At 39.3% G+C, this 134,560-nt stretch overlaps 4 protein-coding genes, 1 long non-coding RNA gene and 3 other non-coding genes across 10 annotated transcripts; 6 read left to right on the plus strand and 2 right to left on the minus strand.

Moving 5' to 3' along the window:
• Positions 1-23,693: 23,693 nt before the first annotated feature.
• Positions 23,694-29,323, minus strand: llphp3.S (LLPH pseudogene 3 S homeolog). The gene is given in 3 exon segments (NM_001086052.1): positions 23,694-24,422; positions 26,724-26,974; positions 29,255-29,323. Coding segments are annotated over 2 exon segments (372 nt in total). The 5' UTR covers positions 26,929-26,974; positions 29,255-29,323; the 3' UTR covers positions 23,694-24,255.
• A 4,161-nt stretch (positions 29,324-33,484) lies between these two features.
• LOC108713161 lies at positions 33,485-40,358 on the minus strand. The gene is made up of 4 exons (XR_001935121.2): positions 38,965-40,358; positions 37,961-38,078; positions 37,569-37,628; positions 33,485-33,974 (listed from the first exon to the last, which is right to left on the minus strand). It is a non-coding gene; the product is annotated as an uncharacterized LOC108713161 (long non-coding RNA).
• A 1,217-nt stretch (positions 40,359-41,575) lies between these two features.
• On the plus strand, positions 41,576-81,150 carry xpot.S (exportin, tRNA S homeolog). Of its 3 annotated transcripts, none has more exons than XM_018255991.2 (25): positions 41,576-41,780; positions 46,218-46,354; positions 47,496-47,578; positions 50,887-50,943; positions 53,142-53,211; positions 54,931-55,149; positions 55,643-55,848; positions 57,973-58,141; positions 58,593-58,829; positions 59,517-59,555; positions 60,425-60,487; positions 62,611-62,735; positions 63,054-63,198; positions 63,383-63,502; positions 63,755-63,849; positions 65,695-65,764; positions 68,851-69,089; positions 69,407-69,692; positions 70,127-70,316; positions 70,403-70,519; positions 71,083-71,198; positions 74,903-74,950; positions 75,720-75,791; positions 78,656-78,712; positions 78,837-81,150. In XM_018255991.2, exons 2-25 carry the CDS (start codon positions 46,295-46,297, stop codon positions 78,861-78,863), a joined length of 2,910 nt encoding a protein of 969 aa, XP_018111480.1. In that variant the 5' UTR covers positions 41,576-41,780; positions 46,218-46,294; the 3' UTR covers positions 78,864-81,150. The 3 variants fall into 3 exon arrangements, with proteins under 3 accessions (XP_018111480.1, XP_018111483.1, XP_018111482.1); XM_018255994.2 differs by having other exon boundaries at positions 41,577-41,780; positions 55,664-55,848; XM_018255993.2 differs by lacking the exon at positions 41,576-41,780 and adding an exon at positions 41,795-41,950.
• An 8,177-nt stretch (positions 81,151-89,327) lies between these two features.
• On the plus strand, positions 89,328-98,235 carry rpl18a.S (ribosomal protein L18a S homeolog). The gene is made up of 5 exons (NM_001096737.1): positions 89,328-89,355; positions 91,626-91,805; positions 94,663-94,792; positions 97,677-97,786; positions 98,090-98,235. The coding sequence occupies exons 1-5, from the start codon at positions 89,338-89,340 to the stop codon at positions 98,180-98,182; spliced, it is 531 nt and encodes a 176-aa protein (NP_001090206.1). The 5' UTR covers positions 89,328-89,337; the 3' UTR covers positions 98,183-98,235.
• LOC121402320 lies at positions 91,388-91,518 on the plus strand. Its single transcript, XR_005966752.1, has one exon. It is a non-coding gene; the product is annotated as a small nucleolar RNA SNORA68 (small nucleolar RNA).
• On the plus strand, positions 92,832-92,963 carry LOC121402321. Its single transcript, XR_005966753.1, has one exon. It is a non-coding gene; the product is annotated as a small nucleolar RNA SNORA68 (small nucleolar RNA).
• Positions 95,953-96,084, plus strand: LOC121402322. Its single transcript, XR_005966754.1, has one exon. It is a non-coding gene; the product is annotated as a small nucleolar RNA SNORA68 (small nucleolar RNA).
• A 2,915-nt stretch (positions 98,236-101,150) lies between the features above and the next one.
• On the plus strand, positions 101,151-109,917 carry kics2.S (KICSTOR subunit 2 S homeolog). The gene is made up of 3 exons (XM_018255995.2): positions 101,151-101,848; positions 105,657-105,945; positions 108,166-109,917. The coding sequence occupies exons 1-3, from the start codon at positions 101,512-101,514 to the stop codon at positions 108,974-108,976; spliced, it is 1,437 nt and encodes a 478-aa protein (XP_018111484.1). The 5' UTR covers positions 101,151-101,511; the 3' UTR covers positions 108,977-109,917.
• Positions 109,918-134,560: the final 24,643 nt, after the last annotated feature.

A 134,560-nucleotide genomic window follows, 5' to 3' on the forward strand; every position in this document is an offset into this window, starting at 1 on the left:
ACTAATACGAGAGTCACTTGACCTTGGCAGCACCGCTGTGTTAACACTGAGCATTCCATTGACTGTTCCAAAACACTCTACCAAATGATCTCCTTCTTATTTTTTTCCATCTCCCAAAGCCAGGTACTCCCACATTACTAACCAAATGTAATAGTGCAAAGTGAGATCAGACAAATCTACAGTGGAAATAGGAACATTAACTTTCTGTTTCATTAAGTAAAAATTCATGCACTACTATGTCTCATCAACAAACATAGAATATCCTCCTTTCCTGTTTTCTCCGTCTTTCCTGCCCATAAGGACACAATTTATATGTCAGTGTTAAAAAAACATTTTCATATTAATATTTATACAGGTATGGGACCTATTATCCAGAATCCTATTATCCAGATCCTATTATTCAGGGCCTGGGGGTTTTCCTGTTAAAAGATCTTTCCATAATTTGGCTCTTACAGTACAAGGTACTGTTTAATTATTACAGAGAAAAAAGGAAACCATTTTAAAGATTTGGATTATTTGGATAAAATGGCCATTCCGTAATTCATAAGTCTCAGGAAAAAGGGTTTCCGGATAATGGATCCCATACCTGTAATCAGGACCGCCATCAGAAATCGCAGGGCCCCATACAACAACATTTCCTGGGCCCCCTGGGCTGTGCCCACTGCAAGCCCCACCTACAGGTCCACCCTCCCACCACACAGTAAAAACCCAAAAAAAATATTGGTGGCTAGGGTTCCTACATGTTAATAAAAAATAAAAAGATATTGGTGGTCAGGGCCCCCCATAAAAAAACATTTGTGACCAGGCCCCCCCCCCATAAAAAAATATTGGTGACTAGGACCCCACATGAGAAAAAAAATTGGTGGCCAAAATTGGTGGCCAGGGCCGCCCCCCCCACATTATAAGAAAATTGGTGGCCAGGGCCCCTTAAACGTCCATGCCTTATCAAAGTCAGCAGCTCTCAGAAAGATGGGGGGCCTGGCTAATCAAGTGAGTGTGGCGTGGCCGGGGCCCCCCTTACCCTTGGGGCCCCCTACAACTCTCCCCCCTGTCCCCCCCTGATGGCTGCCCTGCCTGTAATAATTTATGGCTCAGGCAATGTTCCTTCTAATTCCTTCTCGGCTGTGTGTGCAAAAAAATCTTTTGTGCTCAGATTTTAACTTTGTGTGCGCATTTTTGAAAAATGTGTGCGCAGGTCAAAATAAATGCAAAATATAGGGGCACATTTACTTAGTTTGAGTGAAGGATTAGAATGAAAAATACTTTGAATTTCGAAGTATTTTTTTGGCTACTTCGACCATCGAATTGGCTGCTTCGACCTTCGACTTTGAATCGAACTATTCGAACTAAAAATCGTTCGACCATTCGATAGTCGAAGTACTGTCTCTTTAAAAAAAACTTCGACCACCTACTTCGCCACCTAAAACCTACCGAGCACCAATGTTATCCTATGGGGAAGGTCCCCATAGTCTTTCCTAGCAATTTGTGATCGAAGGAATCGATGGATTAAAATCCTTCGAATCGTTCGAAGGATTTATTCGATTTTGCGGTAAATCCTTCGACTTCGATATTCAAAGTCGAAGGATTTAACTTCGATGGTAGAATATCGAGGGTTAATTAACCCTCGATATTCGACCCATAGTAAATGTGCCCCATAGTGTTTTCACGTCATTTTTTTTTGTGCACTCCACAATTTGTTGTGTGTGCTGGCCTCAATTTGTGTGTGCATGCTTGTGGGCACATCTTAGAGGGAACATTGGACTCAGGTAACAATAGTTTTAAGAAAGGTGAAAAAAAGTCTAATTCTTTTGCTACACATAGTTCATTAAAACATATTGCCCAAAATCCTCCTGTAAGTAATACTGTACTTCTAGGTTTCACCATGGGGAACTACAGCAATGCAATTACTGCTAATTCCTTCTGAACAAATAAGCATTCATTCACAAAATCAGTAGTCTGTTTCCAATATCATTTAGCACTTTGAGCACTATGCAAAATACTTGTATGGATATGGTTAACTCTTCTCTTTTAGTGGAAATCTGGACATTCTGATATTCAAGTATACTCATTTGTTCCCCTACACAGTGACTTGCAAAACTATTGTACTCATTTTCTCATTTTAGAAATAATAAATCCTACACTGAAATGGCCTTTTCCATTACGTATTTGATTTTGAAACTCAAAGCTAAAGAAAATAATTAGGTTTTGATGTTTCCATAGATATTCAACCACCATACTTCAATATCTTGTAGAGCTATTTTCTTATATATATATTTAATATACTGAACTTACTCAGCCAGTCTAAAGGTTCAGCATCTGTATAGTAGTAATGATCCAGGCCCTACAGTTTGTCACAGGAGTTTCCCATCTTGTTTTTTTTCAAGAGTGTCTGTGACACTCACATTCTCAGTGGGCCCTGAGCAGCTGTTGAGAAGCTAAGCTTAGGGGTCGTGGCAAATTATCAAGCAGAAAATTAGGTTTGCCTGTGATATAAGCTGATGCTACCGGGCTGATTATTAAATTCTGCTAAATTGTGCTATTTTCTGTGCTGCCATGTATCAATCTGAATTATTTATATTCTATGTACTCTGTATATTTTGAGTAGGCCACTAAGTTCAGTAAGTGACAGCAGCACTGATTATGTGAAGTGAATCATCGCAAAGCAGATGGGGAGCTACTGGGGCATCTTTGGAGACATAGGAGCAAATTTACTAACCTCTGAAAATTCACCAGCGACGGCTTTGCTCACAGCGCAACATTTTGCCAGGTGTAGAGTCACCAGGACAACTCTAATTCACTAAAATCCGAAGTTGCGTCCAGGGCACCAAATGCCGGCGAAGTTGTGCTAGCATTACTGCACCAAGTGAAGCGAAGTTGTGCTAGCGTTGCCTAATTTGCATTCGATGGGAAGTTAAAGTTGAATGGACGTATATGTTGCAGCAAATACTAAACACTACACAAGCCCAGGAATTTTTCAACTAAATTTTTAGGAACTCCTAGCTACTCTATTGCACTTCGCCTGGTCTGAGCTGGCGAAGGCAAGTCTGGCGCAAGAGGTAACGTTCAGTAAAATCCGCATCTTAGTGAATTTGCGTAGTTACGTCCCTTTAGGGAGCGAAGTACCGCTAGAGCCTATCTCCTTCGCTAGCGAATTTTCGCCAGCGTTAGTCACTTCACCCTCTAGTAAATTTGCCCCATAGATCTTTACTGTTAAAGGGCTGAGGTTCCCTTGGGCTGGTATAGATACCAAATCATCATGTGCAACATTTCTGCCCTACTTGTATTGTTAAGCTTTAGTTCTCCTTTAAAGGGGTGGTTCACCTTAAAGTAAACTTTTAGTAGGTTATAGAATGACTTATTCTAAGAATCCTTTCAATTTGTTTTTATTTTTTATTTTTTATAGGGAATTATTTGTCTTCTTCTTCTGACCCTTTCCAGCTTTAAATGGGGGTCACTGACCCCATCTAAAAAACAAATTCTCTGTAAGTCTACAAATGTATTTTTATTGCTACTTTTTATTACTCATCTTTTTATTCAGGTCCTCTCATCGGCTGGCTGGGGCTGCAAAGCCCCCTCTGTGCATCCCCCCCCAGCCACAACCCCTCTCAAACCACCCCCACCCCGCCCCGCACATACCTTTTCCTTCACGTTGGCAGTGACCAGGGAGGGAGGTCGAGAGAGTGGTAAGTTGGAGGAGCAAACTGAGCATGCTCAAGCCCAAGCCTTGGAGGTTTAAGATGAAAACAAGAAGGCTGATACAGAAGGAAAGAAATGTGGTGTGTCTTTAGACAGAGGACTCAGAGCAGCATTTTTGAGGGTTTACCAATGTAATTACATAGACCTTTCTGATAAAGCTTACTTAGTGTTAACCTTTCCTTCTCCTTTAACATAAAATAACATTGCTGGATCCATACACAGTCCCATAGCAGGTTAAGATATACAGTATTTATGTGCTGCAGTACATAAAGCTATGATTGCTCAAATGCACTAAGCAAGTGTGGGGTGTAAATAATTTGTCCTAGTAAAAATACAAGGTAGGGTTTCAACAGCCTGTCAAGAATACTTTAATTATGGCTTCCATCCTCTTAGAATGTTGGTTTGCATACTTTAGGTTTTTATTGTGTATTAATTTTTTTTCTGGTTTACCTTTACTTCCCTTGAACTCAGATATGCCATTGTTAGAATGCCTTGCAGTGGAAAGAACCTAATGAACTTCTATGTATAACTTTTACAAAAATAATTATTGCTTCCCAAAATCCCAATAGCTGGGATTTATGGTGAAGCCATTTCAGCAGCATGCCTACACGTTAGCGGAAAGTGACTTACAGTCACTCAATTCGCTACCCACCAGTTGTTTCATATTGTCAAGCAGGAATTTACATGAAAATGGCACAGGGGCTGAATGGAACAGAAAGAGCTTGGAGTCTCTTCTCCGTCTGTAAAGTAACACCGCAGATGTCTATGATCTGTTCTGCAGAACACACAGAAATTGGATTTACTGTTCAGATTATACCAACCAGATTAGAAAAACTTGTTAAAGCTTTTTATGTGATTGATTAGTAGAAAGTGTATACATAAAAGTGTCACCGTTTGACATTTACCATGCATCATCCCATCTGGTGCTTCAATAACAAATGGGTAAGGAAAACTGTATTTATTAGTGGACCACAAACAAAGCGAGAATGTTTTTATATGTGTTTCAGCCTTAAATGGTAACCACTGATTGTTCGGCTGAAAGGCAGAACAGTTAACAGCCTCCTTTTGTGGAGCAAAATAATGAGCTAAAAAAGGTGTGTTTCTGGTCAAATATTTTCAGGTGGTCCTGAAACCATTGTTACACAACTAAATGGACTTTTTTCATGTCCCTGAATCTACTTGGCACTAATACTGTGAAATAACAAAACGACATAGTATTACTGTTACTATCAACACCAGTGAGAGTTTATACTGTTCCATAAATGCAAGAAAAAAAATAGCTACCTAGTGGGCTTTATTTACTTCAGTTCCCCTATTGCACTTTGCTTTGAGCATTTCCTATGCTGCAGAATATTCGAATCTGCCTGCAGCAGCATTTAAGAGTGGAAAAACTGAATAAATTTTTCCTTAATTAAAGTTAAATTAATCTGCCATAAAAAGAGTACTAATTTATTATTTGAGATACCTTATGAATACCTTCTCATATGGCCATCTAAACAAAGCCAGGTATTATTCATTTACAAACCAAAATCTTAGGCAATATCATCCCCAGAAATCAGGATCGGACTGGGCCGGCGGTACACCAGGAAAAAACCCGGTGGACCCCTGGCTCTGTGCCCAGATCCACACACAGACCCTCGATTTGGAGGCTTCTACCTGCCGCGACTGCCCAACAAAGCGGCGCAAGTGGGGCCAGAGGGGGGCCCTGGGACAGTGGGAATTCATAATTCCTGCTGGGAATTCATTATTATAGCAAGCAGGCCCTTTAACAAACCCTTGTCTCAAACCTGTGAGCAGTTCATGTCTATATAGGTTGGCTCTTGGACCCCTCCCAGTTACGAAAGGTATTTGAAGTCAGTTTTCACCTCTGACCCTTGCCCTAAGCAATGGGTGCAGGTAGCCTAGGCAGGGCCGGATTTACATAGTGGGCGCCCCTAGGCCCACTACCGTTCATCGCCCCTGTCCCCTCCTGGAGGACAGGAGCAATTGGAATTGGCGCACGGAAAATTTAAAATATTATTGTATCTCCAGCGCATCCCCAGTGTTTTTGAACCAATGTGGGAGTGATTGGGCAGCATGCTGCCCCCCTAGAATCCTGCCACCCTAGGCCCGGGTCTAGGTGGCCTTTCCACAAATCCGGGCCTGAGCCTAGGTTGTCTGAAAGTGTTAAACAATGCTTTTAAAAATTCTTTATGAATTTATAGGCACAGGTCATTGTTGTCCATTCTACAGTGAGGCATATACAAACACACTATTTTAGGTTCAGATAATCTTAATGGTATTTTCTTTCAACTATTAAGCGTATTTTATCCCAGTCATAAATCATGTTTGGGTTGATTTTTGTAAGCAAGGATTTAAATCGTTACGTAAATACTTGAAATGTCCATCCCTGTGCATGCAAAACTATCACTAAATTACTCTTTTTTTCCACAATACCTGCATGCTAAAACTTATTATGGAAGGTACAACTAGTTGCTAGACTGAGCATTGAAATATCACCCTTTCTTGTGCGCTCTTTACAAATCAACAAAATATAAACTTTCCCAATCTTGGGGTACGTTTCAGGTTTGGAGCGGCATTAATACATATGGGTTAAAATGAAAACCTTCCCTCTGCATTGGGGCACATCTGTTCATGTTTACTGAGGTCTCAGGGCACCTGGAGGCAATAAACCTGTGATCTAAGCAATATAGTGATACCCGACTTCAAAGTGTACTGTCAGATACTGTATTGTTCAAATCTATGAAGCCACTAACAAGGTATTATTTTTTTTTGTTAATGCAGACTGCTACTGTTAGAGCAGCCTTAAATAAACCAACACTTCCTCTCTGCAGGGGAGCATCTTACCAAGTCTCTTAAAGGGATACTGTCATGGGAAAAAAATTTTTTTTCAAAATGAATCAGTTAATAGTGCTGCTCCAGCAGAATTCTGCACTGAAATCCATTTCTCAAAAGAGCAAACAGATTTTTTTATATTCAATTTTGAAATCTGACATGGGGCTAGACATTTTGTCAATTTCCCAGCTGCCCCATGTCATGTGACTTGTGCCTGCACTTCAGGAGAGTAATGCTTTTTGGCAGGCTGCTGTTTCTCCTTCTCAATGTAACTGAAGGAGTCTCAGTGGGACATGGGTTTTTACGATTGAGTGTTGTTCTTAGTTCTACCAGGCAGCTGTTATCTTGTGTTAGGGAGCTGTTATCTGGTTACCTTCCCATTGTTCTTTTGTTTGGCTGCTGGGGGGAAAAGGGAGGGGGTGATATCACTCCAACTTGCAGTACAGCAGTAAAGAATGATTGAAGTTTATCAGAGCACAAGTCACATGACATGGGGCAGCTGGGAAATTGACAAAATGTCTAGCCCCATGTCAGATTTCAAAATTGAATATAAAAAAATCTGTTTGCTCTTTTGAGAAATGGATTTCAGTGCAGAATTCTGCTGGAGCAGCACTATTAACTGATTCATTTTGAAAAATTTTTTTTTTCCCATGACAGTATCCCTTTAACATTATAAACGGTGTGACACAATAAAAAGTAATGATTGCTACAGGTAATCATAGCAACCTCTAAGATGATATTATTTACTGGTCAAACATTTGAAAAAAACATATCTATTGGTTGTAAGACCTTGGCAAAGTGTATTGGAATTCCAATAGCAGTTTAATTTAGTTTGAATCTCCTTTCTTCTCTCAAGCAAATCAAATGGGCAGTGTCCAATGTTTTTTTTTAAAGGGCATTGTATACATGAGTGGAGTATAGTATGTGGAGTATCTACATGAATACCAAAGTCAGCAGATACAAACACACCACAAGTGAAGGTGCTCTACAATGGATCTAATGGGAATGCATATTGATGTAATTCATTAAAGGGATTCTATCATAATTTTTATGATGTAGTTTTTATTTCTAAATTACACTGTTTATACTGCAAATAATTCACTCCACCATGTAAAATTTCATTCCTAACCCAACAAGTGTATTCTCTTTATTATTATTCTCTCTGTAATATCTTTAGTTGTAATATTGGCAAATGGCGTGTAAGCAGCCACCTTAAGTCATTTTGGCTGGTCGTGTGCTTTCAGAAAGAGCCAGTGCTGCACTATGGAACTGCTTACTCACAGGCTATTGTTTCTCCTACTTTATGTAACTGAAGGAGTCGCAGTGGGACATGGATTTTTACTATTTTACTGTTCTTAGTGTAGAACTCGAAGGTGCTGCTCGAGCCAACATGTCGCCATGCGATGAAACGCATGTGACGTGTCGGATGTTCTAAAGATACAGAAAGTGAAGGAGAAATCGCAGGTAAGAACTACATGCAGCATGCAGGGATTTCATCTGACAGTCAGATAAATGTAGTTCTTACCTGCGATTTCTCCTTCACTTCCTGTATCTTCAGAACATCCGACACACGCATGCATTTCGACGCATGGCGACGTGTTGACTCGAGCCGCACAGCGGAGTTCTACCCTTATATCTACCAAGGAGCTGTTATCTGGTTACCTTCCCATTGTTCTGCTGATCGGCTGCTGGGGGGGAGGGAGTGATATCACTCCAACTTGCAATGCAGCAGTAAAGATTGAGGGCACCTGGGAAACTGATAGTATGTCTAGCGACATGTCAGATTTCAAAATTAAATACAAAAAAATCTGGTTGCTCTTTTGAAAAATGTATTTCAGTGCAGAAGTCTGTTGGAGCAGCACTGTTAACCCATGCATTTTAAAAAAAACATGTTTTCCTATGATAGTATCTGTTTAAAGTACTTGAGTTGATATGTGCTATTACCTCCTGTCTCTTCTACTAAAGCTTGCCCAACTACCTATTGATGCTGGGGATCCCTGAAGCTACTGCCACCCTGAGCCTGACAGTAGCTCCATGGTTTAAACAGCTGGTGGGTCAATAGACGCATCCTGGGCCTAACAATAGCTCTAGGGTTCCCCATAAATATCTCATTCCTAAAGGTGGCCATACACAGGCCGATAAAAGCTGCCGACAGACCGTGTCGGCAGCTTATTGGCCCGTGTATGAGGCCCCCCGACGGGCTTCACCGATCGAGATCTGGCCGAAAGTCGGCCAGATCTCGATCGGATGGGACAAAAAATCCCGTCGGATCGCGGCCACATCTATTCGTTGATGCGGTCCCGCGATCCGACCGCCCGTTAGGCATCGTTAGGATCCGATCGTTGGGCCCTAGGGCCCACGATCGGATCAGCCCAATATTGCCCACCTCAAGGTGGGCATATCGGAGGGAGATCTCTCAATGTATGGACACCTTAACACTGTCACACCACTGACAATATTTTCCCAACATTTACTTCCCCAACAGACACTTAGGGGCAAATTCACTAAGATGCGAAGTTGCGCCAGGCGCAACTTCGCCGCACTTCGCCAGGCGTAGTTTCGCCAGGGCTCCGCAAATTCACTAAAATCCGAAGTTGCGCACAGGGGTAGCGTAAGGTTGCGGAGTTGCGCTAGCGTTGATTCGCTATATAAAGCGAAGTTACGCTAACGAAGGCTAATTTGCATACGGCGCGAAATTCACATTTCAATGGAGGAACACGTATCTGCACTACAAATGCCTAGAAAACCTTCAAACCAGCAAATAAAAATTTTATTTTGGCCTACACATGTGCCCACTGTCTAGGAAGTTGCCATGAGTCAGGAAATGTAGGGGGGAGGAAGGGGAGCCCCAAAAAAATTTCAATCTTTTTCAGCCTATCAGCCATCATGTAGAAAACACGCCAGCGTTTTTTGGGACTTAGAAAAAAAATTGACTTTTTTTTAAACAATCCCTGAGGTGGCGAAGGAAGTCTAGCGTAAAAGGTAGCGTTCAGTACACTGCGCAAGTTAGTGAATTTGCGTAGTTTCATCGCTAGCGAAAATTCGCCTGGCGTAAGGTTGCGAAGTAACACTAGCTAAACTACGCCAGCGTTCGTTAGTGAATTTGCGCAGTAGCGAAAATGCCAAACGCTATAGAATTAACGCTAGCGTTCGGCGCTTCGCGGCTTAGTGAATTTGCCCCATAATTTTACATCTTGTGTATCAACCATCTCCGCCATATAGATTGTAAGCCTGTGGGCAGGGCCCTCTCTACCTAATATATCAATTTGTTTGTATAATATGTACCCTTATGTACAGCACAACAGAAAATGGAGCTTTAGAAATATATTGAATTAGCCTAACACCTACCCATTGGGTCCCTAAGAGGAACAACCCTAAATTTTACATACGCTCTAAAACTAAGGCTTCAAGCAATAGCACACACAGTTAATCTCATAAAAAGTCAAAGTAAACCTTATTGTCATCTCAACAGCAAGACGAGACGACGTGGCTCCAGCTAGTACATATCACAAAAAGGCACTTTGAATACACAATAAATATGTAAATATTTGAAATGTGCAATATATTGGCAGAAATTGGATATATACATGTGTAAACCTTTAGAATTGTGCAAGTAAATTAACAGTTCAGAAAGTTAAGTTAAATACTAACTTGCACCAGTGTGCAGGAAATGTGAATTAAGGGAAACAACTGGCTATGGCTGAGTAAAGCCTAGTGAGTAACAGAACCCCTCTCAAGAGGAAGAGCCTAGTTATACCACTGGGCATTTTGAGGGCACCACTGTTGGTTTATATTTATTTCATGCTTGCAGGATTTGTGGCAAATATAATGATTATACCCGCTTAATTTTGGAGACCTTATTTCCGTGCTACATTGAAGGCAGATGTCTGATATTCATACACTTTCATATTTCTGGAATCTTTTTAACATCTGCACTTTCATTAGTTGTAATATTTCCATTCTCATGGAAACAATGTTCTCGGTAACGTGGGTTAACAATCAAAACCATTTTTTCCATTTAAAGGGAAATGTCTATTTAAGTCTAAGCTCTTACTAGACATATTTATAGCGAATTCCCACAGTTCCTATATAAATAGCTCCCAATAACTAAAAATTTGTAGCATTTTATTGCTAGCCTTAAAGCTCAAAAAAGCCATTATCAGCATGCAAACGAATAGCTTGACCAGCTACACTCTATTCAATGCAAATTTAATAATGCTTTAATCCTCATGCCATTAAACCAATCTGGCTCTTAAGTTCCACCTGTTTTGTTAGAATTACCTCAATTTCTGTCCATCTGCAGCTATATATATGAATAAATAACTTATATATCAAAATAGGAGCTGCTTTAGGATTTTATATTTCTCATGTATACAGAAATGAGGAAAGCTGAGCTTTTATTCAAAGAATTTGCTCAGTTTAATTGCTTTAGTGACATTTTTGCCATGAGGCAAGATGAAAATCTTGCCTCAGACGGCAGCAGTCCCAGAGGCAATTGACATGTAAAATAAATTACCCTGGGTCTAAAACTGAAGACCACGTTAGCGCCTTTTCATTTTATTAGGCTATATAGTAATATTGGCCAAACTTTCCATAGTCTAGTATAAAGTTGCAAATAATTCTAGCTTTCATCATTCTGACTGCCTTAGATTTCTGCAACCGTTGCTTTGGGCGACTGGACCAAGGAACCATAACTCCCAGTAATGTGCAGTAATGTGCTTTGAATAAACTGAGTGCAAAGCTATACGAATCATTTATTATTGATTATGAAAATATTTTACTAATGTCTGCTCTGCATTGCGTACTCAAAAGCAGTTATCAGCAGTGGCTATATTGGGGCACATGTTTTGCAGACTTTAGAAAATTATCCAGCGTGCAAAATCATTATTATAAAATATTTGATAAAACGGTGTCTGCACATGTTTTGTAAAAAAAATTTTTTAAAGAAACTGCTGTCTGCTTTTCCATATTTAATGTTGCAGATGTTCACTCAATGCATTATTACTTTTCAATCACTGCAAAATCAGGAAATGCATGAATAGGAACATAAGCAGCAATAAAGTCAGTGTTGACAGATAAATAAATATAGCACTTTTGCCTGGGTTAAATGTCAGATGTAAGGAAGTGCAGAGCATCCTTACTTCCCATAGAATCACTCATCCTTCCTCGACAAAAGCTGCTTTCAAAACACTTTTTTTATGAAGTCTGGGAAAGGATGTGGCAGAAGCTGATAATAACCACATTGCTGCTGGATGGGACTTTGCCAAAAACCAGATGTCAAGAGCAGAAGATAGCAACAAATAATGGGTTAATCAGTGTAGCGTGGCATTTCTGTTCTCAATGGGCATAGTTGTCCCTGCCAGAATAGGTAAAGAAGCCCATAAGATATAGTTAAAGTATAGATGTGCAGTGGATATTGTTATGCTGGGTGATTTGATAGAAAATTTGGCAAGCAATTTTGTCCCAACAAAGCTTTTCTGCAGCCCCTGCAATCATATTCACAGTATTGTTGTTTTGATTACACTCAAGTGTCCACTAAATTTCATATCTCTGTCTGCACTGGGCCCAATGATAACAGGACAAACAGAAAGAACCAATTTCGAATTGCACTCAGAACATAAAAGAATGAATTTACTGATCCCTTGGGTGGTAGAGCGATAAGGGTTGCAAGTGCTCACCAGGGAATGCTGCACTCTGCACCGGCGGATTTAAACCGGCATTGGGGGTGCAGCCAGCCCTGTCCTGCCATAGGTCAGGCGGTAAGGACAGGGCCCCATTGTAGTTCCTTAACTTGTGTGTCTGAATAACACACAACATAAGGGGAGGTGTAGGAGCAGGTGGGGATATGTTTATGTGCACTACACAAACAGATGCATCACTTGGTAGGCTCCAGAACTGGGTTTTAGGCTGGGGTTGGCCAATGCACCAGTAGGACTGGTTATAGTGTATGAAGGGGGTTATAGTGTAAAATGCTACTAACCAGAGCAAACCAGAGAGCACCTTGTAGGACAACTTATTCAGCTGCATTACCTAGGTGTAAGTAAAAACACAAAACTGTTTGCCAGGAACTGAAAATTGTCGCAATGTGGCTTCTGCAATGAATCTGATTTCCACTTCAAATTTCTGCTGCTTAAAGAGATACTGACACCAGAAATTAAACTCTTTTTGTACATCTATCATAATATTGCCTTTGAAAGCAACTTTGCCATAAAGTATGTGTGCAAGTACATTACCTGTCTGATGCCCCATGTTCCTGTATGACAAGGCGGCCATATTTGTGCAGCAGGAGTCCATTAGCATTAGAAACTGTAACGGACAGGCTGAGATAGGACAGTCAGGTTGGCAAAACAGTCAGGTTTAGGAACTTCAACTAACAATTACTTACAAAAACAAACCTCTCGGCAAAAAACGATCAACATGACCTATAGGTAACTTTTAATGTACATTCATATTTTAAACAGTCGTTTTTTAGTGTCATTATCACTTTAAGGCTAGTGTCACATGTAGCGTATTGTCTGCCTGTGAATCTTCCCATAAACTCCTAAAAGCTAATTAATGTGCCTGCACTGTGAGCCATTGCATCGGCCTGGGTGCAAGCACACAGAGCGGAATTTGATGTAATGTCTTCAGGTGCAGGCACATTAAGAAGCATTTAGGTTAGGGACAGATTCCCGGCCTGTGTTTATCCACAAGCCAAGAACCCACTACATGTGGCACTAGCCTTCTACTGCTATACTATTCTGCTACATATTAACACTCAAACACTCATAAACAATCATTTACAAATAAAAGTCATGCCTTTATCCAATCTATACAGTCTTAAACGCTCTCTGTAGTTTCTTCTGGTAGGTTATAAATGTATTTATTCTTACTTAGTAACATGCAGTGTCACTTACAAAGTTTATATTTCAATGTTGTGTCCAGAGCAGTTTACAGCAACTTCAAAATACAATCACAAACCATATCAGAGCTCATTTACTAAAACAAGATGTGCAGTAGTGCAAAGTGTAAAATGTATCTTCAATTCAAATGCCGTTCAGAAAGGTACTTGTGTTAACACATTTTAAATTACTGACCATGTCCACTTGGCTGAATACAAGGGAATACTGGCTTGAGAATTATTACTTCCAGGGCTCCAGTACTTACAGACATAATTGACTTTAAATACATAGTGTGCTAACAAATATGACAAGCACAATTTAGCAATTCGGATGCAAATTAGAGTCCACATTTTAAAACCAAGCATGCTTTGTTGTAAGTCACCTGCAATTATGCTAGAATTCTGGGAAATAATGATGCATTGAGGGCAGAAGACATGACTGATTGCGTGCAAATTTTACACTTTACACATTGTCAAATATACATACCATTACTGATATATTGCAAACAGACTATACGCAGATATGAGGCATAATTAGCTGCAGTAATGGAAATAGGGTACTGTATAGTGAGATTTGTCATCAGCGGGAAGAAATAGTCATGTGAAATATCATGAAGTGAGAAATGGGTTATACAGTACATACAGGCTTAAAGTACTATGGTGAGGCTGCAAAGAAAAAAAAGACAGACATTATAGGAAGTAAAAGTGCACAGTGATCAGACAGGGAGGTGAGAAGGAGAAAAAGTTGAGACAGTGGTAAGGGAACAGAGAAAGGAAAATCCATTGTGACTAATGATACATGATGTTTCCTGCATCTAACAGTCTAGTGACATACTAAGGGTAAAGTATAATAGTCTTTTTGAAGTCAGGATACACATTCTTTATTTTTTTTATAGCTAAACTCCTTTATACTAATATACATCCATTAAATCATCTGTCAACACATTACTTTCTTTCTTTTAATGATTTTATGTATTTTTCAAATATAGTTTTCAATTGTGTTCACTTTCCTGTCTTGTAATTATACTAGTCTGCACGTTTGCTTTGTTTTGTTTATGGTTTGGTGCGTTTGCTCAAATTTTGCTTCACCCTGAAACAAATTTAATTCTGTTGTGGATTTACAATTCATTTCATTAAAGTGGTCTCAGTTTATAATAACATAAATTAATATTATATTCTTTTTTATTTTCTTGTTGCTAAATCATTTGCCTCCTGCAAGTTTTCCACAAGATTCAGTTAAAGCATTACAAACTTTAGTTGCAGTCGCAGCTTTGCATTAAAAGAGCTAGAGAGTCTGGAGCTCTGAGATTTACCGGGGACCCTAGTGGGGTGCAAAGTTAGTGGTGTCATTATGTGCATGGTTTTGTTAAAAAAAAGGCAGTTTTGAAAACATCCAGGCACAGCAACAGAAACATCACCTGAAGATTTCTAATTCGTTTTTACAGTGCTTAACTATAAAAAAGGTATTCCTTTGGGAAAAAGCTTATTTTTGTAAAAAAAAAAAAGGTCATAGTTTCCTTAATACAAATATAAGAAGAATCACATTAGCCCATAACAGTATTAATAAATATTACTTATTATATTATAGGGGTCATTTACAGATCCTTACAGAGATTTGCAACAATATATGAAGAGCAGAACAGTGGTACACAAACTTTAGGCTTAGTCTCAGTAGGGGGACCCAAAGCAATGGCTAGGGGAGTCCAAATTAAAGACCAGTTAGGTTGAGATTTGGGGAGATTTCCTTGTTTGCTCTCCAAGCCCAGACATGGTATTTGCCACTGTAGATATCTGCAGGCATTTTTATTTGCCACTGTAGATATTCTTCAGCTAAATTGCTGATGCAAAATGTAGCAAAAAGTGCGGGACCTCAAAGAAGAGCTTTAACCAAAAATGTCCTCTGCTATAGAGTCAGTATTAGAAAGAATAAAGAAAGCTGATGGGATAAAGAGGTACATTGCTTGCATCCAAACACACTCCTTGAACTTGTATAGATTTATGCTAAATACACAGAAGTTGTTCAAGGGATATTGACATATTTTGAAAAATTATTGGGATGTCACTCCAGGACCCAGTTACCTGGGGATAACATTTTATTTTACAAAAAAAACCTATTTTAGCTGCAATATTTTTGTAATTGGTTTATCTGTATAACTAATATGTACAATGATATTCAGAAGGCATCCTCAGTTGAACTATAACTTGAATGGGATGTCCTGTACTAATGTAGAACAGTGATGCTAATGTAACATGCATATATGCACAAGCTGCAGCCAAGGACTTAATAGCACAGAATGGCATGGGTCTTGCCTTAACTCCTCATCTGTAGACATTGCCTCTCTCTGTCTCTTTGTTCCACATTTCCTGATGAGAACATCAGTGTCTGTTTTTAAGTAGTGTCTGAACATTGTGAATAGCTGCTGTCCTCAGAATGAACTCTATCAAAGCAGCCTCCTTTCTTCAACCTAATGATCACCTTTTGTTTCAGCTCCCTAAAACTATTTTTCACTGCCTTTTAATTGGGCCATATGTACTGCTTTTTGCATATGTACTGTTTCACCGATGGAGACATATGTTCCAGTTCAGCTTTGATCACAAGTGAGCTAAGAACTATAATTAAACATGTGAATGGATTTGGGTGGTCTGCTCTGCCTTCTTTCCCATGGGCTTTTCCCACATTTCTCAGATACATTAATGTATAATTGTCTTTATGTTATGGCTGCTTTTGACAATTTCAAATGTTTATCTACGTTTTATTCCATCTCTATAAAAAGCACCAGGAGACAAGAGTTTTTGTTTTAACATTATTTCCTTCTTTTTATGTCCCATCTAGGCATTAACATTTTGTCACTCTATGTTAGTGCTGGAAAAGCACCCAGTGTGTACGAATAATGGCTCACAGAGTGTTTTCTAAACTCATTTCTAAGCAATAAGTGTACAGATTTTTTTCTGGAAGGCGCACACTGCTTTTACTCATTATATATATTCTTACAAAATGTATACATAATTCTTCTACAGAAACATATTCAGGCACATGGAGCAAATTGGCCATTAAATTAAATTTTATGACATTTTAATAGGAATGCATACTATTTTTACTTATTAGTGTACTATGTATATATACATGCATATATATATATATATATATATATATACAGTGTGTGTGTGTGTGTGTGTGTGTGTGTGTGTGTGTGTGTGTGTGTGTGTGTGTGTGTGTGTGTGTGTGTGTGTGTGTGTGTGTGTGTGTGTGTGTGTGTGTGTGTGTGTGTGTGTGTGTGTGTGTGTGTGTGTGTGTGTGATGTCCCACAGTACCAGCACTCAAATCTTTATGTTGCCCGTGGTGCACGATCAAGGTTGCATAGACAGAGTACGAAGGATCAGCACTCACTGTATTAAGGTGAAGAAAATTTGCTTTTTATTTTCAATTGATTTACATCTTAATCCGACGTTTCTGTCCCACATGTGGAACTTTTTCAAGGATATTGTGTAACTATGATGTGATCATTAAATACCCACCCCCATCAGTGAAGTATGGCGCCAAAAATGACGTCATCGGTCCAAATTGAAGCGTCAGAACAACGTTTTTTTATTTTCTTTCTCTTTTAGTGGTAATATGCAATATTGTTATTCACCAGCAGGTGTCAGTGTCAACATTCTGTGTTGCATGATGTCCATAAAAAAATAAACATTGTATATACAAAAGAACTTTGTGTAGGATACTTCTTATTACACATAGACAAGAAAGTAAACAAATTGATGGTTACTTACAGAGGTGAAAAGGGTAAGTGTTTCAATATGATTCTGTAAGACGAAAAGGACATGTATTAACATGACTGGACTGAGCTCACGATTGTATCAACACACATCAAATTATTATGTCAAGAAACAACTTAATTGCAACTGCCCATTTAATCCCTTCGGGGCGACACAGTCAAGTTCGTAAACCCAGAAGGCTTCACTTTGCAATAGTAATTTCTCAATATCTCCACCCCTAGGTGGTGTAGGTATATGGTCTATAGGCATACATTTAAATTGGGAGGCCTTACGCCAGTGCTTAGCAACAGGTTGTTGGGCAATATCCTGTTTGTCAGGGTCCACCCTCCTATCTGGGTCTAATGCCGTCTGATAAGGCATAGTTAAGTATATATTGATAAGAAAAAGTACATCCTACACATAAATATATTCAATCATTAATTTCAATCTTTTAACTCTCACATATTTCAAACTCTAATCAGTAACTGCAATAACTAGTGGTTACATTTTGTGGAAAAACATTATTTCATGTCTGAAAAGCACACTGTATTGTAGACAGTGGGGTAAACTGAAGAAGTGAGAAAGCATTATGTTTAATCATTGGATACCAAAGCATCTTGCTAACACCAGGATGGACATGATGGTTTTTCTGTACAATAATGCTGAGTCACAAAAAGCATTGTTACTGATTTGCTAAGGAATAATTGTTCTAAAATAATTTCACTTGGCAATGGCAACTTGTGTCCACAATATGCACTCAGCATTTGTAATTGTTTATATTTTAAAGCTTTAAATCTGACATGGGCTTCCCTATTATTGTAGATTAAGCAAAGCCTGCCACCTACTGGATATCTTTAAAAAAAATTTTGCTGAGGGTAACAAGTAAAACAAATCAAGGTTAAAAAATAACAATCAAACTGAATAAATAAAAAAAGTTGACATTGGTTAGACATGGTAGAAAGTGCAAATTCGGGTGTATAACACCAACACCCAAGGTAGATGGCACACAAGGCATATTCACTTCTATTACTTTTGTCGCTTCACCGGTACCAGCACTGGCATGCATTTCCCATTCAAGTCAATTGAAACTGACAGTTGTAGTTTCAGGTGCGCTGAATTAAACCCAATGTGCCATGGCACTTTATATAATAGCCTTCAGAAAACTGTAACTTTAAGCACATTGGTGATGGGCCTCTACTGCCATAAATTACCTGCACGTCAGTCTTGATGCAAATATCAGTAACATGGATTTTTCATGTTTCATGTGGAGGTTGAGAGAACAATTTGAAAGCATTTCTCATGAGAATTAAAAACCACAGACCATCACATAATGGCGTTTCAATTAAAGTATATAGTAACAGGATAAGCAATATACAGTAGTTCAAATTTCTCCTAGTAAAGAAAAGAGTTCACATTTGAGTTAAAGTGGACCTGTCACCCAGACACAAAAATCTGTATGATAAAAGTCAATTTTTTTTAAAGCATTCGTAGCTGTTATAAGCTCATTATAAAAATATCAGCTGTCAATCAAATATTGTCTTTCTCTCCTAGACTGAAGGAAACAAGATTCAAATAATTTATATTGTGTAATTAAAGTTAATTTTGCTTGACTATTATAAAAAAAAAATTGGGTGATGGGTCCCCTTTAACTTTTAGTATGATGCAGTGAGTGATATTCTGAGACAATTTGCAATTAGTTTTAATTTTTTATTATTAGTGATTTTTGAGTTATTTAGCTTTTTATTCAGCAGCTCTCCAGTTTGCAGTTTCAGCAATCTGGTTGCTAGGGTCCAAACTACCCTAGCAACCATTCATTGATTTGAAGAAGAGACTGGCATATGAATAGGAGAGGGCCTTAATAGAAAGATCAGTAATTAAAAGTAGCACTAACAGTAAATTTGTAGCCTAACGTAGCATTTGTTTTTTAGATGGGGTCAGTGTCCTCCATTTGAAGGATGGAAAGAGTCAGAAGAAGAAAAAGACAAATAAGAAAACTATAAAAAAATAAATAACAAGGAGCAATTGTAAAGATGCTTAGAACTGGATATTCTATTACATAATAAAAGTTAAAGGTGAACCACCCATTTAATTGCGTGTTCAAATGATAAATGATGGCAGTTCAGCCAAGATAGTGAACTGTCTATTCTATACAGGATCACTAAGATAGGGTGTAGAAAGTAGGGTTACCAGATCACTTGAAAATTCAAGGACACGCTTATTGCATTTAAATTAAATTGCAATCAATGCCGCCCTTGTAGCTGGATTTTCTAGATGTCCTTGGAGTTTCAAGTGATCTAGTAAATCAAGCTTAAAGGCCAATAACCTATATTATATATCTCTATGGACAGTGGTTCACCGAAAACATAATTTACACTTTAAGCCAAAAACAGTGTCATGCCAGAAGGAGCATGTCTTATGAGAAAGATGGCAGCATTAACTATCCTTACCTGAGATGTTGGTAATTACTTAATTGCACAGAGGTGGAAGGGATTTTGCTAAGGCGAGAGTGATCTTGTTTTGTGCAAAATGTCAAATGTAAACATTGAATTTTTTAAAAAAAATATTGTAATACCTTAATGTTAATAGGTATGTAACAAAACAGAAGCAAATGTGCAATCAGAATTTATGACTGTTCATGTTTTGAGGGGTTTTACATAGGGGACTGAATCTATATTGCTGGAACTAATTAGTGTTGATTGTGCATGCACACTATTGATTGTGTTTGTTCTGTTGCATGTAGTGGGCCATGTATTCCCTTACTTTTGATAAGGACAATCCCAGTGCCTCTCTGTTGCCATCTACTGATGTGTATGTAACAGGGCTTGAGGCTGCATTTGGTGTTTTCACGCTGTATCCATATGTAAATTCATGGAAAGTGCTATTGCTTTGTTAAGATGCTATGGAAGCCCACCTGTTCCACTGAACTGGTAAAACGTTATTTGTGGTGACACCTACTCATTGTTATGGATGGATTATAGCACTTTATGGTAGTGAATGTATATTCCCTTATTTTTAAATTTGTTGTTTCTGCAGTCATCAGTGTTTATAGCACTTGTTTTATTCTCGTTGGATCTGGTTTTTAATTATCCTCTTTATGGAATTACTGCAGGAGCTCACTGCTCTATATGCTGCTTTACTGAAGAAATGAAACTTTCAAGAGAAGGCTATCTGGTAACAGAACATCAAGGAGCCAACAGAAACAGCCAGAAATAAAAAAAGTAATATCTGGACCAAGAGCAATTCTGCATGAATAGAACTCAAAAGAAAAAGCATCTGGAACCAAAACATAGAGCACATTATAACATGCCCAGTCTTTATAGAAAATAGCAATAAAAATTTCACAACCATGCTGAGAGAAATAATGAGAATTCAAGTCAGAAACTAAAACATATGAACAGCATTACCAGCTCATTTGTTCCTCGCCACAAGACACTAGACCACATACAAAAGTATAGACTACAGTTCTGAGGAGGGGTCCTGTTTAGCCTCTGTGAGGATGTTTATATTAGTTATTGCTTACCTGAAGGCCTCCAAAGATGAACTAAGTTTGGAAATGTAGCTGTGTGCCATACATGAGAATGGGGAATTAGCTGCCAGTGGCTCAAAGCATTTTGATCACCATAGTTTTACCATGAGAAATAACTGTGCTCTTATCACTATTACATGTGTTCAAGTTTAGGCATTCCATATAGGCCTCATCATTGTTACAGTTAAATCGGGTTGAAAAAAAGACAGTCTATCAAGTTCAACCCCTCCAAACGAAAACCCAGCATCCATACACACACCCCTCCATACTTTCACATCAATTCTATATACCCATATCTATACTAACTATAGAGTTTAGTATCACAATAGCCTTTGATATTATGTCTGCCCAAGAAATCATCCAAGCCATTCTTAAAGGCATTAACTGAATCAGCCACAACATCACCTGGCAGTGCATTCCACAACCTCACTGTCCTCACTGTGAAGAACCACCTACGTTGCTTCAAATGAAAGTTATTTTCTTCTAGTCTAAAGGGGTGGCCTCTGGTACGGTGATCCACTTTATGGGTAAAAAGGTCCCCTGCTATTTGTCTATAATGTCCTCTAATGTGCTTGTAAAGTGTCATCATGTCCCCTCGCAAGCGCCTTTTTTCCAGAGAAAACAACCCTAACCATGACAGTCTACCCTCATAATTTGTCTTCCATCCCTCTAACCAGTTTAGTTGCACATTTCTGCACTCCCTCCAGCTCATTTATAACCCTTTTAAGGACTGGAGTCCAAAACTGCACTGCATTCTCCAGCTGAGGCCTCACCAGGGACCTATAAAGAGGCATAAGAAGTTTTCTAAATGTAATCAAATAAAAATTCTGTACAATTCTGTCTTTTTAAAAATAATTGTTACGCTTCCCTTTTCAAGCAGGAGTGGGGATTCTGATTTTGATTGACAATTAGTTCTAATACAGCCTTTGGGGTGCTCCTTTTTTCTAGATGTATTAGAGTTGTCTTTTAAAATCCTGTCTGCTTAGAAAGGGAGCCCCAACCCCAAAAGATATATTAGATGTAACTATCAATCAGAATCTTAATGAAGTAAGACAGATAAGAGGGAGATAGTGAAGAGTAGAGTAACTGGTAGGGACATTTGAATTAATTATATTAGTAATGTTTCTATTTCAGTATGATCTCACTTATATTAGATTATCATTTTCACGATAGTTCTTTATTTCCCACTCTTCCAGTTTAGATTGTTTTACAAGAACCAAAGTATTTTCAGTTCTGTTCAAATGTGGGCTCTATACAGACAATTGCGAAAGCTTAATCTTTTGTTTTTTAAGTAGTTCTTTCTTGAATTGGATGATTTTCTTGTTGTAACAGCCAACTTCTTTTTAGCTTGTTTCTTCGTTGACCATGGAATAGTACCACACAGGAAGCCAAATTGTGATATTGGGCTGCTGTGACTGTTCCCAGTTGAGATCCATGACAAAAATGAAAGTCAAATAACCAAATATGTTGACTCTAAAGTTCTGGATGTGCTATCAGCCACAGTTGAGTTGTGACAACTGATCTTGTTGGGGAAGGGAGGTTGAGGCTCTGTGAACTGGTATCAAAAATAATTTCCCCTTTAACAGGAGATACTATCTATTAGATATAACTCATGTGGTAGGGCATTCATCAATTTTGAGATGATAAATTAACTAAAGTAACTAATTCATTCTCCCAAAGTGGCAGGGAATGTCTTCTCTGAAACACAATTCTAATTACAAGGCAGCTGCACAGCTGAGAATCACTGACTGACAGGATTAGGAACAGCTAAAGACAAAGTCAGAAAAAATATCTATTTAAGGGTTCTTACACACAGGCATTTTTGCATTAGAGCACAGGACTGAATGCAACCGATTCTTCCTTATGGGCACATAATCATGACGCCACATGTAAGCGCCATTTATTTCCTGCAAAACATGCAATGTTTGGCCTATGGTGTAACCAGGTGATCGACTAAGGGAGCACCGATGAGAAAATAATTTTAATAAAAACATTTCCATCTTACCACACACACAGCCTATCAACAGGACAATGGGTAGCTAAACAGAGTAATAGCTCTCTGACACCTTTGCTGAAGGATTCATTTGTATTGCTAAAAATGCCCCCCCCCCCTTTTTTTTCCTGCTTGGGTGTTATTCTCATATCTATGTCTATGTGGGGCTATGTAGCACTGCTTGGGTCGTATTGAAGTACAGTGAGAATGAGAGAAACAATAGCCGCCTTAAAGCAGTTCCAACCTGAAGCTCTTTCTCAAAGCTCAGAATCCGTCACGATGCATTGAGATGGCTGCCTTCACACCAATATTATAGTTGGAAAAAACACACATTTGTCGGTAGAGTGAATTATTTGCAACGTAAACAGTGTCAGAAATAAAAAGTAAACCATAAAAATTATGACAGAACCCCTTTAAAGAAGAACTAAACCTCCATTAAGAAAAAAAACTCCATCCCCTTCTCTCCCCTCCCTGCTTTCTCCCTCCATAGTACTTTTCTAGAAAAAAAGTTGCCCTGGCATGATCGTTGACATTTTCATGCAGAGTAGCATCTTAGGTATCTTCGGATTTCTCACATAAGTGAGCGCTGGCACTGAGCTTTTTCACACATGCACCAGCAGGTCAGGACTAAGAGTAAAAATAGGCCCTGGCATAGAGTACATAGAGGCCCAAATGGTCCTCCACCAGCCCATTAAATAGTGACTGTCTATGGGACCTTACAGCAGCCCCTCTGGCATTTGCTAGAACCTACAGTCTGGACATGTGCACCGGAAATCTCTGAAGATTGACAAAGAAAACAAGATGATCTGAAGATCCTGTTTAAATACAGGATTTCTCTGTATAGTACCATTTACGGGTTCGGTTTATCTAGGCCCAATAAAATAACTCTACCACGGCAGTTTTATATATTTTACCAGGTAAACTATCATTTATGGAAATGGTTATTTCTTCTGCTTCGAATCCAACTTTGGTGTATTCAGAATCCACAAAAAATAAATTCACTCGTGATCTTGAGCAACCTTCCTGTATTATCATCAATATAATAGCATCGATTATTATTTTCAGTACATAAGTGGAATATCTAGCAAGAATTAACTAGTCTCACAGAGGGTTAATTGTACAGTGTATTTTATAGTTCTGTTCTTTAAAAAACTATAGGTGATTTATTAATCAACATGGGCACATGTTCTCTGTCACTCATGCATCCAGAGAAGACAATAAACCTGTTGAGAATGCATATTCAGAACTATAACAAATGCGATTGTGTTTTCAACTCAAAAAGTAAGAGGATGTCACACAGAGCTGCAGCAGTACATAGTTAACATGCAGCTCAGTTCAACTCAGAAGAAACAAAAAAAGCCTTTTTAAACTATCAAAAATGCAGACTTTAAAATACAAGACGCCATTATTCATTATCCACAGTACAGTCTGCTTCTATAAGCCAGGTATAATTTTATTTTCATCTGTTCTGCTGTAGATGATTCTTGCTCTTTATGACAAACAGCAAGTACATTGAATCAGCTGGAACTCACTCCTGTCAAATTTGCTTTGTACAGGTTGGGAATGAAATATCTACCAAGCCAATTTCTTTGCCTGCTTGGATTTGCCTTTTTTCTTTCCACATTGTGATTTCAGCTTTTTTTGCTGTCTTTGATTGAACCATACAGGATACTGGCCGTGCTGGTCACGCAGGTTCTTCTTATTGCGTTTTAATTCCGTATCCATCTTACTTGACTCACCTAGAGTTGGAAAATAAAGCAGTAAGTTTTCGCACATATTTTGAGAAATATTACCGTTGTTAAAAGGTATCCTTAAAACTAGTGCGCAGAACCACACAACCAATGAAAATACCTCTTATGAAAAAGTGAGCGGGGTACAGTTAAAGATGGGGGTAGCATTCCAACCTCCATATGTTTAAGCTACCAATATATTCAACACAAAGGCTAACCACAAGGCTCAAGATAAACTGTACAATAATAGCCGTCTAGGACCATTATGATAAGTAGTACAGTAAATATGTTAAATTTTACTGCATGTGCGCATGTTCATGGAATTTAAGGTCAGTGATTGTAATCACTGGAGGGGGGGGGGTCCCTGGCCATTAGGCATTCCCCAGTGATTTCTGCTTTCCTTCTTTAAAGCTCTAACCAAGGACTATGCCAAGACTCCCATTAAAGAGGGAGAAAAAAAAAAATTCATGTTAGCTTCACCACACTGAAATATGAAACTTTCTGAATACAATCAATTAAACATTCTGTACCGTTTCTGAAATAATCAAGTTTATCTTCACTATTTCTCTCTTAGCATCTGTTTCTCCTCATTCTGTCTTCATTCAGGAGCTGGGTGTCAGATCAATGATACAATATATCTTATAGGGGGCTCCTTTTGCCTAGATGTATTAGAGCTCACTATTAAAATCACCAGAAATCCTGTCTCTCTACATGCAGAATTTGTGCAAAATGCAGTTATTTTGTTGGTTTTGTTTGTACTGGAATAAGTTATTTAAGTGAACTCTAATACATATGCTAGGAAAGGAAGCCCCAAGATATATTGGATCATTCATCTGACACCCAACTGCTGCATGAAGACAGAATGAAGAGAAACAGATGCCGAGAGGAATAGTGAATATAAACTTGATTATTTCAGAAACGATGCAGAATATTTAAGTGATTGTATTTAGAAAGTTTCTTATTTCATTATGCTGAAATTTACATTACATTTTCACAACAGTTCCCCTTTAAGGATTTATGAAGGACACAGGAGTTTTTTTTTAATATTTCACTACAGAATAACCGCTGGATACCACTTGGTTTCCCTTGGCATGGGTCGTTGAATTAGTTACTTACACTACAGTCTATCAAGCAAATCACAAACAACAAATATTATGCTTTTGGTAAATGGTGTAAAATAAACAAGTATCCAATGGAACTATGTATATGTTTTTATACATGATAGATTGTTTTACCCTGTGTAGACCAAACAAAATGTGTGATTTAACTATAAAAATACGACCAAAGTTCAACAAATTCATCAGATCTACCAAACTACCATTCCTATGCCAGCTAGATAAACAAACAGGATACATGTATGGAATACACCATACGAAAAAGTCCTGAATACAGGCTAGGTAAATATGTGTAGGCACCTTGGAATCAAGGTATCAATTGTACCTCTACAGTCTGAGTGCAATACACAGTTGGCTTCTGTAAAAAATAAAAGCTTTTGTTTAGAATGTACATTGCCTATTTACTTAATTCAAAAATAGTTTTTTTTAATTATTATTATAAAACACAAACAGATAACTGGTTTGCCCGTCCCTCAACCTGTAACCTGGAGAGCCTGTTTAAATAGGCATAATGAACTTTTATGCCCTAGCACTTTCTAAAGGAAGCACCCCAGACTTAAAGGAACAATAACACCAAATAATAAAAGGGTATGAAGTAATTATAATATTATGTATTGTTGTCCTACACTGGTAAAGTTTCTGCGTTTGCTTCAGAAAGACTACTATAGTTTATATAAACAAGATACTGTGCAGCCATGGGGGCAGCCATTCAAGCTGGATACAAGGAGAAGACACAGTTTACATAAAAGATAAGCCTGGTAAAACACCATTCTATTCTACAGGGCTTAGATTTTAAATTTTGCACCACACTGTCTGCCTGCACCTGAGCAGAGGTAATGTTTCCTGGTGCAGGCATATAGGACAGAAGGGCAGCAGCAGAGGAGCGGAATCTTGATCTGTTTTTCTCTGCAGGCCAAAATCCGACTCATATGGCCTAAGCATAGGGGCTAGCAACCAAGAAACTTAGAAGACAGGAGTACTTTGCTTCATCATTCTGTAATATCACACTCCACTAGGTCCATTATCAAAAATACTGGATTGATCGAAAAATCTAGCAATGTGTAATGCTGTCATATAGAAGACATAAGGTTACAACTAAAACTGTAACCTAAAATAATTTTCCGTTGTATGATATTTACACTGAGCTACTCTAAACATCTGATTAGGAAATCAATTCTCCCATGTATACCCTCACCTTCAGGCGCATCAACGTCCAAGTCCATTTTCTCATTTATTTTCTTTGCAGGCACAATGGTTGCAATTTCTTTCACGTCATCCATAAGTACATTGCTTCCCTTGGCCAATACAGTTTTCAATCTGGCAAGTTCCTTAGGTGCATTCTTTTTTCTCTTTTCTGCCCGCATTTTCCTTTTCCACTTGCTTCTTAAGCTTTTAGCCATTTTGCTTTTGATGTATTTAAAAAAAAAAAAAAAAATACTAGAGACCCTAGGAAAAAATAAAAAGCAGTCAGTATTCCTAGGGAGATTATATTAGTGCTAAAGGAAAAAAAACTCACTCAATTATATTAATGGCCTAAACTTTTTCTAGCAATACATGTTCTTTGTCAACATCTTTAAAGAGAGTCTCCCCCATATAATTAACTTATAGTAGTTATAAGTAGTAACCTATAGTATCTTATAGCATGGCCTATTCCTAGCAACATTCCAATAGGTTTTTGTTTTTGTTATTTTTTTAGTTATGTTTTAAATAGCATTTGCATTATTTGCCTACCTCTTATCTCATCCCAGCTTAAATATTGAAATTGAAAATATTGAAATATGAAGCTACAATATTAGTTATGTTATTACTGTTACTTGGGTAAACTAAAAAGCAGATAAAATGACAACCTGCAGAACAATGCCAAATCATGCTCAATGTTAAAGATTCACTACCGTTAAAAGTGAATTACCAAGTGCCCATTGTCACAATATAAGGTAACTCATTTATCCTGCACAGCATTTGGTTTGTGCCCACTGATTTACTGGAAATGTACACAGCACAACAGTTGGGGTAAACATACTTAACTTAAAGGTGAATCACTACATTAAGTTTTAGTATACGGTATAGGATCCGTTATCCAGAAAACTCTGAATTACGGAATGGCGGTCTCCAATAGACTCATCAGTTTTATAAAAATAAGCCAAATTTTAAAAAATGATTTCCTTTTTCTCTGTAATAAAACAGTACCTTGTACTTGATCCCAACTAAGATACACTTAATCCGTATTGGAAGCAAAACCAGCCTATTGATTTAATGTTTACATGATTTTCTAGCAGACTTAAGGTATGAAGATCCAAATTACGGAAAGATCCGTTATCTGGAAAACTCCAAGTCCCGAGCATTCTGGATAACAGGTCTAATACCTGTACTATAGAATAGCTATTTTTTAGCATCTTTTCAACTGGCCTTTCATTTTTTATAATTGTGTTTTTAATTATTTGCCTTCTTCTTCTGTCTCTTTCCAGCATTCAAACATGGCTCACCAACCCCATCTATAAAACAAATGTTTTGTGAGGCTATAAATTTATTATAACTTTGTATTACTCGTCTTTCAATTTAGGCGCTCTCTCCTATTCCATTTTCTTACTAAATACAATGCTTGGTTGCTGGGGAACATGAATCCTAGCAACCAGATTGAAATGACAAACTGAAGAGCTACTGAAATAAAAACTAAACGCAAAAAAAAAAAACACAAATGAAAAAAAATGAAAGCCAAATTCAAATGGTCTCAGAAGACCCCTCTCTACACGACCATGCTAAACGATAACTCAATAGTGAACAAGCCCTCTAAACGCATAAGGTTAAGTCCACACAACCCATTTTGGGGAGATTTGTTCGCCTGTCGACTAATCGCCTCGTTTTTGCAGAGACCAATCTCCCCAAACGCCTTCCCTGAATATGCGCCGGCTTACAATGAAAAAACGCCGGCGCTAATCACACACGGCGGTTTGTTTTCCGAAGTTGCCTCGCGAGGAAACTTTGGGCGACTTCAGAAAACGAATCGCCGCGTGTGATTAGCGCCAGCGTTTTTTTCATTTTTAGCCGGCGCATATTCAGGGAAGGCGTTTGGGGAGATTGGCTCCAAAAACGAGGCGATTAGTCGCCCAAATCTCCCAAAACTCTGTGCGGCCCGACCTATTTCAACTATTGAAAACGCATCGCCATGTGTGCATTAGCGCAGGCAACTTTTCATTGTAGCCTATGGGGAAAAACGCTGAGGCAGTTCAGGGAGATAGTTGCTCAAAAGATGAGGCGATTAGTAGCCAGGCAACAAAATCTCCCTGAATCTCCTCGTGAGGCCTATTACCCTAATGATTCAGAAACGCCTGATGTTCATTCTATCCTAATAAGGGTCAGGCCATAGTGGGCATTTGGGGAGATTGGTCGCCGCAAAAACGAGGCGATTTGTAGCCAGGCGACCAATCTCCCCAAAACGCCCAGTGTGGCCTGACCCAAACTAATAAAACCAAGGCGGGTTGTATACCACTCGTCTAAAACACCCAGCCTGTCTTATCTGCTGCCTCCGCCGAGTGAGTGGGGATGTGAGACTGTTCAGGGATCAGGGGCCATTGGCTGACGCACAATTTCAGCGCCACGTGCAGCCGGATAAAGCATGGCCTGAACCCACTTATAGAGCCCGCGCTCTTCTTTCTCCTCCTTCCCTGTTGGTCAGTGAGTCTCTCAGTCCCACCCCCCACACTTTCCTACACCGGGCCCGTGACCTACCGACAGATCCCCAACACGTGTCACACGATTAGGACAACGCAGAGCTCCGACCACTTCTGAAAGCGCTTCCGCAGCACGTCAAGAACTCGCCTAGAGGCGGGGAGAACGTGCGCGCTCCTTACGCTTTAGTAACCCTTTCGTTGTCAGTCGTGATGCTTCCTCTTATAAGTAGCAAGTAGATAAAAAAAAGCACGATTGTTTTATTTCTGTATTAAGGTAATTCTGCGGCCCCTTACGTATGATATAGTCTGTATATACACAGGAAGAGGTAACCGTATATGGTTTCAATATGTACAGTGGGAGCTCGTTTACAACTATGGAAGGCAGGGTGCAAAGTCAAGGGCAACAAAGAAAAAGCAATCTGCCTTTTTTAACTTAGTACACTTGCCCTCACCCTCCTTGAAGTGCCTAGCTGGCAATAGCAATCAGGTCATGTATATAATTCACAATACACTGCAGACAGGACATGTGGCCTAAAACCAGTCCCACTGGGCCTCCAACCTTATACTCCTTATACTCCAATTAGGGTTGCCACCTTTTCTGGACAAAAATACCGGCCTTCCTATATATTTATCTTTTTTCCTTATTAATAACATTGGGATCTACCATCATTTTTACAGGCCAGTAAAATATCAGCTAAGTGGCAGCCGTAACTCCAATAGATGCTAGGGAACATGTTGCCATTTTATAAGCTTTCCTCCACAGGAGATTAATATCCAGCCGTACTTAGGGTTGCCACCTTTTCCAGAAAAAAAAAAGACTGGCCTCCCTGTATATTTATCTTTTTTCCCTATTAATAGCATTGGGATCAACCATCATTTTTACTGGCCAGGTGACAACCCTAGCCCTAATCCTAGAAGATCCAGTCCCAAATGATAACATTTACCAAGTAGATTGGACAGGATGACTAGACATCAAGCCGACTCCATGTACCTAGTGGCTAAAGGTGGCCATTCTCTCCCTAACGACAAATTATCGTGAGGATAGTGGGCACAGAATGATCGTCTAAAATCTAATGATTTTCACATGACATTGGTCAGAAAATCGATTGGTTAGGTTAGAAAATTATCATAATTCACAGTGAAATGTAAACATTGTCCAATTGTTTGCAGGGCCAAGCTGGCAGCTAGCCACAGTTTTCACAGCTTCAACTAGACAATGTCAATTGAAATGATCTTTTCAGCTGATGGGCAAATCATACATTAAAGAGGTTGTTTACCTTCCAAACACGTTTTTTCAGTTCAATTGTTTTCAGATTGTTCCCCAAAATTAAGACTTTTTAATTGCTTTCCAACTTTTATCTTTTAAAGTTTTTCCAAAATCTAACTTTAAAGTTTAATGCCCTTGTCTCTGGTGTTTCAGTCTGACAGCTGTGATCAGGCACATTTAATTGATACATTTTCAGCACCTTTTATTAGCAACTATGTATTAATTTTAGCAGCTGCCTTTAAAGGGGTGGTTCATCTTTGAGGTAGTTTATGTTATAGAATGTCCATTTCCAAGCAACTTTGCAGTTGGTCTTTATTATCTATATTTTATCATTTTTGAGTTATTTGTCTTGCTCTTTTGTCTCTTTCCAGCTTTGAAATGGGGGGTCACTGATCCCATCTAAAAAACAAATGGTCTGTTAGGCTGTCAACCTGGGCGATAAGTCGCCCGCGATTTCTAAAAGAAAGTCGCGGCAACAATGCGATCGCCCCTTGTTAAGAAGGAAAGTTTTGAGCGACTTTTACCAGGAATCGATTATCATGCCATAGTGCTGTGCGCTGCGTCTTGCCTTGCTTGTTTTGTTTGACTGTACTGGTGCGGCCTCTCGTAGCATTGTTACGTAGTGTTTTGACGTTTGTGGGAGATTTCTGTGCTTCTCTATGTACATGCTATTTCTCACCTATCGCTCCAAAAAGGGTCTTTGCGCGTTTTAAAGCTACAGGTGATCTCAAATCGTGCTGTGTACATATTAGCTCGTGATTTGCATGCACCTTCATGTGTCGACAAAACAAACGACTTGTCGCCAGAACTCGCTTTTAAAAATCGCGGGAGACTTATCGCCCAGTGTGACCTCAGCCTTAGGCTACAAATTTATTGTTATTGCTACTTTTGATTATTCTTCTTTCTATATAGGCTTTCACCTATTCATATTCCAGTCTCTTATTTAAATAAGTGCATTGTTACTAGGGTAATTTGGGCCCTAGCAATCAGATTGCTGAAGTGGCAAACCGGAAAGCTGCTGAATAAAAAGCTAAATAACTCAAAAACCAGAAATAAAAAAAGATGAAAACCAACTGCAAATTGTTTCAGAATATCACTTTCTACATCATACTAAAAGTTGAACAACCCCTTTAATGAATCTCAGGGATTCTGCTCAGCAGCGACAAAGATAAGAAATGTATCAACTAAATGTATCAATATAGAACAGTTTAGAGAGTCGGCGATCCCCCTCCCAGAGCTGCTTTAGAGGGTGAAAATTTTGACTTTACACTTCAATACTCAAAAAATGGTCACACACAGAAAATAGAAAGGAATTGGAAAAAGTCTTTATTTCTGAAATCAACTGAACTGAAAAAAAGTGTTGAAAGGTGAACAACCCCTTTGAAACAATTGTTTCAGGATAAGCTTGGTTGTCTTATTGGCTGCAGTAACCTCAATCTCTAGTGTGGGAGAACTCCAGGCACTTGCATCAGAAGAAATGTAAACATAATATTTGAGTTTTATCTAACCTGGCGGGAACATTTACAGGCCAGTTTTGAGCATATAACTATTATATTGTTTTATAAAGCTTGAACCTGATCATTTAGGGATTATGGTTTATTCTAGCAGAAGCTATAGCTTAACCATCATTGTTTTGCTATAACTGAGCTTTATTTACTCTGTTCATAATTATAAGTTTTGCATTTCAATTTTGGTGCAACAGTTTGTATACCTTTTTACAAACCTCTGACAACAAAAAGATTTAGGGGCCAATTCACTAAGCTCGAGTGAAGGATTCGAATGAAAAATACTTCGAATTTCGAAGTATTTTTTGGGTACTTCGACCATCGAATGGGCTACTTCGACCTTCGATTCGAACGATTCGAAGTAAAAATCGTTCGACCATTCGATAGTCGAAGTACTTTCCCTTTAAAAAAAACTTTGACCCCCTACTTCGGCAGATAAAACCTACCGAAGTCAATGTTAGCCTATGGGGAAGGTCCCCATAGGCTTGCTAAACTTTTTTTGATCGAAGGATTTTCCTTCGATCGTTGGATTAAAATCCTTCGAATCGTTCGATTCAAAGGATTTAATCGTTCGATCGATCGAACGTTTAGCGCTAAATCCTTCGACTTCGATATTCGAAGTCGAAGGATTTCAATTCGAGGGTCGAATTTCGAAGTATTTTTTACTTCGAAATTCGACCCTTAGTGAATCTGCCCCTTAAAGTTTATTTCCAACAAGAAATACAAAATGTTTATCAAAATATAATTTTTAATATATTTTCATATGATGTGCAGATACGATATTCATAAATGACATTGCTTTGCACACTAATTAAAAATATTTCCGTTGGCACAGAACCTTATTCAAAGTTGAAATGAAAAAAGAAAATGGTGATTCATACACTTATACAAATGGTAATGATTTGGTAATTTAGCAAAGGGTCTTTCCCAGAAAGCAGTGGCTAAGAAAAAGCATACAATATATTTATTTCAGGCTTATCCTTCTATTCGATTGCTTTAGCACTGGAAGGACTAGTTACCAGATCAAATGAAAAATGATGTACACTTCAAATTCAGCTGCAGCAACTGTGTCTAATTTAACTACAATCACTCAGCAACCAGCAACATACATTTATCAGTGTTACCAGTTCATTTAACTGATAAGATTGAGGTAAGATTAATCTAGAGTGACCAGAGCATTGCAAGATGTTGCTCATGTAGGATGTGTCTGTTGATGTACTAAATAAAGCAACTTTAAGGGCTCTTACAGATGAGCGTTTTTACCTGCGCTCCCCAGCGTTCCGTTTTTCTGCGTTCAGCCGCAGGGGAGCGCAGGGATAGACGCATTACATTTTTTCCAATGGGGCTCTACTCACACAGGCGCGTGTAGGCGCCGAACGCAGGTTGAGACGCAACATGCTGCATTTTTCCTGCGTTCGGCGCCTACACGCGCCTGTGTGAGTACAGCCCCATTGGAAAAAATGTAATGCGTCTATCCCTGCGCTCCCTTGCAGCTGAACGCAGAAAAACGGAACGCAGGGGAGCGCAGGTAAAAATGCTTGTCTGTAAGAGCCCTAAAAGCAACTCTATTCATGACCCTCCCCTAGATTACTCTCTCTTCTGCATTTAGGCTTTGACAGGCCCTAGTCGGTGACTACAGCAATACTGCATCTGATGAAGCTTAACAGAAAACTATTTTTTATAGAGTGTAATTGACTAAAACATATGCATCATATCACATTATATTTAAATATGTTTAGAGAAAAAAAATAAAACAATAGGAATTTATGAGCCCAAATTATGGCATACACTAATCATAGTTATTTGCACATAACAGCTTGTAATATTCTAAGCAGATGGAGAAAAAAGTTAATGATGTCCAGATAAAGGTTGACAGACGCCAGGATTTACTCCACTGGGGACAGTTTGTGCATCAATAAATGTGTGTCATAGATGATAAATCCACAGAAGAGCAGGGCTCCTGCTGCAGCCATTACTAGTTCTACTGTCTCATTATAAAAGAACAGCTGTCCAAAGGAAAACAAAGAAAGAGATTTGGTTAAAAGTTGAATTATTTTTATATACTCATGATGGATGTGGATCATTTTATTATCCACATGGTGCTCTACTACTTTATGAAGGAAAATACTGAAACATGAATTTTATACTCTTCAACGCAATGTATAAATTCTCCTAGCTCCTAAAGGGTGCTGTAATTCCAATTTAATTTCACCTTATTTTGTGTAATTAAAATATAAACATATAAACAATCATAATTGTCCTCCTCCCCTTTGGTGAAATACTGGCACAGAGCTCCAGTCTATAGTGATGTTACTATGCCAACCCCACCTATTTGTGGCATAATCAGAGTGAACTGGGTCGGGGGTTAGAAAATAGAAGAAGATTTCAGTAACAGGTTGGCAATTAGGCCCTGATGCAGGTTGAAAATTTTCCAACTCACCCATTACATCAGTCTAATTTCCTAACTAAAAATATCAGCAGGTATCTGTATTGAAGACTCTTTTCTCAATTCAACTGTGTGGTGAACAAAATGCTGCAACTCGCAGCAGTGACCTTGGGTCATTCAGCATCCACTATTTTTTTTTTTAAAGGTTATGTTTTATTTGCTTTAATAAACATTACAAAAAAGAAAAAAATATAGTAATATATCAATAAACATGTGTACAGTTGAAACATGTGACACTGGTCCTGAATTATTTGCTTTCAAATGTCAGCATCCACTATTAATATTAAAACACAAGTGGTTATTAGCAGTGGCCCACCGGGATACCAGGAAAACTCCCGGTGGGCCCAGGTGTCAGTGGGCCCTCCTGCTTCCAAACATTTGGCTTATTTCATGGCCATTCCCAATTTCTATGAGACTAAAGAGGCTAAATAGATGGAATTATAGGTTATAGTATGTAAAGAAAAGAAAACAGGAGAATAGAGGTTGAGTGAGTCGAGGAAGAAAATAATACTTAGAGTGGGCCCCTGGTCTAAAGGTTTTTGGGTGGGCCCCTGGTGTCCCAGTCCGACACTGGTTATTTGAATCTTATGATTCGAATTTGGCCAAATACGGACCTATTTGATCAAAAACTGACCTATTCGACCAAAAAAAAACTTCAACTTAATTTCAGTTCGTCTTTTTGAATTAGAATTTTGAAGTTTTTTCAATTTGGAATTCGACCCTTGATAAATATGCCCCATAATGTGGTATTATAGTGGCTAGATGTTAAGTCAGTTTACCCTCAAGACGCTTGTAAAAATCAGGATCCATAGGCTGGTAAAAAGCCTGTAAATATATTATACAACAAAGTCACAAACTCTTCAAGGAGGAAAAAAATATCAACATATAAAAATGCATATACATGTATGTAATGCCATCCACATAACCCAGTATCATAGGGATGGTATATTTTGGTTAAAAATCAATAAATTGTAGGTTCAACTATGGCTCAGATTCAGACCAGACTCCCAAAGGAACACTTTAGGGTGTTGGGCTGCCACACACTTTCATATTAAAAAAAGCAGGCAGCAAATCAGCTTCTGGTGTTCAAAAGCAAGTGAGGCCTAAAACTCTGCAAAAAACATTCTTAGTATCCCTTAATCTGTTTACAATGATCTTCTTGCAGTCTTTAACCAAAAGTCAGGCTAATGGTCTTGAATAAGGTTGCAGTTATGCAAGTCTGTTTAATCACAAGAATGCGGGTATAAAAGTATGTGGGACAAAAAATAAGCATGAGTGGGATAGAATGCATAGAAAAAACACAATATAGAAAGAAAACAGCAAGAACAATAAGACAGGAGTGTAAGGGCAAACTATAAAGGTAAACGAGTGCAGGACAATAGATAAGAAGCAAGATAGAACTGTAAGAATGAGTGGAGCAGAATACCAAGAATAAACTGTACAGAAAAATTCAGAATAGAAAGCCACGACTATGGCAATTGTACGAAAGTTTATGTCCAACAAAAGCTTGTGACAGTCTCCCACTGAAAATCGTCAGATCAACAAAAATTTTCTAACCTGTTCGATCGACTGAACGACCGATCTCCATGGGATGAAAAATGTCGGGACACTCCACACACAGTCCGAAATTCGTACAAATCGAGGATTTGTATGATTATATCTGTGTGTCTATGCCCAGTTTAAGTCTTCTTGCTTTCTGACCAGATGATATCGTACATTAAACAATTTTTCCATTATTACAGGGTTTTCACTACAATCCTTTTTAGTTCAAAAATGGTTAAAAGCTGCATGGAATGCTGGGAAACATTGGCTTACTCATAAAAAACCGCACCAGATGCCATTTGTCTTTCAAAACTTTGCAAAAAAAAAATGCAGCAGCCATTTTTGAGGCCCAAGAGCAGGCTGAGGAGCAGGAACACCTTGTCCCTGCTAGAATCAGGCAGCCTCGTCACTTCAGGAGACCTGTACTTTCTTTTGACGAGCTGCCTGATGATGAGGTTGTGAGGATGTACCGCCTGAGTCGTGCCGCCATTGTGCAGGTTTATGGCCTCATCAGTGAGGCCATTGAACCTGTGACGGCACGGTCTCAGGCAGTGCCTGGGATGTGCAAGCTGCTTGCAGTTTTGCATTTCTTGGGCACTGGTAGTTTCCAGCAGGTCTCATTGGCATGAGCCAGCCCACCTTTAGCAGGATACTAGCGCAAGTTCTGCAGGCACTGCTGCTGCACTAGCAAAGGCTCATTTCCATCCCCTCAACTCAGGCAGAGTGGATAAGATTGAGACAGGATTTTTTCCTAATTGGCCAATTTCCAAATTGCCTAGGAGTCATTGATTGCACTCATACCACCTCGCCATCAACATCAGCGCTACCGAAATCGTAAGCGCTCCCATTCCATTAATGTGCAGGTGGTGTGTGATTCCCATATGCATCATGAGTGTGAGATCTGGCTTTCCTGGAAGTGTCTATGATGCCACTATCCTGCGTCAGTCAGCTCTCCATTACCTCTTCAGCCGAGGAGAAACGACGGCTGGCTTGTGGGTATGTTCTATTTTCAATTTGATACAAAGACACTTCAAATATTCCTTTAAAGGGGGTATGTATGGATTTTGGAGACATTTTTCCCTATTTGCAGTCTGGCTACAATAGCTACACTATGCATCTTGGGACCTGTAGTTTACTTCAATCACCTAACTTTGTCAGGGATTGTAATTTATGGCACCTGATTCAGTTTACAGGTGTGATGTGTTAAGGGGAGGATTTAGTGATGATCTGCACACACACAATTCTTTGCAGTTGGGGGGGGGCTTACCTCTTATTGTGCCACCAATGTTGGTTGCCTAACAAAAGGGGTAAGGTAAGCACCCCAACAGCAAAGAATTATGTGTGTGCGGATCTGTTTGTAAAGATTTTACTACTACACAGTGGACATAACTCCATTATTGGAATAGTCAACACAACAGACAGACAACTGGAATCAGCCCTTAAAGAGAAAATAAAAGAGTACTACTTCCCAGAAGTCCTAGCAAGCCAGATTGATGAATGTCCTCAAGTACTTTTTAGCATACACACAATCTTTACATCTTTACATTGCATGTTTGCTAACACACACAGACAAATAAAGGAAGGGCTTATTAGTTATAAACATTGCTCTTACGTCTGGGGGGCACCACAGGAATCATGGCTGGTGATTGGGCACGGCGGGGAGCTCGGTGTTCTGTAATGTGAAATAGGACATTAGTATTGTTCCAAACAATTTGAGGAAGCAACTACATTGGCCACAACATTGAACATGTCTGTACCTTGAGCTTTCGGGGACTTGCCCCTTCGTCCGGTGACGAAGGGGCAAGCCCCCGAAGCGTTGTGTTTTTGTATGACTTAATAAACACGTAGGGGATTACCCCTTTGCATTTGCTATTGAGTGCCAGTTACTTTGATCTTCAAGCATTGCTGCATTGTGGGGATTGCCGTATCCCCCAAGGACTGGGCACCTAGCAGAATCCTTACAGGAGGGCCAGGGAGTGCAAGCGGATTCGTGTTCTACTGTACCTTGAGCTTCCAGGGCTCTAGGGCTATCTGCGGCCTCACCCTCTTCCTGGGGTTGCTGAGCATCTGCGTCCTGGTCCTGGTCTCTGTCCAAGGCACGGCGCGATGTACGCGGTTGGTGCTGCAATTGTGAAGAAAGAAAAAAGGTATTTAAAAACACAATCATAAGCTAGTGCAATTGTACTTGTTTATTAGCCTGATCGCCAGACCTACAACATGCTTCAGAAATATTTAATTTGTCCTTTGAAATATTAACTCAAATGTAATGGCCCAGGAACGGAGATGGTAAGGTACAAGTGGAGTCTATCATGGCACTGCAAGGCAGATGCTAAGGTACAAGTGGAGTCTATCATGGCACTGCAAGGCAGATGCTAAGGTATAAGTGGAGTCTATCATGGCACTGCAAGGGAGATGCTAAGGTTGAAAAATTAAATTCATGACACTGTTTGCAATGATGTGAGCAGCAGAGAATGTAATAGAAGACAATACAGGTGCTATAGGCTCTACAGCTTCACACTTCACTTTTACACACTGAAATTAAAGCGGTTGTTCACCTTTAAGTAATGGTTTAAATGGTGCACAGTATTATGTTTTGACTTTGATAGTTTTTTTTCCATCAGCTCTACAGTTGACAATGTCAACAATATGGTTGCTAGGATGAAAATTACCATAGCAACAATGCATTCATAGAAATAAGAGACTGGAATATCATGATGTGAGTCTGAATGATAACATTAACCACTTTAATACACTTTTTAAACATTTGTGCTCTAGTGGGGAAATGGTTAATAAATAAATGTTTGGCATTTTGTCAATGTTACAGCTGCACGTAACTAACTACTACAGAAACAAACAACAATACTGGAAACATAAAATCCTCTAATGGCAAACAGGAGCAATATTTAAGCAAAGAAGTGAAATGCTACAGGGGAAATTAGCTATTTAGCCAAATGAGAATAATATGGCTAAAAGGAGTGAGATAATGTTTTGTATTAAAGTGTACTTACTTCTCCAATCTGTTTCCAGGTATGGGCTTTCCAAACCTTCACAGACCTCTCTGCCCATACTGTCCAGAAGCCGGCATTCGTAAGGCTTGAGCCTCAAAGGTGGAACTGGGCCTCCGCTGGTCTTCTGGGCCTTCGCTCTCCTGGCAGCAAACTTCGCCTGTATCCAAAGCTTCAGGTCACTGAAGCGCTTGTACACAGTGTTGCGATCCCTGTGTACAGTGTCTACAGAGTTGACTCTGTGTTACCCGCTGCCAGATTTTTTGTCGTCTGGCAGCATTGATATGCTGGGACTGAATTCCAAACAACACATCCCATTGCGCGATGACTTCATCGACCAGTGTTGCATTCTCGTCACTGGTAAAGATTCGCCCACTGGGGCCCTCATCGTCGTCCTTCTCCTCCTCCTGTCTCCTCTGTGAGGCAGGTGCTGTTTCCACCTCCTCCTCTGTGCTGGCATGCCTCCTCCTGGGGGCGCTAGTCCCAGTCCTGGTTGAGGTGTCAGACCTGCCACGTGTCCCCAATGTTGCAGGGGACACGTGGCGTGCCCTGGGATAGGCCCTACTTCCCCTGGCTGGGGTGTCAGACCTGCCACGTGTCCCAGATGTTGCGGAGGACATTTGGCGTGCCTTGGAGGACCCTCTATGTGGGCTGGGGGACACCCTCCCTAACCTACTCCTGCCACTCCCTGACCTCTCCTCCTCTACGGGACCCTCCAGCTGACCCGCTCTCCTCTCCTTCCCCCCAGGAACCCCTCCCTCTGACACTCCAGCCCCTGTCCCCCTCTCTTCCCCTTCTGTGGTGACTTGCATCCCACATAGTGTGGGATGTAGCCACCCTGGGCACCTCATCAGGGCTGGAACAACATTCTCCTTCCTCCTCCTCACTTCTTCTTTACATTTTTAATGCAGCAGTTTGGGAGCCTCCTCCACCTGGCTCATGCAAATAGCAAGTGAGCATTAAGGCCGAAAATTCACCTAAAATGGCCTCCAGAGGACTTCCTGTTTGAAAAAAATGGCATAAAGGAAGTGGGGCATAAAAACTTTGAATCGATTTGAATACAAGTGGGGCAAGGTTCACTTCGATCCTCTTCAACTTTACGATACGATCAAAACCTTCGAATCGAAGGCACTATTTCTAGCAGTTCGTTAACCAAGGGGAGGCATGGTGAAAACAAAAAAATATAGTTTTCCACAAAAAAGTCTTTTTTTATTGCAAAGGTTTTTGGATAGATGGAGTTTAAACCCCATTTGTAGTGCACTCCAGAAGCTGCTCAGGCACCTTTTGTCAAATATATTCAAATTAGGGATGCACCGAATCCACTATTTTGGATTCGGCCGAACCCCCGAATCCTTTGTGAAAGATTCGGCCGAATACCGAACCAAATCCTAATTTGCATATGCAAATTAGCGGTGGGAAGGGAAAAACATCCTAAACGTCCTTGTTTTGTGACAAAAAGTCAAGTGATTTCCCTCCCCGCCCCTAATTTGCATATGCAAATCAGGATTCGGTTCGGCCAGGAAGAAGGATTTGGCTGAATCTGAATCCTGCTGAAAAAGGCTGAATCCTGGCCGAATCCCAAACCGAATCCTGGATTCGGTGCATCCCTAATTCAAATTATAACGCATTTCCCTGATTTTACATAAATCTTTTTCTGGTCCCCCAAAAAATTTTATTTTTCATGGACATACATTATCACTGATCCTAGCTAGCCCCTCAGACCAAGTGACGATACGGCGCTAAAGCTGGTCATAGATGCAAAGATCAGATCGCACGAATCCTCGATTTGTATGATTTTCAGATCGTGTGTGTAGAGTCCCGACATCTGTCGTGCCATGCCGAACGGTCATTCAGTCGATTGGACAGGTTAGAACATTTCTTTCGGATGCTGATAATATCTCTGTGTGTATTGCCGATCGTACGATTTTCAGAGGGAGACTGTCACTAGCTTTTGTCGGACATAACTTTCGTACGATTGCTGTCAGGGCAGAACATCGTCTTGATTTATTCTTTTTCTACTTTATTTGATCTGAAGGTTAGTGGCAGGTCGGGAGATGGGGAAGTCTGATCGTTTGAGGATTTGAGCGATCGGATCTTTGCATCTATGGCCAGCTGTCAGACACACTTTCGTACGATTGGTGTCAGGGGCAGAACATCGGCTGATCTGTTCTTTTTCTACTTTATTTGATCTGAATGGTTAGTGGCAGGTTGGGAGATGGGGAAGTCCGATAGAACAATCCAGTGTCGGACTGGCCCACCGTGATACCAGGAAAACTCCCGATGGGCCAAGGTGTCAGTGGGCCCTCCTGCTTCTAAATATTTGGCTAATTTCATGGCCATTCCATTTTTCTATGAGAATAAAGAGGCTAAATAGATGGAATAATATGTTATAGTATGGAAAGAAAAGACAATAGGAGAATAGAGGTTGACTAAGGAAAGGAAGAAAATAATACTTAGAGTGGGCCCCTGGTGTCCCAGTCCGACACCGGAACAATCGGATCTTTGCATCTATGACTAGCTTAAACCTGTTGCTTCTTAACAGCTTCCCACCAACCAGGCGTTTACAACACGACCGCCAGGAATGGGTTAACAATAACAACAAGGTGCGCGCACGCCGCCCCGCCTCTCTACGTTCTGACGACGCTTTGCGGGACGCGCTTACAGTTCTCGAGATCTCAGCTACTCCCTCTCAAGTTGCTGACAAACCGACGCTGTGACGTCATCCACGGTGCGGCGGAAGATCACGTGGCACGTGCCGGTATGGCGGAGTAGCGGCTGGGAGGAGTAGCAGCCATATGGAGCAGTGACTTGTAGGGAAGGTGAGAAAGGGTGGGGCTGGTTACAAGGGATTAAGCATCTCCCGGGCCATGTGGTCCCAGTCTGTAGGAAGGCTTCCCATGCAACGTGGGAGTGAATATAGTGCAACGGGGAGATCGTACACGAACCTGGCTGTCCTGACACACCGATGGGGCGCTTGTCAGCGTTTCACGTACGTGTCACTTTTATTGGGAAGCTACGTGTGCGATTGCTTGGTCATTCTTTTCAGGGCCACGGGTTGTTTCTGGTAGGGATATTCAGAATGCGAATTTTGCGGCCGTGGTCATGCTATAGCTCACAGTATGTAGCAGTAACAGCTGTACAGCCTTGATTTACGGCACGGAGACCCTTATATGTCCCAGGCATGGCCTCACACGTGTGCTCTATACATGCCAGTGCATTCAGGGACTGTATCTGTCACTCTCTAGCTCACTTTCATAGTAGCAGAACTCTTTAAAGCCTATCTACAAACACACGTTTTTGACTAATGAAAGAAACTGGATTTCTAAGCAAATTTTGCAATATGCATTCATTTAACATTCCAGTGGTGGTTTAAAAATGATCTGTAAATGTAATCTTTATTCCAAACAAAATCTGGTTGTTTATACTCTGTGCTACTTGTTCTGACTCCTTGAACCAATCTAGCAGAAGTGACTTCATGCTTTATGACTTCTGCTACATTGTTTCAAGAGTCGCAACCTGAGATCAGAAAGGGATATACAGACATTAAAAATGCACTGAAAGTTCAGTTTTGTTGGAAAGTTGCTTCTAATTAGATTTCAATATGGATTGTGGGGCAGATTTACCCAAAAACTCACCCACGTTCTATTCAATCTCATTGGATTTTTAGCAGCATATTTATCAATGGGTGATAGATTTGATAAATATGCTTTCAGATATCCCATAGGAATGAATAGAACGTGAGTGAGTTTTTAATTATTAAAATCTGAACTCACATTTTGATAAATCTGCCCCTGTATGTTGATTATATGGATATGTTGTTACCAACATTGCTTACGTTTCTAATATCGCTAATAGATTTGCTAATTACACATTTGGCACCTGTAAGTGACCAAATACCTTCTTTACTATGGTTTCTAAGTTTGAATCAATACACAAAATAATGTGCCGTGTACAAGTAATTATGTGCAAATTCTTTTGTGTCTAATTATGCACAATTAACTATAGGTATCTAGGAGAACTTTGATTACTGTATGGGCTTATTCTGTACAGTATGTGGTAAATATTCATAAATGACTAGCAAATGTAATCCTATGTTGTACTTTGGCTTTATGATGACTTTCACCTCCACATGAAAGTAAATTGTATCGCTTTTCCTGGCAATTGAATAAAAATTGTGTAATGATGTCTTAACGTGATGTGTTTCTGCCATGATTATTAACCTAAGGGCCCATATGAAAAACATACATATTGCTTGTTAAGGACTACTGTTTTAATCCCTAAACAATATTAATAAAGCTATAAAGTAATGTTGTGGGAATGCAGGGGTGAGAAAACAATTTACTTAGGTATATTACAGTGAATATCTGCATTGCAAGCTATGGGATATGATGAAATAGGCTGTAAGATAAGCAGGGATATTGTCTTTGTGTTATTTCTTTTAAAGCAGTAGACCACATAGACTGACTTAAAACCCATTAAAGCGGCTGTAAACTTAAATATGAAGTTTTGCCTAATGAGACATTGTAGTTCTAAGCAACTTTACCAATAAACATGTAACAAATTCTTTAGTGGTTCTAAAGTTATTTGTACACATCGCTGCTATTGAAAACAGTATCTGTCTGTCCCTTTCTAGTCTATTAGAAAGTTGCTTACAACTAACTGTTAGGATAGGCAACATTTATTTTTGGGTTAAGATCCTGTTTAACACTTTCCTTTATACGGCAACACATTTAATTGCTCTGCACAATCTCCCATGTAAAATACAGCATTACCATGCAACTTAACCTACTTTGTAGGTTCTTCTGTAAGTTCTGCACTTATAGATACTGGTGCTCATGAGCATCAAGTACTCTGCACCCTATGGTAGCTCATTGCACTTTCTGTCACTCCTGGACTTTGCTACTTTGGCAGGTAAAAGAGAAACCCAGTTAAGTCAGTTATGGCAGCATACAACTACAAGAGATGCAGGCTAATAGGACTAGCACTCTGTTTTGGGGAAAATTATATTTATTGAGAGAAAAAAACAAAGCAATGCTGGTAGTGGGCACTATACCGCCTGCACTGGTGTAGAACTGGTTTAGTGCTTTTGTTACTAGCATTTTATTCACCATATAACAAGCATTTTCTCCTCCAGCTAAACACCAATCCACCCCTACCTGCCCTGTGTCAGTGAACACCAACAGAAAAGGCATAAAAGGAAAGGCATTGTGCACATAAGATTGATTTCGGTCATAAAAACACTCATGTTTGGACTGAAAACAACACCATGTATTGTATGTGTGATGCCTTGTATGACATTGACTTTAGTAGTATGTTCCAAATGTATATTTAAGTTAGTCACATGGCAACTTTTTAAAATTTGATACATTCGTTACTGACTCTTTAGAAAGTCAGTGACCTATTTTACACATGAGAGAGGAAAATATAACATTAATCTTTAAACATGCATTTTAGAAAAAGAGAAAGATACAAAATTTGTGAAGGTGGACTTCTCTGTTTAATAACTCTTATGGCTTATTTGCTGTCAGATATGGCCACTCATATCCTGGGCAAGTGGCCAACTATCTGACTTAATACAGGCCTATGCAGTCCTGTCACAGAGGATCATATTCACACGCAGATGGGATTTCCCTGTCAGACAAGCTGCTGGAAGCCCCAGAATTTGCAATTGTTTTTTATTATTTGTGATTTTTGTGTTAGCTTTTTATTCACCAGCTCTCCAGTTAATAATATTAGCAATTTAGTTTCTAGGGTACAAATGACCCTAGCAACCATGTGTTCATTTGAATAACACTTGAATATGAATAAGAGAGGGCTTGAAAACATTCATAATAAAAAGTAGCAATAACAAGACATTTGTAGCTTTATATAGCATTCATTATTTTAGATGGGGTCAGTGACCCTTTTGAAAGCTGGCAAGAGTCAGAGGAAGAATGCTAATAGTTAAAAAAACTATATATAATAAATAATGAAGACCAACTGAAAAGTTGCTTAAAATTGACCATTCTATATCATACAGAAAGTTAACTTAAAGGTGAACCACCATTTAAAGCTTATCCTCCGTTTATAATGAACTTGTTGTAATGTCTGCAAGTCTGTGGAGAATTGCTTTTCGTACAAAATCATTATGAGAACCCTCACCTATATGTATCAATTGCCTTATTGTCCCTTTACAGGGTAACTAAATTCCCTCAGAGTTTTGTGAGAATATTTCAGTGTACAGGCTGAAGGATGATTTCCCAAATAAAGAACTGCATTGAAACTGAAGTTCTAGATGCTTGGGGTTTTTTTTGTGTTCCTCCTACAGGTGACATGTTACCCACTTTAGAATGCACCTTTTATAACTTTGTAGGCAAAAGGGGATTCTGTGCCTTAATATTCCAAAGGGCACTCCGAAGGTAACTTGAGGTGATTGCAGGGCCAAATGTTAAGTTGAATAGGTATGCTGAATATTATATTTAGGGATGCATCGAATCCACTATTTTCGAATTTGGCCAAATCCTTTGTGAAAGATTTGGCTGAATACTGAACTGCGTTCAAACCCTGATTTGCATATGCAATTAGGGGATACGAGGAAGAAAGAGAACCGTATGAGCAGCTAAAAATGTTTTTGACTTCTTTGTTTGTATGACAAAAAGCCACATGTTTTTGATTCGGAATCCAGAATGCGATTCGGGATTCGGCTTTTTTCAGCAGGATTCAGCCGAATCTAAGTGCCTGGCCGAATCTGAATCCTGCTGAAAAAGGCCAAATCTTGGCTTAATCCCAAATAGGTTCTAGGAGGCCCCTTAAAGGCTAAAACAGCAGTTCGGCAGGTTTTAGATGGTGAACGGTCAAATTTTTAAGGAGACAGTAAATGATAAATGTAATTAATTTTCTTAATTCTTTCAAATTCGAATTAAATTTGGACTATTCCCTGATTGAAGTCCGCAAAAATTAGCTCGAAATTTGAATTTTTTGAATTGGAATTTTCACTTCCACCTTTGATAGATCTGCCCCTTAGGGTATCCATCCAACCATTTCTCTTTTTATAGCAAAATGTTTTTATAAATGTATATATTTTGTTTACACAAATTAGTTCATATATTGAAGCTTTGGTGTTCATTTAGAAAACATTTGATTGTTATAGTATGTTCAATGCATGTTGCAGAACACCATATCCAGGCTTTTATTCTGACTTTCTGCTGAAACAAGCATCACCATTGTTTTTATAATACCATGTTTCTCCTAACTATGCTTTTTCTATTCTGTGGCAGATGTTGGTTGATTCTGCTGTGCCAGAAAGGGGCAAACCTATTGGGAAAAAAATAAAACTTGAATTATAGCAGCAGACATGGATGAACAAGCTCTGCTTGGGCTAAATCCAAATGCCAGTGCCGACTACAGAGAGAGAGTATGTTTTGTGTTCTTATATGTATTATTTGTTATTTGTAAATATTGTTTATACTTTAAACAGATTAACTAATTGAATGTGTTATTTAAATTTACTGAAAAATAGCAGTATAAAATATAATAGATTTATGCTTTTCTCACTGTGTTTTCTGTATATAAATTGAGATGACAAAATGTAAAAATGTTTTCCTATGAATTGTCTTATTTTGAGCTTGGCTTTATTTGTAGATCTGTGACTGGCCTTTCTCTTTTTAAAGGAGACCTATAGCATTATAAAAAAAACATAAAAATCATATAATAATAATAATAATAATAATATATTGTACTGGTTTTACTTTGGGCTAAAATATTATCTTTAAAAATGGCCCCTTTATTGGCGCTTCCTATAGATCTGCTACGGTCCCGTCTGTGTTTCAAACGAGGGCTGGTAGTGTCCTAACTGTCACTTCCAGAAGCAAAGTAGTAGGGATGCACCGAATCCACTATTTTGGATTCGGTCGAATCCTTCATGAAGGATTCGGCCGAATACCGAACTGAATCCTAATTTGCATATGCAAATTAGAGGCGGGAAGGGGAAAACATTTTTCACTTCCTTGTTTTGTGACAAAAAATCACCCGATTTCCCTCTCCACCCCTAATTTGCATATGCAAATTAGGATTTGGATTTGGTTCGGCCAGACAGAAGGATTCGGCCGAATCCTGCTGAAAAAGGCCGAATCCCGAACCAAATCCTGGATTCGGTGCATCCCTACAAAGTAAGCATGCGATAGCCAATCACAACCTTGCAGTCACACAAGCAATGGCAGACTTCAGTTAACAATCAGGTCAGCCTAGCTGCTGATTGTTGCCTATTCTACAGTGCAGTGTGCTGAGTGCCCCTCCTGAACAGTAGTAAGGAGAACAGATTGGTGGGACTAGTAGGGTTTTTTGCTGAAATTTTCAATAAATCAACCCTAAACATTTTTTTTTTTTTTTTAGCTCATTCCATCAATATTTTAAGAGTATAATGCACTGCCACATTCTTGTTCTTTACACAATATGTCTCCTTTAAACATGTTGTCCTTGCCATGTTTTTCTAACAAACACAGAATCTGTCATTTACAGTGTTAACATGGGTGTTTTTTGTTGACCTAATTTTTCAGGCGTCTGCATATTTCGAACAGTTAAAAGTGTCACATGATGCATGGCAGGTCTGTGCTGAAGCTTTAGTACAACGTATATATAGGTGAGTATTGTGTGAATGTTTCTAGGTTTATACTTAAAGAAAAAAGTTGTAATATTAAAGGTCTCATAAACTCTGTTTTTTGTAGTTGTTTCACAACCTTTGTATCTAACTTTTTATAACCTTGAGTCCTGTCATCAGAATTGCATGTTTACATTTGGTAATATTGACTTGTTTTGACAAATTACATGTGGCATTGTTCAATAAATGCATTACCATTATCCATAAGTATTTAAAGATTCTGCAAGTTGGGACACTTTGTGAAATATAAATAAAATGAGAATGGAATGATTTGCAAATAATTTAAACCCTATATTTAATTGCAAGTGGTACAAAGACATGTCAGATGTTCGAGACATTTTTTTTCTGAAAAATAACTGCTCATTTTAATTATGATGCAGGAAACATTTTTTAAAAAAAGTTGTTACAGGGCACGTTTCCCTCTGTGTGGCATCACCTCTTCTTTTAACAACATTTTGTAAACGTTTGGGAACTAAGGAGACCAAATTCAGGTTCTCCTTTGTTGTAATTTTCATTTCATAATACGCCTGATGTTTTAATGGGTGACATCTTGAATGCAGGCAGGACAGTTTAGCACTCAGTCTACCTGAGAAATACCTGCAAAGGTCAGAGTAACCTTAATATAATAAACAGCTGGCAGTTTGTGGCCTTTTTTAGCTGCAGTTGGGTAGTTGTAGACAGCTCTTGGGGGGGGGGGGAATGTACTTTATTTGGCAAAAACATTCCACTGTGTGACACCACTTCCTGTTTAGGTGATGTCAATTCCTCTTTGCATGATGTCACTTCCTGATTATAAGATATTACTTCTGCTTTACGTGGCATTACTTATGATTTACATGATGGTTATGCAGGGGGTCGGTTGGGTGTAAGCAGGTGCAAGTCGGGATGGGGGTAAGAAATGCGAAATGCAGTTTGGCATTACCTTGTTGAAATAAGCAAGGCTTTCCCTGAAAAATAAGTTGTCTGGATGGCAGCTTTTCTTCAAAACCGATATATAATTCAGCAGTAAAATTACCTTCCAAGATATGCAAGCTACCCATGTCATGTGCTTCAATGCAACCCCCATACCATTACGGATGCTGGCTTTCGTGCCAGAAAACAATACAGTTTTGCAGTTTCAACATTTGATATGCTGTCTTTGCACATTGTGTTTGTTTGTTATGTTTACAGTTAAATATAAAAGCTTCAGTTATTTGCAAATCATCTTTTTTTTTTTTAATTTTTTTTATTTTACATAGTGTTGCAACTATTTTGGAAACAGAGTTGTAGTTTGGGAGTGATATAACTCACTGTGAGATCATTTCTGCTTCTTTGTAAGGCTAACTTTTTCATAGTTCATTGGAAAGACCAATGTTTTTTCAGTTGGGGATCCACAAACCAGATGTGGCACCCAAATTATTTTTGATTGTTCTCTATCAGCGAATAGATAGATTAATATGGATGGTAGATCAACTTTATATAATCTGTCCTATGAACATGTAGTATGTCTGATAACTGTCACGCCACATGGAAAGAGTTAGAGCTAACAACTTTTCCATACAGTGGGGTTGTTTACCATATCACACAGTATAATGCCAGTTTAAAATAAAATGTCTATGTGATCTAAAGAGTCCTTATACAGTTGGAGAGCTGCAGGCCTCCAATTGGACAGCTCTGCAACAGAGAAACTGCTTGGATATTTTTTTTATTTAGAGATAGATCTTAAAAGGTTTGTTCACCTTTGAATAAACTTTAGTGATTGATATTCTGAGACAATTTGCATTTGGTTTTCTTTTTTTATTATTTGTGGGTTTTTTTTTTTTAGTTATTAAGCTTGTATTCTTTTGAATTTTCAACAGTCTGGTTGCTAGGGTCCAAATTACCCTAGCAACCGTGTATTGATTTGAAGGAGAGACAGGGATATCAGTAATAGAGGTCCTTAATAGAAAGAGGAGTAGTAAATTGTAGCCTTATAGAGCATGTGATTTTTTGATGGGTTCAGTGACCTATATTTGACAGCTGAAAAGACTCAAAGGAAGGCAAATAATTTTAAAACTAAGAAAAATAAATAATGAATACCAATTGCAAAGTTGCTTAGAACTGGCCATTCCATAGCATACTAAAAGTTAACCACACACCGAAATCCTAGACAGCGCACTCTTCGGATCACTCAAGGAATCACTTGGTCGTCAGATAATTGGTAAAAAGCTTGATTTTATTGAAAATTTAACATTTTTAACAAACTGTATAGCCCTGCGCCATGAGGTCTGACGCGTTTCGTGTCACTGCACTTCATCAGAGACCTGAATACCAATGAATACCAATTGCAAAGTTGCTTAGAACTGGCCATTCCATAGCATACTAAAAGTTAACCATACTAAAGGTGAACCACCTCTTTAAATTAAAATGTCATAAAAATGCAGCTTGAAAGGCTGTAAGGCTTTGATGATTTGATAATGTTTATTACTAATTTACTATTCAACCCTTGATAAATCTGCCCCTTAGTGTAAGTAAAGTTTATTTTGCTTGACAAAAACAATAGAAACGTTTTTGGAATTATTCTTAGGATAAAGGTACTATTTGAAGCTGTCCCGAGTTTGTGTCATTAAAATACTTCTTAAATTGGAATTATAGTCCTTGAACCAGCCTTATCCTAGAGTAGTAAAACCAATAGATTCATGTCTTTAAAGATTTTCAATTATCTTTGTAAATTCTAGTAGTGGTAAGTCTAAGTCAAATGGACTTTGGGAGTCATTTTGAAAATTGCAGTTTACCAAAGCAGTTTGGGTGAGCAGTGAAATATTTTCAAGTTTTTTCCAGATGACTTAAGTAGAAGTCCAAAACCCTCTGAAACACATTAATGGAAATCCCCTATCTCAGTATCACCAGGCAGAGTATTCCACAGCTTCAGCTCGTTCATATAGTGAAGAAGATATATGCAAATTTAGAATTTTTTTTAGGGTAATCTTTTTGTACTTAGTTGTAGTATTTAACTAGTATATGTTAACATTGCACAGTCTAACATAGTGGATCAGGATGCATTTCACTGCACGTTGTACTTGTATAACTATACATGGGACAAATAAAGAATCTTATCTTTATGCGTTGCTTCAGGTGAAATGCCTATTTTTGTACTTTGCAGTATATGGTTATAAAAGTGATAAAGCGATGGGGGAACTGGTGTATGATAACTATGCATACGTTATGACTGTTCCATAGAATGTCTTATGCTTTCTTATTTATGTATTTGAAAACGATCATTCTAGTGTTGTTTTTACAAGTTCTTAATATTTTTTTCTCTTTTGTTTCAGTGATGATCATGTCAAGTTCTTCTGTTTTCAGGTCTTGGAACACCAAATTAAATTTAAGTAAGCTATATTTTCTAATGTCAGTTATGTTTTTTTTTTTTGTTTTTTTTTGGTATTTTTTAAATTTGTAAAATTTACAAGCTCTGGTATTCTCCCCAGATTTTTTTTCCAGTCAGCTACAGGATTAAACCACTGTCATGTATGTGTATAAACGAGAAATGAGAAAAGTATCAAGGGGTTGCTGGGAACCCCTGCAGTAACTTGTATGGGTGAGGGACATGATAGAGATGTGGGAGCAGAGGCAAGAGGCTTACCAAAAATCGTTCAGGTTGCCTGGCTAAAAAACATTTGTGTAGAACTCTGAGTAGCCATTTCATATATAAAAGCAAACGTGTAGAGACAAAAAAAACTTGGCAGTGACTAACACGCATACCAAATTTATAAAAATTTAGCAAGCATGGCTGGACTACAGATGACATGATCCCATAACCAGGTGGCTGTTATCTATTTGACCCACTGTGGGGTCCCCTTCCCTCTCCTCCTTAGAGAGATTCCACATTGTCAGATATATTGCTTTGTTTCCCTGGAATCTGTTTAAGCTATGTTTTAAACTTTGTGTGATAAATGGTGTATCTGAGTTGAATTTAACTAGATTCTATCACACTTAATCAGATTACGAAAGTTCGTAGCAAAGGTGCTTCGTTTATTATGATGACTCTACATGACTGGTTAAGGCATCAAGTAGGCCAGAAATACACGTTGTACTATAATATACAAAAGTCAATAAAAATATTGTTACAAATAAAAAAGCAAACATGGAGCGAAGAAATAGTTTACACATCTCTTCTTTTTCATGCACACAAATGTATACAAAAGTTCATTGAGTTATTTAGAATTTAAAAAAAAAGATAATATACTGGAAAGTGTATGCCAAGCAGCCACACACCCATATGAAAGTCAGAATCACGATTAAGCTTTTTGAAATCTATACAAAAGTCCTCTCTGTTTTTGAGTCTCATCAGTCTACCCCTTCCAAATGTGTTGGGACACTTGGAAAATGTGTCTTTGACTGAATGGACTCCAAACAAAAATCAGCTCACAGTGGAATTGAGGGTCAACTCAGAAATTAAGAAGGATGTAGGGAGAAATTACATTGTGTTTTTATAGAGAAGGTGTTAGAGATTATCTGGAGAATTAATCTATAAAAACTATGGGTTGAAATGCTGTACTTTATATACTGAACTTACTGCTCTAGCCTAAAGTTTCAGAATCTCTATGATAGTAATGATGCAGACCTTCAGGGTTGGGGGGGGGGGTAGCTCAGCTTAGGGGTCAGCACAAATTATCAAGCAAAGATGAGTTTCATCTGTCATAGAAGCTGATGCTACAGGGTTGATTATTAAATTCTGAGAACAATTGCACTGCTTTCTGAGCTATTCTGTAATGAGAATCTGAATTCATTACTAATCTGCCTTTTATTGTGACATCTATGTTCTATATATACTATATATTATGAGTCAGACCCTAATTTTGACAGCAGCACAGTGCATGTGAATTGAATCAGCAGAAAAGAATATGGAGGGCTACTGGGGAGTTTTTGAATTCACAGATCTTCATTGCTAAAGGGCTGTGATTCCCCTAGTCTGGTAACAAAATCTTAAAATGTAAGGAGTAGCATTTGTAGCCTACTTCTGCCGCCAGGTGCTTTAGGCTCTGAGCAGTGTGGGAGTAGCTGCAGGTCCTACAGTGACAGCATGCGCAGGCTAGGCAAGCTGACTAGGGCAGCACCACATCCAAATACAGCCCTGGATAAAGGTAAAATACAGAGGCAGGCAGTTTTAAGACAGAAATAAAAGGAATGATGCAAGATAGCACTCTGTTAAAGGCTCAAGCTGAAAGTTAAATGTCCTACAATGGCCCAACCAAAGTTCAACTTTTTGCCAATAATTATCATATGAAATTACATGAAAAGTTTAAATACCTGATTAAACTTCACTGTGCCCCCTAGTGTGCCATTAGCTGAGGTCCTTCTTTATGAATCAAGAGTTACTATAGGAAATGCAGTTGCACTGGACAAAGGTCATTGTGTGTGGGAACCCTTTTAAAATGTGATAGGTTTTTATCATGTTTTATCCTGTATAAGCCACACTAATTGATTTAGTATTCTCATACAGCTAAATGTCATAAGTAGGAATTAACTTTGCTGTTCCTGCTACCGTCTTTATCATTTGAGCAATAATTAATATCTTTTTGTACAGACATTCTGAATTAACTGCTTTGCAGCAGCAGCTCATTCGGGAAACTCTCATGTCATGGCTTCAGTCTCAGGTAAGTACTGGAACCAATGTAAAAATGTTTATATGATCTTAATGGCATTTTATTGCCAATAGATTAGCTGCAATAGTGCAAGCTAGAATGCTATATTTATTCTGTAGAATGTTTTACCATACCTGAGTAAAAAGCTCTAGAAACTCTGTTTGTTTAGGATAGGAGCTGTAGTATTAACGTGGTGTGACATCACTTCCTGCCTGAGTCTCTCCCTGCTCTGGGCTCAGATTACAGTAGAGGAGTAAACTGAGCATACTCTTGCCCAGGGCAATGAGGTTTAAGCTGAAGGCAGGAAGTCTGATACAGAAGCCCATGTGTACACAATAGAAGGAAAGAAATGCAGTGTTTCTTTTGACTCAGAGCAGCATTACTTTGGGGATTTACTGGTATATTTAGATGGACCTTTCTGATAAGGCTTACTTAGTTTTTTTTTTTTTCAACAATATTTTTATTGTTTCACAAACAAATGCCAAATGTACATCACAAAAGTGTGGCAGGTCATCAAAAATAATGTAAACAGTCATGGGCGGGCACAAGTAAAATATCAGTGCACATTGACATCAACTTTGGTTACACAATAATAAAACAGTAAAATCAAAGAGCCACCTAGTCAGGAAATTACATGGAAAAGACTGGGAAATAGCAAAATAAGTCATCGGAACATTAATACAAAAATAAAATCGAGTGATAGCAAGAGAGTCAAATGGAAAGAAGCTGATAAACATTGGGATCACTGTGTCTGTACTCCAACCAGGGCTGCCAAATCCTTAGGAATTTATCATGGGTGTTAGGCTTACTTAGTTTTAACCTTTCCTTCTCCTTTAAGGACAAGAAAGGCTAATTCACTGAGGATGCCACTATGTTAGATCGCTTCTCCAGTGAATGAAATGACTGACTTTGTTTCCCCTTTCCTATTGGGTTCTCACTTTCTTTCATTCTGCCATAGTAATATTCAGTACAAAGATAATTACTACTCTCACCTCTTGAAATTATATTACTTACATTATTACAAAGCCTGACATCTCATTATATGAAAATGAATATACAAATAAGTATTTTACATATCTTTAAGCGTAATGTGGTTTGGCCTGAACTGCTGTTTGTGCTGCCTAGTGACACTTCTGTGCCTATTATTCCATCTGTCTGTTTAGACAGAGTATGTGATGTTGGGTCCTAAAGGTCTGAGGGCAGTTATCTAAATTGTTTTGTGTTTACAGACAGTTTCCAAAGTTGGTTTTGTTTTCTGTGTGTAATTGAAGTTGATGACAGAGCAAACTATACAAATGTAGTGAACATTTATAGAAAGTTTAGAAACCTTTTGTATGAGCTTAGCAACCACAGAGTGGTTTTGTATTAGAAGAGGAATTGTAGAGGAGAGGGCCTGAATAAAAAGGAGGCCATGCAGTAAGTTATTCTGTAGTTCTATACCTAGCAGTCCTCATTTAAAATGCAGTAGGCAGAATAGAAGCAGATCAGAAAATACTGCCCCACAAAAAATATATATTAGAAATGCAAGGATTCCATTGACCTTACACTTACTAACTAATGGAACCAAAATATAACCAAATGAACAGATATCTGCTTTTTTCAGAAACTGTACAGAATCTTTAGTTGAACGTTTATTTCAGTGAGATGAAGCTTATATTACATTTTCACTAAAGTTTTTTTAAGCCAGGCAGAGACCTACAAAATGGACTTAGTCCTGTTATTTCTATACAGATGCTTAATGCACAGCCAGAGAAAACGTTTATCCGGAACAAAGCAGCCCAAGTGTTCGCCTTGGTGTTTGTGATAGAGTATCACACAAAGTGGCCCAAGTTCTTCTTTGATATCTTATCAGTGGTAGGCCTTAATCCTCGAGGTGTGGATCTCTACCTTCGAATCCTAATGGCAATTGATGCTGAAGTAGTAGATCGGGATGTTATTCATACAGCAGAGGTAAGCAACATTTTCCTTTACAGTATATTATTTTTAAAAGATAATTTAGGTTTAAAATGTGTTTATATTGCTTAAATACAATGTAATTTTTTTGCCGCACACCTGTAATTCACCAATACTGTAATGGTGGTGCTGGTCCTCCGTTGGCCCGGCCTGGTCCCTTAGCAACAACAAACATTTGGAAATGTATCCACACACACTTGAGATTATGCAGTCGGGGAGTAGACCCCACAAAAATTCAATTCAACTCCCCGACTGCATAATCTCGGGTGTGTGCGGATCTGTTTCCAAATGTTTGTATATTGCTTAAATAAACACATTCGAAGCCTAATCAATATCCAGGTACTCTGAATATGTGTCGTTTCTGATTATGCTTTGCAGGGATTGTCATACAGAATCTCTTAACATTTTACTATTGAAGGTTCAGAATTAAAATATGATAAAACTGCAAACACAAGTTGAACTGAATGTATTTTTATGATATGTTTTTAAGAATTTCAGCATTTGTTTTAAGGAAGCCCGACGAAATACACTACTGAAAGATACAATGAGAGAACGGTGTATCCCAAATCTAGTTGAATCTTGGTATCAAATCCTGCAAACTTATCAACACAGTAATTCTGAATTGACATGCCAGTGCCTTGAAGTAATTGGAGCTTATGTGTCTTGGATAGATTTAACCTTGATTGCTAATGACAGGTAAGAGAGATTCACACTTTTATTGTTAGACAACCTATTCCACTTGCAGCTGCATTTCTAATACAGGTATGGGGTCCGTTATCCAGAAAACTCCGTATTATAGAAAGGCTGTCTCCCATATATTCCGTTATAATCAAATAATCCAGGTTTTTAAAATTGATTTCCCTTTTCTCTGTAATAATATAACTGTACCTTGTACTTGATCTAAGCTACAATATTATTAATCCTTATTGGAAGCAGAACCAACCTATTGGGTTTATTTAATGTTTACATGATTATCTATCCGGTAATGGTATAACGATCCAAATTACATAAATATCCGCTATCCGGCCAAACCCAGGTTCTGAGTATTCTAGATAACAGGTCCCATACCTGTATGATAATAAATACACCAGCTTTCTTTTTCTTTTTTTTGGCAATTTTTAATGACCTATTTATAGTGAGGTAAGCAAAGAATGCAAGAAACATTAATCTGTTTATGAAATCATTCATGTGATAGCCCTCCAAATGTTGGGGAATTTGAACATAAACGGGGGAGAATGAAAAGTATTTTCTGTCTTTGCAGTGAAGGTTACTAGTCGTATTGCTTTATTATCTAATTGTTCCCAAGAGGAGACAGTGAGAGAGGATACCCACCATCCAATGCATAACATTTTTCTTGCCATAACATAATTGATTCTATTTGTGGGAATTATTTTATCTGGACTAATATGCAAGATTACCATTATATTACTCGTGGAAATTCATAATGTTGTACCAATATCTGTTATAGAGATTTAGGAGTCCCTAGCCTCTTCTTTCATATGATGCCATTTGTTTTACCTAAGTCATTCTGGGCTTAGTTATTCCATATGCATGACAAAAGGATTGTTTTTTGGGGCATTAAGGGGATATTAGGGGGCAAATTTAAATTATATGCAAGAAGTCTGTAGCTGGGGAGTTACATCAGGGGAATATGTTGTCTGTTTTTTAATCCCATAGCATGGAGCCGTGCAGGGGTTACATGTAACTGATGTATTCATTTGAATTGGATGAGTCTGTTCCTAGAGAAGATTAATGTATTATAATTTTTTGTAGCTACCACCCAGTCCTCTTCGGATAATTACGTGATTTTGGGAAGCCATTGGCCCTGTGCTATAATTAATATCCTTGCAATGGCATTGCCTTATTTGGAAGTATTTATATATTTATCCAATTCAAAACCCTTATTTGTAAAGAGGCTGGCGGTTCTGCCGATCTCCCAGCCAAACTTGGAATGCAGAGCATCCCTAGTTAATATATAGAGGGGTTTGATTGAATATACATATTTGGGAGAGCTCTAGTTAGGAATGTTTCAAAAGATCTCCAATATATTAAATACTTTTCTGAAGCATAATATAAAATCCTGATGATGTTGGAAATGGGACAGGAGTTGTCCTAGATAGTTTACCATGGAGAGCATACAGGGATTCAATTCATGCAATTTAAGCATGGCTAGCCAAGCCCTGCATGAAGTGAACAATGTGGAAGATTGTGTTTATAATTTTTTTAAGTTATGGTTTGGCAAGTTACCTATGTCATCTGTTGATGCCAAGGTTAGTTCCTGAAGATGCATATTGGAATTGCAGGATCTGGGAGGAAGTACCAATTTAAATAGGGCAACTGTGATGCCAAATAATAGTAGCTGAGTTTGGGTTATGTTATTTGTAATTCAAATTTTGAACCCAATTTTACAGTTAAAAAATGTTTATTGGATGTGAACCAGTGGAGAATAAAATAGAAGCCACCACAAACAAATGTCAAGAGGGGGAAAATGTTAAAGCAGATTTCTAATAGTCCATTTTCTAAGTGCCAGACCGTGTATGGGGTGGGGTTCAACACACATCTTTTGCAGTTCCTATTGCATTGTGTTCAATGTAATCCACAACATATCTGGTTTATGATGACAGATGCTGATGCAATGTGTTTTATTTTTATGTGTGTAGCTGGCTAATTTATGTCACAATGTAAGGCTTTTTGCCATGCCTTGAAAACCATACAAACAAACTGAAGTTCTGTCAGAACCTCTTTGGCTGTTTTTTTCATGATTATTATAACTGGAGGAAATGAAGCGGGTAATAGCACCCTTCCATTTTGTTCTTTCAGATTCATAAATATGCTGCTAGGTCACTTGTCAGTGGAAGTTCTCCGGGAGGAAGCATGTGACTGCTTATATGAAATTGTAAATAAAGGAATGGATCCGATAGATAAAACAAAACTAGTGGAATCTTTATGTCAAGTATTACAGTCAGCTGGCTTCTTCAGCATTAATCAGGTAAGGGAGTGCATTACTGCCCATGTTGTAGCAGATTGCATCGACTTCATCCTTTGGATTATGAAAATGTAATTAATTGTGCTGGTCAAGTGGAGTGAGTCCAATGTGCTTTACCGTTAGTAAAGAATTGCCTCTAACCCCTTATCACTTTACTTACACTTAACTGCAGAATTATGCTTAACACACAGGGCATTTCTGTACCCAGGCTACAAGCAAAATGTGCTCTTTGTTCTCGCTGCAGTTATGCATCTCAGTACTGCTAGGACAAAAGCCTGAATTTAGCAGCATAAAGTCACATTTTAGAATCCAGACATTTCAGTGCAACATTTCTTTTACATAGGTTTTAAATAGGTTACATATTATTATTATTATTATTATTATTAAATAGTATGAAATGATGTTGACCATTTTGCCTGCTGTTAATAACCTACTTGTGTGTATTAACTTTTAGGAAGAAGATGTGGATTTCCTGGCCAGGTTTTCAAAACTTGTCAATGGCATGGGCCAGTCACTCATTATTAGCTGGAGTAAACTGGTTAAAGCTGGGGACATGAAGAGTGCCCAAGATACTCTGCAGTCCATTGAAATGAAAGTGCCTCTAATGCTGCAGCTGCTTGTTCATGAAGATGATGATATTTCATCTAATATAATTGGGTTTTGCTATGAGTATTTACATATCTTAAAACAGGTAAAAGAACATAGGCAAGTCCTCGTGCTTTTTTTTGCTATTTATGGGTAATGATATTAATGTGTCTGTCTATATATGCAGGCTTCTGAGATATGTATATATTGTACTTTCCTGACTGCTGTAAAGCTGAATAAACATAGGAAAATTGGCTAATGATACCTATTGTTCAGTTATTGAAGTTGTGGCCAGTTAAGCAATATGTAGGTTTTTGTTTTGGAATTCCAACATTTGTTTCACTTAAACAACACAAATGTAAAAAATGAAAGGCACACACCTCATACCAATGCATTTATTTCACTAAAAGTCTTTTTTTTTTTTTCTGTCAAAAAGGCAAATAGTTGTTAAAAATTTTAATTATTTGATTAAAATGGAATCTATGGGAGATGATCATCCTGTTAAAAGCCAGACATTGGCATATAGATAACATATATATTCTATATATATTTTTTTATTTATTTTAGTGGCGGCCCATGACACCTCAGTATGGATTTCAGAAACAAAAATTCATATTCCAAACATGATACCTGTACTTAGTACAGATAGTAGATTAATACAGATATTAATTAGATATTGGATTGATATAATTTACCATTTTCCTATACAGATATCTACTATATAATAATATTTTATTGCTTTATTGTGTTCAGTTTCTCTTTTTCCATTGGCTGAAAACTGTTTTTATTACAGCTTGCCATGCTTTCAAATCAACAGAAGGCTAATGTAGAGGTAAGGAGTTTATGTTTTTTTACAGTGTATTTTATTTCAGCATGTCTTCAACAGTGAGGCAAACATCACAATCACAGCTTTTTGAGTTTAGGGCAAAGCAATGTCAAAGCCACCTCACAGATTGCCAGTCTGAGCCTGCTGCCAAGTACAATAGATTCACTACTATATTAACTCATAACTAATGCTGGACCGTGTCCATAAAACCACAATTAATAAAAACAAATGGTGTAGTTTGTTAATTGTAACCATATTTAATTATCGTTATTAATTCATAGCACTACCATTATAAGTTACGTTTTAACAAAATAAGTGTGCCTAGCACCTGAACTGGTTAACTGGAAGTGCAGACGGGGGGGATGCAAATGCAACATTGTATCTGACTCTGTAGCAATTCATTTGCAACTATTTGATAAACTTTTAAAGCTGGTGATAACTGACTAGGCTTTTTTCCTCCCATTGTCTTAGTTGCTGCCAGTTCTGAGTGGCAAATCGAATTACCAAAGAAGTGTAATTGTAGAGTTTGTATTTTAAAATTGTAATGGCTAGACCTAGTTTGAGAACCACTGTTCTAAATTTCTCTGAACAGTCCAAAATATTTACAGAAAAGCCTTAGTCAATCCCACTGTATTGCACTTTTACCCCTGGCAAAATGCCTGCTAGTTAAGGAAACGGAATCTTTCATACAAAAGGCTTATCATTTCGATGATATTTAAAGGGATACTGAACTGTTAAAATTAGTTATTTCATATGTTTCTTTACCAATAATAAATCAATCCATAATTTGTGGTATGGATAATTAACATATACAAATTTATTGAAAGAATGGATTGTTCAACATTCCACATTTAGTAATGCATTATTTACTTTAGGCAGTTATGCTGGCAGTTATAAGGAAGCTAACCTATGATGATGAATACAACTTTGAAAATGAGGTAAGTCTGTTTTTGTGTGTAGGTACTGGACATTTAAACTGGGTAACTAGCCATGTTAAAATTACTTTACTAGAAAACATGGGCGATAAGGAGATTTTTTTTATAATCTACCATAAAATCTCTCTATCTCTAGTCCATTGTAGGACATAGGAACCACTGGGTTAAGCGAGGCGAGGCACTGACAATCAAAAAGAAGCTCCTCTAGATGAGATAGGCGTCCTAGCCCTAATCATGGTCTCCACAACCTTATCTGAGAACCCTTTGCACTTTAGGATGGTTGTTTTGCCAAGCCATCAAAAACAGCAGGGCTGGACTGTGGTGCAAAATGGGTCCCTGGCAAAGAAGGTCCAGGCATACCTGGAGACGGAACCAATTTCCATCTGCCAGAGATATCCGGTCTGAAAGCTGTGGCCTTCTTGGCCAAAAGGTGTAGCAATCAGGGTCCATCTCTTCTGTCGAAATCTCTTGAGAATTTGCGGTATAATGGGAATTGGAGGGAATGCATATGCATTGTGTCCACTCTTTCTGCTCTTGGGTCTGGAGAGAAACCGTGGAACTTTTGCATTGTGGCGTGATGCCATGAGGTCGCTGACTGTCCCCACTTGTTTACCAGTAATGCAAACACCTCCGGTAGAAGTTCCCATTCTCCCAGATCCAAGCAATTTCAACTTATATAATCGGCCCTCCCAGTTTAGTGTCCAGGGAATGTTATCTCTGCGTTCTAGTTCTCTGTCTAGTCCATGATCTTTTGTGTCTCTATCCAAGCGGATGTACTCTTCATGCCTCTGATGGTTTATGTAAGCATTGTCAGACTGCACCTTTATGCTTTTGTGTTTCAACCGAAGCTCTTATTATATGTTTATGGGTAGTCTGGACTCCGCAGGAGACCAAATGCTCTGTGCCGATCTTTGATCGAACCTTGCTCCCCATCCTGTCAGACTTGCGTTGGTGGTGATCAACATCCATCGTTGTTCTTCCCAGGATCATCCCTGAGCCAGTCTAGATGGATCTATCCACCAACCTAAAGACTGTTCTGGACTGTTGAAGTCCCAGGAAATGCATGACTTGACTGGGTAAAATGACTGTTTCTGACTGTTGAAAATAATCCAGAAGCACACCAGTATATTGCTCAATAAAGTAGGTGATTTATTTAGCCCAGAGGGGCTGAAATGTTGCCCCTTTTTTTGCAGATATACATGGGTGAAATAAGGCACCTACTTCATTGAGCAATATACTGGTGTGCTTCTGCATTATTTTCTACATGTACCTTTGACCCCGTGCAAGGGAAGGGTCTTCCGGTTCAGCACCCAGCACTTTCAACAAGTGGGTTTTGAACTGGTAGAGCACTCCACGATTGTGCAGTATTTCCATCCATATGATCCCTGGCTGTTGTAAGGGAGTCCGCCTTCACCTGAATGTCGTCTAAATACGGGATAATAGCTATCCCTTGAAGCTGCAGCATCACTGTCATCGAGGCCATCACCCTGTGATTAGATGTGCAGGTTGACAAAAATTCAACCTGCTCTGATACTAACCCAGGTGGCAGCCAAAAGCCAGCAGAGTGGTCGTGGTTGGAGAGAGCAGAAGAAAAGCTAAATGCGTGATGAGTAAGTTGGCCCAAACCCACCTGACCCACAGCTCCCATGGGTTTCATGCTGGTCCACAAATCACTGCTTGTGATATGTTTAATGCTAATATTGGTTTTAGTGTTTTTCAAGAATTAGAGTGCACACTTTTAAAAACTACATGTACTTTATAAGTAAGTAGGTGAGTCAGAATAAGAACAAAATGATGTGCTTTCACACAAAATCTTTGTATACACCATATTTGTTACATTAGCTATAAAAACACTTAATGCCTCAAAGTATTTTTTTTTTTTTTTACTTCACATTTTGGTTATAGGGTCAACTGTCATATTTAAGTGCTGTGTCTCATAGAGTATACAGAGATTAGAAATGCTTTATGTACAGTCTGTTTGAATTATGAACATTAACCAAAAAGTCACATCAATCTTTCCCCAATAGGTCAAAATTTACTGGCTAAGAAGGTAAATGGAAACATGATTTTGTAATAAAAAGCAAAAAATAAATTGACTTTTTTTTTTTTTTTTTCTTTTTTGACAGGGTGAAGATGAGGCAATGTTTGTAGAATATAGAAAACAACTTAAGTTATTACTGGACCGTTTGGCTCAAGTCTCACCTGAGTTACTGTTGTCCTCTGTTCGCAGAGTTTTCAATAATACACTACAGTAAGTAAATGTACATATTTATTTCCTGGTATTTATATAGTGCAAACACATTTCTGCAGAACTTTAGAGATTATACCTCATTCACAGCAGTTCATGCTCCAGTGGAGCTTACACTCTAAGGTCCCTATCACATTCATACACAAGGTCCCCACAATGTCTGCTGTTGGGAAGGATGGACTGTTTATTTTTTAATATACTCAGTATCCTTTTAATGAATATTGTGAGGTTAAACCATTTAACAGTTGGTTTTGCTAGATCTTTTAAAATTTGTTCAAATTTACTTTTGTTTTAGGCCATTTATTTTTGCTTTTTTCTTAGGAACTGGCAAACTGCTCCCTTTATGGAAGTCGAAGTTGCCATCAGATTGCTGTATATGTTGGGTGAGGCAATCCCAGCATCCCATGGGGCTCATTTCTGTGGTGATGCTGCTAAAGCCAGTGTCTTACAGGACATGATGAGGACAGTGAGTATTTTATTTATAACATTAAAAGTTTTTTATATAAGGAAACTTTTTTTAAAAAAAATAGAGTGAACATAGCTTTGTTCTGTGTAATAAGCTTTATTCTGGGTCTGTGTGCATGCAGCCTTGTTACATGAATGCAAAGATTATTTTAGGTATTAACAATACATCTTTTTTTCTTTTGTAGCTGGTGACTTCTGGTGTGAGCGCATACAATCATACCTCAGTAGCATTAGAATTTTTTGAAACTGTTGTTCGCTATGAAAAATTCTTTGCTGTAGAACCCATTCACATTCCCAATGTTTTGGTAAGTCATTTGCTTTGTTACCATGAAAACTATTTAAAAGGAAAAAAGCTACAATGTGATAATCAAATTTGACTAAGACATAATCTTTTGTCCAGTAACCAAAACACTTCTAGCCACAACTCAAAAGTTCCCTTTTTTAAAATTTGCCATCTTGTTGATTTATACTGGTTCAGTTGGTTCTTATGAAACCCCTTTAATTACAAAGTAGTTGTATAATTGTGTTTAGTTGAAAGTGCTCCTTGTGTCTTTCAGATGGCCTTTTTGGACCACAGAGGTCTGCGTCATGCTAGTCCCAAAGTCCGCAGCAGAACTGCTTACCTTTTTTCAAGATTTGTTAAAACTCTTCAGTAAGTGCCTTTTGATTACTAGTATGCTTGTGTTCCAAAGATGATTCCTACTATAATAGTAGTGTTGTAATGTTACGCTTCTTATGCAACATTTGCTGCAAACTAGAGGAAAACTACTTATCTGCTATAGTACAGTAGTATGTACAGTACTGGCTGTCAAAGACTTGACTGCCTCGTATTGATAACTAAATTGGTAGGCTATTGGTGATTGTCTGGAGCCCCTGAAATAAGTGTTTTGAATAATTATATGTAGTCACACCAAAATCAAAAAACTAATTGTCCTCAGAGACATATGTGACCTTGTGTATGATCAGTGGTGATGTTCACTTAGCTTGCTAATATAGTGGTGATTGTGTGGAGCCCCTGAAATAGGTGTTTTGAATAATTATATATAGTCACACCAAAATCAAAAACTAATTGTCCACTGAGACATTGTATATGATCAGTGGTGATGTTCACTTAGCTTGCTAATATAGTGGTCTCTCTTGACCAATTGGATTCAGCTTCCAGACGCAAATAGATAAACACCAAACTGCTTTATAAGTCTGTGAATTGGTGCCTTTGTGCCAGCTCAAGTTGTCAGTGACTGTTCGGTAATGCTTAGGGAATTATATTTCAGCAACAGTTGAAAAGACCATGGCTAAGGGGCCTATTTATGATTCTGTGTGAAGCATTTTTGTTAAAAAATCACTGGGGATGTTGCCCATAGCAACCAATCCGTTCTTTGATTTTGTTTTTTTAACTTTTAGGTGACTGTTTAAATTAAATTGGTGATTGGTTGCTATGGGCAACATTGCTAGTAATTTTTTTTTTTTTTTTTCACACAGTGTTTTACACAGCATCATAAAGTGTCAGTTCTGCATATATCCATTGGTGTTTCCATTTGCAGGCTGAGAATCTAAGGGTTCATTTATTGAATTTGGGACAGTGCAAAAAACAAAAAAAACAAAAGGTGCATACTCGCAATTGTTTTGCACTTTAAAGGAATAGTTCAGTGTGAAAATAAAAACTGTGTAAATAGATAAGCTGTGCAAAATAAAAAATGTTTCTAATATAGTTAGTTAGCCAAAAATGTAACATATAAAGGCTGGAGTGAACAGATGTCAAATAAAACAGCCAGAATCCAACTTCCTGCTTTTCAGCTCTATAACTCTGAGCTAGTCAGCGACTTGAAGGGGGGCCACATGGGACATTTCTGTTCAGTTAGTTTGTAATTGACCCTCAGCATTCAGCTCAGATTCAAAAGCAACAGTTATGACCCATGTGGCCCCCCCTCAAGTCTCTGATTGGTTACTGCCTGGTAGCCACGGTAACCAGTCAGTGTAAACCAAGAGAGCTGAAAAGCAGGAAGTAGTTTCTGACTGACTTGTTATACATCAAATCACTCCAGCCTTTATACATTGCATTTTTGGCTAACTAACTATATTAGAAACATGTTTTATTTTGCACAGCCTATCTATTTAACCAGTTTTTATTTTTACACTGAACAATTCCTTTAAACCCTACCCCCTTGGCAACTGGTCTGGAGAGCAAGTACCTGCATCTTCCCCCCATGAATACAATGCTGCCTGCATTTGGCAGAGCTGTATTCATAAAGGCATCTCCCCTCCCACCCCCTTCCTGCTTTCTAACTTTGCAGCAGACTTTGGACGTACAGTATGCTCTTCTCAACTGAGCGCTAAGGGATGTGCTTTTGGTTTGTAAATGACCCCTCCAGTATTTTAATCTTGGTGTTCCTTCTAGTTGTTGCCTAAATATAGGTTACATCACATTGCTCATTGCTTGTTATATGCTTATTTTTACATTAATGTTTAGTGAAGTTTCACACTTTCTTACCCAACATAGCAAACAGATGAATGCATTTGTTGAAGATATTTTGAGAAGGATACAAGATCTACTGGAGCTGTCACCACATGTAAGTAAAGATAAAGTTCTTTGAATAGTGATGTCTTTTTTTTAGATTTGTTTTTGCCAGAACAAATTAACACATTGAATAAACCTCAGCTATTACTCTTGAACTACTACTTTATCTGCTGTATATTGCTGGTTTATATCTTCTTACACTGGTTGTATGCGGAGTATTGAATCTCTAAACATAAACATTCCAGAGTCTTGGTGTATAGCAGGGGTGTCCAAATTTTTTACAACGAGGGCCAGATTTGGTGAGGTGAAAATGTGTGGGGGCCGACCATTCTAATTGTTCCATTATCTGGGGGCACAACAGAATGGGAGGCCCCAAAATGGACAGGGCAACTCTAACGTACAATAGTTTGTTTCAGCTTATACTTGAGGGGATAATATATAATTATTTACCACACTAATCAGCCCTGACAAGCTTCCTGCATCTCTTTCTCTCTAAGAGTCAACCCCTTAACAATAAAAGTCTGCAACGTGCTTATGTCTCACAGTGTTCTCTAACCAGAACAATTACATAACACTGCCCTAACCATAATGCTCCATGGTGTCTGTGTGTGTCTGCCTCTCTCCTCCACCCCTCTGTAGCTCACTCTGACAGCCAGAGACAGTTGTGGAGGAGTGTGCTGTGTGAGCACAGAAGAAGAGAAGATTCCTGCACAGACTGACTCTGACTGAGGTTTACCTCGTAGCCGTGATTGGTGGCAGCACGCAGTCTCTCTCAGACTGTCTTCCCAGTCCCCACCCAGTCTCCACAGAGGGAAGGCACACAGTCCGACTCCGGCCAACCAGAGTGAAGCCGTGGAGAGGGGGCGTGTCGGGACAGCACAGCTCTCTGTGACGTCCACACGCTGTCTCCACACAGCCCAGCCAGCGAAGCGGGGTGGGCGTGCCGGCACAGCAGCAGCAGTCTCTCTCCTCTCTAGGGAGCTGCACTGCAATCAGATGGAATAAGGTGCCTGCAGCAGTTGGCTGGGGGAAATTGATGCGGGCCAAATTAAAATGGATCGCGGGCCGCAGTTGGCCCGCGGGCCGTAGTTTGGACACCCCTGGTGTATAGCCTCAACCCAAATGTTCAGCTATGGTTTCTGTTATGATAATGCCTGGGGCTTTCAGGATATTGGATCTTTCTGTAATTTGAATCTTCATGTCTTAAGTCTACAAACATGCAAACATTAAATAAACCCAATAGGCTGGTTTTGCTTCCAATAAGGATTAATTATATCTTAGTTTGGATCATGTACAAGATACTGTTTTATTATTGCACAGAAAAAGGAAATACGGTAATGTAAAAAAAATTGGATAAAATAGAGTCTATGGGAGACTGCCTTTATGTAATTCATAACTTTCCAGATAACGGATTCCATACCTGTGTGTGCGTTGTTAGGGAACTTCTGCAAAAAAAGTAATGTATCCAGAAATCTATATCAATAAATAATCACTTTTTTGCACGAGTTCCTGATTGAGTATGGTACCTTATTTTACTACTTTTCCACTTTTTTGCCCATTTGGTAGAATCCCAAATCTTTTAGTTGAATAAGAAACCTTATTTGCATATGCAAACCCTAAGGTTTGGGGGTCACTTGATTTTAAGGGTTCAGACTTTTTTGGCCAGGCACAAGTTAAATCGGGTTGAAAAAAGACCAAGTTCAACCCCTCCAAAGAAAACCCAGCATCCATACACACACCCCTCCATACTTTCACATTAATTCTATATACCCATACCTATACTAACTGTAGCGTTTAGTATCACAATAGCCTTGGTATTATGTCTGTCCAAGAAATCATCCAAGCCATTCTTAAAGGCATTAACTGAATCAGCCATCACAACATTACCCGGCAGTGCATTCCACAACCTCACTGTCCTGACTGTGAAGAACCACCTACGTTGCTTCAAATGAAAGTTCTTTTCTTCTAGTCTAAAGGGGTGGCCTCTGGTACAGTGATCCTCTTTATGGGTAAAAAGGTCCCCTGCTATTTGTCTATAATGTCATCTAATGTACCTGTAAAGTGTAATCATGTCCCTTTACAAGCGCCTTTTTTCCAGAGAAAACCCCAACTTTGACAGTCTGCCCTCATAATTTAAGTCTTCCATCCTTCTAACCAATTTAGTTGCATGTCTCTGCACTCTCTCCAGCTCATTTACATCCCTCTTAAGGACTGGAGTCCAAAACTGCACTGCATACTCCAGATGAGGCCTCACCAGGGACCTATAAAAAGGCATAATTATGTTTTCATCCCTTGAGTTAATGTCCTTTTTTATGCAAGACAGAACTTTATTTGCTTTAGTAGCCACGGAATGACACTGCCCGGAATTAAACAAGGTGTTACCTACAAAAACCATTTAGTGTATAACTTGCATTTATATTATTTCTGCCAAAGTGCATAACCTTGCATTTATCAACATTGAACCTCATTTTCCAGTTTGCTGCCCAGTTTTCCAATTTAGACAAATCATTCTGCAAAGTGGCAGCATCCTGCATGGAACCTATAGTTCTGCACGATTTAGTATAATCTGCAAAAATAGAAACAGTACTTTCATTTCCCACCTCCAGGTCATTAGTAAACAAGTTTAAAAGTAAAAGACCTAGTACAGAGCCCTGCGGTACAATTAGAAAATGTTCCATTTACCACCACTCTGAAGTCTTTTAGCCAGTTCTCAATACAGGTACAAATACTATGTTCCAGGCCTACATTCCTTAATTTCACCAGTAAGCGTCTGTGTGGCATTGTATCAAATGCTTTAGCAAAAGTCTATGTAAATCACATCCACTGCCATCCCAGAATCGAGGTCCCGGCTCACCTCTTACATCCCAATCAAAATCCTGCTGAAAATGGCTTGGATTCAATGCACCTCTAAAAAAGGGTACAGTAACTTGCCATATTATATATATATATATATATATATATATATATATATATATATATCTGTTAGAAATCAGATTTGAATAACTTGTACGTTGTTATATCATTAATGTACCACTATACCACAATGTGCTCATTGATTGATATAAATGAACCTTAGATGTGGTCTGCAATTTTAAGTATTAAATATTTTAATCTGTAATTGTTTCAATTTACATTCAGGCAAATGGCTTTCAGACCTTGCTAACTAGCGATGACCAACTTTTTATATATGAAACTGCGGGAGTGCTTATAGTAAATAGTGATTACCCTGCACACCGGAAACACATCCTAATGAGGAACCTGCTGAGTCCACTAATGGAAAAGTTCAAAATCTTATTGGAGAAACTAATGCTGGAGCAAGATGAAGAGCGACAATCAGTGCTGGCGGATTGCCTGAATCATGCAGTTGGATTTGCTAGGTAACTTTTATACATGAGTATAATTTGTTGAAGCACCATTATATTTGTATTCAGAGGCACGTGACTCATTTCAAATAATTTGTTTCAATTTAAGATCATATGAATTTAATTTAAACCTATAAACTGAAACATTTGGCAAGTCACACTGCACAAGCCCAAGCTGTCAGGCTATTGCATTTTGCTTCTATGTATTGCCCTCTACTCATGGCAATAAATGCTCTTTTTTGTAAAGAAATTATGCTACTTTTTGAGGAAATGCCTTACATAATTTTTCATGCTCAGAACTATTAAAGATGCTCTATCTTTTTACTTTACAGCCGTACAAGCAAAGCTTTTAGCAACAAACAGACTGTGAAGCAGTGTGGCTGCTCTGAAGTTTACCTGGACTGTTTAAGAACCTTTCTCCCAGCTCTTAGCTGTCCTGTTCAGAAAGAGATCTTGAGAGGAGGGGTGCGGACTTTTCTTCACCGCATGATCATATGTCTGGAAGAGGAAGTTCTTCCGTTTATCCCAACAGCTTCAGAGCACATGCTAAAAGATTGTGAAGCAAAAGACCTGCATGAATTCATTCCTTTAATCAATCAGATAACGGCTAAGTTTAAGGTGTGTTTCTGAAAATGTGAATATGTTCTGAAAATATTACTACCAAAATTAGAATCCGAGTTATATGGGACATTTTGTCCCCTGCTTTACTTAGGCAGAGAACAACAAATCAAAACTCCCCCTCTGCTTGTCACTATTACTTGTGCTAAAGTATGACTAGCCTCCTATTTAATGCACAGTAAGTGGCGATCCTCAATACCTAAATTCTAAAGCTATCATTTTGGCACAGAAATCCACCTGTCACTACTCCGTGTGCATTAATTTCCACTCTTGTCATTCACTAGTTTATGGAGCAGAGAGGGGTATTTTTGCCAGTGGCCTTACCCCAGTTCATCAGCATGTAGAGAAAAGGATATTACAGGGAGTAGTAATACCCACTCTATTTTCTGATTATGTATTTTTTTGCACTTAATTGCTTTTTCATTTTCTTGTAGACCCAAGTTTCACCATTTTTGCAACAAGTCTTTATGCCGCTTCTGCATGCCATATTTGAGATGTTAATCCGTCCAGCAGAGGAAAACGACCAATCTGCTGCTTTGGATAAACAGATGTTACGGAGAAGTTACTTTGCCTTCCTTCAAACAGTCAGTGGCAGTGGGATGAGTGAGGTTATAGCCAATCAGGGTAGGTATTGAATTCAATAACTCTAAGCCAAATTTTAAGAACATGCATGATTGCAAAACTAAACTGTTCTGTTTTATGGATAATAGGACCTGAAAATGTGGAACGTGTCTTATTCACTGTAATCCAAGGAGCTGTGGAATACCCAGATCCCATTGCACAGAAAACATGTTTCATTATCCTGTCAAAGCTGGTAGAATTGTGGGGTAAGATTTTAGGTCTTACATGAATTTATTAGGAGGCAAATTTTCCATTCCAACAGCTAACTTGTTATTCCTTTTAATGGTTAACATGTTGCTGGTTGTTTCACATTACCTTAGCGTTCACTATATATACGCTAATGATGATATATTGTAAGGATATATTATACAATTGAGGCTATTACTTGTTTCATCTTGCTCTTATTAACTTATTGCTTATTAATAAGTGAAAAGGGAATAAATACAACAACAATACAATATACTTCATGTTGGCATTCCTTCTTTACTTTCAACCTCCCTGGTGGTGCATAACTGACCATGTTAACTTTGCATTGTCTGCAATGCAGCACTTGCACTTACCTACATCTTTTCTTGTAATGCATTATTTAGAACTAAAGCCTTAGTAATAACTTGTGCTCCCCTGCAGAGTCTTCCCTCCTGAATTGCACCAATGGGAAAAGATGCTTGGTATACTAGAAACTCAACAGATATACTTTAGTTTGTATTCAAATTTGCTTTTAACAGATCACATTTGGCTTGATTCACAATAGATACTTTTTCCTCTACAGGTGGCAAAGATGGACTTGTTGGATTTGCAGATTTTGTCTACAAACACATTGTTCCTGCATGCTTTCTGGCACCCTTAAAACCCAGCTTTGATCTTGCAGATGCTCAAACAGTATTGGTAAATACATTTATAAGCTTAATTGGAGCTGGCCAGTTAAAGGGGTAGTTCACCTTTTAAACTCATTTTTAGTATGACATAGACTGTTTTTATTATATAATTTGCAGTTGGCCTTAATTTTTTATTTTTCGTGTTTTTTGAGCTTTTTGTTCAGCAGCTCTCCAGTTTGGGATTTTAGAAGATAATTGGTTGTCCAATTTCCAATTTAGTCCAATTTACCCTAGCGATCAGGTAGTGGTATAAATAGGATACTGCAATATGATTAGGAGAGGGTGTGAACAAAAATATAAGTAAAAAGGTAACAATAACATTGAAATTATTTTTTGGGGTCAGTGAACCCCTTGTGAATTCTGGAAAGAGGCAGAAGAAGACAAATAATAATAAAAAATAAAAACTAACTGAAATGATTCTAAGAAAAGGCCATACTAAAAGTTAACTGAAAGGTGGAAAAAAGGTTTCTCTTGCCTAGATTGGGGGACACAGGCACCAATGGATGAAGATCCTGTTGCCGGAGGATGGACACTAAACGTTTAAAGAAGCTCCTCCTCCTCCTGCACTGGGTTTTATCCCCTACCTACTTCCTAAACCCTCAGTTTTACTTTAGTGTCCTCAGAAGGAGGACGGACACTACCTGGCAGGGAGTAGTGGTACGGATTCTATATCAGGGCCCATGCCAGAAAAGGGGGCCAGTGTTGTGTCTCCCAGAGCCCCCCAGCCGACAATCATCTGAATCCCTGATGGATGATTATTCATTTGTGCCCATAGAGCCTTCCTGCTCCACGGAGGTCTGCAGGCTGAGGCTCCATCACTACCCTGTGGCCACTGGATTCCGCTCTGTGGAGGCTGCACCAGTGGTCGGGACAGGGTCTACGCACCAGCATTGGGCACTATCGGCTGGCAATGGAGGGGTAAGTAGATTTTCCCCTCCATTCCCCCTTATCGGCACTCACCTTAGAATCCCTCCCTTGCAACCCGCCAACTCTCACCAGCGCGTTAGATGGGGTGGGGGGATACAAGTAACATGCTCAGCCAGCCATTGCTGCATCTTCTTCCAAGGCACTGGTCTCTGCCTTGCACTCTCTGGCGCGGCCCCATCTTGAATAATGGGCGTATTCCCTTAGGGAGACGCACGTCGGCCATTTTACTTGTGGGCTCCCACATGCGGCCGCTTACCAGGCACAGGTCACTGCTTCATGCTCTCTGGCGCGGCTGCCATCTTGATTAAGGGCTGTGTTCCCTTAGGGAGACGCATGACGGACATTTTAATTGTGGTCTCCCACATGCGGCCGATTGCTTCCAGTTCCTTCTGACGTCATCCTGCGGCCATCTTTCGCACAAGCAGAGGGAAGAACACCCATTATCCGGAGCCATCCTCCTCAACGGAACTCCGCAGAACTTTTTGTGAGTTTTGTTTTGACTCACACCTATCATGTATATGTCTGTCAGTAGCTGTCTGGGTGAGTGATTATACTTTTCCATGTACTCACAGATATCCCTCAACGCATACAGCGAGGATCCCTTGGGCCTCTTATTCCCTGCCTTATTTTTAGGGTCCACATAGCCATGACAGATGAAGCTGACAACTCTCTCTCTCATAAGATCAGGCTTCAGGGTGCAGACAACTCACAGTTTCCTTTTCTGCATGCACTTCTTGTTGGGCAAAATTATTTAGCTCTTCTGCTGATCCGTTATGTGAATCTTGCGAAGCGGGTTCTATCCCTGAAATGTCCCAATCTAATACCACCCTCAGCTTCAGCTAGCCAAGTGAGCTCTGACTCTGAACTGGTGCGAGCGCTATCTCTATCACTGGCAGGACTTCAGAACCTTGCCAGGATACCAGAGACATTAGACAGACTGCTTGAGCATCTGTCAGGAAACCCCTCTAAAGCAGACTGGCAAGCTTCCATATTCAAACGCCCCCATATCCCTCGCCACCAGACTCCCTTGAAGAGCAGGAGGAGGGATCAGAAGGTGATAAAGACCTAGATAGAGACCTTAACCCAACTTGGCTGGCTCATCAACCACCAGAAATCAGTATTCACACCATCAGAGGACAGAATACCTAGGTCTAACGCTAGACACATGCAAGGGAAAGGCCTTTCTTTCCTCAGACAATATAACTTCTTTCTGCACACGGCTATTAACCATTCAGAGGGAGACCTTCATTGCTTTACGTGTAGCCATGAGAGTGTTGGGAACGATGTTAGCGTCATTCCAGGCAGTACCATACGCACAACTCCACACAAGACCACTGCATCGACTAATCCTGCAGCATCAGAGGAGGATGCGCAGAGATCTGGACCGCAAGATACTAGTGACGGGTCCAGTTCGAGAATCCATGACATGGTGGCTTCGCCCAATGACACTGGGAAAGAGCTTCCCTGACTTCAACCACTCATGGACGGTACTAACGACAGACGCCAGTCTCCAGGGCTGGGCAGGAGTCCTACACAGTCTCACAGTCCAGGGCAAATGGAGCCCAGACGAAAGATCTCTCCCCATCAACATACTAGATCTCAGGGCAATATGGCGTTCCCTGTCCCATTGGACAAACAAATTGAAGGGATTGCCAGTACAAGTACAATCAGACAACATGGCGGCCGTAGGCAATAGAGACAATAGATAAGAAACTTCACACACTTGATTTAGTTCGCACCTTGGAGAGACATTTCAGCTACTGAGAGTGTTAAGGGGGTACATAGCATGTTCATCATTCCGGAGGGGCCTAGAAAAGGCCTCTGACCATCCAAGGCTACGAAGTGTAGACCTCCTCCTTCTGGAATCCGAGCTCACTCAACCAGATCCCTCAGCACTTCATAGGCGGTACTCCACCAAGCTTTCGCTAAACAGGTTTGCATGGCGGCAGTGTGGTCCTCACCACACACCTTCTCCAAATTTTACAAGATACATACCTTTGCATCAGCAGAAGCAAGCTTTGGGAGAAAAGTGCTTCAGGCTGTTGTTTCCTGAGCATTGGGGTTAAGTCCCACCCTCATGGGTAGCTTTGGGACGTCACCATGGTGCCTGTGTCCCCCAATCTAGGCAAGAGAAAACTAGATGTTTTACTTACCGTTAAATCCTTTTCTCTTGTCCTACATTGGGGGACACAGGCCTTCCCTCCCTGTAAAATTCTGAAGTTAATATGTGTTAGACTGTTCTATTATAGAGTTTTACGGGGGTGAAGTTTCTCCTCTGTTTGCCAGTTGATTATTAGGGTGGTCCTTCCTTCTTCAGCCTGAAAACTGAGGGTTTAGGAAGTAGGCATGGGATAAAGCCCAGTGCAGGAGGAGGAGCTTCTTTAACCATTTAGTGTCCATCCTCTGGCAACAGGATCTTCATCCCCATGGTGCCTGTGTCCCCCAATGTAGGACAAGAGAAAAGGATTTAACGGTAATTAAAAAAAGTCTCGTTTTTCTTTTGTCCGTTTCTGTTCCAGCCTCCCTATGGTGTATGCCTACTGGCTAGAGTGCAGTGTAAGAAGCAAAGCAATATAAGATAATGTGCAGCCTCTAGCAGAATATGTAAATGTACATATATTGACTGGGGTCTTATGTCATCCATATGTATGAGGTAGTAGAGAAAGGAAAGCTATTCTTGCACTATAGAGCAGTTTTGTAATGAACGTGGATATATCGCTTTTAGATTTGTCTTCTGTGCCGAAACTAAAATGAAATTCATAGATTTTTTTTATCTTCTCTTCTCAGGCTTTATCAGAATGTGCAGTAACTATGAAAACAATTTATATCAAAAGGGTACGTTTTTATTTCCTCGGATCTGAAATAACTGTTTTGTGTTATAATGCTCAGTGCAAGGGGGGATTTGTTGACAAAATATAATTTGTATATATGTGCATGAGAACATTGTAATATTTAATAAAGTAAAACTCGGTGCATATTCAAACCTACTATATCTTATACAAATATAACTGATATATTGATATTCTGTTAATATATTCTATAACAAACATGTCCTATGTATATAAACATATTTAGAGGTGAATATGGCATGATTGTGGTGTATTCTTTGCTCTGTGGTTAAGATTTAACTTTCTGTAGTGATTTCTTGCAAATTTTCATGAGCATCTTTTCCCGTCGTGTAGGGGTGGTTCAGGGGTCCTTGTAACCTTGAGGGGCCTTACTGATGCCACCCACCCATGTACCCGATGCATACCATTTCGAACACTAGAGAGGTTATAGGGGGCGCGTATCACTAGTAGAGACAAAATTACGATTTTAAAATCTGCATTTTGGCATTTTCAACTCGCCTCATGGCAGCAGTGCCCCTGCCACCGTGGGGCCTCTAAAAATCTATATTGAGTGGCACAAATACAGACAATTGCTTTTTCCAAATGAAGCACAAAAACAGGTGTCTTGTCAGACTTATCTTTTAAAATATCACCGGTTTCTTATTAGATGTGGGAAGTCCAGTGAAAACTGCCCGTTCAAACTATTTTGTTAAAAATAACTTTCAGTAAACATCCAATTTAGTATTACTGTTAACTTTTTTTATCTTTGTCTTTAGGGGCCGGAATGCATTCAGTATCTGCAGCAAGAGTACCTGCCATCACTACAGGTAGCACCAGAAATTATTCAGGTAATTTATTGTTCTTCATTTTCCTATAATAGTGCCTGACTTTTTCAGGTAAAAGTCTCCTTGTTCAGTACCCCCATAGCTAATAACAAGGTTGTAGAAATATAAAAACATTACCCCATATAACACCCTAAATGACGGTAAAGCTGGAATTTTGGATACAGACACTTTTCTATATTCGGGCTACAGGTTGACTTTTTATGATTCTGAAATAAATTGTTCACTCTTTGGTAGGAGCTCTTCCCATAGTCAGGCTTAGCTGTCAGTCTTCTGGAGTTCAGATCAGCCATAATGGGAGGCAGGGCAATCGGTGAAACTCATTTGATTTCTTTCATACAGTAGGTGCTGGATGATATCTCCTGCTGGTTAGTTGGTTTCAGTGTCCTGTCTCCAAACGATAGGATTAGAGCATTGTTTGATTAAGTTACAGTGGGGTGTAGTGACCTTCAAAAAACTTGAGGTTATGATTCATGGACTTTCATATGTAAGTTTGGGAGTGGATTTTGGGACATTCTTTAGAAGAAACGGAATGGCAAAGAACCTGGGATGCAAGTAGCTCACTGTTTCATCAATACATCCTGTAAGGTACTCCTACGCTGGTACATGGTGACTGCCAGATTACATAAAGTAAATACTAAGTATAAGACACAATGTTTTAGAGGTTGCAGTTGGGGAGGGGATGGAACTGTACGCGCATATGGTGGCAATGTCCAAAATTTATTTGATCCTGGTCTAGATATATGCGCTTATCTACTCAGTCATACAGCCCTTATAACACACACATTTATAGCAGATAGTGTATAACAGACGGGCGATCTTTCAAAAATTTTAGGAGCATTTGGTCTTGCTGTATTCCCCCGGCAGACATGACAGTTGCCCTCCTCCCCAGTTGATTTACTACTATTAAATCAATAAATGCATAACAATCTCATATTAATGGCTGGGTGACGAGGCCATTATTCTTCTAATTTTAGGAGCCCAGAATAGGTGTGGGATGTCACAATGCTTGCTACACTTTAGAACACTCTCTTTCAGGTCTTCCCTTTATAGTTAAAAGACCTTCTAATCCCTATGGTCATGGTTGTCAGCAATGAGGAAGGGTTGTTTGCCTTAGTTTTATTTAGTTGTACGAATATGTTTCACTATTATCCCCATTTTAAGGTAACCCTGGGCATAGAAGTAAGCAACCCCAGCGCTCCTCTTCCTACTTATATCTGCACCTGTCCTTACCCACCCTACCCTTTCTCCACCTATTTCCTAAATTCATTATTTCATATGTTTATTGTCATTATGTAAGAGTACATTGACAGTTATATGGATTGAGTGTATGACGACACATATTTGTACTGTTTTATCTTTACCCTGAAAACACAAAAAATTAATAAAAAAAAGTGCAGACAAGGGTATCAATACTAGATGCAAAATATGATTCTTTTCTTCCTGCCCACCCTCTGCTGACATCATTTCAGGTTTAATAGATTTCAGAATACTGTCTATGCAAGGTACACTAGAGAAAGATTCGCAGCACTGGCATCTTAATTCACTGGAAGTGCCCAATATATCGACACCCCCCTTCATATGTTAAGGGTCTGTGTGAGGATTATAGTTAGTTTGGATGTGGACACTTTGCCTGTTTCCAGTCACACAGGCAAATGCCATTTGGGCTCACTCTTAGAGCAGTGAAGACATTGTGGGCATAATACGTCAAGACACTCGTGTGATCCTAGGCAACTTATCCAAGTTTTACAGACTGCATCGGTAGCTTTAGGGATGTTGTTTTAGTTTTCAGATTTCTAACCTTGCCAGATATATTTTGTACATCCACCGACATCTGCACTTGCAGGCAGAGTCAAGGTGTCAGATGAGATTCCATTGGTAACTGATCTTACCCACATTTGCATGGGCCTTAGAGAAAAATGTTTAACGTTTAGTGGCTATTCCATGAAAATATTTATGGACTTTACGAGTAGCCTGGGTGAGTTCCTTAAATAATATGTCATTTCTATAAGCTGCAAGTACTAAAGCGTAGGGAGGTCCAACAGAAGACAAGTGTGACCTCCAGAATATAATGTATACAAGAATAAGGCACTCCAGCAGCACTTAACTGCTTAGACTCTTTATCAACTTGGGTTACTACTAGAGTTTGGTCAATGGTAAAGTTATTTTTGGGTTTGTTTGCATTTACTATGCTTCTTTCATCATATGGAGGGATCTAGTGGAAGTATTTTGTAGTGCTATGTATAAATAAACTCCTGATACTTTTTTATATTATCTTAACTATCAATATTCAATCACATCTATAAGCAAATACAACTTAGCATTTAAACCAGGCACAACTTGTTTTAAAGGGGTGGTTCACCTTAAAATTAACTTTTAGTATATTTTTTTTATAGTTTTTAAATTATTTGCCTTCTTGTGATTCGTTTCAAATGGGGGGGTCATTGACCCCATCTACAAAACAAATGCTCTGTAAGGCTATACATTTATTGTTACTGCTACTTTTTATGACTTGTCTTTCTATTCTGGCTTCTCCTATCCATATTCCAGGCTAAATAACTCAAAAACAACGAATAATAAAAAATGAAAAATAATTGCAAATTGAATCAGAATATCAATCTCTACATCATACTATGTTTATTTAAAGGTGAACAACCCCTGTAAGTTAAATCTGATGAACAAATGCCTATGAATAAGTGCTGGGAGGCATGGTTTGAATGGTTATTTTAAAAGAGATATTAAATAAAGCTTTTATTATTTGTAATAAAAATGTTCAGGATTTGATGTAGGCCCCAGGAACATTACATCAAAATATTAAAATAATCAGTAAGTCATGCAAACCTTTTCCTTTTTGTTCACTTTCTTTGCAGGAGTTTTGCCAAGCTCTTCAACAACCTGATGCTAAAGTTTTTAAAAACTACCTAAAGGTAAGCAAATCTGCCTGTCTATAGAGCATGTTATCACTTTCACAAAGTTGCAATTTGTAAGGTTTTAAATTGATACTAAAAGAGCAACCCTCCAGCTAATTCCAGTCTTCATTTTCTTTTCTAGGTTTTCTTTCAAAGAGCAAAACCTTGAGGATAATACTGGAAATCGCACCCTATCTCCCCTCTCTCAGGAACTCCAGTTATTAATTTATGTAGATTGCTAGTTTTGTACAAACCATTAAAACTGGTGTTCTAGAGAGAAGCTAAAAAAACAGCAGTAAAACATCATGAAGCTGTTTGGACTCTGCTGTCGCATTATTTTCTGCTTTGCAGTTTAAGCTTGTGCCCTGCTCAAATGTGTCACATGAAACAAGTAGTTAAAGAAATTGGATTTTTTTTTAACGCAAACGAACGTATAAAATCTCTGGTCAACCTGGAGGCTCTATATGTAATTTTTTTTTTTTTTTCTAAAAAAAAAAGTCAAAGGAAAAAAAAACTTTATTTCAAAGAAATGAAAGTGCTAAATTTAGGTTCCTGAAATATAACATGGTGTAATAAAGCAATTAAATGGATTTTGTAAATAGTCATTTTACTTTATTACAGCTTGAATATGATATGCCCTCATCTCTAGAATAGTTTCTCTGGGATCATACAACCATTCAGTAGAAGGAACATTTGTGCCTCTGAAACTAATTGTGTTAGGTATGTGGCTGCTTTTCATTGCTATTTGAAGGGTGGGTTCACACTTGCCTTTATTGGTAGTTTATAATAAAATATATTTGCAATTGGTTTCTACAAGCATTTTAGACTTTTGTTCATGTCCTACAGTTCTACTTCTGAGGTCAGATGGTTATTCTTCAATTCTTAACATTTAAAGGGCACCGTTAACATTCTAGACCCCCTTTGTAGCCCTTGGTTATCCCATCTGCCTTGCACGTATATGTGTTGACAATTTTTTTCTTAACTTGTCACTTGCACACTCATGAGTGTGTGGTAAGGCACCTAAGCTTAAAATCTGTGACAAGAAAAGAAAACACTTTTGTGTGACAGCTCTAGGATGTAGAAGGAAAAGCTAGCACTTGAGCAATTTGATGTAGGAGGCAAAAAAGTCCAGCACAAAAAGTCTAAAGGATTAAGCACCTCTGTGGCAGTTCTGGTATGAGATCAACAGACCAAGGGCATCACAAGTAAACAGGCTGAGGGAAAGCAAGTGGTATAGTGTGGGTGAGAATTGCAGGTAAAAAACACATTTTGCACCTAGTAGAAAACCGCCAATGACGGCAATAGCAGAGCTGCAGCTGCCGATTGGGACATTAACAGTGTCTAAAGTTAAAGTTCAACATGAGTGCAGTGAATAGGGCTTGAGCCAACATACTTCTTGCCTATTGTTTTAATATATATGGCCTTCGTTATTTTTTTTAGCTAAACTGGGAAACTGAAGCTGCTTTGTTTGGCCGTAGATCATTAGATTCCATTTGTACAACACCCTCCCTTATGCCTTTGTTATAGCTGCTAGCAGGGAAATTATCTGTAAATGGTAATCAAATTCTCTATATTGCAAGGACCAAACATTTAGTTGCTTTAGGGTGGTGGCAGACGAGGCTACTGGGGGAGATTAATCGCCCATCGACAAATCGCCTCTTCTTTGGGCAACTAATCTCCCCTAAATGCCTTCCCGCCAGCTAGAATGTAAATTGCTGGCGAGATGGCACTCGGAACACTTTGTTTTCTGAAGTCGGCCAAAGTTGCCTCACGAGGAAACTTCGGAAGGCGGAAGCGATCCGACTGCCATCTTGTCAGCGATTTACATTTTAGCTGGCGGGAAGGTATTTAGAGGAGATTAGTCGCCCGAAGAAGAGGTGATTTGTCGCTGGGCAACTAATCTACCCCAGTAACCACCCTAAATGCCCCTGTTATGCTCAAGAAATAGTGCAAAGTATGTTTGACACAAGCCCTATTCCTTGGACTTTCGTTGAACAACTGGGTGTAGTACCCCATAAAAAAAATACAAAACAATTGCAAATCTATTTTTATGTATTATAAAATATTATAAATCCAAATAAAGCAAATGTCTGCAAGTGAACTTTCCCTTCAAGCTTCGTTATTCTCTAAAAGCAAATGAGCTTATGCTAACGATGGTGGTCTCAGATACCACAATTAAAGAACTAAAACTTGCTTTTTTATTGTAAAAGGTAAATACAGGAGCACATTCTTCAAGCTTTTTATAAAAGAATACATTTTATGTACCGGTAGTCAGATCTGAGTCCCGTCATTTAGGAAAGAGAATCTGACTGAGGGGGAAAAAAAAAGGCTTTTAGATAAATGTCAGTGTAAATATATCTAATTGTGAATCACCAAGTATTATAAGACATTGCATTTTTCATGTAATGCTAATAGTTTTGAAAAATGGTGCTTACAATAAATTTCAAGGCATTTTATGTGGTGTTTTTATTCATAGATTTGCTTTGCAGAACATTATTTTAAGTGTATTCTCATGACATGCTGCTTCAAGACACAAAGTAAAAAGCATTATAAAAGTTTGGCTAATGCACTGTTCCAACGTAACATAGGAAAGTGAGGTTGAAAAAAGACACACGTCCATCAAGATCAACTTTTTAAATTTTTTTAACCTGCCTTACTGCTAGTTGATCCAGAGGAAGGCAAAAAACCCCATCTGAAGCCTCTCCAATTTGCCTCAGAGGGGGAAAAAATTCCTTCCTGACTCCAAAATGGCAATCGGACTAGTCCCTGGATCAACTTGTACTATGAGCTATTTCCCATAACCCTTTATTCCCTCACTTGCTAAAAAGCAATCCAACCCCTTCTTAAAGCTATCAAATGTATCAGCCTGTACAACTGATTCAGGGAGAGAATTCCACATCTTCACAGCTCTCACTGTAAAAAAAACCCTTCCGAATATACTCTTATTACAGCCTGCGCAGGAGAAAAGGAAGCGGTTCAGGTAGATTAGTCGCCTCAAAGAAGAGGCGATTAGTCGCCAGGCACTAAATCTCCCCGAATCGCCTGGTGTGGACTAAGCCTTAAGTGCCTCTTCTCCATCGTGAACATCCCCAATTTGGCCAGTCTTTCCTCATAGCTAAGACTTTCCATACCTTTCACCAGCTTAGTTGCCCTTCTCTGTACCCTCTCTATTTCAATAATGTCCTGTTTGAGTGATGGAGACCAAAACTGTACGGCATATTCTAGATGGGGCCTTACAAGTGCTCTATACAGTGGAAGAATGACCCCCTCCTCCCGTGACTCTATGCCCCTTTTAATACAGCTCAAGACCTTATTTGCCCTTGATGCTTCTGACTGGCATTACTTGCTACAGCCAAGTTTATCATCTACAAGGACTCCAAGGTCCTTTTCCATAATGGATTTGCCTAGTGCAGTCCCATTAAGGGTATAAGCGGTTTGGATATTTTTACATCCCAGGTGCATGACTTTACATTTATCAACATTGAATCTCATTTGCCACTTAGCTGCCCAGATTGCCAGTTTGTCAAGATCATGTTGCAAGGATGCCACATCCTGGATGGAATTAATTGGGTTGGATAGTTTTGTGTCATCTGCAAACACTGAGACATTACTTACAATACCCTCCCCTAAGTCATTAATGAACAAGTTAAATAAAAGTGGACCCAATACAGTCCCCCGAGGGACCCCACTAAGCACCTTACTCCTAGTAGAGAATGTACCATTAACAACCACCCTCTGTACCCGATCCTGTAGTCCGTTTCCTATCCATGTGCAAACGACTTCATTAAGCCCAACAGACCTTAGTTTAGAAGCAGCCGTAAAACCCAAAAATTACTTAAAGGGGTGTGTGACAGAGTTATGTCACTTAAATAAATTTTTCTTTTTTTTTGTTGTTGAAATGTGTGGAGGACAGTACTTTCTTACTTTCTTCTCTGTCTTTTCTACCTCTGCTGGCCAGCGCAAACTCTTTCTTAATCTGTCTTTCATTACTTCTTGTGTCTGTCCTACACCATTCTCAGCCTTGAAACATATTTTTTCTCCTGTGTTCAACATGGCAACAACAGGAGCCATAGCTCTATAAAGTTAGAACATTTAAACATTAGTTTTTCCTTTTAGAAAAGCAACTTGCCACTAAAATATACCCTTTATATATGAGTTCAAACTTTAACATTTAAAGTTTAAAACACTTACCTGAGTTTCCCAAGTTGATCAGTCTGCACAGGGTTTGGAAACACATGGGTGTAGCCTGATTGTTGTCATCTGTGCACAGACATTTCACAGCTTGGAATTCAAACACTGTTTAAAAGTGAGTTTCTTTTTACCTTTTTTATGTTGTAATCTATGAAGGCTAATATGTAAATGTACATGTAGAAATTGCAGTTATTGTTAAAATGTAACATTTGTTTAATGTGAGATGTATGATGTCATAGAACTACAAAGCATTCTGGGAGCCTTGGGTATAAAAGGCCGCTCCCAGTCAGCAAGAGTCCCTCTGTCTGATGTTGGCTCTCTTCAAGGAAGGACCTAGAGAAACAGCTCTGCTGTTCTGATGCTATGCTGAAATTGAGCTGTGTAATACTTTTCCTTCTGCTTTAACGAAATAAAGCTACCTTTTTCATTGCCAAGCAAGCTTCAGCAACCTCTGTTAAAGGGCCCACACCACAGGGTGGTTCACCTTTAAGGTAAATTTTATTATGTTATAAACGGGCAATTCTAAGCAACTTTTCGATTGGTTTTCATTATTTTTTATAGTTATTTGCAGCTTTAAAATGGGCGTCGCTGACTCCCTTCTACAAACAAATGCTCTGTAAGGGCTCTTACACACGGCCGTTCCGACCTGCGCTCCCCTGCGTTCCGTTTTTTGGCGTTCAGCCGCAGGGGAGCGCAGGAATAGACGCAAGTCATGATTTGAAATGGGGCTGTACTCACGAAGGCGCGTGTAGGCGCCGAACGCAGGTTCAGACGCAACATGCTGCATTTTTCCTGCGTTCGGCGCCTTCGTGAGTACAGCCCCATTTCAAATCATGACTTGCATCTATTCCTGCGCTCCCCTGCGGCTGAACGCCAAAAAACCGAACGCAGGGGAGCACAGGTCGGAACGGCCGTGTGTAAGAGCCCTAAGACTACAAATGTATTGTTACTTTGTATTACTGTTCTTTCTATTCAGGCCTCTCTTATTCAAATCAATGCATAGTTGCTTGGGTAATTTGGACCCTAGTTACCAGATTGCTTAAGATGCAAATTAAAGAGCTGCTGAATAAAAAGCTAAATAACTCAAAAACTACAAATAAAAAATTGCAAATGGTCTCAGAATATCACTCTCTACATCATACTAAAGGGGTTGTTCAGCTTCAAACACTTTTCAGTTCAGTTGGTTTCAGATACATTTAGTTGATACATTTCTTATCTTTGTCCCTGCTGAGCAGAATCTCTGGGTTTCATTACAGGCAGCTGTTAGAATTGATACAATAGTTGCTAATACTCCAGAGATGCTGCTGAGAAACGTATCAACTAAATGTGAAAACAACTGAACTGGAAAAAGTGTTTGAATCAATTGGTATCAATGGAGAGCACAGGCTGTAGTGTACATTTTGGACTATAATGCCACCCTAATGCACTCTTTCGCTCTATTCCCATTAAATACTCTGGGATGGGGTAGGAATATTTACGTGCTAAAAAAAAAAAATCAAAATTCACTCTTCATTTCATGTGAGTGCATAAGTTTAACATTTTTTTTAGGTGAAAATGAAGTGTTCGTTCACCTTTGGATAAACGTTTAGTATGTACTATTTTGAAAACTCTCCATTTATAAGTTGGTTCATTTTTTTTTTTTTTTTTTTTTTAATTATTTAGCATTTTCTTTAGCATTTCTAGTTTGAAATTTTAAAAGCTATTTGGTTGCTCAGGTCCAAATTATTTTGCTGACAGATGGCAAGATGAATAGAGAACCTGAATGGAAAGATCAGAACCCGACATGGGGCCAAAACCAGCCAATACAGTTGTTTTCCATAAAGTCATAGACAAATGTTTTCACATATAATATAGTCTTCGATTATATTGGAAAGTTCGACGAATATTTATATCTGAGACACTTTATATCTAATTGTGCTAGATGGGAATGACATTCGACTGCTCGAGGCACATTATGGCAAACTGACATGGATATCGGCTTTGATAAATGTGGCAGTTTGATAAAACATTCCTGAAAGGTTCCTAAAGTTAGAAAAGTTCTAATAAATGGGAAATCAGTATCCTTCAGGATTCTTTAGTTCAGTATTTCATAAATTGAAATGTAAATAAAGTATGATCACTTTCTGGTGTTTCTGGTTCTTTACTATTAAAGACAGGAGAAAGATGGTAAAATATAAATAAAATGATACACTGTTACTCTTAATAAACACAATAAAGGACATATTCACACAAAGGACAAGAAGCCACCCCTTACTAGATTGTTTACTGATCATTTCAAACAAAAATACAGAGATGTGAAGTAGTTCAGCTTCAATGTCACATGGTATCAGTGAATGTGTAAGTGACATAAGAATATGTTGGAAGTCAAGATTTACTACAGAAAAATTTGTGAATACAAGTGTTAAAGGGATCCTATCATCAGAAAACATGTTTTTTTCAAAACACATCAGTTAATAGTGCTACCCAGCACACATGACTTGGGGCAGCTGGGAAATTGACAATATGTCTAGCCCCATGTCAGATTTCAAAATTGAATATAAAAAAAAAAAATCTGTTTGCTCTTTTGAGAAATGGATTTCAGTGCAGAATTCTGCTGGAGCAGCACTATTAACTGATTCATTTTGAAGTTAGTACTTAATACAGATAATTACTGCATGGCAATACAGAAACCAGTGCAATTAGTACCAGAATTTAATAACCAGCGCTCTAGCATCAGCTTATATTACAGACAAATCTCATTTTCTGCCAGTAATGTAACAAGAGGGGGGTGGGCCCTGGCGTGGGATGTGCAGCCGGGCCCCCGCCCCCCTCTGTACGCCATTTCCTGCCGCCGGAATCAGTGGCACTCGAGCTGCCGGGGGGGCCCTGAGGAGGTGTGGGCCCTGGCACAATCGCACCCCCTGCTCCCCCGGTAGTTACGCCACTGTTTTCTGCTGGATAATTTGTGACGACCCTAAGCTTAGCTTCTCAACAGCTGCTCAGAGCCCACTGAGCATGTGAGTGTCACAGACACTTTCCAAGATGGTGACCCCCTGTGACAAGTTTCAAGTCCTGGATCATTGCTGTTATTGACAAGCTGATACTTTAGGCTGGTAAATAAGTTCACTATATAAAATATGGCATTTTTTTCCATATTCGGTTTTAGGGTTTAGTTTTCCTTTAATAGCAACACATGTCTGCTGCAGCTTTGTAACACTGTTAAGTTTGCAAATGTTTTGGTATTTCTAAAAAATAAAATAAGTCAATGTAGGCAATATGTCCACCCCCCACTCTGTACAGTCAGACAAGAGCAAGGCTGGGGAGGTAAATAATCATGAGGCCAGTAGCCCAAGAGAGGGAGTTCATGGATGGAATTCTGTACAACCAGTTGGATGGAATATTACTTTTAAAACAATCGTCCCACTGACAATGAGTGTTGTGTAGATACAAACGCCCAAGCACCTAAAATTAAACCCACGGGGCAAGTAATTGTGTTGCACAAACATGTCCCAGCAAGATTCCCAGAGAACTGTGTTTATAAAGAGCTCCAAACATATGTGCTTTCACAGTAGATATAACATGTATACGTTAATCTTGCCGCTACTAAATATGAGCAGTTTCCCATATAACACCTAACAATACACTTATTGGTGAGACCATCTTCAGCACTTCCCGTCTGCAGCCTGTTCCACCACGAAATGAAGTCCTTTCCTGTTCCGGTCACCTATTCCTTCCCCGAAAATAGCCCTGATGGTGATTGTATTGGTTCCGCCTGCCTGAGTATTACTGGGTGCCCACAAGGTGGCGCTTTGCTGTTCCCAAATATGTTAGAGAGGAAAGCATGATCTAAATTCACAATATTTTGTGTTTGACAGATTTACAAGAAGGTCCAGGTTTAAATACAATAAACTGTGTGGGGAAGCAGCAGTGAGTGAGGTCAGTTAAAGGGGTGGTTCACCTTTGAGATAACTTTTAGTAAGATGTAGAGAGTGATATTCTGAGACAATTTCCAGTTGGTTTTCTTTTTTTATTATTTAGGGGTTTTGAGTTATTTAGCTTTTTATTCAGCAGCTCTTCAGTTTGCATTTTAAGCAGTCTGATAACTAAGCTTCAAATTACCCTAGCAACCATGCACTGATGTGAATAAGAGACTGGAATATGAATAGGAGAGTCCTGAATAGAAAGATGAGTAATGCAAATTAGCAATAAAAAAGCATTTGTTTTTTAGATGGGGTCAGCGACGCCCATTTGAAAGCTGCAGACAGTCAGAAGAATAAGGCAAATAACTATAAAACTATAAAAAAATAAATAATGAAAACCAATTGAAAAGTTTATTAGAGTTGGCCATTCTATAACATACTAATAGTTGCCTTAACGGTGAACCATCCCTTTAAGGAGGGCTGGGGTTAAGATGTGGGTTTGGTTACTCTTTAAAATAAATGCAGCTGCTGCATTACAGGGATCCAGTAAAGCAGTGGTCCCAAACCAGTAGCTCGTGAGCAACATGTTGCTCTCCAACCCCTTGGATTTTGCTCCCAGTGGCCTCAAAGAAGGTGATTATTTTTGAATTCCAGGCTTGGAGGAAACTTTTGGTTGTATAAAAACTAGGTTCACTGCCATACAGAGTCTCAATGTCGGTTGACAAGCCACATAGGGGCTACTAAATGGCCAATCACAACACTTATTTGGCACCCCAAGAACATTTTTCATGATAGTGTTGCTCCCCAACTCCTTTTACTTCTGAATGTTGCTCACGGGTTCAAAAGGTTGGGGATCCCTGCAGTAAAGGATAACAAGCTGCTGAAGGTACGAAAAGATGTTGACACTCCAGATTTGACCTAGAGCCTCCAGTTTTAGCCTAGAAATAGAGTAAGAATGGGCCAGCAGAACACAAGGAAAATACCTGATGGACCCTGCTGACGCAGGCCTGCTCCCCATTAGGGTTGCCACCTGGCCTGTATTTTACCGGCCTGGCCAGTAAAAATGATGGTTGCTCCAAATGTTTTTAATAGGGAAAAAATTTAAATATATAGGAACGTTGGTATTTTTTTCCAGAAAAGTTGACAACCCTACTTCTTATTTCAACAAAGACAGCAGCACTCTGGTAATTTGGAAGTGAAAAAAGTGATTCTTTACTTAAAGTGCCTCAAGGCAATGTTTCCACCCTTCTGACCCTTTATCAAGCCTTGCCATATTTATATATATATATTACACAAAAGCCATTGATATCTTGTAAATTATATCCTTATAAATGGTGAATTCTGATGTCATCAGTTATAAACGGCGAGTTCTGATGTCATTTTTGTCACATGACTCACTGAAACGTGATTATTATAAAAAAGTACCCCTAGTTGCACAATATGAGGATATTAGAAGTTACCTCGGAGCATACCTCCCAACATTTTGGAAATCAAAAGAGGGACAAAAAGTTGTGCCGAGCTGTGCGCGATAATTTTTTGACCACGCCCATTTTTGTGGCCACACCCCCTAATTACCATGTTCATTTTACAAATTGTAAATAAGTAACACACACATACATACAAACACACATACAGACAGATACACACACACACACAGTGAAACACATACATACAGTGAGACACACAGTGAGACACATTCAGACAGATACACACACACACACATCATACACACACATCATACGTACACACATCCACACATCATACACTCTGCATTGTAGGGTTGATATTATATCTGACACTGACTCCAATAAATACATATATTTTAGCTCTATAATGCTCCCTAAGCAAAATAACCCACATAACCTTGCATTTTACAGAACAGTTACCGAAACGTCCCAGCCAGCGTATTCTCCCTTACTATTCATCATTGCAAGCTTAGCAGTACGCATCACCAGCATGTGGGCGGTGCCGCCTGTACCGGAAATGAGGTCATTCCCCAGAACCGGAACACCTTCCTTGTTTGCTTCAGTGCGCAGCTGAGATCCTAGCGTGTGCGCCGCCATGTTGCCGCATAACAAAGGCCATCGTGGCATCGCCGCCTCCCCTCCGCCGCTGCCGGCGGGACAAATGAGTCCATTATCCGGGACAGCGGGACAGACACCCAAAAACGGGACAGTCCCGCGGAAAACGGGACGGTTGGGGGGTATGCGTCGGAGTTCCATGACCTGTATAAAATGGTCATGAAACTCCTCGGTAACTTATAATATCCTTATATTTTACAAGAGGGGGTACTTTATTCACTATATATAACCCCCTTAGTGTAAAGATTCCATTCCTCATTCAGCCCACAAGTTCACAACCCTACACAAACTAATTAGAGGGAGCCGTAGAGCTACACCCCGGATTTCAGACAGTCTTATACTGACAGGCGTTGCTTCCAATCAAAATTCATGAAGGTTACCCGGCAGTCCAATAGGCTTCCGGCTGGTGGGTGACGTATTCGTGCGCTCGCAGAGATACTTCCTTTCGCTCGTTGGCAGGGATCGAGGCAGCATGAAGGCGTCCGGCACTGTAAGGAGGCCTGGGGGAAATTGGGGCTTAGGGGCGACACTGATAAGTCCCGTGGCTGTGGATGGTCAAAGAGACACCACGAGGCTTTGATTGGGCTTGTAGTATGGCTTCCATACCGTATACCTGGGGCTAATGTGCGCTTTAAGCGACTGCGGCCTGCATCATGGCGGCTCCAGTGAGACCATGCGGCCCATAGTGGAACTGAACGCTGTGTTAGGAGCCCTGGTGGTGTGGCTCGTGTAAATGCTGCTACTGAAGTGACCGTGCGAGAGAGTGCGTATTACTAATCGGGAGGCTTGTGCTCACGGACGCTAATCGCGTGTATAATTCGGATGAGTGGAGTTGCGCTGCAGCGACTGCTTGTGTGACGGTCTATACCAATTATTATTATTATGCCTGTATCAACCTTTGCCGCTAGTTGAATTAACAAGGCCGTAAAGTACTAGTTAGGGCAGTTCTGATGTGACATGTTTTTTAAATAAAACAGCAACTTTTTTTTATATGGTTTTTCTGATTCTTATACCCATTAATATGCCTCACATGAGTTTTGCTGTTACTTTAGTGTTTCTTCCTGGAGTATATCTGCTGGATAACTGCATGTAGCTTATTTTTGTTTTGGGAATGAAATATATGGAAGCATTTGTCCCATCAGTTTAACATAATTGCAAGTTATACGTTAAAGGGATCCTGTCATTGAAAAACATGTTTTTTTTTTTTTCCCAAAATGAATCAGTTAATAGTGCTGCTCCAGCAGACTTCTGCACTGAAATCAATTTCTCAAAAGCGCAGGTTTTATATTCAATTTTTAATTCTGACATGGGGCTGGGCATATTGTCTGTTTCCCAGCTGCCCCCAGTCATGTGACTTGTGCCTACACTTTAGGATGGAACTACTTTCTGGCAGGCTGTTATTTCTTCTTCTCAATGTAACAATCAGTCTCAGTGGGACTTGCCATTTACTATTGAGTGTTGTTCTTAAGGTGGCCATACACGGGCCGATAAAAGCTGCCGACAGACCAAGTCGGCAGCTTATTGGCCCGTGTATGGGGGCCCCCGACGGGCTTCCCCGATCGAGATCTGGCCGAAAGTCGGCCAGATCTCGATCGGATGGGGTTAAAAATCCCGTCGGATCGCGGCCGCATCTGTTCGTTGATGCGGTCCCGCGATCCGACCGCCCGTTTGGCGAACGCTAGGATCCGATCGTTGGGCCCTAGGGCCCACGATCGGATCAGCCCGATATTGCCCACCTCAAGGTGGGCATATCGGAGGGAGATCCGCTCGTTTGGCGACATCGCCAAACGAGCGGATCTATCCGTGTATGGCCACCTTTAGATCTACCAGGCAGCTGTTATCTTGTGTTAGGGAGCTGTTATCTGGTTACCTTCCCATTGTTAGGCCGCTGGGGGTGATATCACTCCAACTTGACGATATGTCTAGCCCATGTCAGATTTCAAAATTGAATATAAAAATATGAAAAACATATTTCAGTGCAGAATTCTGCAGAAGCCACACTATTAACTGATGCGTTTAATAAAAAAAAAAAAAAGTTTTCCCATCACATTATCCCTTTAATGGCTTCTGTTTCTTTTCCTGAGAAACCGAATAGATGCCATGCAACTTGGCACATGTGACTTAATTAGATGATATAATTCAATTTTATGGCTTGATAACCTGGGCAGTTAGGATGTAGCATTTGTTTCATGTTAGTATCTCAGTGCTGGAGAAATGCAAGGGGGGGGGCAATATAAATACAAGCAGGCTGCCTACATCTCTTTTCCAAAAATGTCTTAATTGGGCAATAGTAATCGACTACTAATCAGGATTTGTAGTGTGTTTATTACTAGAGGCATTTGGCTTTATGAAACAAAATAATGTGCTGGGGCCTTCGATGCACCAGATCAGGATTTGGCTGAACCCCTTCATGACTTGGATCTGAATTTAATCCTTTAGTCTTGTGACTGAGTCATTTTTTTACTTTACTAAGAACAAGACGACGATATGGAGTTCAACTTGCTGTATGATTAAAGGCAGAGTTTGCACACAAAACCCAAAGATCGTTATGCCATGTTATAATGATCTTGTCTGTTGTGCAGAAATTAACTGTACCTTGTCGCCTTTCTAGAGCTGATGTGTTTTTGAAAGTGAAATATAAGGTACTACAGACATATGAAGCAGTTGCAAAAATTTATGTAATAAAGGTTTGCAATATTGTAATGTTTTTTTACGGGTTTAGGCAGAGTTCACCTTTTCAAACTGTTTTTTTTGTTTCAGCTAAGGGAGTATAAGGTCATCGGGCGCAGTTTGCCTACTCCCAAAGCTCCTTCTCCACCTCTCTATCGCATGAGAATTTTTGCTCCTAATCATGTGGTTGCCAAGTCCCGCTTTTGGTACTTTGTATCTCAGTTGAAGAAGATGAAGAAGGCATCAGGTGAAATTGTCTATTGTGGACAGGTAAAGTTCTTTTGTTTAGAAATTCACCATAATACATTGCTGGATTATGTCACTCAAGTGTGCTTGTCACATTTTTTAGCACTAATTTATATTTTAGTGGTATAAATTACCCACATAATTCCATTTGGAGGGACAGGTGCAGTATTAAAAGTATGTGATAGGCACCTATTTGTAATCTCCACTGGTACAGGGAATATAGCTCTGGCTATTTGTGAAGGCCATTATTCCTAACGGTGTATTCTGTAAAACGTAATATCTGTGAAGCACTGTAGGTAATCACCTGCGTTATTTGGAAGAAAACCCAGAGATTAAAGGCTTTGTTGTCTGTACCTTGAAACTTCTGATAGGTTGGTTATTATTAAAGAAACAGTAACACCAAAAATAAAAGCATTAAGTAATTAAAATACAATGTACTCTTGCCCTGCATTGGTAAGAGTTTTGTGTTTGCTTTAGAAAGACTACTATAGCTGATATAAATAGGCTGCTGTGTAGCTGAAAAAGAAGGGCACAGGTTACATAACAGATATCAGCTGTGTAATAAAATGATATTCTCCAGAATGCATCTATCTGCTTTGTAAACGGAGCCTTGAATGGTTGCCCCCATGGCTATACAGCAGCTTGTTAATACTATAGTAGTCTTTCTGAAGGAATCTCGCTAGTTTTACCAGTGCAGAGCAACAGTACACTATTTTTTAATTACTTTAAAGCACTTTTTTTTGGTGTTACTATTCCTTTAAAAAGCATTTGGATGTGAGACAGTCTCGTTGCAAAACAACGTAGAAGCAGATAGTGTGTTGGGTGCAAACCATATCCGTTGCACAGGGATTTCCTTTTGTTATTCACATCCTAGCCCACTGTGGGAGACCTTGCCTATCTTACAGAGCTTTCTAACTTCAAGTTTGCAAAAAATGAATGCAAACCCTGTGTGAATAGTATTCAGAAACAGTTTTTCTGTTTTTAATAAAATATGTACAATGAATCTTGGGAGCCCTACTAGATCATAACATTTAAGTCATGAGCAATAAACTTGCACCCAAAACCCAAAGATTGTTATCTTGCCATTGTAACAATCTTGTCTGGTGTGCACATATTATTAGCACCTTGTCGCCTTTCCAGAGCTGATGTGCCTGTGAAAGTGAAATCAAAGGTCCTACATCTTAAACAATTCAATAGTTAGGAATCCATTCCAGGTTGTTGTCTCAAAGATGAGTGACAATTAAAATAGAGGTATACATACTAGAGTTGTACATGGTTGTTCCTCATGCCTTCTATCCCGAGTATTGATTATGTAGTAATACACTTAAAGGAAAACTATACCCCCAAACAATGTAGGTCACTAGTAAAAGATACAGAGTAAAACAGCTCATGTGTAAAACCCTGCTTCATGTAAATGAACCATTATCATAATAATATACTTTTTTAGTAGTATGTGCCATTGGGTAATCATAAATAGAAAATTGCCATTTTAAAAAATAAGGGCCACCCCCTCAGATCGTACGATTCACTGTGCACACATACAAACCACATGTAAGGTCACATGAGCCAATTAACAGACAGAGTTCTGCCTTTTGCTCCCTCACTTCTTCCTGTTACAGTTAGTGTTGTAGTATTTCTGGTCAGGTGATCTCTGAGGCAGCACAGATAGAGTCATGAAATGGTGGTTCAAGGCAAGAGATGTAAAAGGACAATATTTATGTAAATATATATTCCAGTTTGGTAAGATTCTTTAATATGTCATTCAATTTGATATAAACTATCTGTTGCTTAAGTATTCATTTTGGGGGTGTAGTTTTCCTTTAAAGGGCACCAATCATAACCAAAATCATTTAAAAAAAAAAATACACTGTGAAAGTTCAAGAAATCTGATTTTTAAAACAGAATTGTTTATAATGTAAATCGGCTCACTATACCTTCTGCAAGATCTCCACTGCAGTTCTATCTGAGGCAGGCCTCTTGGATTTCACTGGCTCCTCCTACCTTCCCAGCCAACTGTAGCTCTGAAATCTCGCACATGCTCAGTTCAAATTCCATGGTTGCTTAGCAATCCTTCTAAGCTATTTTCAAATCAGCCAAACTTCTGTGTTAGCTGCTGTTCAGTAGTGCTGCCACCTTCTGGAAGTTAGTGTGCCCTTCATTTGCGTGATAACATCACCAGCAGGTGATACTTCTAGTATAGGTGTTTACTAAAGCTAGGCATTCTGGGTAGAATCCTCAGGGCATTGCTGCAATCTGAGCATGCTCAGTAACTCATTTGCATGTTATAGTCACAGTATGGACTCCCTCAGTGAAAGAACCCATTTGACAAAGTAAGGGATTTTTTTAAAAACTGCTTTTTTTCCCCCCAAAAAAACTGGACGTAGTTTGAGTTGTGTTTAGGTTGTACTAGTCAGATTGTCAATATCTGTTTGATGTTGGCTGTGATAGGTGCCCTTTAAACTGGCATCTTAATCATCCTAGTTTTAAGTATTTTGGAACAATGGTTGAAAGATAAATTGTGCATAAATTATGCATTGAATGCACAACAGTTGGAGCGATTCAGTTGGAAGTAAATATTAGTACAAATCCTGCACAGTAAAGGAAAGGTGTAATTATTGGGGTACCAAATATTTGGCACCACCCAGTGATCATTATCTCTTATGTGAGATCCTGGGACAGTGCTCCTGTTTGCTGAAAACTGCACCAGTCCAGTGTACTGGTTGTTGGAGCACCGCAGTTCAATTTTCTTGCACTGTTCCAATCTGTCAGGAGCACATGTGCAGTGCTCCAACATTTTTCAAACCTGGTCTGTGGGATGTGCTAAAATGTTAATTATACATTTCACTCATCTATATGTTTTGTTTAACTGTTATTTTGTTAGGTATTTGAAAAGACCCCTCTGAAGGTGAAGAACTTTGGCATCTGGCTACGCTATGACTCTCGCAGTGGAACACACAACATGTACAGGGAATACAGAGATTTAACCACTGCTGCTGCTGTGACCCAGTGCTGTAAGTTTACAATCCTGTCCTATAGCCGTGGTTGAAGTGTTGACCTAATCTTGATAGACTTTTTTTTTTCCAGCTTAATGACCTTCTTAAAGGGCACCTGTTGGGTAAAATTGTTATCCCCAGCCAAAGGTTCTGGCTAATAGAGCCCGCATTCTGGTTGGGGATAATTTTTTTTTTTTTTTTTTTTTTTTTTTTTTTTTTTAAATGCTCTCGGCCAGCACTACACTACCCGCACTGAGAGTGAACGGTTATTCCCAACCGGAATGCAGGCTCTATTAGCCCGACCTTTGGTTGGGGATAACATTTTTACCCAATAGATGCCCTTTAAGAATATTTGCAGCCTTTCCTTGCAGACGTCTCTGTGCTTGCTTTAGACACCAGTTGATGTGTCAGCAGCTTGCAGAGAACAAACAAGTTTTATTTTTAAGCATGAGGTTTCTGCCAAAGTAGAAAAAACGGTTGCAGTCCGATTTTCATTGAAGTGTTTTCTAATCTTTAGAATGAGGGACAGATATTGTTAGATTTAAATGCAGTGCCTACATATATTGATAGTGTAGCCAACTCCATATTTATGTAGGCATAGTTTTCTAAATATACTGTACAACTTCATGTTGTTCGGCTGAAAAAGGAGAAAAGGCACAGGTTACATGGCAGATATCAGCTGTGTAATAAAATACAATGGTATTCTCCAGAATGCATCTGGTATCTATGTAACCTGAGCCTTGACTGGTTGACCCCATGGCTACACAGCAGCTTGTTAATACTATAGTAGTCTTTCTGAAGGAATCTCACTAGTTTTACAAGTGCAGAGCAACAGTAAGTTATATTTCAATTACTTTAAAGCATTTTTTTGGTGTTACTGCTCCTTTAAAAAGCATTTGGATGTGAGACAGTCTCTTTGCAAAACAACATGAAAGCAGGTAGTGTGTTGGGTGCAAACCATATCCGTTGCACAGGGATTTCCTTTTGTTATTGACATTCTAGCCCACTGTGGGTGCCCTTGCCTATCTTGTGGAACATTTTAACTTTCAAGTTTGAAAAAACTAATGCAAACCCTGTGTGAAAAGTATTCAGAAACCGTTTTTCTGTTTTTAATGAAATATGTACAATGAATCTTGGGAGCCCTACTAGATCATAACATTTAAGTCATGAGCAATAAACTTGCACCCAAAACCCAAAGACTGTTATCTTGCCATTGTAACAATCTTGTCTGGTGTGCACATATTATTAGCACCTTGTCGCCTTTCCAGAGCTGATGTGCCTGTGAAAGTGAAATCAAAGGTCCTACATCTTAAACAATTCAATAGTTAGGAATCCACTCCAGGTTGTTGTCTCAAAGATGAGACAATTACTAGACATACTAGAGTTGTACTTGCTTGTTCTTCATGCCTTTTATCCCGAGTATTGATTATGTAGTAATACACTTAAAGGGCACCAATCATAACTAAAATGATTTAAATAAATAAATACACTGTGAAAGTTAAAGAAATCCTTTTTTTAAAACAGAATTGTTTGTATAATGTAAATGATCAGCTCACTATACCTTCTGCAAAATCTCCCCTATATCCACTGCAGTTCTAGCTGAGGCAGACATCTTTGATTTCACTGGCTCCTCCTACCTATATCTTCCCAGCCAACTATAGCTCTGAAATCTCGCACATGCTCAGTTGAAATTCCTTGGTTGCTTAGCAACCCTTCTAAGATGTTTTTAAATCGGCCTTCTGTGTTAGCTGCTGTTCAGTAGTGCTGCTACCTTCTGGAAGTTAGCGTGTGCCCTTCATTTGCATAATGTAATCACCAGCAAGTGATACTTCTAGTATAGGTGTTTACTAAAGCTAGGCATTCTGGGTAGAATCCTCAGGGCATTGCTGCAATCTGAGCATGCTCAGTAACTCATTTGCATGTTATAGTCACCGTATGGACTCGCTCAGTCCATAGTGTTCTACAAATACACTAAACAATCGCCTTGCTCTACATAAATGTGTTTTCTGTACTACAGAAAACTCCAATTCTACATTGTGTGTGGAGTAACTGATACTAATGGCATCCACATATCACTTTGCACATGTGGTAGATTTCAACTAAATAATGCGCACTTGAGCTGTTCATGTCAGTTACTGCATACTGTTTTTGGGTTCATACTGGGTTTTTTTGGGTTCATTGGGTAACATTATCCATAGTTTAGACATAATAAAAGACTGCAAAATTCACCCTTAATAATATTCAGACCAATCTTATGTCCATAGGAAAATAAGCATTCTCTAAGTCTGAAACTAGTTCAGGGATTTTTGATCTATTCCCTTTGTACCTATTTCAATTTTAGCAGATTAAAAACCCTAATTTTGGAATGGGGAGGGTTTACATCCAGCAATTTGATAGTAGGGTTTATTTTGAACAATCATAAGTAGTGCAGTATTATGCTACCAAAATGATTGCCAGATATCTTGAATATACTTTTTTGTTTTTATTTTAGTTGTAATTAGGCTTGGGCAAATTTGACCCGTTTCATTTCAGCGAAATGTCGCCAATGTCCATTAGTCTATGGGCATCAAAAAAAATTTGACGCACAATGCCATACAAGTTTATGGGCGTCATTTCCGTGGTGAAACGAGACGAAAAAAATTGCCCATCCCTGTACCTTTCACTATCTGATTTTGTTGCAAATGTGTTGGTACAGTAGACCATTGAGGTCCTTTTAGCAGAATTTGTAGAACTATGTATAAGATACTGTACTGTTTTTAGTTTTTTTATCCTGAAATCAGCCCAGGATTAGAATAGCAGGCTAAATGTGACAAGTTATTTTTTTTCCAACTTAATATATCCTAGCTTCAATATGTATGCAGCAGAATATTTGTTGTAACAAGTGTTATTTTCTATCTTCCAGACCGTGATATGGGCGCTCGCCACCGTGCTCGTGCCCATGCAATTCAGATCATGAAAGTAGAGGTTATTCCTGCCAGCAAGTGTCGCAGACCTGCTATCAAGCAGTTCCATGTAAGTATTCATTCCCCCCATAAGATTTCACCAAAAAAAAAAAGTTTTTTCCATTTAAATGTAATGAATCCAAATGGCAAAATAAAGAATTTTCAATTGGCTTTACACTGGGAAATTAGGAAGATCAGTGGTATGCGTTGTATTTGTAACTTTGTACTTTCTCAAAGGATAATACAGTTTGCTATAAAATTGCATTAAACTATAGCTTTGTGTACTGCTAGACTTGACAGATGTTAGGAAAGAATTACTCACACCCAAGAAAGCACTATGAAAACAATTTTGTAATCATGTTGTATTTTTCAGGACTCAAAGATCAAGTTCCCTCTACCACACAGAGTACTACGTCGCCAGCACAAGCCACGTTTCACCACCAAGAGACCAAACACTTTCTTCTAAACAAGGCAAAAGAACTTTCCTTGGCCCTTGGTCTAATAAAAATGTTTCAAAAACTTTTTCTTGTAACTTGCATTTCTACCCTTTTCTAGACTTTTGTTCTTGTATGCGTGCTTGATTTTACTCTGGGTTCCCCCCAGAAACAGATTCTAATGTGAGATAGCGAAGTATCTTAGACTGTTAATTTGCTTGCCTTGATATCTTGTGGTGGTCTTAGCTGTGACTGATTTATTACACCTTTGCTATATAGCAAAAAGTAATGGGGAAGTCCTTCCCCTTGCAATGCAAAAGGAAACATATGGAATACTTGAAAACCCACCTATGTATGATATATGGTGCTGGTTAAACGTTTGGCTCTATTGTCTTCAAAAATGACCCGTTTATTTGAGCTCACCATAGATATTACTTGGTCTCTGTTGTATTTCAAATTAGAGGTGGGTGTGTCCTAGCTGTCCCCTGCCAGAAGAATAGTGGGGGGGGGGGTAGCCAATCACAGCCCTGCAGTCACACAAGCAAAGCCGGGGTTAAGTTCTCTTATCAGGTCAGCCAAGCTGCTGATTGGTTCCTATCACAGTGCAGTGAGCTGAGAGCCACCATCTCCCCTGCACAGCCTAGGAAAGGAGACAGCAGCAAGTGGAACAGATGGGTGGGACTAGTAACGAGTAACCAGAAGCACAACTTTTTAAAGCACATTCCTTCTATATCTAAGAGTTGAATGCACTAGTACACTCTTGTTTTATGTCTCCTTTAAGTGCAATCAGTTGTAGTCTGCCTATAAAAATAAATTAAATGCAAGTATACCAAAAATGTGTTCACATCAAAGTCCCAGTAAAACAGTATGATCTTATCTCCGGTATTCAGTTAATTGCACACAGTAAATGTAGGATGGAGACTTTTTGAGAAGTGAATACTAGGAACAGGAGCAGAAGATATGATGGGTTACAAAAAATGAGCACACATTATAAGGTGGGGGAAGATAAAAATGACAAATAAAAGATGACAGGAAAATAAAAGAAGTAGGGAGATACAGGACATAAGAGCAAAAAAAACTGCCCCAGATGAATGAACTGCTCCTTGTGGAATTGCTACCATACACAGCTGATCCTGCAGGGGGACTGAACCAATACAACGTCTGTTGAATGCTAGTCCTCCTTATAATGCTTTTAACTTCACCTGTCACAATGGACAGAAGAGTGTGCAGGAGGCAGGATGTTCCATGTAAGTTTCTCCAGTGTCTGCTTTTTGCCCTCCTTACTATAGCAATTAAAATGCTGAGCGACGGGAATGTTTTGCAGTGAAACATGAAAATGTTTGATGAACTAAACCTACCATTATTGATGGATGTGATATGATATCCAGAGGAAATGTAGTTACCAGATTCAGATAGAATTTGGATTCAAATAATTCTGCATGTTGAATCCATGCACCGAATCCACTATTTGGGAATCGTCCGAATCCCAAACCATATCCTAATTTGCATATGAAAATTAGGGTCTGAAAAGGAAAAAAATGTACTGCCTTGTTTTGTGATGAAGTTGTGATTTTTCCATCCCACCCCTAATTTGAATATGCAAATTAGGATTTGTTTCATCCAGTCACAAGGATTCGTCCGAATCCTGCTGAAACAGACTGAATCCTGGATTTGGTGCATCCCTAATTATTATATTGGGGTGCAGTCAGTAGCCCTTTATTGAAAACGTACAAGTTATTAATTTATGTATCTGGGGTAAGTGAATTATTTTATGACAAATTAGGTAGAGCTGTGCCATGCCCTTACAGCTTACACTAAGCAAAAAAAGCACTAGCTGCTGTGACAATTGGGCATCAGATAAAATCCTATGAAAATAAATGTCTTTGGACTTCTGGCAGTGTAAGACATCTGGGCCAAACACTTCTACAGGAAAGCCTATATCAGTGATGCTAACCATTTTCTTATTAAGAAAATTATTTAAGAATTATGGAACCTTTCCCTCATTTTGCACCATGTAGAAGTGATACATTTTGGAACATGAAGCCCTTTTGTTTTTCAGAAAATCTGTGCACTGCCACTCAGGTTTAATGTGAGGAGACGGATGCTTCCTGCATTACAGTCTATGAAGGAGTGGAAGTGGGTTCAGTGTGGACAGGAGGCATGGGCAACTGTGCACTGATTCTCTGAAAAGCAGCATACTAACTCATACTAACTAGACATGGAGGGGCAGAATTTATCAGTGTGGAGGGTGCAGTTATGCTCTACACACTAAAAGAAGTTAAGGTCTACTCTTGTTTGAAAAAAATGCACTTGGCTCTTAAAATTTCAAAGGGTGACTTTTGCTTACCTTGGTAAATGGCTGCCTGTCTTCATGGCAGAAATTACACTGTTTAATTAAAGGACCAGTAACATCAAAAAAAATGTATTAGTATACATCGAAAAAATAAACACCAACACATATTTAACTTTAAAATTGCAAAGCCTTTATTAATACAAATTCTTTCTTCATACCATGTGATTTCATCTGGCACGTTTGGTAAACTGAAATAACCTTAATGTTAACACTGATTTTGGAAGAAATGTACCATGAGATTGAAACTGGGCCTTTACTGGGATTTTAGAGAGTAAAAATAAATTGGGGTTGAGGTATTTGTGCCTGAAAACAGCCCAATGTACAACTGGCTGTAAAATATATGTATATAGTAAAATGCATCTTTGCTTTTAAAGAAGACATATAGGATAAATGAAAAAAAAACATGGTTTTAAAAATGAATATCTTATAAATAAATATAAAATAGCCCCTTTATTGTAGCTCCCTATAAATGTTCTCTGGTCCCAGTTTCAAATGAGGGGTGGGCGTGTCCTAACGGTCCCTGCCAGAAGCAAGAATCTGCTGCAAGGGGCAAGTATGGAGTATGGGGCAGGGTCAACCTGGGGGTGGGGGTAAGGGTTTTTTTTCAGAACAGGTTGAATTCTCCTTTAAATTTACTTTTAGTTTGCTGGAAATAGAAGTGACCAAAGGATCTTAACGGTTAGGGACACGTCCTTTTCCTCGAAATGTGCTGGCTTTATCTGTTAGCTGTCTCCTATAAACAGACCGAGCTAGGAAGGTGCCTGTAGGGTGGCAGGTTTATTTCCAGCCAGGGCACTTCCTGCTCATTCAGACAGCACATTGGGAATGAGGGGATCTTTAGTAAGCTTGATGCTCTGGTTTCATGAGATTCTTGCGCATGCGCACTAGCAGGTTTCCGGTGTCTCGTGCGAACAGTAAACACAGAGAGCAGCTGTCAGGAAGTTCCCTTCCATAACCCGGCGGCCTGCTCTGCCCATACCCGGTCGCTTCATCGCCTCTCACAGCTGCATGGTGGTACCTCAGGATCCAGGCGATGCTCCGGCTGCCGCGGGCCTCTCGTTGCTGGAGGAGGAGGAAGAGGAGGACGCGGAGCTTTTACTGATGACCAGCTCGGTCATGATCCCTCTGACTTCGGCACAAGTCACCGCGGAGCAGAACGTGCTGCAGATTTTCTTCTCTCACCTCGGCAACTGCTCGTATGATAAGGCCAAGGACCATGTGGAGAAGGAGAAGGAAGGCAACAAGAGCGCCGGCGCCTCCTGGTCCCTAATGCTGGTAGCCCTGGCTCATCTGGCAGCTGCAGAAAAAGCCTATCACAGCATGAGCTTCCTGGGCCAGAAACAGGGTAATGGGCTCCTCCTTCTCTCTTTCAGCCTCCATACCTGCTGCTTTGTCTTACTATTCATATCACGTGCCTCTATATCCAGCCCAGGTGTGAACACTGCAATGGAGCCTTTCTGTTTCCATGTCACATTCTGTAGCTGTTTAGGAGAAGGAAGAATGGACTTTCATTCCACAGGTTAAATATGGAGAGCAGGGTCATAACTGCAGAGGAAGGGAGGCCTAGGAGGTATAAAGGGCCCTATGAGGCCCTAATTAATGAGCAATTTCAACATATATTAGTAAAAAGGACAACCTCTTGCTATGTTTGGAGCCAGGCCTGGACTGGGAGTCAAAATAGGCCCTGCCATTCCAAGTACACAGAGTCCCAAACAGCCCCCTACCAGCCCACTATATGGTAATTTTCTATGGAACCATACAGCAGCCCCTCTGGCATTTGACAGAACCCACAGATTGATAGTCTGGGCCTGTTTGGAGCCCTAAAATTAATTTGATCTGAAGCCCAGTAACATCTAGTTAAGCAACTAAAGGATAGAATGCTTTACTGTTTTCTGTTCCCTGCACTAAGACCTGGGTATTTGCAGCAGAAGTTGTCCTATTCCTATGCCTGTGTCGTTCTGTCAGTGCTCCTAACTAGCAGGCCTGGATTTGTGGCAAGGCCACAAAGGCCGGGCCTGGGGCGGCATGCTGCCAAGCCACATCTATATTTCCAGGTTCCTACAGGAAACCTGGAGCGCAGTTTACAGTTATAGTGCGCTGATTGGTTTGAGCTGGGGGTAGGGGCACAACATTGGTATTGCTTCAGCGCTGTCAAGGGGGGCCTGGCTCTTTTGAAAGTCCAGCACTGCCGGTCCCCCCTTCAAGTCCAGGCCACTTGTACCCCCTGTCCCCCAGTGATGCCGGCCCTGTGTGCGGGTCAAGAACAACTTAACCTGTGCTTGCCTGCACCCAGCTTCCCTCCTCTATTTATAGACTCGTTTTGCCCCGTCGATGATGCCACAAAAGGGGTGGGCCAGGCATGCGTCTATAAAACCAGAAGTCAGAAGCCGAAAGTGTAAGGTTGCAGCCAGGGAGAGCAGACGGAAGAGCTCAACCCAAAGCTGCCCGTGACCCGCAAGTGGTTTCCCCGAGGTCTGGTATTGGGCTGGACCACACATCACTACTCCTAAGCAGGTTGATGTTCCCAAGCTGTTATTATAAGTTCTTATAAGAGTAGAAGTGAAAGTGTAACTTAAAAAGCAATTCTCTTGAGTCTATCGGGAGTATTAACTTCCTTTAGTGAGAGTGTAACAAATTCACTGGACATTTTATACAGGAATATCATTTCAGCTTGTCTAAGTTTAAGCAAACTGTACTTCTTACATGGGAGGGAAGAGGAAGAAGCGCAGGTAAAAACAGAACAGTGATCCCTTAGTGCTTTATTATAGAAAAATTTTTCATTAAATGAATAGGCCATATACATTTACAGAACACATTTTGATTAAGTCTTGTTAATTCTCCTTAAGTCTATATAGGCATATGCTGCAAGGCAATGTAGTTAGCTTGGCTAAAGTCTAGAAAGGCTACACCCACTCTTAACCAATAAAATGCAGCTTTTTTTAATCAGCATAGTTTTTTGTTATAGTAACAGTATAACCGTAAACTAAATGATTTAAAATACATTTAAAGATTATATCTGTTTGCTAGCTACCCTCAAACAATATGTCTTGGCAGCAGGAATCCTGTTTTAGAGCAGTGATAGACGAGGCGTTTTCTTACGGTAAACTCTCCTCTCATGTGGGCAACAAACTACCCAAAAATATCTGCCCCTCTGCATCTATTTGAATCACAGCATGTGAAGTAGCTCGTAGCTTAGGGTGAAAATGCAGGGAAATTGTAGAATGAGCACACACTCCTGTGACACAGCAGCTTGGATAAAAACTTGATCTTTATTCTATAGGTTAAAACAACTGCCCTAACGCGTTTCGTATCTAGAGATGGAATAAAGATCAAGTTTTTATCCAAGCTGGTGTGTCACAGGAGTGTGTGCTCATTCTACAATTTTCCTGCATTTTCTCCCTAAGCTACGAGTTTGGGGCGCTGCACCCGGGCCACCAATCTTCACCGGTGAGTGCGAATTATGTCTACATTGCTTGATTCAGTTTGCCGAGAATTCTGAGCACGTAAGTGGCGGACCTGGGGCACACGCACCCAGGTCAAGTCTTGCATTGGGTGAGCTTTGGGGGGTTTTTTACCAGCAGCTTTGAGTTTTAGTGTTTGGATAGAGCCGCGGGTTTCCTTGGAGTGTACCAATCCATATTAACCACCCATCAACCACCAGCAGCCTGTACTGCCTCATTTGTCAGTTATTGTCAGTGGTCTTAGAGGCACATTATAATAATATGGTCAATTAATAATAAAAAAAATCAGTCATTCTGAAACTGTGACAAGCTGTTATGGTATATATTTGTGTAGAACCAGTAGGAGGCAGCATTGGATCAAAGCATAAATATTGATCTTTGGAGTGGGGAAGAAGAAAACTGGGATCACTGTGAATGCTTTCCTGTTCAAATGCTCAGTATATATATATATATATATATATATATATATATATATATATATATATATATATATATATATATATATATATATATATATATATATATATATATATATATATATATATATATATACTGTATATGTATATATATATATATATACTGTATATGTGTGTGTATATATATATATATATATATATATATATATACTGTATATATATATATATATATATATATATATATATATATATATATATATATATATATATATACTGTATATATTTCTAATATTAGATTTCACCAGGTTGTCAAGTAGCAGTCAGATTGTGAAAGTAACAGAGCTTTGTAGCTCTCTTGGTTTTCACTGATTGGTTGCCAGACAGTAACCAATCAGTGACTTGAGGGGGGGCACATGGGTCATGACTGTTTGCTTTTGAATCTTGCAAACTCACTGAATAGTTATCTCCCATGTGGTCCCCCTTCAAGTTGCTTACTAACTCAGAATTAGAGAGCTGAAAAGCAGAAAGTAGAGTTCTGGTTATTATGTTAGACATCCGGTCCACTCCAGACTTTATACATTACATTTTTGGTTTACTAACTATATTAGAAACATGTTTTATTTTGCACAGTTTATCTATTTACACAGTTTTTATTTTTACACTGAACTGTTCCTTTAGAGTGGAACTGTCACCCAGACATAAAAAGCTGTATAATAAATGTCCTTTTCGAATTAAACATGAAACCCAATTTTTTTTATTTAAGCATTCATAGCTGTTGTAAACTCATTTAAAAATCTCAGCCTTAGGCATAGAGGCGGGGCAGGCAATTACTTTCACTTTCCATTCAGCACTTCCTAGATGTCACTGCTCTCCACACATTCTCCCAGTTCTCTACACCATTTAATTGTGTAGCCAGGGCATGGGGATGGACATCAGGTCCCCTGTTTTGGTGCACAAACAAGATTCTGAGATGATGCAAGGCTTGTCTTAATAACAGTGTCCATAAAAAGGCTCCTGCCTGCTTGCTATAATTATAAATTATAATAGACGGAAGGAAACAAGAGTCAATTTTTTTGTTACAGTGTAATTAAAGTTAATTTTGCTTAACTAACATGATAAAATAGAATTTGTAATTATTTTTTTAGATGACGGGTCCCCTTTAATAGTGGAAGTGTTAACATTTGCTTGTCTAACTCCGTCCTGCCATCCTAGTCCTTGGCAGCAATTACTGTTTATACACTATCATTTTAACATTGGTGCCATGTGTCCTCCTCAGGTGGCCAGTCATTTTTCAGCAGAAAGGATTCCATCAGAACTAACTATACCTCATTGTACAATGAACTGAAGAAGGTCGTAACCACAGGCAGGAACGCAATCGGTGGTACTGCTCCTCATTTGGAAGAACTGCTTTCACATCTTTCAGAACAGCTCTGCTACTTTGTTCAGGCTCACATGGAAATTGCAGACTTTTATGAGAAAATGTACACTTTAAGCAGTCAAAAGTTTATAAACGCAGAAGAGCTGGTCAATATATTGGAAGCCATATTAAAGAAGTATAGCTCAAGGTTAGTATCTGAAGTTTTAATGTGGCCTGTCTATGGGCAAGGTGTTGACTACTTTATGACTTGGTAGAAGTACATCCTACTTTTAAAATTACTGGAGTGCTGCTAACATGGCCACCAATAGTAATAAGAAAGTGGATTATATGTAGAGTGTATATACTTGTCACATTTCATAAAGGCTATTGCAAAGACATTTTGTAAGGAAACAAAATAAGCATGTACAGCAGCAGCCATTGTGTCAGCTCAAAGGAGCAGGAAACACTGTGGTGCCATCTGTAAGGCACCCCTTAATGATTGTATTAACTTACCTGATACCCAGGCCTAGTATTTCTGTTATGAGAAAACTGCACTGGTCCAGGGATATTTCCAGTGAGCACTACAGTGCAATCCACTTCTTCGTGTCATTTGCTACCCCACATATGATAAATGCCATATAAAATGAAAAGGCTGCCTTTTTTTTATTAGATTAGATTAGATTCAACTTTATTGTCATTACACAAGTACAAGTACTTAGGTCTAGGTCTAACCAGTAGTGCAATAAGCAGAAGTGCAGGATAAGGTATAAATTATAATTGGTATGTACAAGAATGAACTGGATAATATTTACAGAGTGATTACAGTCATATGAACATAATATACAGTTTGTAGTAACTATTAAAGATCGGCTTTTTACTCTACTGTGCATGCGCACCCACTCGAAGAAAGAAGTTGCCTCTCGAGGAAGATGGAGGCGGCAGCAGAAAAAAGAGCCACCTATGATTTCCCATCAGCAATTCACATTATTGCCAGTGGGGTAGCATTTGGAGGAGCCAGAAATAAATAATAATCAGTTTTTTCAGTTACTTTCTACTTTATATTTATGACCTGTTTTCTAATATTGAAGTGTAAAGTTTGACTTTTTCACCTTCTTTCTAAAGCCGCTTCAGCCTCGCTGTTACCTGTTCTTAATTGATACATTTATCTTTGTCCCTGCTGAGCAGAAATAAAGGCAGCTGTTAGAATTCATAAAATGCTAATATTCCTCAGATGCTGCTGAGAAATGTATCAACTAATTGTAGCAAATAAATGCAGCAAATCTTAACAGTTCAGAAGCTGCCCCTGGATTACTGAACTGCCAGACTGAAAAAGCCAGAGACAGAAATAATACTTTTCAAATTAAATACAAATACACTTCAAATTTGGAAAAACGATCAACTCCATGTGGGGCAAATTAGAATCTGTCTTTGCCTGACTCTGGAAATGTGTCCAGCCTGGAATTAGAAACACCTTATTCTGCAAAGAATAAAGCACTTTTCCTACATTTATAGCTGTATTTAAGGTAATTTAAGCAGTGAAATTGAAGCCCCATCTTGCTGCTTGGGTTCACATTGCTTGCAATAATTGATATCCAGAGGGTTAACATAAGAACATGATAGCACTGTAGCTCCACATTTACATCATGAATCATCTGGCTTCAACTTGTCTTGGTAACTATATATCTGATGTTATTTATAGGCCTGCACATCTTTTAAACTGGATTTTGTCATTTTTCAGTATTTTGTTCTCTTCTGCAATGAAATGTAATGTAATGTTACCTCTTGCAAGGTGATACGTAAATGATAAGCTGAATAACATTCAATCTATATAATTCATTTGTAAATCATTTCCCAATCTGAGCAAAATGTATTGCAGCTTGATACTAAGGGGCAGATTCATCAAAATGTGAGGTTACTGCTCACCTCAGAAAACTCACTCACTTTCTATTCATTCCTATGGGATTTTTAGAAAAATCTATTTACCATTTGATAAATATGTTGTTAAAAATCTCCATAGGAATGAATAGAAAGTGAGTTTTTCTGTGGCGAGCACTAACCTCACATTTTGATACATCTGCCCCTTAATTTGATTAAGCTACCCAGTGCTGCACATTTCTAAGTAGGAATTCATTGTAGCTATGGGGAAATTTCTCCAGCTGAGTGTCTGGAATTTATATCTCACTCCCTTTGATGTTTAATTCCTTACAATGCAGAGGCTGAAACTGATCTGTAATTCAGTTGCTCATCTCTAGTTGCACATACAATAAATCAGTCTTTAGGCATGCATGCCATTTTAAACTAGAATCAGGTTATGACTCTGTTTTTTGCTTCTTAAAATGTAGGTACACCAAAACGTGGTTGGGTGAGGGGTTCCTTTCAGTCTAATAGTTGCAAGTATTAATTTTTTAATATTGTTTCCATCTTGTAGGTTTCACCACCCTATATTGTCTCCATTAGAAAGTGGATTTCAGCTTGAAGTGGATGTTCTCGCTCATCTTTTAAAAGCACAGTTTTTAATTTATGAGTGGAAATTCCTTCCTGCCTTGGTAAACTTGCACAATGCCCACACCAAACTACAAACGTGGGGTCAAATATTTGAGAAGCAAAAGGAAACCAAGAAGCATCTATTTGGAGGGCAGTCTCAAAAGGCTGCACAACCCCCACATCTTTTTCTGTGGCTCATGAAATTTAAGAACTTACTCCTGGCAAAATTCAGCTTTTACTTCCACGAAGCTCTCAGCCGCCAGACGTCGGAGATGAAGACTCTCACAGCTAAAACAAATCCAGACTACTTTGGGAAAATATCCAGTTTCATTAGAAAATATGATGCAGTCAATGTGTCTTTGATGTATGACACAAGGGGCTCTGAGAATTTTCAGGGCCATGGTTACCACCATCCAGATTCATATCGGGAAGCACCCAAAGGTGTGGACCAATACCCAGCAGTGGTGTCTCTGCCCAATGATAGACCTATAATGCACTGGCCCAATGTTATTATGATTATGACTGACAAGAGTGCAGACCTTAACACTTTGGAAAAGGTTGTCCATTTCTATGATGACAAAGTTCAAAGCACGTATTTTTTAACTCGTCCTGAGCCCAATTTTACCATAGTGGTTATTTTCGAATCAAAGAAATCCGAGAGAGACTCTCACTTCATCTCATTTCTCAATGAGCTTTCTCAATCCCTTAAAGGTTCTAGAGCATTTGCAAGCTTGAAGCCAGGCTCTAAAGTGTAGAAAGCCTACTGTAATACAATCACAATTAGATAATACTCAATCAGTCTGCCTGTAGCAGCAGCAAAAGGGCTACTGAGATCTTTCTAGCAAGTCATACACTTAGCCAGTAACAGAATTTACTTATATACAGTATTGTGTCATAAGAAAACTGTAGCAAATCCACTTATGTTTTCCCCCTCATTTATTGTTTTTCATTTAATTTGACTTATGCTGTCATGGATCTGCAACAGTTTTACTTTATTTTAATATATTGTGTTATTTGTATCTTGCTTACAACTTGTAATCAACATTTTAGGCCATATTTAAACTAATATTTTTTTTACTTAGCAATGGGATTTGACTAGTCGGAGTGAAGGTGAATTGGATCACAGGCACATTAGATGGTGGTTTATGACTCTGGGTCATTTCTTAACTTTGGTGCAATCCACAGTGGCTCATGGAGCATCATTACATGTGTTCTCAACTCAAACTCAACACCCACACTTGTATTCACAAGACCTTATTTGGTAAAAATCAAAGGTGAAATATCAGAGTATTAAATATAGTTAGCTGCATTCCAGGGAAGAGTGGTTCTTTCATTTTCACTGGTGTATTCATGGACAATGCCCTATGCTGTTAGCCAGACACAAATGTCAGCTTGTAGAAACTGGCAAGTTTTGATATGAATAGTTGCTGGCTGATCATTTTAAGTGTAAAGACTGATTCACTAGCTGCTGTTGGCTTCAGTGGAATGAATACATTTATGGCAAAGACTAGTTCTTTTGTAGAATAGCATAATATCTTTACTTGAAACATTTGTTAATTTCCCTGTTCCGGTGGTGCTGCAACTAATTGAAAATAATCTAGCTGCTGAGTGTTGCTTTTTTTTTTTTTACACAAATACTGTGGATCTGTAACTTTTATAGCCATCTACAACCATATATTAAATATAGCTAAACCCAGCCTGCACCCAGTGCCAATCTTTTCTGTACTAACCCAGCTTACCTTTTTCACTGCCATAACCCATCTAAACCAGGCATGGTCAGCATGTGTCCATTTAACTGTTGTTAAAGGGGATCTATCTTGAAAATGAAAATTTAATATAAGCTTCAGCAAACTGAAATAAGATGTTTTCTGAAAACAATCCGTTAAAAATTCTGTACCGTTTCTGAAATAATCAAGTTTATCTTCACTATCACTCTCTCAGCATCTGTTTCTCTTCATTCTCTTCATGCAGGAGTTGGGTGTCAGATAATCATTGACAGTTAGATCCAATATATCTTATAGGGGGCTCCTTTTGCCTAGAAGATGCTTTAGAGCTCACTCTATTAAAATCACCAGACATTATGTCTCTCTACATGCAGGATTTGTGCAAAAGGCAGTTTATTTTGTTTGTACTGGAATCAGTTATTTGAGTGAGCTCTGATACATCTGCTAGGAAATGAAGGCCCCCTATAAGATATATTGGATCATTCATCTCCACCCAACTCCTCCATGAAGAGAGAATGAAGAGAAACGGATGCTGAGAGAGGAATAGTGAAGATAAACTTGATTATTTCAGAAACAGTACAGAATATTTTATTTGATTGTATTTAGAAAGTTTCTTATTTCTCTCAAGTTAGAGGTTGGGAATTGCAGTGCAACCGCTGAAGGATCAGAGGTTAGATGTCCCTTCCTTGTTTATTTAACTTTCTTCCATTTTTTCCGTTTGCTGAGCAGGCTTGTGCAGTTTCATATGCAGTATGAAAGCATCATAGACCAATTGCCTTTCTGCTGATAATGAGTTAATCCTGGAGTGTCGGATTGTGTTAATTTATTGTTTCTGTTGTTACTGCAATTGGTTTTATTATTAGATGTTACTTAAAGCTTCTGAGTCAATACATTACTATTGACTAGGGATGCACCGAATCCAGGATTCGGTTCGGGATTCAGGCAGGATTCTGCCTTTTTCAGCAGGATTCGGATTCGGCCGAAGCTTTCTGCTCAGCCGAACCGAATCCTAATTTGCATATGCAAATTAGGGGTGGAGAGGGAAATCGTGTGACTTTTTGTCAGAAACCAAGGAAGTAAAAAATGTTTTCCCCTTCCCAGCCCTAATCTGCATATGCAAATTAGGATTCGGATTTGGTTCGGTATTCGGGGGGTCGGCCGAATCCAAAATAGTGGATTTGGTGCATCCCTACTACTGACCGTCCCGCGGTTTGTCTGACTAAATACTCATCCGAGTAACTGATCAGGATTCTACCCGTGAATGTCCAGAAAGCCTCACACAGTTGCCCCCACTGACATGGATCAGAATAAACATAGGGGTATATTTATCAAAGAGTGAAGTTAGAGTTCACCACAGTCCTCTAGAGTGAAATTCCAGCAATCTCTATTCATTTCTATGGGATTTTTAAAAGACTATTTATCAATGGGTGAAAGTGAAAGTTCATCCTTTGATAAATACGCCTTTCAAAATCCCATAGAAATAAATGGAGAGTGACGGAATTTCACTCTAGAGGACTGTGGTGATCTTTAACTTCACTCTTTGTTAAATATACCCCATAGAGTCTGTTCTTTTCTGTATGTACCCCTTACCCTATTCTTGGAACTCCAATCTGAATCCAGTTCATTTTAATACTAATGGGAATTTTCAGAAGAGCCTTACAAGTATATTTTTACATGCTGGCCTTTCTAATGATTTTTTAAAAAATATAATTCAGTATTGTGTGTACTTTTAAACTGAGTTCAGGTTTTTTTATGTCCTGTGCTTTGTCTTGTGTAGAAAATAATATTTGCAATGTGTTAAAACTTATTTTGGTATAACGGGTATAAATTATGTCTGCACTAAAGGATGGGTGTTTATAACGTGCTGCTGCAATAAAGTTCTCAAAGTGTAATTGGTATTAATTCCAATTGGACTGGAAAATTGTGTGATTTAGGATATTTATACATATACACACATATTGACTTATATCAAATATATACAACGATTTCTATACTAACTGTAGATTTTAGTATCACCATAGCCGTGGATATTATGCATTTCCAAGAAATCATGTAAATGACTCTTAAAAGCATTAGCAGCATGAGCCATCACAATATCACCCGGCAGTGCATTCTACAACCTCTCTGCCCTCAAACTCACACTGCTTCAAATGAAAGTTCTGTACCTCCAGTGTAAAGGTGCAATTTTTTTTTTATGGGAAAAAAGAACCCCCACTATCTGTCTATAATGCCCTCTAGTGTACTTGTAAAGTTTTCCAGGGAACACAACTCCAACCATTGAGACTGCAAGAAATTCTAGGTAGTTTATTAACTTTTGCAGTCCCCAATGTATCATATAACCCTAACGTGTTGTCAAACTCAAGCTTTGGTTCTTAATTGCCATAAAAGGCAATTGAATTAGTTTGGCAAGATCTTTTATGCCTAAAACCATGCTGAAACAAACCGTTATATTTGATTTTCAATGTTGTCAATCCCTTATTATCCCTTATTACCCCTTCCGAAAGCTTTCCTACCACTGATGTCAGACTAACAGCCTTAAAGCTTTAAGGCCGAGAATGGGATACCTTTTTGAAGAGTGGTACCACATTAACAATTTGTCAGTCTCTCCGCACGGCGCTAGACCTCAATGAATTGTGACAACTGAAGCAAAGAGGTTTAGCAGTCACAGTGCTAAGCTCATTCAGCCCCCTAAAAGACATGGAAGAAAATGGAAAACTACCATTCGTAAGCGGGAGCTTAGGGAGATTAATGCATGGTTTGGTGTAGGGAGGATGGTTTTTCGATAACTAGGCTGATTTTTCAATTGATTGATTTTTTGCCAGAGATGGGGTGTAGTGATGGTTAGGTCAAGAAAAACTACTTGCACCAGACCCGGATACGCACATCCCATAGATTTTTGATGATATTCAAGTCGGGGTACTGTGACAGCCATTCCAGAATATTGTACTTCTCCATCTGCATAAATGCCTTTATAGATTTCCAAGTGTGTATAGGGTCATTGTCTTGTTGGAATATCCAACCCCTGTGTAACTTCAACTTTGTGACTGATACTTAAACATTATCCTGAAAAATTTGTTGATATTGGGTTGAATTCATCCGACCCTCGACTTTAACAAGGGCCCCAGTCCCTGAACGAGACACACAGCCCCAAAGCATGATGGAACCTCCACCAAATTTGACAGTAGGTAGCAGATGTTTTTCTTGGAATGCAGTGTTCTTCTTCCGCCATGCAAAGTGCTTTTTGTTATGACCAAATAACTACATTTTTGTCTCATCAGTCCAAAGCACTGTGTTCCAAAATGACAGTGGCTTGTTTAAATGAGCTTTTGCATACAACAAGCAACTCTGTTTGTGGCGTGAGTGCAGAAAGGGCTTCTTTCTCATCACCCTGCCATACAGATATTCTTTATGCAAATTGCTCTGAATTGTAGAACAATGTACAGATACACCATTTGCAGCAAGATGTTCTTGCAGGTCTTTGGAGGTGATCTTTGGGTTGTCTGTAACCATTCTCACATTCCTCTGCATATGCCGCTCCTGTATTTTTCTTGGCCTGCCAGACCTGGGTTTTACAGCAACTGTGCCTGTGGTCTTCCATTTCCTGATTACATTCCTTACAGTTGAAACTGACAATTTAAACCTCTGAGATAGCTTTCTGTAGCCTTTCCCTAAACCATGATACTGAACAATCTTTGTTTTCAGATTTTGAGAGTTGCTTTGAGGATCCCGTGCTGTCACTCTTCAGAGGAGAGTCAAACAGAAGCACAACTTGCAATTGGCCACCTTAAATACCTTTTCTATTGATTGGACACACCTGCCTATGAAGTTCAAGGCTTAACAAGCTACTCCAACCATTTTGCTGTTGCCAGTAATCAGTACTGAGCAGTTACATGCATTCAAATTGGCAAAATTACTCAAATTTTTGCACAACCAGTTTTTCACATTTGATTTAATTTCATACAACTGAATGCTGCTTCACTAAAAATCTTTGTTCAGAAAACACCCCAGTACTCAGATGTTCCTGGGCAATGAAAGACATACCACTGTTATCTTTTTTTGTTGAAAGTGGAGAAAATTATAATGCAGGCTGAGAGGGGTTCCGAAACTTTTTCATATGACTGTAAATCAATTCTTTTTTTCAGTGTATACAATAGAGGAGTCAGAGTTACCAGACTCACTTTATAGCTGCACTATTGGCTCAGCTCAGTCTAGTCAGTGGCTGACTCAGGATATGGTTGATAAAGCTTTAATAAAAATTAATGTGAACAAGGCACCAGGGCCAGATGGTATACACCCCCAGGTTGTAAGAGAGCGTAGTTCAATTTTAGACCAGCGTCTATTTCTGATTTTCTCAGATTTGCTTTTATCTGGTATGGTGCCTATGGATTGGAGAAAAGCTGATGTCATTCCAATATATAAAAAGGGATTACGATCTCAGCCTGGCAATTATAGACCAGTAAGTTTGACATCTGTGGCGGGAAAATTATTTGAAGGCTTGTTAAGGGATCACATTCAAAATTTTGTCCTAGTGAATGGCATTATGAGCAGCAATCAGTATGGCTTTATGAAGGATAGGTCATGTCAGACAAATTTGATTGCTTTTTATGATGAGGTAAGTAAGATGTCGCACAGCGGGGATTTTGAGCTTTATTATACTATAGTCTTTTCCAGGATTCTTTGTAACTGTGCTCATGTAATATATTGAGTGTGACACAACTTGCACCCAATTTGGTAACTACCATTCTTGCACTAAAATGTGCTCTGTTTTGTCCCCAATTCTGCAAAGCAGGCGCAATTGGCATATTTTTGCACAGTGCAAATAGTTTATTGAATTGTGTTTTGCAGTTGTAAATAATCTGTTACCAGTTATGGGAAGAGGCTACTTAACAGCCAGCAGAGGGCAGCACGAGTCTATGTACATTTCTTTTAACTTTAAGTAAAAGGAATTCTCTAAAATGCAGATTTTACTGAACGTCACCTCTTTAATGCACTTCGCCACCTCAGACCAGGAGAAGTGCATTAAAGTAGCTGGATCCTCCTCAATCTTCATATTCTCATATTCTATGAGCCAAAAATGCATCAAAGTCCCAAAAACGCTGGTGACTTTTCCTTTTTTCAGCCTGATTGCCTGCAAAAGACCTAACAAATTTTTTTTGGGTAACCAGTTTCCCCCATACATTTGCAAACACATGAAACATTCATTTTATATTGGGCTCATGTGTAGGGCATTATAACAACTCTATTGTCTTTATTAAGTTTCCCTGGACATGTGTTTTTAAAAGTGTAATTTGTAAGTATATGCACCAACATTTAACATAAAGACGTCCATACAACTTTAAATTTCCCGCCCTATTGAAATTGACAAGAGTGCAAGATTCCTAGCGAAGTTTCGCTAGGCAGAAATGAACGCTAGCGCATCTTCAAATGCTCACATTGCCGAAGTAACGCTAGCAAAAAGTCGCCATTGTTCGGCGCCCTCGACAAAACTCTGGATATAAGTGAATTAGCGTAGTCTGAGCACATTTGTACCCGGTGAAGTGTAGCGATGGGTGTGAAGCGATCGCTGCCGGCAATTCACCCTTTAGTAAATCTGCCCCTATGTCCCCTGCAACAGGGTTAACCCCAGTCACATGACTGCTATTCATTATCAGTTCCCAGAAACAGGACTGAGGTGCAATGGTGCGTTACCAATAAACAGACAAACAAAACCAAAGGAAAAAAAACAGGCTAAAATGTTGACCCCTTAAGCAAAATGCCCCAAACAGCTGCACCATCTTCCTTTAAAACAGTCATGACCGAAGCACTTTCAAAACGGTGTATTTTCTTGAAAGCAGGACTCAATCTATTAAGAACTAAAAAAACCCACAAAATATAGATAGCAAGATGTCAGCCTCTATCAGTAACACACATCCATGCACCAGCAACCAATATTGATTTTGCTCATGCCAGATGCTCATGCTAAACCAGAAAAAAACAGACTAACAAAACTAAACTCATGCACGAATCAATGAAGTTGTCTTTCTTTATAGTCACACAATGAAATGACCAGTTTTCAAACGTGAAAATATAATTTTTCATTAAAATGTTGTATTTCTTGATCCAGAACCTATGAGTAAACTATTCATTTCCAACAAACATCCCTGATGTGAGAAAGGGTGTCATTCTCTAGTCCTCTTGACATGAATAACATTTGCCCCTTTATCTTTCCGTGTAAGAATTAAAACCATTGTATTTTACAGAGCGTATCTGCTATCTGATATATAACATGAGCCTGTTCCCTCCTGTTAAACATATATATTATATTTGTAGTTTATATAAACAGGGCTACAAATATACAACCATCAATAGTACCCAATACATGAAGAAGCAACCACATCCATCTACCAAAAACTGAATCACCCCTGTAAAAGACAGAAAAACCACATTTAAAAAATCTAAAAGCAACTATCATACAAGACATGTGTAATGATAAAATACAATACATGTGCCAGTAACCACATACACCTACAATGGCTAAAGCCCCTTTACAATGCAGATTTTGCTAATCCTGGGTCCAGTACACCAATGGAATCTATCATCCACCAAGTCAGTTATGTCATCATGCTACGCTCTGTATGGTGACATCATCATGAGGTCATTTTACACCAAATCAAGTTCCTCTGTGAACTATATCTCTGTCCCAGATTCTCTGCTTTCTGACTTTGGCCAGCTAACCAACTATGTTTACCAACTATGCTGAGTTATGGGCAAAAAAATCTGAAAAATTTTGGGGTTTCAAGTGATGTCATAAAAATTATTTTTTTTTAGTTTTTTTGCAAAAACCCGAATTTTTCCCAATTTTTGTCTGAATCAATTCTATCGAGTTTTTTAAATGATAAATAAGGTCAAATCATGGATTCTAGTTTGTTCAGACTTTTTTTACTTAAAAAATCTGAAAAAATTGAATTTTGATACACATAACATTAAAACATTATACAGCTCTATTGCTTTAGTTACAGAAATATCCAGAACAATAACCTTTCAACCCAAATTTCACGAACTGTCAGGTCGAATCCCACCAATCCGCTCATATGAACCCCCTCGGGGTGGAGGAAAGAGGCTCATTATTTACACTGAATGAAACTCTACTACATTCCTTGGAGGAATAATGGACAGAAAATCAAATCAAAACATACCATTCCCATTTTACTTTTACCCCTAATTTGGGGTGGGTTCCTAGGGTATTCTAAGAGCAAAGCTTCCTTTCATTTAAATACTCAGAGTAATCCATTTCATGTTAAAAAGCAGCAACTGATTTGATAGTGGAAACAATTTGTCCGTTCCTTTGTTTCTGTTTTGTGATCGGCTCAGCTGGAATGAGAATGGGTTTGTTTTGTCTCAACATGAGCCGTTTCACGTCTGCTCTGCACATACAGTACATATGGCCATAGTTATTAGAACAATTACAGTAACTTGCTGTGTTTCTAAAGGCTGCAAACAATTCCAATTTCATGAAGGCTCAGCCACAAAGGAGATTCATTTGAGTTGTTTCCCACACAAGCCAAGCCTACGCTAATGACAGAGGTATGTTTAATAGTTTAACATTATGTTGTGTGTTTAAAAGGAGAAATGGTTGAAAACTTTTGCCTTTGTGATCTTGGTTTCCAAAAGGAAACGTATAAAAAGCTTAGACTTGCCAGAAAATGACAATATAACAGAATAAACAGATTTATAAATGCTTATAAAAATAATTTGAAGCACTTTCAACATCTGTATAAGATTTTATAGGTGGGAAAATTGTGTTGTGGTTGTTTTTTTCCCAAGGAACATGCTGACCTGTGTAGGTGGCCTTAATAGCCGCGCTTCTTTTTCCTTACTTATGGCTTGTTCCTCCATCCCTAATGGGCATCAACATATCAGGCTCAGTAGCTCAGTATACTAAATGTATATAACCATGCTTTCAATTACTTATATAGCTTTAATAGTGATAGAAAATTGCACTGCAAACTGCTCAGTCCCTTCAGAAATGTCTCATATCCAAAGTGACAGGATTGTACCCCATTACTTTCTAGGTGACCTGGCAAGACGTTACTTGGCACACTTTCATATCTCCTGAAGGACACATTTCAGTCCATCCATACCTGGTTCACAAACAATGGTCCCAATGCAGAACTGATCTTCTGTCTCCCAAAGAATGAGTTAGAGTTTCTTCCTTGTCCAAACCTGGGCAGTAGCCTGCCGACGAGGAGCATTCATGTTGTGGTATTATTATTATTATTATTATTATTAACATGTATTTATATAGCGCCAACATATTGCGTAGCACTGTAAAGTAAATGTGATTATACAACTAAATCACATGAATTACATACATAGAACATATGGAGTAACAAACATTATAATCAATACAGGTACAAAAAGGTGAGGAAGGCCCTATGCATAGGCATACAGTCTAAAGGGAATGGAGTAATGCACAAGGTGTGGGAGTGGGCAAGACCAGATTAAGTGGGTGAGAAATGTGGTACTGTATGTGGTGTTGCGTTTGGTAGTTAAGCAGAGTGAGGGTAGGTTTCTTGAAAGAAGTGCGTTTTCAGAGATTTCTTGAAAGCAGAAAGGTTGGGAGAAAGTCAGGCAGACCGTGGGAGAGAGTTCCAGCCCTTGCAAAGTCTTGAATGGGAGCATGTGAGGAGGTAATGAGAGAAGAGTTGAGTGGCAGTTCAGTAGAGGAGCGTAGTAAGCGATTGGGTGAGTATATAGAGATGAGTTCAGAGATGTAGGGTGGGGCAAAGTTATGAAGTGCTTTGAAAGTCAGTGTGATTAATTTGAATTTGATTCTGAAAGGTAACGGAAGCCAGTGCAGGGATTGACAGAATGGCGAGGCAGAGGAGGAGCGGTTGCTGAGGTGTATGAGCCTCGCAGCAGTGTTCATTATGGACTGGAGATATGACAGTCTCTGGAGGGGGAGGCCAATTAAAAGAGAGTTACAGTAGTCTAGACGCGATATGATGAGAGAGTGAATAAGAATTTTGGCAGCGTCTTGGGTGATAAATGATCGTATTTTGGATATGTTCCTTAGGTGGAAGTGACATGATTTAATAAGTGACTGGATATGAGGAGTGAATGACAGGGCAGAATCTAGGATAACCCCAAGGCACCGGGCCTGGGGAGAGGGGTGATAGTGGAATTGTTAACTATGATGGATACTTCCGGGATGTTACTGGTGTTAGTTGGAGGAAAGAGATCCATTTCAGTTTTAGAGAAGTTTAATTTAAGGTAGCAGGTAGAGATAGCGGACAGGCAGAAGGAGACGTGAGTTAGGAGTTCTGGGTTGAGATCAGGAGATGAGAGATAGATCTGAGTATCGTCAGCATAGAGGTGGTAGTGGAAACCATACGAATTCATTAATTTGCCGAGGGAGGAAGTATAGAGGGAGAATAGTAATGGTCCCAGGACAGAGCCTTGAGGAACTCCAACAGAAAGAGGTAGGGGAGAAGATGATACTCCGTTATAGGAGACACTGAAGGAACGATTTGTGATGTAAGAAGAGAACCAGGACAGGGCTGTGTCACGAAGGCCAAGTGACTGGAGGGACTGGAGGAGGAGAGGGTGATCTACAGTGTCAAATGCGGCTGAGAGATGAAGCAGTATTAGTAGTGAGAAATGATTGTTGGCTTTAGCGGTTAAAAGGTCATTAGTTAGTCGAGTCAGGGCAGTTTCCGTGGAGTGTTGTGGCTTAAAACCAGATTGTAGGGGGTCCAGCAGATTATTGTCAGAGAGGAATGAGGTTAGTCGGTTGTAGACTAGGCGCTCGAGTAGTTTAGAGATGAAAGGTAGCAGAGAGATAGGTCGGAGGTTGTCAAGATTGGAGGGATCAAGAGAGGGTTTTTTCAGAATGGGGGTGACAAGAGCATGTTTTAGTTGAGAAGGAAACAGCCCAGTTGAGAGTGAAAGATTAAATAGGTGAGTTAAGGCTTCGATTAGACAAGGTTTGCTAGGAGAAGTTTTGAGGGAATTGGATCAAGCGGGCAGGTGGTAAGGTGAGAAGAGGCCAGAAGCTTTGAGACTTCCTCATCAGGGGTGAAGGAGCACAGGAGAGACTGGGGAGTGTGGAGGGAGGGTGGTGGAAGTCTAGGGGGGTTGAGTAGTGTAATGTCCCTTCTGATAGTGTCAATTTTGTTTTTATAGTGCTCAGCAATATCTTGAGCAGAGACAGATGTGCATGGAGGGGGTTGAGAAGGGGAAAGGAGAGTGTTAAAGGTGGAGAAAAGTTGTGCTGGTTTTTTAGAAAGGGAGTTAATGAGTGAAGTAAAGTATGTTTGTTTGGCTTCGAAGAGGCTGGTGTTAAAGGAGCGCAGGGCAGATTTGTAGCTCCAAAAGTCTGATTCTGAACGGGATTTGCGCCAGCGACGCTCAAGTGCACGTGAGTGTCTTTGAAGCGCTTTTGTATGAGCAGTATGCCAAGGTTGAAGTGGTTTGGGTCTAGAAAGTTTAGTTTTTATAGGAGCAAGCTCATTTAGGGCACTGGTGAGAGTACTATAGTAGACAGAGGTAGCCACATTAGGACATGAGATGGCTGAGATAAGAGAGTCAAAGGAAGAAGAGAGATGGGACATGTCTACAGCTTGCAAGTCACGGTAAGTACGTGTTTGGGGAATAGCAGGGGGTGAGGAGGGAGTTAGTGAGAGTTGAAATGTGAGCATATTGTGATCAGAGAGGGGAAATGGTGAGTTAGTAAAATTGGTGGTTGAACAGAGTCTGGTAAATATGAGATCCAGAGCATTACCATTGGAGTGAGAGGGGGAGTCTGAGCACAAAGATAAGCCTAGGGAGGAGGTTAGTGAAAGAAGTTTAGAGACAGAAGAGTTGTTAATGTTGTTAACAGGTATATTAAAATCACCTAATATGATGGATGGGATGTTAGATGAAAGAAAGTAAGGAAGCCAGGCAGCAAAGTTGTCCAGAAATTGTGCAGTTGGTCCTGGTGGTCGATATATAACAGCAATGCAGAGTGAAACAGGAGAAAAGAGCCTAATGCAGTGAGCCTCAAATGAGGAGAATGATAAAGAGGGAACAAGTGGAAGAACTTTAAAAGTACAGCGGGGAGAGAGAAGCAAAATTACCCCACCTCCAGGTCTGTTACCAGGTCTGGGAGTATGATTAAGGTGTAGGCCCCCATAGGACAGGGCAGCAGGTGAGGCGGTGTCAGTAGGAGAAAGCCAGGTTTCAGTAAGTGCGAGTTGGTTAAAGGAATTTGCAATGAAATGGTCGTGTATAGCGGTGAGTTTGTTGCAGACAGATCGGGCATTCCAGAGAGCACATGAAAGGTATATTTCTGTCCTAATGTTTACAGTTGATTCCAAATGGAGAAAAATAAAAGCAACAGTATTTGATATTGGCACAATTCTCCTGGCTGTCCTCATGAAAACTCAATTTAAACTCAATTTATGGAAATTGTTTCCTTCAAAATTAATTTGGCCCAACATTTCCGCAAATTATCTTTAGTTTTTTTAATGATAGCAGTTTACTGAATTACACACAACCCTTCATTTCAGTAAAGTTTATTGAGCACATTACACAGGCTGTACCAGACACAATGATGCTTTTCCTATGTAACCTCAAACTAACTGATGCCAGAGGGTCTAGAACATCAATATGGGATTACTCAGAGATGCTGATACTGATCCCAATGTCCCTGTTTAGTATGTGAACCATTTATAACTCAAATAAAATATAAAGGGGCAAATTCACTAACCTGTGGAAAGTCGCCAGCAACGGCTTCGCTCACATTGCCACACAATTCGCCAGGCGAAAATTCTCCAGGACAACGCTAATTCACTAAAATGCAAAGTTGCGTCCAGGGTGCCAAACGATGGCGAAGTTTTGCTAGCGTTAATTCGGCATGCAAAGTGAAGTTGCGCTAGCATTGGCTAATTTGCACACGGCGGGAAGTTAAAGTACAATGGACGTATATGTTGCAGCAAATACATTACATTACGCAAGCCCAGGGAAGCTTAATAAAATAAAATAGAGTTGTTATAATGCCCTACACATGAGCCCAGTATATAGTTTATGTGCCATATGTTAGGAAATGTAGGGGGGAGAAGCTGGGTACCCTAAAAAAAAATTATGATCTTTTGCAGCCTATCACCCTGAAAAACTGAAAAGTCGCCAGCGTTTTTTGGGACTTTTTTTTGAGGAACTCCTATCTACTGAGGTGGCGAATGCAAGTCTGGCGCAAGAGGTAATGTTCAGTAAAATCTGCATCTTAGTGAATTTGCATAGTTACGTCCATTCGCCAGAGCGAAAAATTCACCTGACGTTAGAGTGCGAAGTAGCGCTACAGTCTATTTTCTTCGCTAGCGAATTTATGCCAGCGCCTGTTAGTAAATAGGCGAAGTCCCGAAATGACGTCACGCTGGCAAATTTTTGCCAGCACTAGTCACTTCTCCCTTTAGTAAATTTGCCCCAAAGTACCTAAAGGTCATACCCACAAACCGTATTTAAGCAAAACCTCTGACGCCAGATTAGCAGCCTAACAGAATATGGAATAAGGGAGCTCAAACGTACTATTTTTCAAATAAGTATACACAATCTACTGTATATACCAAGCCATTTCTTTTCATCGTTTTTCGGTTCATTATCCCATTTGTTAGCCAACAACTGGCCTGGGCTTCCCTTACATCTTAACTTGTCTCTGACATTGAGCAACAGATATAAACTGTAATTTACTGTCTTCTTGGTTCATGTAAAATGGCATTTTCACCCCTGCAGTCCTTCTTTCAGATAAACTTCCCCCATTCAGAGGTGTTTCAGCCCCAATGCGATGCTGCAAATGCACTAGAAGAGCTGAACTTCCGATTTCAAAAAGCTTTCTGCCACCCCTGGTAACCCGAAGGGTACTGCAACCTGAGGCAAATTTGCGCAATATGTTGGCGCTCAAAAATACATGGTAATAATAAGAATGGATGGAACATCCCTGTCTAACTGCCATCTCCCAGGAAAGTCATCAGGGCAAACAGTGGCTGCTTTTACTGTAAGTGCAGCTCTTGGGTTCCTATATATGTATTTATGTATCACTTTTTTTTTATAAAGGCTAGAGTGCTAGCCAGTTATTTTCAATAAATAACCTTTTCATTTTTGGAGACCTGTGAGTGCGGACGTTGCTGTTACATATTATGACTGCACTCAGGCATTTTGACTTTTTTTTTAATGTGAGTGCCGACTGTTTCGAAGTTCATTTAGGTCAGAAAATTATATTTTTTTTCTTGGTACAAGCTCTGTAATAAATATCTATGGGAAAGCTGTTTGTTTTGAAGTTTAGGAGCTAATAAAAGTTTTCAACCATGGCTAAATCCCCTTTAAAAGTTGACAACTCCAAGCCGATGATGTTTTTCCATGGAAACATCATTCTAGTCAGTCATGACTTTTTGTCACTGGAACTTATTCTAAATGTTTATCAACAATCACCTGTCTCTGAAAGTCCCAGAGAGGAATCTGTCACTGGCCATGGCAACCAAAATACTGAGCCTGTGCTCCTGCTTCTGAGTGTAAGCTGAACTACATAGAAGCCTTTATAAATTCATCATTTACTGAAAGAGTTTGGCATATTTCTCAGTTATTATACAGTAATATATGCTTTGATTGAAATCTGTCTGGATTTAAGGGAGCTTGCAATTTCCTGTGTTAGACCTCATCTCATTGCAGTGGGTTTGCACTAAACTGCTCAAATCCTGTTTATCTTGCATTTGTGGCTTCCTGCAGTGTAAATTATGTCAAAACTAATACATATCCTGCTGTCATTTACTTCCCTAGGAAAATGTTTAGATGTGGTCAGAAGTATTTCACACTAATTCTATTCTGATATTCATACAAGGAGAAGATTTATAAAACATAGAAAATAACATTATTTCGGCCAGATCTGTACCCATTATATCTATATACAGATACAGTGTTGGACTGGCCCACTGGGATACCAGGAAAACTCCCGGTGGGCCCAGGTGTCAGTGGGCCCTTGTGCTGCTAAACATTTGGCCTATTTCATGGCCATTCCCTATTTCTATGAGAACAAAGAGGCTAAATATATGGAATAATACGTTATATGATGTATAACTAAAGAGACTAGTGTGGTGTTTATACAAATGCTGTGCATGCTTCCTATCAGCTTAAAAGTGAAAGTTACTGTTGTGTAATGGCTGCAGAAGTCTGCTAAGAAAGCACTGTTATTCTCTACTCATCCTCGGCTACCCAAAACATAACAACTAGGAGAATAGAAGTTGAGTGAAGAGAGGAAGAATGATAGTACTGAGAGTGGGCCCCTGGCCTAAATTTTCTTAGGTGGCCCCTGGTCTAAGGTTTTTGGGCGGGCCCCTGGTGTCCCAGTCTGACACTGTACAGATACTGCTTTCCCTAAGCACTACATGCGGAGAGGCTTCCAGATACTGATCCCACAAAAGGCTCATGCAAGACACATTTAAAATAATTTGGGCCTCTCAGTATTTACATTTTCCTCCGCTTATAGATAAACAGGATCTATGGGAGCAGGATTCATGTGAAATGTGACACACATGTCCCAGGCGTACCGTAGCAGAAACATGGCGAGTGACAAATAAAATGCACAAAAGCAAGTATTGTTTCCCAGAGTCTTTGTTCACCAATCAGCAAATCAAGAGTCAGCTTAGGCCCCGCGAGTATGATTGACTGTGCATATAAAAACCAATGTACCATGCAGCTTTATAGAAATAAATCTCTTTCCTGAAAGTTGTAGGGTTTGTTAAATACTAGTTTAGGCTGAACACAAAGTGCATCAGTCACATGAACAATTGTGATAATGACTTCATATGCAGGTGGTGCAGAGTTAATTGTTACAAGTGCACACCATTATTGTGTGACACAACCGAGTGTGTGTCGGATGTGTACCATTATTATTTGCAATAAATTTAGATATTTAAATGTTCCACTGAAAGCTGAGGGTTTAAGACTCAGACAGGCTGTGCTAGGAAACCTTGAAAACTATTCACTAAAATGATCTCAAGGTTAGGGACGGTTCTCTGTATAAGATTTAGAGCCACTAAAGGTTCCTGTGGGCCCAGAACAAACATTTCATATCAGGCCCACAACAAACTCAAGAAATGGGTTGGCTCCACTAATGCAGAGATCACTATATTGCTCATTGATGCGGTCCTTCTTTGACCCTCTACGATGCTAAATTTTTAAGAGTGGAGGGGGAGGGGCGGCTTGGGGGGGAGAGGAAGCAATCAAGGGCAGAGAACATGGACTAGGGGCAGGCAGAAGACACTTTAACAGGTACCTGCCCAGCACCCCCCCTAACGTTGCATCCTAGGCCGTTGCCTCTTCTTCCTACCATTAGTTCCAGCCCTGGGAATAGGCCATTCTACTAAACATACTAAAAGTTAACTTAAAGGTGAACCACCTGCTTAAGCAGGTCAACTTGAATATAATTAGACAGGCAATAAAGAAATGGTCTGGGCTTCCCAAAGTAGATGCTCCATGTTGCACTTTAACTCCCATCACCCCCCCACGGCAGCTTTTTGCTAGAGAACAGCAGGTTGATAGCATTGATGTAAGTGTGTGCATGTATAGGCACAATAATAAATGCTGGCAGCTGTGCTTGAATGGGATCTCTTACTTTTCCCTGACAGTCAGAAAGGATGGAGAGACTGGCTTGGCCGGTGATACTGATGACTTAGCACTTGTTTAAAGCAATAAATTCCAAGAGAAATTGCTTTCATTGATTTAATATGAATTATAACGTAGTAACAGTCATTATGACAATCAAATACTGCATATAAAGAAATGAAGACAATTAGGCAGGTCGCTAATGAATATCGGATGAAGCATTAAACTAACTACTGTACATAGAAGCGTTTTATTGCATAAATGCTACACTGTCCAACCTGTGGCTCTATGGCCATTCTTAATCTACAGCTTCTGGCATCCACCAATGACTGAAAACTATGAAGTGATTCTGGGAATTGTAGATCAAGCACAGCAAAGTGCTGATTGGCTTGGGATCAGTCCCTTTATGAGAAAGTTTTATTTATAGGGGTTTGCTCACCATCCAGCAGCTATATCTAGTGATATGTTGGACAGCTGCTTTATTCTATATGTAATGGCTCTTTATGGGCCCTAGGGGGACATATTGTCTCCAGCACCACAGTCTGGGCCCCAACAGCTGCTGCTCAGACTTGCCTTGCCTTTCATCTGAAGGAAGAGTAGGCTCAAGAATGTGTTTGAGTGGGGAATTTTCAGCATTATTAAAGGGTGAACACATATGGCCAGCCGTTCAGCCGCATTTAAGTACCTGACAAAAAGATGCAAAACCTTTTTTCCCCCCAACTTCTTTTGATGCAAGTAAAGTGTTCCATTTCCCATACATGAATAGCGTGTCTGTGATAAATGTCTACTCCTGGGCAGGTTTGCCATCAGCATAGCAGATCTAAATGATAACAACCTCAAAGTAAAAGCATGAGCAGCTGGTGACTGCCCTCATTTGGGAGCACACCAAGCACAGGAGAAGGGGTGAGTGGACGGCCATCCCTACAGTTATTTCTCTACTATAATTATAAAACAATGCTCTATGAAGCAGACGTCATGTTTTCCATTGCCCAGTACTTGGTTAGATCGGTGGGATCTTTGGTTAATTGATAATTCAGCCCCTCTGATCTATTGTGTAAAGCAGAATATATTAGACATTAATGACGTTGGTCAAAAAAAAGTCCTACAAACTGAACAGTATTTTCAAATCAATATAATTTGCTTTCTAGGACCGACGCTGAACTTTTGAAAGTGTTACATGTAAATGTATTACAGTATGTAGTTCCCATATATTATTTTTATTCACTTAAATTAAGCATAGGATAGACTGCAGAATTTGAAGACCAATTGCAACTGGTCTTTTTTTAATTCTTTATGTTGGGGCAAAATTACTAAGTGGCGAAAATTCACCAGCGATGGCTTCGCAGCCATTGCAACACTTCGCCAGGTGAAAATTCGCTCAGACAACACTAATTTACTAAAATGCGAAGTTGCGTCCAGGGCACGAAACTCTGGCACTACACAAGTCCAGGGAACCTTAATAAAGAAAATAAAGTTGTTATAATGCCCTACACATGAGCCCAGTGTATGGTTTATGTTCCATATGTTAGGAAATGTAGGGGGGAAGCCGGGTACCCAATCTTTTGCACTCTGAAAAAAAGGAAAAGACGCCAGCGTTTTTTGGACTTTTCCACTAAAAATTTGATGTAAGTACCAGAAGAATGAGGAAGATCTATGCACTCCAATGCACTCCACCTGGTCTGAGCTGGCGAAGGCAAGTCTGGCGAAAGAGGTAACGTTCAGTAAAATCCGCATCTCAGAGAATTTCCGGAGTAACATCCATTCGCCAGAGCGAAAAAACACCTGGCGATAGAGTGCAAATGACTGCTAGTATCTGTCTCTTTCACTAGTGAAGTTACACCTGCGCCTGTTAGTAGATCAGCAAAGTGCCTGAAAGTGGTAACAAAGTGGTAACACTGGCGAATCACCCTTTAGTAAATCTGCCCCTTAGGCTTCATCAATCCAATGGCAGCGAAATACCCAATTGGTCTTAAATTATCTGGTAACTAGGGGTTCATTTCCACAGCAACCAGGCAGCAGTTTGAAATTCAAAAAGAAAATTAAATGTGGAGGGCCTGAAAACTGTTTTGCAATAAAAAAAAATAGCAATTACAAAAATGAACACACACGAAGTTCAACTGGGTTCTTGCATTACTGCACATGTTCCGACATGAGATAAATAATGGTAATGCATTTGTGATAATGTACAGCTGAGAGTCACCTCATGACACACTGAGAGGTTTAGGAGAGATAAAGACAAATTCAGAAAAAATGTTGCGAAAATGTTGCGTGAGAGACAAAATCTGCAAACTGTTCTGTTTAAAAGACAAAATCCCAGAAGTGGAGATAGAGGTCTGTGTGTATATGGAGGAAATCTTACAATGCTGTCTCCACGATTATTTTGTCTCAATATCACCACTTTTGGTGCTTTTCTGGGGATTTAGGACAGAGACACACACTCAGATTTGGGGAGATAAGTTGCCCAGCGACAAATCTCCTCTTCTTTGGGGCAACTAATGAGGAAGCTTCGGGCAACGTCGGAAAACGAAGCGTTCTGAGTGCCATCCCGCCAGCGATTTACAATCTAGCCGACGGGCTTAATTATCCTTATCAGCCACCAACTATGTCTAAATAAATACTATAATTTTCCCTTGAATGTGAAATGCAAGACTCTTTCAGACACTGAGCAGCCAGGATGGGGTGTGTGTTGCAAGTGTGCTAGATTCCACATTGTGCCAGGCTAGTCGTTCCTTCTTTCATGTGCCAGCTGCACTCATTCCATCTGGAAAACAAACGGCTTCCCAGCAGTCATATGTTAAATAAATGCAAACAAGTTGCCTCCACTTTCATTGAATTTGAATTGCTCCTCCAGCACTTGCTGCGCTCCTGACTTGTTTTTGCATTCCCACTATTTTCTCATATTTCAGTTACTGGCTCAAAGTACAAGCGTTGTCTTTTGCCTGTAATGGCATGAGGTACGGCATGGTTCGAGAGGTAGGGCTGAATATGCCAAAACCTGGATGCATTCTTAGGTATGTGATGTTGGAAAACTAACATTCTAGGGCACAAGGGAACACAAAATCTCCCCAGCAAAAGTATAAAAGTGAAATGCTAAAGCTGTAATAATTCTTAGATTCTTCATCCTTGATTTTTAGTAACCCAGACCTCTATTGTTGTTTAACTGTAATTCTCAATGCCCCTCTCACAGGGAGGTGGAGCATTGCAGGTTGCACATTGTTTAATTCCTACTGTCTTACAGACTAGTGGTGTGACTGTGCCTAACCAAAATATTTTCAATCTGGTCAATTACATCAAAGTCATCCCTGGTCTGGCCAGTTCTACACCCCAGTAGCTACATCACTAGTTAATTAATGTATAAGGAAGCAGTAGGATTCTTAATGAATCAGATGAAATTGAGTATAGGACTGGCCAGACCAGGGATGAAATATATGGATAAACAATCCCTGTTTTGTGTAAAGAGGAGGGCAATTTATTTTTTGCTAGCTCAATGCACAAAATGTCGTTGAGTGCAGAGGACCTCTTGTCTTAGTCCCACCCACCTTACCTCTATGGGCCCCTGTGCCCACTGGCGTTACTATAAAGGAAGCAGGTATGTTTCCTCTATAGTGTTGAAATCCCCCTCCCCACTGCTTTCTTTTTCTTTTAAATTGATGCACTTACACCTCAGTGCGTGAGCTTCTGGGGAAATGCAGACTGACACTTTTCTGGAAAAAAATACCTTCCTATATTGTAATCTTTTTTCTCTATTAATAACATTGGGATCATCATCATCATCATTTATTTATATATCAAACATTATTTTACTGTTCTGGTTAAGGCACACCTACTGACAGTTAGTACACTAGTTTATCTTACAGATAGTTTCTGATAGATTGAGGTCAGGGCTCCATGCATCCCTGTCAAGTTCTCCCATGTCAGCAAGTGTATTCTGTTCAGACCTCATTTTATGCATTAGCTATTATTGTGCTAAAACATGGAAGAACCTACCTCAAACTGCTGTTACAAAGAAGGAAGCATGGAATTGTCATGGAATGTAATTCTATGCTCTAAGATTTTCTTATATGGCAACCATGGGCCCAAGCTCAGCCATTTTCAATTTTTACTCTTTCACCAAACTCACAGTTACCATTACATGTGCACACATGTAGAGTTCTTCCAGTATCTGCCAAATCCAGACCTGCCTGTTAGAATGGTAGATTATGACTAGAGGATGTGTTATTACTGCTCCAGCACCAGTCCCCTATGTAAAACTCCAGCCATCGCTCGTTTTAAAGGAAAACTATACCCCCCAATGTACTGTAGGTCTACATAAAAATATATTGCATAAAACAGCTCATATGTAAAATCCTGCTTTATATAAATAGACCATTTTCAAAATAATATACTTTTTAATAGTATGTGCCATTGGGTAATCATAAATAGAAAATTGCCATTTTTAAAAAATAAGGGCAGCCTCCTGGGATCGTATGATTCACGGTGCACACAAACAAACCATGCATGTTAGGTTTAATGAGCCAATTAACATAGTTGTGTCTTTTGCTTCCACACTTCTTCCTGTTACAGTTAAAGTTGAAGTATTTCTGGTCAGGTGATCTCTGAGGCAGCACAGAGACAATCACAAAATGGTGGTTCAAGGCAAGAGATGTAAAAGGACAATATTTACTTAAATATATATTCCAGTTTGATTCTTTACCATGCCACTTAATTTGATATAAACTATTGCTTAAGTATTCATTTTGGGGGTATAGTTTTACTGTCAGTGAATAACTACAATCTCTAGCACAAATCAGGACGCCACATAAGTTACCTGTTATTTCCTCATAGTGTTGGTTGGGCCAGTTTAGTGGAACATGATGGAACCAAAGAGAATGCGCATATAGGATAGTGTATAGCTTCAATATTTAATAAACAAGGCACTCCGGAAAGAATTCCATCTAATAGTGGTTGTAAATGGAATTGTACCATCTAACACTTCCAGTTGGATCAGTTCAGATATGCCTGAACCGGAAATACTGGTAAGGGAGACAGAGGGAGACAAGCACTTGGGTCTCATTGACAAGAATCCCTGAAGGTACAGTATATAAGTATATTCCATGTCTTGAGCGGAGTTTTAATGGCAGGGGGCTACAAGTAAAGTCCTATTTGGTATTGCTCCAGTAGAACCAAAGGAGGTTCCATGCAAAGCAATGCCAAGACACTATGTATCAGGGACAAAACACCAGTTTTATATATACTGCATAGGCTGTGCAAGCAGAGTGTTGCAAGCTGATGAAGTCCAGCAGATGATGAACCACCCCCGAACCTTCCACTAAGGCAGGGGTCCCCAAACCTTTAATTCCTGTGAGCCAAATTAAAATGTAAAAAGAGTTGGAGAGCAGCACAGGCATGAAAAGGTCCCTTGGGTGCCAGATAAGGGCTGTGATTGGCAGCCCTTATGTGGACTGGTAGCCTACAAGAGGTTCTACTTGGCATTATACTTAGTTTTTATGCAATTAAAACTTGCTTTCAAGCTTGGAATTCAAAAATAAGCACCTGCTTTGAGGCCACTGGGAGCAACATCCAAGGGGTTGGAGAGCAACATGTTGTTCAAGAGCTACTGGTTGATCATCACTGCACTTTCAAACCTGAAGGCAAGGACAGGAATGATCTCAATGGAGCATATGTGTCAAACTGGAGAAGATACAGGTAGACAAGCAGATGTTCTCACAGGGAAAGGGATGGTAGGCCAACAGCTAATATTTAAAGTGAGATAAACATGTTGGATCACAATGTAGAGTGGTTATAGAGGAAATAAGAACAATCAAAGTGTCAGGGACGAGAATCAACCAAAATAAATACCATAGCCAGAAGCAGCCATTGCATCTGCATTTTTGACATCCTTTTAAATGCAAAGCGCATTCCCAAATTGCTACACTGCTGCTGTTCATACGGGCACCAGACTATGATGGGAAGTGCTGCAGAAGTATGGTGACACTGTGGATACATCTAAAGGCATGGGTCATAACTGTTATGGGGCTGCTGAACATTTGGGCTGGTACAGTAAGTTCAGCATTTCTTGCACTATTCGGCTTTAGTTCTCCTTTAATAGTGCGATCTGAATGTGTAACCACAAGTCAACTATTACTATTGCATATATTGACTGTCTTCATTGATTTCAGTTGCATAGTGAAATGAACAGAGGCATAAATCTTGTGGGGAATTAAGCCTACAGTGTGGATTGTGCTGACCCACTGAGAATCACATCAGTACAGCCAACAATAATGATCTGCCCGGTAACATCCCCTTCAGCCAATCAGAGACTCCAAATGTCATCCCTGACTGGACTGCTACATCCCCCATGATTCCTAGTGCAGGTTGCTGTATGAGCTTGTCTCCGTGTGATACAACCTGCGTCTCACTGTGACTCACACGCACTTGCTAAACTCAACATTTTGCCTTTTTATGGAATATGATTGTGCTATGGAACTTTATTATTACTTATCCCACACATCCATTTCCCATTCAGGCAGTTCCCAGTGAGAGGCACATTACACCTACACATCCATTCTCACCTACACATTCATTCTCATCAGATGCGTGACCTCAGTATTACAAGGGAAATACTTAAACCTTTTCCCTCTAGAGCAGGGGTCCCCAACCTTTTTTACTCGTGAGCCACATTTAAATGTAAAAAAAGAGTTGGAGAGCAACACAAACATGAAAAAGTCCATGGGGATGTCAAATAAGAGCTGTGAGGCTGTTTGGTAGCCCCAATATGGACTGGTAGCCTATAGGAGGCTCTGTTTGGCAGTACACCTATTTTTTATGTAACCAAAACTTGCCTCCAAGCCAGGAATTCAAAAATAAGCACCTGCTTTGAGGCCACTGGGAGCAACATCCAAGGGCTTAGTGAGCAACATGTTGCTCGGGAGCTACTGGTTGGGGAACCCTGCTCTAGAGGGGCATAAATGGAACCTGACAAATGATACATGAATAAAAGGAGGACTTTTTTACTTATTTATTGTTAATTAACGTTAAAGCAGAATGCCAGACCTTTTGCTTGTGCTTAAATCTAAAAAACATATTCAGGTTCCTGTATCCAGGTTCTTTTCTGCTACTGTAGCAACTGTCTCATCCTTCTATTTCTGTAACATATCAGCCATTTCTCATTTCTGTTTTAATACTTCACATGACAAACACATTAAAGTAGAACTAAACCTTAAAAATGAAAATAGCTAAACTGCCTTATTTGCCATAAGCAGAAAATTCAGTTTGCCCACACTGGGAAAAAAAACTGGTGGGCCCTGGCCCTTGTTGGCCCCACTGACCCAGACCTGTTCCTTGCATCTTCTTACCTTCCTCCCTGACCACCGGTACGGCTGCAAGAAGCAGGTAGGACTGTGGGAAGTTGCGGATCAGACAGGAGGCCGGAGTGGGCTTTGCCTCTTGGGCGGGGTCAATGCAGGGTTGGAATGTAATATAAGCTGAAGTTACAGGGCTGCTTATTAAATTCTGATGCTAGTTGCACTGGTTTCTGTGCTGCCATGTAGTAATTATCTGTATTAATTACTAATCAAAAGCACTCAATTCCCCACTCAAAAGCACTAAGTAACATGTTTTAGTTCAACCCATCCAACCTTTGGTCAGGGTTAACATCAAAGTTAGAGATATAGTAAAATATTAGGGGCAGAATTATGAAAATCTGAAATTAGAGCCCACCACAGAAATACTCACCCACTTTCTATTCATTTCTATGAGATTGTGTGAAAGTTAGAGTTCACCACTTGATAAACATGATTCTAAAAATCCCATAGAAATGAATAGAAAGCAGATGAGTTTTTCTGTGGTGAGCTCCAGGGGTGATCCTGGCCCTTGTGCGGCGTGCTGCTGCCATGTCCCCCAACATCACACGCCGGAGGGGGTCCATAACGCTAGTGCAGAGAAGCACAATTGCACTTTCTGCACTAGAAGAACCAAATTTGCCGTCTGAAAACCAAAAGTTTGTCTTTTAAAGGTAAAAGAAGCAGCATTTTTGCCTTCCCTGGTAACCGGTGGGGCGCTGCTGCCTGAGGCTTGTTTCTAACCTCGTCTGGTGAGCTCTAATCACACATTTTTAAAAATTGGGCCCATGGTGTATCAGTCATTTATATTCCCAAGAATATCTAACTAAATCTCATCTTAACTGATCTTTAAGTTGGGCTTGCAGTTCAACCTTAGGGGGTTAACTCTGAATGCAGAAGATCCAAAAAAATTTGCTTTTTTAGTATAAAATTGGAATTTTAAAAAAAACACAATTTTTTTGGAATTTATTATACCCCGAGGATGGAAAAAGCCAGAATCCGAAAATCCGGCATGTCAGACCTACCGAGGTTGCATATAAGTCAATGGGAGAAGTCCCAAAGATCTTTTCATCTGCGCTGGGTTTCGTGCAATAAAGTTTTTGGGGTTTTTCAGGCAAAAATACGAAAAAAATTATTTTTTTCCTGCAAACAAAATTTTCTGGAAAGTGTATTGATAAATAAGGAGAAAAAAAAATGTACGAATTTGGTATTGGAGTTTTTTTCAGATAATATTGAGATAAATTCAGACTTTTATAAATGATTTTCAATTGATTTCAAGTTATTTGAAAGAGATATAGGGATCAGAAAATCATACAGTGAAAAAAGAATGGTACTAAATACAGGAAAATGCTGCAATAGAACCTTTTCCAGGTACAAACAGGAGCTGGTTCATCTCTCAAGAGGACAATGAGGCTAAACATGATGCCAAAATAACCAGAGTGGCCCAAGAACAGATGGATAGATGTTCTATAATGAGCACAGCCCTGATGTAAAGTCAACAATAAATGTGTGGGACTTTTTGAAAATTGAAGTGCACAAACATCTTAATGGGGGGCCTTATGGTCATGGGGTGTGCTGTATACTTCCATCTTCACCAGGTCCGGACTGAGAATTAAAATAGGCCATGGCATTTCAGATACACAGAGGCCCAAACAGCTCCCACCAACCCACTAAATACTGA

This window comes from Xenopus laevis, chromosome 3S (genome assembly GCF_017654675.1).
Source record: "Xenopus laevis strain J_2021 chromosome 3S, Xenopus_laevis_v10.1, whole genome shotgun sequence".
Taxonomy (NCBI): domain Eukaryota; kingdom Metazoa; phylum Chordata; class Amphibia; order Anura; family Pipidae; genus Xenopus; species Xenopus laevis.

What these genes read in the sequence shown, in the direction of transcription:
- rpl18a.S (NM_001096737.1), top strand. An exon ending in AAATTGTCTATTGTGGACAG is followed by an intron (nt 91,806 to 94,662) that starts GTAAAGTTCTTT and finishes TTATTTTGTTAG; the next exon opens with GTATTTGAAAAGACCCCTCT. An exon ending in TGCTGCTGTGACCCAGTGCT is followed by an intron (nt 94,793 to 97,676) that starts GTAAGTTTACAA and finishes TCTATCTTCCAG; the next exon opens with ACCGTGATATGGGCGCTCGC.
- xpot.S (XM_018255991.2), top strand. Translation starts at nt 46,295, where the DNA reads ATGGATGAACAAGCTCTGCTTGGGCTAAATCCAAATGCCAGTGCCGAC. An exon ending in AGATAACGGCTAAGTTTAAG is followed by an intron (nt 69,693 to 70,126) that starts GTGTGTTTCTGA and finishes ATTTTCTTGTAG; the next exon opens with ACCCAAGTTTCACCATTTTT. An exon ending in TAGCACCAGAAATTATTCAG is followed by an intron (nt 75,792 to 78,655) that starts GTAATTTATTGT and finishes CTTTCTTTGCAG; the next exon opens with GAGTTTTGCCAAGCTCTTCA.
- kics2.S (XM_018255995.2), top strand. Translation starts at nt 101,512, where the DNA reads ATGGTGGTACCTCAGGATCCAGGCGATGCTCCGGCTGCCGCGGGCCTC. An exon ending in CTTCCTGGGCCAGAAACAGG is followed by an intron (nt 101,849 to 105,656) that starts GTAATGGGCTCC and finishes TGTCCTCCTCAG; the next exon opens with GTGGCCAGTCATTTTTCAGC. An exon ending in TTAAAGAAGTATAGCTCAAG is followed by an intron (nt 105,946 to 108,165) that starts GTTAGTATCTGA and finishes TCCATCTTGTAG; the next exon opens with GTTTCACCACCCTATATTGT.